We start from the raw sequence: 121,912 nt of genomic DNA, 5'->3' as shown, positions 1-121,912 counted from the left end.
AATCAGGAAAATAACTGTAGAAATAATAGAGGTGTTTCAAAAAGAATTCAGAGAGAGCCAAAGAGAGATAAAGGATGCAATTAATGAAGTAAAGTCCTCAATTCAAAGTACAAACAACCGATTAGACCACATGGAGAATAGAATCTTGCTCCTAGAAGATGATCATTCAAAAAATGAACACATAGTTTCTAATTTAGAAAAAAAAAATTCAACAGCAGGAATCTGACACTGAAGAAATATGGGCCCATTTTAAGAGAGCTAACCTAAGAATAAATGGAATAGAGGAGAGAAAACAAGGTGAAACCAAAGGGCTCAACAATATTTTCAAGGAAGTAATAGCAAAAAATTTTCCAAATGTAGAGCAAGAGGTCGATACACAGGTCCAGGAAACTTATAGAACTCCCTTTAGAGGGGATCAGAGAAGAGGATCCCCATGCCACATAATTGTCAAAATGACCAATGTGGAAGCCAAGCAGAGAATCTTAAAGGCAACAAAAACAAAGGGCCAAGTGACATTCAGAGGCAAACCAATTAGAATTCACTCCAGACGTCCCAAACCAAGTCATGAGAGTCAGAAGGGCTTGGAGTAACATATTCCAAACTCTGAAAGAAAACAACTTCCAGCCAAAAATTTCCTACCCAGCAAAACTTTCTATCAAATTAGATGGGGAAATAAGAAGCTTCCACGACAAACAGAAAATGAAGGAATTTATGTCTTCAAAACCAGCACTAGAGAAAATACTCAGAGATTAACTACAAAGAAGAAATAGGTAACACACACCAGAACCAGAGAAACAAGATTTTCCATCCAACAGACAACTAAGACTTGTTATCTGTGGAGATTCATTATTTATGTTAGTCTTTTACCTATCTCTAAATTGTATTTTTTGCTTTTATTGTTGCTAATTTTTAGGATTTCTAGTTGGAATATTAATATACCTTCAGATATAGCATTTGGAAATATTTTATCCCATTCTATCAGTAACTTTTAACTCTGTTTACATTGTCGTTGGATGTACAATATTTTTTATTTTTTAGGGAGTTTATTTACCCTTTTGTTGCCTGTGCCATTGAAATCATATCCAAGAAATCACCGCCAATTTCAATGTTGTGAGGTTTTATGACCCAGACTTTCTTCTAAAAGTTTATAGTATTAAGATTTATATTTAGGTCTTTTATCTATTTTGAGTTAATATTTGTATATGTGTTAGGTAAGGGCCCAATTTTATTCTTTTTCATGTAATTATTATTTTCAACAATATTTAGTTAAAAGATTAGTACTTCCTCCACCAAATGTTCGTGGAAACCTTGTCAAAAATAACTTGACAATATATGGAAGAATTTATCTCTAGGCTTTTATTTAACTCCAATGGTTTATATATCTGCCTTTAGAACAGTACTACACTGTTTCAATTATTGTAGCTTTATATGGTTTGAAATCAGGAAATATACATCTTTTAGCTTTGTTCTTCTTCAAGATTGTTTTGGGTATCTAGAGTCCATATTCCATATCAGGATAGATTTTTTTTCTGAAAAATAAATAAATAAATGTATGATAGTTTTGCCTAAAAAAAAAAAAGAAAAAAATATTCTCTGGTAAGAAAGAAAGCAAAAAGAAATATTGAAATGTTATCTTTAAGTCAACTAACTGGGCGATGTGTGCATGTATGTCTACAAAAGTATTTTCTTTATACCATTATGATGTATGAATACATTGCACCAATAAAAAATAAATTAAAAAAAAACAGTGACACATGCAAGATTGAGAACCAGGTGCTGAGGTCTGCTCTGATGATGAGGCCTTCAAGGGAGATATGTGGGCAGCAGGAGGTATACAAAGAGGAAGCTGTGCAGAAGAGACCACAAGTACAAAGGCACAGACCACAATCAAACATGGCATTTTATAAGGTAAGGCATTCTCCACACAAACTCCTAAACTTTTGCTGATGGCTTACTAGTTCACAAAAACTTAATTCACTTTCTCCATAATGGCTGAAATACTCAGTAACTTAAGCCAAAGTTCTATTTGATGTGGAATTATCAGACATGACAAGGTTTTTCAGAAAAATTCGTGAAAGCATTAGTAACTATAATTCTGTATTCAGCAGCTCTTAGCGGTTACACATATTAGTAGGTCATTAAGGGTCTTCAAAAACACTTGGTCAGAGGAATATATGATCATTTTCTATTTAGCACGTTACCTTAAATGACTGTGACAGAAGTGAGAAGACTACGGTAGATCAAAGACTCTTACTTGCTACATTACAAAATATATTTTCTTCTTAGATCTTTAGCATCGTCTAATACTTTACTTTGTGAGATGGTTTGCACTAGAATAGGGGCTTTTTAATTTTCTGGTCTTTATGTAGTATTCTACCTCAAGTTAAACTTGTACATATTTAGCAAAATGTAAAGAGTATAGTATTTACTTAAAATACAGTGAATTTAAAAATTAAAAGCCATTATATCTTATTAGCATTTTGTGTACTTTACAATCATTTAATAAGTAATGAAGTTATATTATTTAAAGCTCATTGCATGTCAATTTCCCTCTATTTAATAAGTAATATTCTGTCTTAATTTGGTTTTATTTCTTGTAAAAACAAAAATATATTTTTGTTACATAAAACTAGATACTCTAAGATTAATTTAGTTGGCTATACTATCAAATTACTAGAATTATTTTTAAGCTAATTAGAGCATTCCATTTCAAAATCAAGACTGTATAAAAACATTTTCTAGTAATTTTCTTTCAACAAGTGAGTTACAGACAATAAACAGCAGGGGGCACAAAACACTAATGTTATTCACTAAAAAGCAAAGCACAATAAAATCTTGTATACTGGAAAACAGTAAGATTTTTGAGGCAGACAGAATATTTCTAGCCAGCATCATCACATGTAAGCTAATCTTAATCTAACAAATGTTTTTATAATTATTAACAATGGTGGAGATTAAATGTTACCATGTAAGGTGTACTAATAAACACTAATATTTTCACTTTGTTGCTTATTACATGTATATGTATATATACACAAGAAACATATGCAGTAAGTGAAAATTTAGACTTACAGTAATTTATTCAGGTCATTAACATGAAAATGGCTATAAAATTTTATATGAGTTCAAGTGTAGCCATATCAAACTAAACAAAACTACTACAAAGTAAATGGCATTATTTACTTTATCATAATAATTATGTATTACAATAGATTTTTCTACATGAAAAAATATGAATATGAGTGAAAGTAAAAGCAAATGAGTATGTATTTTCAACATGATGTAGTACAGTATGTTTTAGGGCATGATCCTGAAAATTTATCCCAAAAGTGCTCCTTTTGAATGTAGATTCCCGTCCAACTCAAAATATACCTTTTCAGTTCGATGGGAGAAGCACCTCCATGTCCTCCAAAAATATTTGCTTCCTTAGTTCCTATAATATTTAAATACACATTTTATGAGGTTAGTGCGGTATCCAGCCCATGTCATTATTAGATTCCTTTCTTCTGAAATAACATGTAACAAATGGCTTGCTCACGAATCATGGTACCATTATGATACCAATTATGGTACCTGATTATGGTACCATTTTTCTCTTCTAAGAACAATTTAGGAAACTAAGGAAATTTTATTACTTTTGACAGCAAGGAAAATACCAAACTGTTCCTTTTCTGTTTAATGGCTATGATGTATTATTTTTAAAAACATTTCTCCAGCACTTTCTATTTTCACTAGGCATATGACCATGGTCTATTTAAAAAAAAAACTGAGCATAAAGTACCATAAGTTTGAATTTAATTAAAATTGTATGGTTACTAATCAAACTAAGCTTAAAGGTATATCTGTTAACTTTAAAAGACAAGGTTTTATCAGTGGAATTCACTAGCTTTTATCTAATACATTTATTTTAAAACTTCAAAAAGCAGAAGGAAATATAACAAACACTGATGTGATCATCACATATCATTATGACCTATTTAGCAAGAGCAAAACTTGAACTCTGCAACTACAAATTTAGTTCAGAATTTTTCAAGAAAGCGTTTGTGTCTGATCACAGAGATACCTACCCTTAACAGTTTTATTTTTCTTAGACATAGACATAAAATATTTTTCCTCAAAGTGGATTATATTACACATATTGATTTGCAATTTGATTCTGTCACGTGATAATTTGTGAACCACTTCCAATTCAAGAGATAAAATTTTTCATCATATTCTTATTGATCACTTGTTACTGCATAGTAAAAAATGCACCATCCTTTATTTCATTCATCCCACATTATGTGGTTTTTAGGTGTTTTTAGAATACCAGTTATAAACTAAAATGTGATAACATTGTACAAACATATCTGCTGTCTTATAACAATACTAATATAAATTCTTAGAGACAGAACTACTAGGTTAACACATATAGAAGGGTATGTTTGTAGATTTTCTCATACCTTTAAAATTACAGGTATAATATAGCTCTTTTTCAATCTGTTAATATGGTAGGTAAAAAATATTTCTTTTTTAATTTGTATTCCTTGATTATTAGTATATTTTAAAGTTAATGTTCAATTACTTACATCTTTTCCCTCATGAATTTTTTTCTAATGCTTTTAATCCTATCTCATGTTACAAAGATTAACTATATTTTAAAAATATATTTGCTGCCAGGTGTGGTGGCGCACTCTTGTAATCTCAGTAGTTGGGAGACTGAGACAAGAGGATCGCAGGCTCGAGGCCAGCCTTGGCTACTTAGTGAGGCCCTCGGCAACTAAGTGATACCCTGTTTTAAAATAAAGAATAGAAATAGGGCTAGGGATGTATTTCGGAAGTAGAATGCCCATGGGTTCAATCCTCTGCACAAAGCACAGTCTGAATGTATGTCATTTTCAATATATTCAACATAAAAATTAAAAATAAAAATAAATAAAAAATAAAATTCAAAAAACAAATTGAGTATATAAAGATCTTTTTAATTAGTATGATTAAACATGAGAAAATGTATTTACCCAATACTTTCCAATAAACTAAGTATATATATATACACACACATACATACACACACACACACACACACACACACACACACACACACACACCCCAGTTTGTCTTTTGGCTTTGCTTATCTTTTTTTACATGGTAGTTTGTTTCTTTTTTTTTCAACTATCAGTCTTTTCCTATATGATTTTTTTCTTTTAGGTTTTACTTGAAAAGCCTTTCTATAACTTGAGATTATAATATTTACCTATGATTTCTGGCATAAAATATAAAGTACAGATTCAAGTGTATGTACTTAAAATCATTCAATTATTCATTAATTCATGCATATTTATTCTTTCATGTATTGAGCACATACATACCAGAAATTGTTCCAAATAGTGGTAAAGCTGTGAACAAGATTGCCAAGACTTCTGTTCCCATGGAGTGATATTCCAGAAGAAATATAATTGTTTAGAATATAACAGTGTGAAATTTCAAATCAATAGATAAAAGATTAACCAGTCACAGAAAGTGAAAGGTCATATGTTTTTTCTCATATGCAGAAGGTAGAGTAACCAGGATACCAGAGGGATTTTGGGTAATGGAGGAGAAACTTCAGTGGAGTGAGGGAGGGGGTCTAGGGGAGGAATGGAGGAGGGAGAATCAATGGAGGAATCACTTTCATTGACAGTATGTACATATGTGAGAATACCAATGTCAGTCTCAATATCCTGTATGGGGAGAGGGAGACAAGGGAAAGCTCACAAAGTGTTGTGTGCATGTATGTCACTAAAACTATTAACTACATTATGATGTGAGAATATAATGCATCAATACAAGTATAAAAAAGAATAAAATGGAATTATTTAATATACAATGCTGTTTCAACTAAATAAATAATTCTAAAATAAATATATTATTTTATACTTAATATTATATGTATTACAAAATGCATTTAAAATATGAATTTAAAAATATCTATAAAACAGTAGGGAAACAAATATCACAAAATTATATACCTTCTTAAACATGAAAATTTAAAGTGAAGTGTCAATGTAATTTGGAAAATATCTTATTTTTAATACAGAAACAAAGTAATTTTTGAACAACAATCTTTATTAGTGTATTTTCAAAGATACATATAATCCTGAGCTACTGCATTTATACATTTATCATTACTCTTTGAAGTTTACATGTATTTTGCTCCAACTCTCAGGTGAGTACATTTTTTATACTAATCATGAACATAAAGATCTTATCCCTGGAATTACCAATTAATTTACTCAGATCATTTCATCATCAAATTCTAATACATGAGACACTTTAGAATATTACTTCCCAATTAGGCAATTTTTTTCCAAAACTGCAAAGATGGGCAGTGCAAAAGCTGATTCCATAATCCTAGTGAATTAATAGAAAACGAATGTTGCTCTTTGTCTCTAAACTATTTTCTTAAATTGGGTAATTATTTGACCATTTATATCTGATAATGATAAGAGCATCTGTGATATTAACATTTTTAGCTAGTACAAAATGTCATAGTCTCCCTTCACATATAAGTGGTACATAATTATCCCAATAAGAAAAATTCACTATGACCTATTGAAAAGGAGCAAAACCCAATGTAAATATATCTTTGATTAAATGGTTAGGTATTATAAAACATGTCATGTGAAATACTTCCTCCAGTCTCTACAAAGAAACACATAGAGCTGATTAACATTAAATTCCATAAACCCAGACTAGATTTTTATAATTGGTAAATAAAAAGACAAAAATTAAAAGCAAAACATTCTGTGATCTTGAAAAAAGACATTTATCCAACATCTCCAACTGTGGACAAATAAATATTTTCATTCTTGTATTTTAAATTACTACCAAAATATTGTATCTTTCTACAAATAACAAAAACAAGCATACAGTATCTAGAAATGTTTCTCTGACAAGAATGTCAAGTTTTTGAAAGTATACTCAATTTTTTTCCTGAATAAGGTTACTATAATCTTAGGTTAAAATTACTGTAAGCAGTTCAAGCAAAAATGCATATTGCTTAAATTATAAAGCAAGCAATTTTGATATTGTTTAATTAAAATGTAAGTATAAATGTGAAATGATTGTAGAAACATTTATAAACACTTCTTGGGAACACTCATAGATCAAGTAATGTAATCATGGATTTAAACATAATCAAAAGATGATATTATATGTTATGTTTGGTGACAAGTCCAAAAATATCTTCAGTTGATTTAAATGAACATAAAAAAACACAGCTTTATTGTTCTGAGTTTGAAAACCTAGCAGCAAAACAAACTATTTGCATATAATGCAGTGCAATGAGCAATTGTTCATAAAAGACTCCCAAAGTCTTGAAACTATTATACATAAACCAGAATTGAATCCATTAGGATAAATGATTTTTAAAGACATCCAGAGTAGCTTATCAAGAACTGCTAAATCCTCTCACCTGCATCACTGAATCATAGAGCAAGCTCATGCAAAACTGTGTTCTGGATAACTGACTCTTATTGCTCCCCAGTAACAAGCTCGAATAAGGCAGATCAAACCTAAGAGATAAGCAATTGCCCAAGAAACATAGGTTGCATGAAATCGTCTTGCAAAATCCTGAGTGCCAACCTAAAACAAAAAGCAACATGAAAACAAAAGGTTAGAAACTTTAAGGAAATATAAGATTAGTAGAGTTTTATTGTGTGTATTTCTTACAATTTTCTAATCCATCTGTTGATGGACACCAGGCTTAGTTCCATAATTTAGCTATCATAAATTGTGCTGCTATAAATATGGATATACATGTATTACTATAATATTATGGTTTCAGTCCCTTTGAAAAGATTCCCAGGAGTGGTATAGCTAGATCATTTGTGGATCCATTCCTAGTTTTCTGAGGAATCTACTCAGCAATACAGAAGCACAAAATGATGTTGTTTGCAGGCAAATGACCTGAAAAAGACTATATTAAGTGAGATTAGCCAGACACAGAAAGTGAAGGGTCATATGTTTTCTCTCATATGCAGAGGCTAAGGAATAATCAGAGGGACTTCCGATAATGGAAGAGAAACTTCAGTGGAACTAGGGAAGTGGTCTAGGTAAAAGGGTGAGGAAGAGAGAGAATGAAATCATTTCCACAGACATGGACATAATGTGAAAGTATAAATGTCCATCTCAATATCTTGTATGGGGAAGAAGCAGAGGAAAAACAACTGTTCTGTGTATGCATGTCACTATCACATTAGGATGTGAGATTATAATGCACCAGTAAATGCATAAAAATAAAAATCATATTGTCTAATTGCATAAGTATATGGTGATTTTTTTTTTTTTTTGCGGTACTGGGGATGAAACCCAGGTACATTCTACCTCCAAGCTGTACCCCAAGCCCTATTTTTTTATTTTTTATTTTGAAACCAGGTCTCACTGGGTTACAAAGGGCCTCACTAAGTGGCTGAGGCTGTCCACCAATCATGATCCTCTGGTTTCAACCTTCTGAATGCTGGGATTACAAGCATGCACCACCATACCCGCCTTATGCTGACAATTTAACTTGTTATATTTTATTTAGTCTTCTAATCAATGTGTATATCCTTCTATATTTAGTTTTTTTATATTGTAAAATAAAAAATCTTGTTAATCTCTCTCCCCAAAACTATCTGCTTAGAGAATCTGTGTTAGCTTACATGTAGTATGGATGAAATATATCCCCAAACTGAAGCCATGAAGCTCTTATTAAATATAAATGTAAGTAGATGTATCTGTTGACTATAATTCATGTTCAATACCACTGGTTATGTTAGCTGTGCATTTTATGAAGTAAAGAACAAAGCACACTGAACTACATTATTTCCAAAAGATATTTCATCTACGTAATATTGTATGACAGAGTAAGATATTGCTAATAATACAGGATCAGGTATATTAACTGAGGAATGCAGACGCAAAACAAGCAAATGAGTGCAAGACAAATCAGTGCCTCACACTTCTCCTTGAATAACCCCAGACCAATTGTTTAGATTTACCCTCCTCTAAAAATAAGTCCCCCATATTGGCAATAAAAACCTCCATCTGACGTGGATAATGAGAAGAATTTTTCAGATATCCATATATCTAAATGAACATTGCTTTGAACATAAGATACTTCAGGTATATGCAAAGTTGGTTCTGCCACTAAATAAAAATAAATGGCCTTTTGTTAAATAAAAGGCAAATTCCTCAGTGTCACAGAATTTCACAGACTTCCAAAGGCAGCCTTTTACCTGGATGAGTCCATTAAAGACAGGTCCATGAAAACAACAACAACAACAAAAAAAAAAAAAAAAAAAAAAAACAGGTTCCTGGGCTGGATTTCTGATTGCCCATAGTCCCTCAGAAGTTTTCAGAGCACCTGGGAGGCAGCCTGTTTAGAAATCACAGTTGTCCCAGGCCTCAGGACTGGGTATAGTTGAAAGAATTCTAACAGTAAAACAGTACTCACAGTTAATCCGACTCCAATGAAAATACATATCATTCCAATGGTAATATACGCACAGCAGCGCCTTCGAGGAAGTGCACTACCCACTGAAGAGCTGCAAATTTATGAAAGCAAAAACAGTAAGCATTTACACAAATATTCTCCATTGCATCTTTGTAAATTACTATCTGTGGCTTTAAGTAATATTAATTTATAAGCCTTCCTGCTTTTTCCAACTTGATAGATAACATTTATGAAAGTATCATTTTCAATGAATGACAAATAAGTGGTGAATTTGTGATATTGTCACTTTTTAAATTTATTTTTTATTGGTGCAATGTATTCATACATCATAATGGTATAAAGAAAATACTTTTGTAGACATACATGCACACATCGCCCAGTTAGTTGACTTAAAGATAACCTTTCAATATTTCTTTTTGCTTTCTTTCTTACCAGAGAATATTTTTTTCTTTTTTTTTTTAGGCAAAACATACATTTATTTATTTATTTTTCAGAAAAAAAATCTATCCTGATATGGAATATGGACTCTAGATACCCAAAACAATCTTGAAGAAGAACAAAGCTAAAAGATGTATATTTCCTGATTTCAAACCATATAAAGCTACAATAATTGAAACAGTGTAGTACTGTTCTAAAGGCAGATATATAAACCATTGGAGTTAAATAAAAGCCTAGAGATAAATTCTTCCATATATTGTCAAGTTATTTTTGACAAGGTTTCCACGAACATTTGGTGGAGGAAGTACTAATCTTTTAACTAAATATTGTTGAAAATAATAATTACATGAAAAAGAATAAAATTGGGCTCTTACCTAACACATATACAAATATTAACTCAAAATAGATAAAAGACCTAAATATAAATCTTAATACTATAAACTTTTAGAAGAAAGTCTGGGTCATAAAACCTCACAACATTGAAATTGGCGGTGATTTCTTGGATATGATTTCAATGGCACAGGCAACAAAAGGGTAAATAAACTCCCTAAAAAATAAAAAATATTGTACATCCAACGACAATGTAAACAGAGTTAAAAGTTACTGATAGAATGGGATAAAATATTTCCAAATGCTATATCTGAAGGTATATTAATATTCCAACTAGAAATCCTAAAAATTAGCAACAATAAAAGCAAAAAATACAATTTAGAGATAGGTAAAAGACTAACATAAATAATGAATCTCCACAGATAACAAGTCTTAGTTGTCTGTTGGATGGAAAATCTTGTTTCTCTGGTTCTGGTGTGTGTTACCTATTTCTTCTTTGTAGTTAATCTCTGAGTATTTTCTCTAGTGCTGGTTTTGAAGACATAAATTCCTTCATTTTCTGTTTGTCGTGGAAGCTTCTTATTTCCCCATCTAATTTGATAGAAAGTTTTGCTGGGTAGGAAATTTTTGGCTGGAAGTTGTTTTCTTTCAGAGTTTGGAATATGTTACTCCAAGCCCTTCTGACTCTCATGACTTGGTTTGGGACGTCTGGAGTGAATTCTAATTGGTTTGCCTCTGAATGTCACTTGGCCCTTTGTTTTTGTTGCCTTTAAGATTCTCTGCTTGGCTTCCACATTGGTCATTTTGACAATTATGTGGCATGGGGATCCTCTTCTATGATCCTCTCTAAAGGGAGTTGTATAAATTTCCTGGACTTGTTTATCGACCTCTTGCTCTACATTTGGAAAATTTTCTGCCATTACTTCCTTGTAAAGATTGTTGAGCCCTTTGGTTTCACCTTCTTTTCTCTCCTCTATTCCAATTATTCTTAGGTTAGCTCTCTTAAAATGGGCCCATATTTCTTCAATGTCAGATTCCTGCTGTTGAATTTTTTTTTCTAAATGAGAAACTATGCGTTCATTTTTTGAATGATCATCTTCTAGGAGCAAGATTCTATTCTCCATGTGGTCTAATCGGTTGTTTGTACTTTGAATTGAGGACTTTACTTCATTAATTGCATCCTTTATCTCTCTTTGGCTCTCTCTGAATTCTTTTTGAAACACCTCTATTATTTCTACAGTTATTTTCCTGATTTGATCTTCTAGAAATCTCTGAATTTCTGTTTTATCAGGTTCTGATGTTGTGGGGTTGTGAGCATTCATTGCTCCATTGTTATTCCTCTTTCCCATGATTTTGGAAGTTTGTGCCTTCTCTGGGTTCTTCCCTGGGTCACTACGACTTCACTTAAGGTGCTCTGTATCTCGAGTCTGTGGTATCTCAGTCACCACTACTCCTTTACTGGGTTGTATTGCAGAGTCTCAGACCCAGGGAGTCAATCGAGGCTGCTTTTGACCATGGGGGTGTGCCAGGTTGGGCGTTCTCCTATGGTGTGATATCTCTGCCACCACCACTCCCCCACTGGGTCAAGTCTCTGGGAGTACAGTACTGGGATTTCTCCTCTAGGGGCCACAATTTGACTCACTGTTGTTGAGTGCGCAGATGGAGCTGTGTGGACTCGGTGAATTTGCTGCTGCTGCCGCTGGTAGCAATATGGCGCCGCTGCCATGCCCTCAACTCTGAGGCTTGCGTATTTTTTTTCTGTTTTTGAGCTCCGCTCTGAGTCCCTGTAGGGTGTTCTGAGCCCAGCCTCTGGGAGCTTTAGATACTCCCTGAGCCGAGAAATCTGCCGAATTCCTCCTGGCTGATGCGTAGCGGCTCACCTTGGCTCACTGTCCGCCGCTCCTCTCTGGAGCCTGCTGGGCTGTTGAGTGCATTGGTCTGGTGCCATCCGGTGAACTCGCCGCTGCCGTCTGCAGTAAGGCGCTGCTGCCGCATCCTCGGGCATGAGGCCGGCGTATCTCCTCTGTGGCTCTGAGCTCCGTTCTGAGTTCCCTTCCTCTCTGGATCCTGGTGCTGCAAGGGAAAACGGCGCCCACTGCTTCGCGCCACGGCTCCGGCTGCAGCACTGTGGTCTGGTTTCTGGTGTCTCGTTTTTCCAGCCCTCTTTTTCTCTGTCCCTTGAAATTACATTTTTTGTTTCTCTGCTGATGGTGTTTTCTGGCTATGAAAGGCGCTGATTTTGTGCTAATAGAGATTGGTTGTTAGCAGGGCTCTTAAGCCCCGCTTTTCTCCGTCACCATCTTTCCGGAAGTCTCCTCATTGTCACTTTTTAAATAGAGTTGAAGCTTTGATCATTGACAGTGTCAATAAAAACCACCATAATCCCTGATTATCTTCCAAGATAATAGCCTATTTAAAAAAATAAATTCCATAATGGAAATATAGTCTTTCAAATAGCTTTTGATATTTTTTACAGTTGTCACAGTTTATGTTGAGTACTGAAAATCTTAAAAAATAGAATAAAAAGTTAAAAAGGAAAAGAAAAATTACCTATAATCCCACTACCACGAAATAGTCACTCAACATTCTGGCATATATTTCCTGCTATCATAATTTTTTGCTTAGCAGTATATAATGTAAGTATTCTAAAACTGGAATTGTGATGGATGAATAATTAACCTATTCTTTGCTAATGTACACAAGGTATTTAATTATTATAAGTTATGCTAGGTAGGCCTCATTTAAAACAATTTTAGAAACATCCGGGCATGGTGGTACACGCTGTAATCTCCGCACTTGGGAGGCAGAGACAGGAGGATTGCGCTGGTTTGAAGCCAGCCATGCTGGTTTAAGAGACCCTGTTTCCAAATAAAAATATAAAAATAGGTCTGGGAGTGTATCCCGGAGGTAGAGGGGCTTCCAGGAATCCCAGTACCACAATAAATAAATAAATAAATAAATAAATAAATTAATTAAATAAAACATTTTTAGAAACAAATGTTGGTGAGAATGTGGGGAAATAGGAACTCTTCTACATTGGTGGTGTGAGTACAAACTAGGTCAGCTGCTATGGAGATCAGTGTGAAAATTTCTTAGCAAACTTGAAATGGATCCACCATATGAACTGGCTATACCACTAATTGGTTTCTTTTCAAAGGGGTTGAAATCAGAGAACTACAGTAACATATGCATACCCATGTTCATAACGACACAATTCCCAATAGCCAAAATATGGAACCAACCTAGGTATCCATCAACAATTGGATTATAAAATTATGGGAAATAAACACAATGGAATTCTACTCAACAATAAAGAACAAAATTACATCATTCATAAGAAGGTGGAAAGACCTGGAGAACATTATGTTAAGTAAGATTAACCATGCACAGAAAGAAAAGGGACATATGTTTTCTCTAATATGCTCAAGCTAGTGAGTATTTGGGACACCAAAGGGACTACAGATAATGGAGGGGAAAGTTCAGTGAGCCAGGAAGGAAGAGCAGGGGAGAAATAAGGTTCATAAATGGAAATGCTACCTGCAATTATGTGTATACATGTGAGTATAACATTGTTAACCTGGACACTCAGTATTCAGAGGGAGGGAAATGGGGAGGCGGGGGAGGGCACCAAGTACTGTGTGAATATATGCCATTGACAACATGACCTACATTATGATGTGAGACAATAGTGCACCAATTAATATATATATATATATATATATATATATATATATATATATAATAAAAATAAATTTCAAATGCAGTAGTATTTATCTCACTCTACCTCTGATTTTGGTAATATTCAAAATGGTACTAGAACAGCAGAGATCAAAGAGCAAAATTAATACATTTTTCTGTGTAAATATATTTATTAACACATACCATATGCCTGGAACTGTTGATGAATGACATAATGAAGTGTTACCTTTGTATTAGTGTAAAAATCATGCCTAATACATCGTAATCTCTTAAAGAGTTCCATTGAATAAGCAAAATTCAGAAACACATCTCTTACTTGAAATCACTTGGAAATGTGATATCCCAAAGAGGTTAATTTTAAATACAAGCTATTTCCTTTAACACTCAGATCTGTTTTAAAATTGGTAAAAATCTGTTGCAAATACATGTCATATATATTCCTGAATACTTGAGCCAAACTAAACATCTGGATGACCTGGGGTCATCACTAATTACTTATTGCACTGATTGTTGTAGGGAGCTAGTAGGGCATGCAAAATTCATTGCCTTTATGCTATATTTAGACTGCTTAGGGTTTTAACTCCTATGCATCTAACTAGTGATTTTTTTCTGCCTCTACCCTACAGCTGGCCGTTGCTTCTCGTTTCTACCTGTTTATCTGCCTCTGACAGTCTCTAACCTACCATGCATCAGAAACCAACTAAACTTGTTGGGATTGTGTATTGAATAAGTCAAAGGTTCAAAATGAATATTAAAGCATCTTTTCTGCAAGGCAAGAGAATAACACAAGGGCATTAATTTCCACATGTGAATGGATACTATTTTGAAAACCCATGAAACTCTTCCTGTTTTAAATCACTCAAACAGTAGCTGCTTCTCAGAAAAGAATCTATTGTCACTCCAGAACTCAAGTGCCATCTGACCACAAGGATGAGGCAAAACCCAACAAGCACCTTTTTTAAAATAAATCACAAAAACTTTTACATATTTCATACATAGGTAATGTCTGTATGCAACAGGATTATTTTGCATGGGTTAAAACTCTATATGCGTGTGTTGAACTGTATGATCCAGAAATTGCCCTTTTTATTTGCTCAATACTCTACATGAGACTTCTGTATTGGGATGGGAAGCACTAGTTCATTTGTTTTCACAATTATCTTTCATTTCATGACTCTGATACAGTTTACTCATTCATTCTGTTGATGATTTTTAAAATATTTTCCTTGCTCAGATTTTTCTTAATATTTTGCTATTAGTACTATGCTGCTTTGAACCCACTGTTCAATATGTGCAGATATTTTTCAAACATATACCTAGGAATAGAATTGATTGGTTTATCAAACATATTTTAACTTTTGAAAATATATAAATATCAAATTTATATACCCAACAAAACTATATGAAAGCTACCATTTTTCACCCAAATTCTCATCAGTGCTTCAAAATTCAATGTTCTCACTTTAAAAATATTATGGTGCCAGGCATAGCAGCACATGTCCAGCATTTGGGAGGCTGAGACAGGAGGATCTCGTTTTGCAGACAGCCTCAGCTACTTAGGCTCTTTGCAACTCAGTGAGACCCTGTTTCAAAATAAAGAATAAAAAATAGGGATAGGGATGTACCCCAAAGGCAGAATGCCCCTGGGTTCCACTCCCAGTAATGCAAAAAACTAAAAGAAAAATTATGGATAAACTGGGTATGGTGACACATGCTTTTAATCCCAGTACTTGGGAGGCTGAGACAGGAGGATCGTGGTCCACGGCCAGGCCTTCTGCAATTTAGTGAGACCTTGTTTCAAAATAAAGAATAAAACATAGGGTCGAGGTGTATCTGGGAGGTAGAATACTCCCTGGGTTCCATCCCCAGTATCACAAAAAAAGAAAAAAAGAAATAAATTTCATGAATAGTAATAGAACTTTTTGTTATTTTAATATGTATAGATCTGGTTTCTAGCAAAACTGAACATCTTTCCAAATGCTATTTGGGTATTCGTTTTCTTTTTCTATTAATTGTTTATTCATCTCTATCATTGTTTTGTTTCAAGCTGCCTTTTGCTTACTGATTCATAGATGATATCTATACACTCTGGACTCTATTCCAGGCAGCTATATATACTACATATATCTTCCTGTAGCCCATTTTTATAAATTATTTAAATAACATGTTTTGACTTTTATTTTTTAAAAATAAAATTTTATATTGCCGGGCGTGGTGGCGCACGCTTGTAATCCCCGCGCTTGGGAGGCGGAGACAGGAGGATTGCACTGGTTCGAAACCAGCCTCGCTGGCTTAAGAGACCCTGTTTCCAAATAAAAATATAAAATACATCTGGGAGTGTAGCCCGGAGGTAGAAGGGTTTCCAGGAACCCCAGTATCACCAAAAAATAAAAATGGACAAACTTAAGTCCTTATTTGGTCCTTAAGTCCTTAAGTGGACAAACTTAAGTCCTTATTTGAAACATCTAGTCTTTCTAGATGTTTAGAAGTGCACAAAGTATGTTACAAGTAGAGGTAGTAGCTACATTTTGTAGATATTCTTTTGTTAAAATTCATAATGAAATAATTGTCTTTGGAAATTGAACAAACAAACCACTTCTCTGAGCAGGACACATTGTGTTTGTGCTGGCTCCGGGAAGGAGGGAAGGAATGCAGAGGGCTTCATACCAATGTTTTTGGTGAAGCAAGATTGTGCATTGTTGTCCCTTATATCTGTTTTGTTTTACTTTGCTGTGTATATAGTCTATATTCAAAGGACAAATGAGTCCTAATTTATAACATCTAGTCTTTCTAGATGGTAAAGAGGTTGCCAGTGTATGATAAAAGTAGTAAACTAATACACTGAGTACACTTTGTGTTAAAATCCATAGGAAAGGCTAAACTAAATCCCCTTAGGAAGTGAAATTACTAAAATCCTAAACACTGCAGTTGCATATATCTGACCTTTGGGAAGGGAAAGGGTTCTGTGTGTGTGTGTGTGTGTGTGTGTGTGTGTGTGTGTGTGTGTGTGTGTGTATGTATGTGTGTGTGTGTGTGTGTGTGCTTTATTCATTGCTACAGTATGGATAGTGGGCAATAAGTACTTGTTGGAGACATCTAGACTTTCTAGATGTTTTTAAAGTGCATGGCACATGGTAAAGTAGAGGGCTAAAGTTATGATCTTTTAGTATTTGTTGTTACTTCATAGTATGGTTGCATTTGGGGAATGGAATTATTAAATTTGATGTCTTGTAGAGGATGCTGTTTGACTCTGGGTAATGTGTGGTGGGGAGCACACAGAAGCTTTCTGTGCCCCATAGTTCATGTTGTCTAACCATTGTTACATATGTACATTTTAGTTATAATTGCTGAGTATTAAAGGATAAATTCTAATGCCCAAAGTATAAGTAGGAAAATACTCCCTATATAATTGTCTTTGTGTTAGTTTTTAGGAAGAGCTCTCTTGGGATGACCTTTGTTAATCTGTCTTGGAGCTAGGGGAGGTATTGTACTTACTACATGTTACTGGAATGGGGAAAAGGGAGAGGAGGGATGGTATAGGGAAGGGCTCCTTGTTAGTATCTCTGTACCTGGAAGACGTTTAGACCATAAGTTTCTGTGTGTATTTTTGGTAAGTACTTGTGTTCATTGTGCGCAAAGTTTCTATTTATGTCCTAACATCTTAACTTCATAGATGTTCCAAAGTGAGAGTGTATGGTAATAAGTAGAGCTTGATGAATTAGCCAACTTGAAAATACCTTTTTGTTATAATTGTTAAGAAGGTGCACCTTGGGCAAGGAATCGTCACACCTCTAGGCAATGCGTGTCAGGGCTTGTTCATCCCGCTGGCAGCAGAGGGGCAGAAGGAAGTGCATAGAGGTGGAGCAAGTGTTTCTCAGATTTACATTTTGATTTTGATGTGAGCCATTGGTGTGTGGTGCATCTTCTGTGCTGTCCCATAGTAACACCTTAATTCACTGGGAACATACTTTGAAGTTAATATTTTAGTAGTAGAAATTTGATGGCTCTTAGAAACATGCTGGTATACTCTTGCTTTATATCTACTTTTAAATCGAGCATTAAGGGAATGCAGTATTTTACTCAACTCTGCCAGTATGTCTATCCAATGGCCTGCTGCTCTTTCTATCTTCAGAAAAGTTTCGTCCCAAGAAAGACAGGATTACAATTACTTTTTTAACAGGTTGAGTTGGTGTACTCTATCCTTGGTTATTGAAAATACTCTTGTAACTTTGAGATTTTGAGTTGAATATTGATGTGTGGAAAAGCACGATACATACTATGATCTTGATCACATAAATGGCATGTTGTGTATGTGTACACAGGAGTGGAAGGCCACAGCCAACCAAGCTGCTTGTGACTAGATGACTTTGTTCTTTGCTTCTTGTGTTTTTGTTTCCTGTAGTGCATATATTAACTTTAAAAAATAAAGGTTATTTTATAAACCTTAAAAAAGACAATAAATAAATAAATAAATATAAAACTTTATATTTATATAATAAAGTTTATGTAATAAAATGCTAATATATTCAAAATTATCAATATTTTCCTTTAAAGTTTTTATTTTTTCATATTTTATGAAAATAATTCTTTTCTACTTTTATCACAAAGATATTTTTTATATTTTAAAATTATTACAATTTTTATTTTTATATTCCTGTCTTCATCCACAAGAACATAGTCCTGGTAACTGCAAATTTTTACTTTACATATTTTGAAGTTACATTATTTGTTGTATACAAGTCCAGAATTTTTTTTTATGTGGTACTGGGGATGGAATGGAACCCAGGGGCTTCCTACCTCCAGGCAACACTCTCAGACCTATTTTATATTTTATTTGGAAACAGGGTCTCACTAAGTTGCTGAGAGCCTCCTTCGAACCTGTGCGATCCTTCTTTCTCAGCCTCCCAAGTACTGGAATTACAAGCATGCACCACCACACCCAGCTCAGAATTTGTGTTTCTAATGACATGACCATAACAAAAGTTATATTTATACTAAAGACTATGAGATGTGATATGGGCTAAAATACTGTAATAGAGAAATCCACAGAAAAGCAGAATAAAAGAAAGTTAATTTTTCTAGCACATAAAATACAAAGGTAAATGGTTAGCCTAAGGTTAGTAAACAGCTATGATGGACTATCAAACTCAACATGGATAAGGAGGTTCCTACTTGCAGTAGCCTCATCCATCCAAATGGAAGAGGGGAGAGGAAACCAAGCCAAGCAAATCCATCCTTAAGGAGAGTGTCAGGAAGCTGTCCTCAACACTTTGGTTCACATTCCATGGGCCCTAACCTAAACACAAGATCACACTACCTGCTAGAGAGGATAGGACATGCTGCCTCCAGCTGGGTGGCCAGTAAAACAGACTTCTATTACTAAAAGGAGAAGAGAACAATAGTCCCTACAATTTAAACTAGTAAGTGACAGAATTATCTTATCAGTTAGTGTTTGTCCCCTATGTTTTATCCCCTTGGGTAGTGTTTCATTGTTGTATCATTTTATATTCTTTCATTCCATATTGTCATATTTGATGTGTTTCTTCTTCAGATTTTATACAGGTGTTCTTAAATCTAGCCTGATCATTTTTGGCAAATCTTATTGGAATGATTAGTCTGATATATACAGAAAGAAAAATATTTTTAGAGAATACTCAAGCAGAGGAAGAAAATGGTGACTGTGGGATGCATCACATCTCAGTAGCTGTAACAAAAATTAACTACCAAAAGGCAGCTCTCTGACAAGAAAAATGAAGATACTTACAACAAAAAACACAAAAAGGGGAACCACAGTGGGAGCATATCCAAACCTCAGATTGCAAGATCTAATGCAAAGAGCCAAAGTGTACAAATGACCTGGTGTGGAGGCCTGCACCATCTCAGGCTGCTGCCTCTGGCTCCACAGCCCCTAGAAATTCCAGCAAGTAGACCAAGGACTTGAGGTACAGAAGTGACCAGCACCATTCTTCAGGGATGGAGAAAAATATCTAAAAGCCCATGCACTCACCAGAAGCCGACACCTGCAGCAACACACTGTGCCCTCCAGAGACTGGGCCCACAGGACAGCAAGGTAAACACATTGCATTACTAAGTACATGACTGCCCAGAGCAGCTGCAGGGACCCAGGCAGGCTAAGATCTGGAGGCCCACCTTTGAGGTGGTTGGGTTAGAACCTACAGAGACACAGGAAGGACCCATAGTGCCCAGGGTGAAGTACCAGCACAGGGTCACAAGGGGTTGGTCCAAAATTACATTGGACACCCTCTGCTGGAGAGGGTAGGAGGTGGAGGCCCAGAGCAGGAAAGCCCAGAGCCCAGGGTTGGAAGGTGCAGAGCATAGGTCGGGAGGACGCAGAGCCCAGGAACTGAAGGCATAGAGCTGAAGGCTGGAAAGCACAGAGCCAAGGCCTGGAAAACACAGAGCTGAGAGCCTGAAAGCACAGAGCCCAGGGCAGAAAATGCTTAGAGCCCAGAGCCATAAGGTGCAGAGGCTAGGGCCAGAGAGTGCAGAGACCAGGGCTGGAAAGTGCAGAGCCTAGAGCCAGGAAGCGCAGAACCCTGAGCCTAAACGGAACTAATTTACTGCGACAACCACCAACCTGACACCTAAACACAAAGCAGTGAGAGGCAAGAGAGAGGTGCAAACACTCATAAAGTGGGTCCAAAAGTTGACAATATGTTATGGAGCACATGAGAGATATTGGAACTTACTCCAGAAGCTACTGTGTAGAACAGAAATTATAGGGGCCCAGTTTATGTAAATTAGCAGTATTGGGTTTATCTTAATTGTTTTTTGCCTTTGATTTATTCTAATAGTTTTTTTTTGCTTGTTTTGTTTTTATATGCATCTTTGTTTGCTCCCTTCCCCACACATTTATAGCTTTCTCCCTCTATCCTATCTACTGTCCTCTCAAAAAATTTTCCCTTACTATATCTCCTTGTTTTATACTCAACTTTTCATATCTCCATACTAAATATAAGAATCCTACTAGAGCACCATCTCTCATTCTCAACCAGACACTTCCATATTATACTTAAATTCTTACTCAACTTAATCATATTCTCTACTTTACCCTACTATTGTACCCATCACCCCAGCTCCTCCCCCCTCACCTAACCCTCACCATTAAAAAAAACTACTTATCCATGCATGAACCTGTTGACACCTCTAAATCTCTATTGCTAAGATTGCTAAAATTGGTTCAGACTCACACATAAAAAGAAAGATGCCAAGACAACAGAAGCACAAAACCAAAAATTCTGAAAATATGAGAATGAGGAACAGTGAGAAAATAGGGATATCACAAATAGTGACCTATAGGAAATGCAAGAAGGAAAATTCTGAATCCTTATCTTCAGTATGATGAAAGGCCTCAAACAAGTGTACAGGAAATGAAAGAGAAATTTGAGACATTAAAAAAGAATTGGAAAGAAGTCTGGAATGAAATGAATCGATAAATGAAATGACAACAGCAATAGAAAGAAATTCTGGAAGATGAGATGAAATGGAAAACAGAATAACTGTTTGTTAGAAGACAGTTTATTCAAAACCAAAAGCAAAGTCAACAGTATACAGAAGACATAAGAACAGAACCTAAACATCCAAAAATATGGAACAATATGAAATGTCCTAACTTCTGGATAAAAGGCATTGAAGAAGGGATAGAGGCACAGACCAAGGGTATGTGTAATCTCTTCAGAAACATAATTTCAAACACTTTTCCAAACATGGAGAGAGACTTGGACATTCACATATAAGAGACATATGGAACACTGTTAAGACAAGATAAAAGAAGGATCTCCCAATGCAATGTAATAATTAAAATGACCAACATAGAGGCTAAGGAAAGAATCTTAAAGGCAGTGATAACAAAAGAATGGGTGACATTCAGGGGAAAAACAATAAAAATCACTCCAGACTTTACAACCCAAGTCATGAATACCAGAAGAGACTGCTATGATGTAATCCAGACCCTGGAAGAAAACAACTTTTAACCAAAACTACTATATCTAGCAATGTTATTATATAAAATAGATGGAGAAATAAAAGTGTTTCAAAATAAGCAGAATCTCAAAAAATTCTTGAATACTAAGCCAGCACTAGAGAAAATACTTAAATCATAAAGAAGAAAAAAAGCAAATTTTAGAAGCAGAGAAGAGATGAATTCAATTAGCGAAGCAACTAAGCAAAGAAGCAATAATATATCAAACAAAATATAGAACACAAAATGACAGGAAACAAAAATCATGTCAATATTAACACTGAATGTCGAAGGACTTAAGCCACCAATTAAAAAACAGACTGGCAATATGGATTAAAAAACATAATCCAGATATATGCTGCTTGCAAGAAACTCACCTTACAGCCAAAGATATTCATAGACTAAAAGTGAAAGGATAGAAAAAGATAAATCATGCTAACAAAGAACTTAATCAAGAAATAGGCAACTGAATTGAGTACGCATTTCACCAAAGAAGAGATACAAATGGCCAGTCAATACATGAAAAATATCCAACATCATTAGCAATCAGGGAGATGTAAATCAAAACTACATTGAGATTCTATCTAACCCCAATTAGAATGGTAATCAACAAGAAGTCAAATAATAAATGTTGCCGAGAATTTGAAGAAATAGAAACTTTTCTACACTGTTGGTGGATTTGCAAACTAGTTCAGCTGCTGATTAAGATCAGTGTGGCGATTCCTCAGAAAGCGGGGAATAGGTCCACCATATGATCCAGCTATACCATTCCTGGTTGTCTATCTTTCTAAAGAGGTTAAAAACAAAGAGCTACGGTAATATTTGCATACCTGTGTTCATTGTAGCACAATTCACAATAGCCAAATTATGGAACCAACCTAGGTGTCCATCAACAGAGAAGTGGATTACAAAATCATGGGAAATACACACAATAAAACTCTACTCAACAATAAATAAAAACAAAATTATGTCATTTGTAAGAAAATGGAAGGAACTGGAGGACATTATGATAAGTGAGATTAGCCAGTCACAGAAAGTGTAGGGCCATAGTTTTCTCTAATATCCAGAAGCTAGGGAGTAACTGGGATATCTGAAGAACTCCAGAGAGTGGAGAATAAACCTCACTGGAGCCAGGGAGGTGGTCTATGAGGAGGGAAAGGGGGAAATGGGGAGGAAGAGGGGACCACCAAGTGCTGTGTGCTTGTATGTCACTGTCAACATGATTTCCATTATGATGTAAGACTATAATGCACAAATAAAAGCAAATTATAAAAAAAACATACATGCATTTGGACACCATTGTTCTAGTAAGTGAACTGAGAACTGCAAGGCTGGAGGCCAAGAAATAAATTAGAAAAACATTATAATTATCCTAGTGAGAGAGGATGAATGCATGAACTAAAGTAGGAATGGCAAGAATAAGAGGACAAAATTAGAATGTCAAGGGACATTAACATCTAGATATGGAAAAGGAAGAAAAGATACATTAAGATTCTGGCTTGGTCATCTGAGTAGATGGAATGACATCCATTGATGGAATATATACTTTGATATAAAGGAAGATGAGCTTATGTAGCATGGTAAGAAAGTTGTTTATGGTGTATTTGAGATATCTATGAGATACCAGGTTGAAATAACCACAGGCAAAATAGTGAAAGAGATTATATATCTGCACCTGGAGTTCCAAAGAGAGATCCACAGTGATTTTATAAGTTATAAACTACATAGAAACATATGATAATACACAGATATAATGTGGTCAAGTTCCAATTCCAAAAACAGAAATATTTAACCTGGAAGAGAAAATGTGAACCACATAGGAAATAACAAATGGGCATTCTGGGAAATGAGAAAAAAACTCAAGAGAAAGTGATATCTGAAAACCAAGAAAAGAACAGATTTCAAGAAAAAAATTCAGCATGATTAATAGAACCAATTGTTCAGACAGAACAAGTGGGTAAGTATTGAATTCCTAGACTTTGCAATTGTAATATAAATTTCCTCAGAACAAATTCAGTGGCCTATTCGGGACTGAGGCTAATTGTGCTTTACTCCAGAGGTGGAGGGCATGATCACCTGAAGACATAAGTCTTGCAAAGATTTGTGGAGAGTAAATTAAACGAGCATAGATAGAGATAGGTTGTTAGGCAGGGAGCGGGGAGCCAAGGGAGTAGACATATAGCCTCAATCATTATCTCAGAGCCATAGGAGGCAATTTGCCAGTAGAGACTGAGAATGCCAGGGGATGATGTGGCTTAGGGAAGAGTAAATGTCTGCAAATAGATGTTTTGAGGAATGGTGGAAGAAATTAATAACCTTTATATAGAAGCACAGAGCAAGATATTGGCTAAAGTATAAACTGCACATTTGAAAAAAATAATCAAGGAATTTTTTAGTTCTTGATTATCCTGTTAAAGGGAGGGAGCTGCCATGGCCACATTGGTCCAGTTTAACTAACATTAAGTTAAACTTACATTCCAGTTTGACTTACACTAAGTTATAATTCACACATAAATATAGAGAATAATTATTACTTACAAATGATCAAAATAGACACTGTCAAAAAAAGGATTTCAAAGGCAAAAACATGAGATAAAGATTAGCTAATGTGGCAAATCGAGGACTCTCCTTATATCTACTATGATCAAAGTGAATTTATCATTCTCTGCCTGACACATCTCTTCTAGATTTTGCATTCCCTATTTTATTTATTTATTTATTGAGGGTCTGGGATAGAACCCAGAGGCATTTGACCTCTGAGCTACACCCCCCGCCCAATTTTTTATTCTTTATTTTGAAACAGGGTCTCACTGAGTTACGAAGGCCCTCACTAAGTAGCTGAGGCTGTCCACAAACCCTGATCCTCCTGTCTCAGCCTCCCAAATGCTGGGATTACAAGCGTGCGCCACCATGCCCGGCTGTATTCCCTCTTTTAGAGAATGGCTCCATAGCATCTCTCAGATATGGTCAGCCTAGACCCTAATCTCTATTATCCCTTCACATCAAATCCTATCAATATTATTTCCTGGGTAACACACCCTACACGTTGACTCCCCTGTACATTTGCACAGGTTGTTCCCTCTATAGTCAACCATCCTCTTTTTCACATAATTTTCCCTCATCCTTCATAACCTAGTCCATACATCACTCCCTCCTGAAAGCCTTCCCTTACCATCCCTTTCCCTCCAATCTTCAAAGCAAAGCATGCTAGCCATCTCTTTCAAATCACTTAAAACCTTTTTGTTATTGTCTACTATCCCCATTTTGCCCCAAAAACTAAGTTCCTTGAAAGCAAGATTATTTCTTTATTTTGAATACTCAGTTCATAACACGGGACTGTTTATTGTATTAATGAATATAAGAGGCACTGCTCTTATATTCATTAGAATATAAGCAAAATAAAAAGAGAACATTTGAGAGTAAGAGTATCCTATTATTCAAAATAGCTAGGAGATGATTTACAAAGGTCTTTATCAATGGTATAGAGAAATGATATTTAATGATAATTATAACAGATTAAATCAATGTTTCAATTAGCCTTAGATATATTACAGCAAATTCATAAAAATAGTGTAATTTGTATTTCAGAACACTAAAACTATCTCCAGTTGGATGGTAGTCACAGGATGCCCAATTAAACAAAAAATATTGCTTTCAGCTCAATGACACCAGCTACTATTAGAGTAAGAAACAGCAATATAAAAATTGATGTTTCCCCCACATTTGTGAGACAGACAAATGGCACACTAGTTCACAGGAATAATTCAGTAACTCCTATATTCAAAGTTATTTTAGGATATTTGTGTTAAAAAATTTTGTCTCAAGTCTTACTCTAACAGACCCACTTTGCTATGAAGAAAAACAGGAAAAAAGAAATCTAAATACCAGCTATGACTGTTCATGTGATAACAGCGTCTGCCCTTAAACAAATGATGAATGTCCCGAGTCCTCCCATGTTCAGCATGTGACTCCAACTCTACAAACTGTCCTCTAAGAATGATGTCTAAGCTGATTTATTCTATGTGAATTTCTATGCAAGTTGTGCTCTAAGAAATTGACACAAATTCTTCTTTATATTAATACACTGTCTTGTGATCAGAGTGTCTAGGCATTCAAATTGTTTTTATTAGCAAAAATATTGCCATTGTTCTAAAATAATTAAATAACCAAATTCCTTGAGTAAACTCTGTAACCTTTCTTAACAGTTCTTCATCTGTAAAAATAGGATGATAATCTCAGAATTCAAGGACTGTAGTACAAATTATAGCTAGCATATATGTATATAGAAATATCATTGTGTTTAGCACAGTTAGCTATCACAAAAATCTTTTTTTATTTTCGATAATTTTTATCTAATTTAATGTTCTTGGTGAAGCTATTTACTATTTCAAATAATACACAAAATATGGATCATTCATATGCATATTCACATATGTTGGGGGAATGTAGGTGTGTCTGTTTACATATTTGGGATAATACATTTCTCTTTCAAATGTACAGATTTCTACTGAATTAAATAAGGTTAATAATTTAAATGATTAATTTCACAAATAGAAAAAATATCTGTTCTTTTAAAGCTAAAAAAATATGCTGTAAAATATATTATCACAGGGCCATATTTAGCTAACAGAGATAGATGGAGACATTTTATATATTCTCTACTGTTCAGCCACTTTTTAAAATTATTTTCTCCTAGAAATCATTCTTGGTATTTCTCTACTCTAAAAATAGGCAAAGTGCTTATATCATACTAAAGATCACACAAATTATAATATATTACCTATATTTTCTATTTAAAATTGAAATTTAAAACATTCCAGTTTAATTTGCTTTCCTTAAGTTACACTTCACCCATATGTGAAGAATTATTTTTAATTAAAACTTAACTATAAAAATATAAATCATGCAGAAAAAAATTTTAATTGGCAGGCCCAAGTCTGCTATCCCCAGAAAGCCTTGCTTGCAAGGTAGGCCCTTAGCCAGTGTCTAGGAATGTAAGATTTCTGGAGAGTCCCCGCCATTCCCTAACTGATGAGTAGCTTACTAAGAGTAAACTGTTTGTGTAAACAATATAGTTTGTACTGGACAGCTACTTTCTTTCTGGGTGTCTTGAATTTTGGTATGTGCTTGGAAGTAGGTGCCTATGTGACCAGCTCCAATAAAAACATTGGGCACCAAGTCTGGTGAGCTCCCCTAGTAGAGGACATATGTATGGTGACAGTACACTGCTGAGGGGACTCTCAGAAACTTACATAAGCCTTCCTATAGGGTTTGCCACCTTTGTCTCTTCCATATACTCATTTTGTTTTGTTTTCTTTGGCTATAATAAATCATGTCTTGAGCACAACTATATTTATAGGAGAACTCCTGAGTTCTCCTAATAGAATCTTGTCATAGTTTTGAGAACTCATAATACACATGCCATAAATCTCTTTAATTAAATAAATTTTATTTTCCATTTTTATATTTTCTTTTGTTATCATCCTTACTTACATCATTTAGAAATAGCAAGCAGACTGAGGACTTAACATGGAGAGATACTTATATAAACTTTGCCATCAATAATAATCTTATTAGGCAGTAGATTAACTAACAATCATCTAATTCTGAACTCTAAAACAATCTGTATTTTCTCCTAGGTTATAGACTGCTCCAGATTATTTTCAATGGGTTGTAACTGTGTAGGACATCCTAAAATCCTTGCCAGATAACTGACACTTTTATGAATCTTACTGACAATTACATTCTTAGAAATTAATTTCCCTCTAAAGAATTATTAATAAATCCAACCCTTTTAATTTAAAAGTGGTATGTATATTAATTAGTTTAAAGATTTCATATTTTTTGTCTTCAAAAGCATAAACATATTAAGCATGTACTCACTTCATACCATGTCTTAAAATCTAGTGAAGTGAGAATTCTGAACTCTTTAAATTGTTTTCAAGTACTTCGCAATAGTCTCTCCCATGGTAGAAAACTTACATTTTTTTGCAGTGTGGGCATTTTGCCAGAGTGTTGAACCTCAGCTCCATCCACTGTAAAATAAACAAAGAGAGATTGAAAAGAAAAACAACTGAAAACTATCCAATCTGATAAAATGTTTCTTTTAGTTTAAATGTCATCCGGGTGACAGCAGAAGCAATAGCCTTCTCATGGCTGCATGAGTTTTTTCCTCTACCACTTCTCTCCTCCCCTTAAAATACAGTTTGGGATCTCCCTCTGAAACAGTTCCCATGACTTTTCAAAGGCTCTGATGCAATCTAGATGAGCTTTACAATGAAAACTGAGTATAATGTCGTATGTAGGGCCACCTCTTTCCTCTTCACATTTCTGTTCACTTCCAAGGTATTCATGTATCTTCACAGTTGCTTTTCCTTTAGTCTTGAGAAGGAGCCTTTTAAATGGTTGATTATTTAAATTCATTATTACAATCTAACTCTTTATTCTAATTATGTGAAAAGCCACAAAGTACATAAGCTTCACAAATGAAATATATACAGAATTGAAATCAGAAAACTTCTAGTTCCATCATTGCTTATACCATGTAACAAAAACACACTCCTCCTATGGTTCAATTTTCTCTTTAAATTTTCTTCCCTGTAAATGTAGGTAATATAGAATGTGGTACTTTCCTCACAGGCATGTTATTCTGATACTTGAAAGGCTTACTAGTAGAAGGTTAAAGTCTTTGAAAGAATCTGCAATAGAAATTTAAACTAAATCTTTAACTCACAAAATATGTTTAAAATGGCTAAGAGCCGGGCGTAGTGGCGTGCACTTGTAATCCCAGTACTTGGGAGGCTGAGGCAGGAGGATTGTAAATTTGTGGCTAGCCTCAGCTACTTAGTTCCTCCACAACTTAGTGAGACCCTGTTTCAGAATAAAGAATAAAGTCAGGCATAGTGGCACATGCTTGTAATCCGAGTACTTGGGAGGCTGCCACAGGAGGATCGCAAAGTTTTGAAACCAGCCTCAGCTACTTAGTGAGGCTCTCAGAAACTATATACAATAGGTCTGGGAGTGTAGCCCAGAGATAGAAGGCCCCTGGGTTCCATCCCCAGTATCGTAAAAAAAAGAAAAAAAAGAAAGAGAGAGAGAGAGAGAGAGAGAGAGAGAGAGAGAGAGAGAGAGAGGAAAAAGAAAGAAAGAAAGAAAGAAAGAAAGAAAGAAAGAAAGAAAGATAGATAGATTGGGCTGGAGGTATAGCTCAGATGTAGAATACCCCTGGGCTCAATCTCAGTACCGCAAATTAAATACATACATACAGACATGGATATATATATATATATATATATATATATATATATATATATATATATGGTTTTGGGGTTACCTTCCTTCTTGATTTATTTTAATATATATCTTTTTTAAAAAGTTAGGTAACAGATAACATTTTTTATAGTTTTGGGGAAATTTCTTTAAGTTCTTCTATAGTTTTATCATTAAAACAATTCTTTATATATCAAAATTAACTTTTGTGTGGAATTCAAAATCACCAATTTCTCTTTTCAAAAAACTAAACTGTAGATAAAGCAAAGTTTCAATAACTCATACATACTCAAATGTTTTCAAGGAAACATAATTTTTAGAAAAGATCTGATTAGATTTAAGAAAAAAACAAATTTAGATTTACTGGATTTTTTCATTTTTATCTTAAACCTCATAAAATGTAGTTACTTTGATATACTCTGTTTCAGAGTAGAAACATATAGTTGCAAAATAAATAAACTAGAAATGAAACTTTACATGAAGGTTCATTCTCTTCAAAATAATCTTTTTTTAATATTTGAGAACGTCAAACCAAGCCCACATTACTTTTCAAGCAACAACAAAATTTTCTCTCATTACTTATACATTGTAACAAGTTGATTTATTTCAAGTCAATTTTATCAGTAGAAGTTCTAGAGTTAATGCACTAAACAAAAAATTATACAGATTTCTATAGAAATTGAAACATAAGTAGTGGAAGACTACAGAAATGTTAAGTGTTCTTTTATATTTTCATAATAAATTTAGAATAATTGTGGAATTTGTAATTTCTCTTAGATACTATTTGTAAATAACAAAATTCTGTTTTTCATAGTTAAAAGAAGCAGAATGGCTTAAAGAGACATTTGCAAAAACCCTTGTGTCAAGAGTAACTCATTGCTGGGTGCAGTGGTGTACATCTGTAATCCCAGTACTTGGGAGGCTAAGACAGGAGAACCACAGATTCAAGGCTGGCCTCAGCAAATTAGTGAGATCCTCAGTAATTTAGCAAGACTTTATTTATTTATTTATTTATTTATTTATTTATTTATTTATTTATTTATTTTGCGGTACTGGGGATGTAACTTGGGCATTCTACCTTCAAGCTACATCCCCCAGGCCTATATTTTTTCTTTATTTTGAAACAGGGTTTCACTGAGTTGCAAAGGGCCTCACTAAGTAGTAGCTAAGGCTGCCAGCAAACTGTGATCCTCCTGTCTCAGCCTCCCAAATGCTGGGAATACAAGCATGCACCACCACACCAGGCTAGCATGAAAATGCCCCCCTTGGTTTAATCCCCAATACCAAAGGGGGAAAAAAACCCAGTAACTCAAAATTCAAGATTTATATAGTGTTAATTTTAACACAGGTCAATTCATTTAAAGCTGAAAAACAGAAGAGGCACTAGTGGGAAACTAGTAAATTACCAGTTCACAACTTAACACATTTAATTCTTTCATTACCAAGTACACCCTTAAATAAAGCAAATTAAGAACAGAAGGCATTTATTATTAGCAGGATTCTGGAATAACTTGTTTAAATGAATGTGAATGGCTGCACTTTTGAAGTTGACTTACTACTATTCCCATATTTAAACAATCTCTATACTATTAAAATTCTATCACCAAACCTTGAATTCCTAATTGACAAAAAATCTTATATCTGCTGAAATATTAAAAGTAACTTCCCCAAATCCTAGTCATTTTAGAAGTCTTTCACTATTTTACTTATTTCTAAACATTATATTTAATAGCTGAACTTAGTTTCTCCAAGATATTATTTTTACGCCAACCTTAAATTACTCATAAACAGTCCATAAATTAGTAATTTACTAGTACCCTACTAAAATATATTGCAATGATGGGTGTAACAGAAAATAGGTAACACCATCTTTGAAATATGTTTGCATTATAAGTGCAGTCCCTCCCTGCTATGACACCAACCCATTTGTTCCTGTGTTCAAGGGAAGAAATCTGACCCTATCTAAAGGTGAGGGTCACTTGGCCTAATTCAGAGCAGAATTTGCACCATTATGATTGAGCACATTTTTATTAGAAAACACCAACTCCTCAATCAGATCGATGCCTTTCATGAGCAAAACAGGAAATACAAAAATGCAGTGTTTAACTCTGCTGTTCACTACACTAAAAAACTTCTCTGTGTATATAGTGAACTAGCCAAAGACTACATTTTAACTTTATTCTGGGAATGTGTTTTCTAAATGATGCCCTTCAAAACAACTCTGGTCATAAGAGCCATTCAAAATGATTTGAGAATAAAAGAATTGTTTTAAACATTCAACATTAAAACCCTCTCTTGGCTATTAATAATGATGCAGACAAAGCATGCTAAAGAATACTCCTATAAGGAATTCTCCTTAATTTTTTATCCAAAGAATTCCTAATGTTTATGGAACTTTTTACTCATGACTATCCTATTAAGTGACTGTGCCATTGAATTCACTTTGGCAAACACAAATCTAGCTTCTCTAAACTGTATCCATGGTTATAGACAGGCATTGTAAGAAACAGTGTGAATTCCTAGCAAACTTAACTTCAGCATTTTAACACTGATTTATTAAAAGATTATATCTAAAACAATTAGGTTGAAAACACAGCACATTGATACATGTGAGAATTCTCCCTCAGGTCTCAGTATTCTAAAATATATTTTTTGTATGTGAGCCTTTTGTTAAAATATTAATATTTACTTTCATTTTTGTTTTCTTTTTGCATTGGTTCTAAAAATAGAAATGAGACAACCTGTTTTTATTAACTGTATGGAACTAAATATTATGCATAAAGTCTTATACATAACTTAATGACTTTTTCTTTCCCTATTTTTTATTCTTATGTTTCTTCGTATTTTATTTTAAATCCTCTTGAACTAAATATATCTTTGTAACTTATCTCAATTGTTTTCTAGTCTTGCAAGCACAATTTTGTTGTAAAGCTAAAATAAAGTAGGAAATGAGTAATAAATCAGTGGTTAAAATTTGAAAAAGAAGGAACATACTATAAAGAATATAAGAGTGTTCATGATCATCATAATAATAAGGATAAGCCACAGATCTGATTTAAGGGTTTTGTGGCCTGTTTTCTTTATTACCTGATTTCTCTCTTCCCTCTTTCTCCCTTTCTACCTCCTTTCCTTTTCTCCCCTCCACCTTTTCTCTTATCCTTCTTCCTTCTTCCTCCCCTCCCTCGCTCCCTCATTTCCTTCCTTCCTTCCTTCCTTCCTTCCTTCCTTCCTTCCTTCCTCCCTTCCTTCCTCCTCCTCCTCTCTTCTTCTTCTTCTTCTTCTTCTTCTTCTTCTTCTTCTTCTTCTTCTTCTTCTTCTTCTTCTTCCTTCTCCTTCTTCTTTTTCCTCTTCCTCCTTCACTCTCCATCTTCTCTCTCTCCTCTCTCCTCTCTCCTCTCTCTTCCCTTCCCTTCCCTTCCCTTCCCTTCCCTTCCCTTCCCTTCCCTTCCCTTCCCTTCCCCCTTCCTCTCTCTCTTCTCTCTTCTCTCTTCTCTCTTCTCTCTTCTCTTTTCTCTCTCCTCTCTTCTCTCTCTCCTCTTCTCTTCTCTTCTCTTCTCTTCTCTTCTCTTCTCTTCCCTTCCCTTCCCTTCCCTTCCCTTCCCTTCCCCCTTCCTCTCTTCTCTCCTCTCTCTCTTCTCTCCTCTTCTCTCTCTCTCTCTCTCTCTCTCTCTCTCTCTCTCTCTCTCTCTCTCTCTCTCTCTCTTTCTCTCTCTCTCTCTTTTTCTCTCTCTCTCTCTCTCCCTCTCCCTCTCTCTCTCTTCTCCTGCTAAAAAATGATTGAACCCAGGGGCTTCACATGCTAAGCAAGAACTCTACTATTGAAACACACCGTCTAGCTTCAAATTTTTTAGACAGTCAAAAGCAGACAAAGACTTGTCAACTGACTATGTGAAAGGAATGTTGAGACTTAAATATAGAATATATACCAATGAAAGTAGACTAGTTCACACTGAGGAATCCCACAATAGTTCAGGTATTGGAATCATCAGGTACTTTTAAAGATGGGGATGGGGTAACAATAGGAGCAAGGAGTATCACACTCCCATGTTCTTTACAGCACTACTCACAATAACCAAGATATGGAGGAAACAATTCAAGTGCTAGATGAAAGATCAATAGATCAAGAAATTGACTCCTCCATTTCTCTGCTAGAATTTTTCCTCCATTGTCTGAAGTCCATCTTATATCACAATTACTCCCTAGCTTTCACATATGAGAGAAAACATCTGACTCTCTACTTTCTGTGACTGTCTAATCTCACTTAATGTTCTCCAGGTCTATCCATCTTTCTGCAAACAACAAAATTTTGTTTTTTATTACTGAGTAGAATTCCACTGTGTGTATATTCCATAATTTTATAAGCATTCATCTTCTTATACATACTGAGGTTGGTTCTAAATTTGACAATATCCAAATTGAATTGTGCTGCAATAAACAGGGATATGTAACACTATGATATTCTGGCTTCAGTCCCTTTGAAAAGATATCCAGAAGTAGTATAGCTGGATCACATAAAGGATCCATTCCAAATTTTCTGAGGAATTTCCATGCTGATCTCCACAAACATTGGCTGCACTAACTTTTAATCCTATTATAATAATTGTTCCTATTTCCCCACATTCTAACCAGCATTTATTGTTGCTTGATTTCTTAATGATTGTCTTTCTAACTGGGGTCAAATGGAATCTAAGTAGCTTTGATTTGCATTTCCCTGATTGCTAATGATGTCGAACATTCCATTGACATTATATATATATATATATATATATATATATTACGTGAAATATAGATTTTATATATTTCTATATTGAAATATAGATTTTATATATTTCATATATATATATATACACATACATGAAAATACCAATGCAAATCTCTATATCTTGTATGGGGAAGGGGAGTGTGTGGGGAAGGAGCTGGGGGAAAGTAGCCAAGTGCTTAAGTGCTGTGTGTGTGTATGCCCCTATCACTCTGAACTACATTATGATGTAAGACTATAATGAACCAATAAAATTATATAAAAATAAATTATATACTTACATTGAAATTATTCAGCCTTAAAAAAGAAGAAAATTTTGCCATTTGTAACAACATAGGTGAATATGGAGGACATTATGCTAAGTGAAATAAGACAGATAAAAAAGACATTATATGATCCTACCTCTATGTGGAATCTATCCTTATTGTCATAGGCTGAAGGAGATGGAAATAGGAGATCTGACTCATAAAGAACAAAATTTCACTTAGGCAGAATGAATAAATTCTGAAGTTCTAATGTCCAGCATGATACTTGCAGGTGAAAATACTGGGTTATTTATTTGAAATCTACTAAGAAGTAGATCTAAGTGTTCTCACCACATATACACCCAAAAGGTAAATATAGGAATTAACCCCAAATGTGAATTAGTTAGATTATGGTACTCTTTTTACAATAAATAAATACATATAGTAAAGCATCCGGTTGTATACCTAAAATATGCGCAACTTTTTGTAAATTTTAACTATAGGGTCATAATCTTGTATATTATAAATAGTAAGGCTGGGAAAAAAACTGACACCTTGGTTGCAAATTCTCTCTCCATACTACAAAACTGAAAATCCCACCCAACACATGCAAGAGAACGGTTATTTATTCTGAAGAAAAATTGGACAAGAAAGCCTGTTGATCTAGAAACACAAGGCACCGCAAAAGGCAAGCATAAACAGCATTCTAAAAACAAAGGAATGAAAGTCCTCAGTCCAGACTGTGAGTAAGAAATTCACCCTATGACCTCTCTTGGTTTCTAAAATCCTGTCTCCCAAGATTGTCTTTCACAAATGATTAAGGATCTTTTCCCTGTGAAACCTGTCCCCTAAAAAGGCTTATGACTACTTATAAGTAATAGCTGTTCAAAGAAAAAGAAAGAAAGAAAGAAAGAAAGAAAGAAAGAAAGAAAGAAAGAAAGAGAGATGGAGAGGAAGAGAAAAGAAAGGAGTATAGCTTCTGCATATAGAGTTTCCAACCAGTGATTTGCTCTCAAATATAAATAAAATTTTTGAGTAAAACTTCTATCATAAAAAATAGAAAAATGAAATGGGAAGAAACAGGAAAACAGAAAAATAATTCCTCAGAAAAAATGTAATTAATACTTTCTAGAAAATGCTATGAAAAAGATAATGCTAAAGGAAAAGAAAAAAGTAATCCGAGAACAAATGCTCTTGGAAGTTAAAAAATAACTTAGTTCACCTGAAATTTTGAGTTTAGAAGAATCAAAAGACTTAGAAGACTTTTCCAAGCAAATGAAACAAGAAGGAAAAATTGAAAAAAAAATATAAACAATAGTGAACTGTCACTTCAGATGGTCTAATCTAAAGAGCTCTAGGAAGAGCAAGCAATTAGAATTGAGCGGACTAGAGGAGAATTCACTAAGAACCCAGACAATGAGTTTAAAAAGATTTGAAGTGAGGAACAGCCTCAAGAAAATTCAGAACACTGAAGAAAATGAAAACAAAGAAAAAATAGGAGAAAATAAAGAGAAAGAAGTAGGTGATGCAGAAAATATCAGGAGTCAGAACAGCAGCCAATATTCTTGTCGCCCATGGAGCAAAGCCTCAGAGGTGACAACTGGCAACCTCCACTTCTACTTCGGGAGGAACCACAGAGTGACTGTGACATCAGACCAAAAGCCATCTAAGAATTCATTTCCCTCCTCTTTTCTCAGAATGCAAAATAAAGCTGTGCTCCAACAAAATGAAGAAATAAGTCAAATGCTGTGAGGATGTTGTAGAACCAAAGCCAGGAAAGAGTTAAAAAAAATTTAAAGATGGAATGGAATTCCCAGGATGACAGCTGTGTAGCACAAAGCTAAATAATGGGTTGCCTGATGAGTCTGACTGCACTGACAAGAATGGTACAGTGCTATACAAGATGGGAAGAAGTAAAAATTTGTAATAATAGACAATGAAACATAATGGGGAAATATAATTGCTTAGAAATTCAAGAAAATGTCAAAAAGCCTTATGACAAAAATGTACCAAGTTACTTGGTTTAACTGAGAAAATAATTTACCTAAAAAAAAACCCATAAACACCCTGTAATCCCAATACTTGGGAGACTGAGATAAGAGGATGGCAAGTTCAAGGCCAGTCTCAGCAAGTTAACAAGGCCTTTTTCCTAAATAAAGAATAAAAAGGGCTAGAGGTGTAACTCAGAGGGAGAACACTGCTCTGTTCAATCCCTTGTGACACAAACACAATACATAAACACTAAGCAATATTATAGTTCTACTGGGAATATGGAAGCAGGAAAAGGAATAAGAGCGGGAGGGTAGGATTAGTGCTAAACCTCACCTTGGATTTTATAAGTTAGCGGTGATGTGAAAAATTGTTAAATGAAAAAGAAAAAAGAAGCAAACAGTTCAAACATATGGAAGCAAACATCATGAGAAGAGCTGGATGATCAGAAAGTATTTAGGGAATGATAACTCGATTTCAGCTAAATGGGGAGAGTGTAGTCTGATTTGACATTTAGAATGATGTATATGAATTACTTAAACAAAAGCAAAAATTTTAAAGAAAAGAAGCAAATCCCCTAAACTGTCTTAAGAGCACTCATTCCTCAATGACAGTAGCTCTTGTTCATCAATTCCCAAGCCAATACTCTGGAAAGTATCTTTACTACTAAGGTTATAAATAAATAAATAAATATACACACATATATATAAACATATAAATACTTTAAATATAACATTTTTACATTTATGAACTTTTTCTTCTAAAAAGGCTGAGAAATAAAAGAAAACTCATTGTTAACCTTCCTGACAGGATAGGTCATTATGAAAAATAACATTTTTACTTCAAACTTTGAGTCAAATTTAAAAGTAGTAAAAGAATAAATGTAACAACTTATATCTATTATTTACTTTCATTTTCTTATTTTTATTAAATTGTTTATCTAATTATAGGTACCAGAGTTTATCTCCTTTATTCCAAGAATAACTTAAAGCCAGAACACTTTTTATAAGTTACAAGAATTTCTGAACGTAGAAGCCATGAAGCAGGGTTACTGCAGAATATTGTGTACTTTGTGTTTGGCTGAGTAGGTGAGAGGAGGGTTGAGACTTTTTTGCTCACCAAGGAGGGTTGAGACTATTTTGCTCACCAAGTCAGGATTCACACAGAGCCCAACCTGGAGAGGGTACTATTTCTCATTAGCTTACCCAGAAAGGTTCTATTTTTGCAATAGGATCAATCAGAATATGCATCTTTTGTCTACTTCACAAAAGATGCTATGTATTCTAGCTGTTCCTTTGATTAATTACCTTTCTAAAGAAGGCTCTATCATACTTTTGATCAGTTTGCACTTGGACAAAACTTTAAGAGTATAAGCAGTCATTAAATCTACAAGATTATAACCTATATTTACAGATTGATTCCCTGTGACAAATATTCAATTACTTACCAAGAATGTGTTTCCACAATGCCCACACACGACCCTTGTACCTTCTGGTTGGATTGGCAATGCTGGTTGAGCTGGTTGCTCCTCAGAAATAAGCATTACCGGACCAAGGTTAATTATGCGTCTACTGTGGGAAGAAAAAGGAAACTATTTCACTATCCCACAAAGACACTGACAGTAAAACCTGCAGCAAATAGTCAAAAACATGGAATTTATCGATTAAAATATACTCATTTTATAAATTAAGAGAATTGTCAAGTCCTGAAGCCAAAGTCATAGAAAGTAGCAATATTCAGTATTTCCAAAGCAAAAATATAAGTTCTTGTATATTTGGAATAGAAACCATGTTTTATGGAATGGCTCCTAATCAATGATCTTGAGAGCCATTTGACTGCCATTTCCAAATTTCTGTACATTTAAATGAGAAAACAGTTCTTGTTCTAGGAAGACAAATTGAGTTTGTAGAAGACTAGATAAGTTAAAATATTCCCTATCAACAAAACATGTGTCATGAAAGTATTAAAGTGCTAAGTTACAACCAAATTTCTCTGAGCAGTCTGGCATTCCTTGATGTTTAACCAGAGATGGAAAAACCTAAATGGAAGCCACCTTTCCTTTCTATTCTACAGTCTGCCATCAGATGGAGATGTAATGACTCATGTAACAGTCAAAAGGCCAGAGGAATCCCTTCATATTTTTCTCAGCATATTCATAGTGACATTTATGGCATAGGCAAATAATTTCAGAATGTATTACATATATTCAGCAGATAGCAGTGTGGTATACAGTGACATTTATAGCATATGAAATAATTTCAGAATTTATTACATATATTATATTCAGCAGATAGCAGTGTGGTATACAGTGAGATATACAATAAAAACTAATATACTTCTAGGTTAAAATGAACTATATCAAAGATAACCTAAACTGTTATTTTAAAATAAATTCAATGAGCCATTGATTTGTTATAGAACATTAGGTACTTATATAACATAAAAATCCATTGCTCACTCCAAAATATTATATCCTACATATGTCTATGAGTGCCAATTTCTGAATATATCCTTCCTTTAACAACTACAACAGCAACAAAATAATTTAGGGTATTGTAATCACTTTGAGGACTAAGACTGTCTAGAACAAAGCCTGTCACATACTGAACCTTCAATAGATATGTGTTGAATGAACAAATGAATGAACGAATCTTTATCTCTTACCAGTTGGGTCTCGGACATCCTATTCGCCGAGATGTGTCCTTACAAATGAGGAGACAATTACAAGGGCATCTAACATATTTCTTCCCTGTTGGGGGGTTTTTGATTGGCTACATAAGGGAAGAAAATGCAAACAGCAAATTAACCAAAGTACAGACTGTCAAAGCTTGTTGTGTTTAAGAAGGAAATGATTCCTTTAAAACTAAAGCTCCCCATAGTGCTACCAAAGTCCAATATAAGAAGAAGTGCATTGCAAATAGTTTCAAAGAGCACAAATGTTGGCAAGCACTTGATGACATTTGGGGGGGGGCTGTAGAGATATGATTATTAAGGGCATATTTTAAAAATTAGCTCATATTGGATTTTGAATATGAAAGGAAGAGTTAGTGTGTACCAAGAGATATTTTCCCTTTAAAGTTCACAAGACAAGCCAGCCATCTGCCTGGCCAGGTGCAAACATTCACAGAGGGTTCTTGCACCTGTACAGGAAAAGCGAGATCAATAAGAAGAGTGGAGAAAAAGGAGTTCATGATACATTTGAAAATTTCTCAAACTTTGTTAATAGAATATAAGAAGTGATTAATTTTATAGCATACTTTAACTTAAAAACTTGTAATTGCTCTTAATGGCATTTCTTTTTAAAAACTTTATATAGTGATTTAAAAGTGGTATACCTAGTATCAAATAAAAGACTCCTTTCCAATACTAGGACTTAAGCTTGCTAAATTAAATAACCTAGGATACACTGAAAAGATCAGACTATCACTCCTGTGACATTTCTGCCAGAAATATATAATCTGAAGCTAACCATGAAGAACAGACTACCCAAACTGAGAGATGTTTCACAAAATAGCTCTTCAAATAATAAAAGACAAAGAAAGAGCAAGTTTCAGATAAAAGGATATTAACAAGACAAGACAATCAAATGCAATATGTGATTCTGGTTTGAATCCTGGGGCAGAATATTTTTTATAAAAGACTCCAATGGGAAAATTAGACAAACATGAAGTAGATCAAAAGATTAGATGATGGCAAATGTTAACTTCCTACATTTGATAATAGTATAGTGATTGAAAATGTTAATGCCTTATTTTTTAAAGTTATACTAAAAATTATTTGGCCAGAAAGAGCTAATAGAAAATGCTCATATTGGGGACTGTGAGTAATAGGCACATGGTAATTCATCATCTTTTTTCGTTTGTAATTTCTGAATTACAATGGTTTCACTTGTGATTTTTTTTGTTTTGTAATGATATGAAAGTGGTGTGCATTCAGTAGAAATCATATTTTGAGTTTTAAATTTTGATCTTTTTTCAGGCTAGAAATATGCAGTGCAATACTCTCAAGATGCTGGGAAGTGGCAGTGAGCTGCACCTTCACATCAGCCAGGCAATCACAAAGGGAAACAACCCATACTGTACTGTGTTGCTAACCTAGGATGTTGAGTAAATTAGGTGTACTAAATACATTTTCAACATACAGTACTTTCAACTAAGAATGGGCTAATTGATATATAACCCTATTGGAAGTTGAGGTTATATTCAATCTTATTATAAAAGTAACAGCATGCATTATTACCATTTTATTACTACATAGTATAGTATTCTTTTAATAACTGTGTGTGTGTGCAATATTTTCCTAAAAGATTTTTAAAATTTAGATAAAAAACCATGGAATAAAAGCATATGTAGAAGTTAGAAAAGCCACCTATGGCTTAAAAAACTATATTATAAATAGCTAAATCTGACTATCTAAAATTAATAAACATACAAAATATATATCTAGTATATCTAAATTATTACAAGTAAACTGTGTGTTAATTTATGTGTATTTAAATTTATTGTTAAGTAAATGTTTGCTTGATTAATGACAGGGCTTGTCTTTATATTTTATCCCCACTTCATTTCTAGATCTTAGTCACTTTTTTTTATAACACGAGGCCATTGAACCAGAAGATTTTAAGCACTGGTCTTTAGTGCCAGTGCACACCACATTATATCTGATCTTCAATAAAGTAAAAAAAAAAAATTAAAGACATGTTATGCAAACATTTTTAAATTCTTACTTGGAAAAATAAACTTGTATATGCCAGGCACTATACTCTTTTTGTTTTTGTTTTGTTTTGCTTTGTTTTGTTTTTTACCCCTGCATCCTAATAGCAGCCCTATGATGCTGGTGACAGAACAAGGACTCAACCCCCTGTGCCCAGCCTCGGAATATCAGGCTCCTCATCAGTTACAGTCATCTAGCATCACTCTTTCTCTAGGACTTCTCAGATTTTTTGTGAATTTGCCCTAGATATCCTTTTCCTTTTAACTTTAAATTCAGTATTTAATTCCACATTTCCCTAAGTCTTGCTACAGCACAAACATATGCCCTTTACTTCCAAGTAAATCTACTGAAGTAAAAAGTACATTTATTAATCCTGTTTCTTTGTTTTTTGCTTTTTGGTTTGTTCTGTTTTTTAGCCTCTACAGGTAGATCAGGTTCTTATCAGAGTGGCTGCCCAGGACAGATACACTGATGCCTTGTTTTAGATGACAGGAGGAGAATGACTCACAATGAAGCTCTACAAGGGACAGAGACCGTGGGCATACAGGAATTGCTCCACTGACCCTAGCCCACGATGGTTGTTATTTATTTATTTATTTATTTATTTATTTATTTATTTATTTTGGTGGTACTGGGGGTGGAACCCAGAGGCTTTCTACCTCTGGGCTATACTCCCAGACCTATTTTTTATTTTATTTGGAAACAGGGTCTCACTAAGTTGCTGAGAGCCTCACTAAGTAGCTGAGGCTGGCTTCGAACCTGTGCGATCCTCCTGTCTCAGCCTCCCAAGCGTGCGCCACGACGCCCGGCTGGCGGTTGTTATTTTCAACCTAGAATGTCCCCTGGAGAAGCTCCTGGCTGCCTAACACTTCTTCACTAATGTGAATGTAAGATGAAGCTACATTTTAAACATTAGCAAGCCACATGTTAAGGCACTACTCAAAGATTTCTTTTTCACTTGTTCTCTCCTCTGTAATGTTACTGAAGCCAATGTTGGGCAATTTGATTATACCTACTCACTCTTTGGAGTCAGGATTATTTACATTTCTTTATTCCACAGGGTCAGTAATTGTGTAAAAATCTCAGTATAGTTTCCTTAATGTCCACAAGTAGTTATTTATTTATTTATTTTAAGTTAATTTAAATTAACTTATGTATGTATGTATGTATGTATGTATGTATGTATGTATGTATGTATTTAATGGTACTAGGGCTGGAACCCAGGGACATTTTACTTCCAAGCTACACCCCCAGCCCTATTTTTTTCTTTTGATTCTTGGTTTTGAAAAAATGTCTCATTAAGTTGCAGAAGGCCCCACTAAGTAGCTGAGGCTGTCCATGAACACATGATCATCCTGTCTCAGCCTACCAAATACTAGAATTATGCCATGCCCAGCCACAACTAATATTTATTTATTTATATGTATTTATTTATTTATTTATTCATTCATTTGTGATACTGGGGTTCCTGGAAGCCCTTCTACCTCTAGGCTATGCTCCCAGACCTATTTTATACTTTTTAATTTGGAAACAGGGTGTCTTTAGCCAGCGCAGCTGGCTTCGAACCTGTGCAATCCTCCTGTCTCTGCCTCCCAAGCGGGGATTACAAGCGTGTGCCACCATGCCGGGCAACACAAGTAGTTTTTTAAAATAAACAAACCCCACTGATTCTGTATGAACTCATCACTTTTAAGTAACCAGATGACTGTTTGCTAAATCTATGGGCTTTTAGACTCCTGCATAAATGATCAATTTATTTTGTTGACTTAAATTTATAATTCTTTTATACTGTTGAATTTTATTATAATTATTTTATTTTATTTGTTAAAGAACAAGAGTTGGTATGGGTTTTGGATTAGAAGAAGATATTAACACTAGCAACAAATCTAAGGAAACCTTTAAGGTCTTTTTTTTATTGCTGTTTATGGCTCACAAAACAAGTCTTATTCAACTCCTGCCTACTCTGCAAAGAGCAGTAAATAAATTAATGTTAATTAAATTTTCTGCTCAGCTACTCAGTGTTCAACTTAAAAAGAAACCAGCTAGTTTTATACATATCACTGATTTACACAATAAAATTTTTATTCAAATGATGTTCCTTATTTGGTATTTACAATGAAGTGCATTGCTTTATAATTTCAGGTTTTATTTTATAAATTTTCTATAAAACATTTGAAACTCAGTATTTATGACTTGTAGTTCTCACAGACACAATATTAACAGGCTGAACTTTTAAAACTTTTTAAGGAGAAAAAACACCAAATGTTGAATTAGTATTTAATTGTAGATTTTGAGAGATCAAAATATAAAAAATAAAGCCTAATATGAAAGTAGAAATATATTTCATCGAAGCCAGTATATGACTTGCTAGTATATTATTTGAAACCTAAAATTTTGCTTAAAATTTAGTTGAGTTTAAAAAAAGACTTTTTAACTCAAATTTGTAATAATTTACTGAATTATTATCTAGCAAGTGGAATAAAATGCCAAGCTATTTGTAAACACTTTGACCCAGATTTCAATAATGAAGGAATAATCACAAAAGCCCAGTAATATAGCATTGAGATCTTATAGACATAAAATAAGTTTAAATTGTTTTCTGCTAAATAAGAACAAAGTTAAATTGTAGTAAAATCTAGCATATTTTCATGTTGTGAAAAATCAAAATGGGTTTCGTTGTAATTATAGACAGATACTGAAGATAATTATTATAAATAACTGTCACAGCTCATTTTAGAATATAAAGTATATCCACCATGAATATTTATAGTGGGATTATCTTAAGAAAGTAGAGGAATTCATGAGAAAAGAAAGATAGAAAAATGGATAAAAAAAAGGATTGTCATATTTGTATCCAGCCCACATGTGCTCTTAAGAAACATTATTGAAGAATTTTCTTTAGATAATAATATCAGACAACAATTTATGCTTTTATTAATGGAAATCTCCACTTACCGTAGCTTCATTGCAAACCGTGCACTTAACCACATGCTGGTGAAGTTTGCCATCCAAATTGATTAGAGATTGGCACACACGGCAGTTGATTACTGGAATACCACTGACATCCGGGCTGGCAATAGCTGTATATGGAGGTGGGAGTTCCGCTGAAAAGAGATTAGTCACTGAATCAGGTTCTCTGAGAAATTACTATGGCTAGTTTGAGCATATAAGCAATAAACTACCAAAAAATAGAAACTACCAAAATTTTTTCCCATATTTTTTATGGTTTTTGAACTACTCAATTTGCCCTAGTTTCAGAGCATAAATACACATTGGACTATGTTTTCAAGTAGAATAATTCTTAACTTTGAAATAAAATTTAAATTGTGTTTGCTTAGCACAGAAGGAGAAGGTACATGTTTCCTCTAATATGCCCAAACTAGGAAACACAGAGGATATCAATGGGACTCCAGATAATGGAGGGGAAATACCAGCAAAGTTTGAATGGAAAGATAAGAGGGGAGGAAGGCTGATCTTGATTAATGAGGGTCTACATCTGAACATGTGTAAAATTATGAATAAGACATGGTTAACCTAGACAACCATTGGTGGGAGGGGGGAAGGGAAAACAGGGGTGGGGGAGAGGGCACCAAATATAGTTTAAATGTATACTATTCATGTTCAATTAAAAAATTGTTAAAAAATAAATAAATAAATTGTGTTTGCTTAGGTCTTCTCCAATGACCTGATTTCCTTTTAGTAACATATACTCAAAATATTTACTCCATTCATTTGGACAAATTCATAGAGCCCATAATAAGGCAGAGTTTTGCTTTATGCCTAGATTAAAAATCTTACGTTAATGATCTGACTACCAAGAAATCAAACTGGTCAACATAAGTGAAGTTTTAAAATCGCTTGTTATACACAAAAAAATCTTATTCTGTCATACTCTCTATATATTGGGTCCAGAGTGACTGACCATGATAAGAACAAAATAATATTTGGGAGGCATTTTTGTCTTAAGGAAAGGCAAAAATGAAACTAAGAAAACTAAACTTATCAGTGTAGAATAAAAAATGGGAACCACACTAATTTCAGACACAAAACCGTAAATTTAACAATTTTTATCTAAAATTTTCTCCTTATCATTAAAAATATAAGAAATGTACTTAAAGTGTTTATGCAAAAAATGTGGTAGCTGAGATTAAATATTCTAGGAACAATCACAACAAAAATAATGGGGAAATTGATAACATAAGAATAGAAAATGCTAATAATTGAGGAATATAATGGCATAGAAAGTTTTATTGTTTATATTACCTATGTGTTTGAAAACTTCTATAACTTGAAGATAGGCACAAACACATGAATACTGTCATTTTGTTGTTTGGTTTGGTGTGGTTTGGTTTGGTTTGGTTTTTAAAAGGTTCAAAGTTGGCCGGGCATGGTGGCACATGCTTGTAATCTCTGCGCTTGGGAGGCAGAGACAGGAGGATCACCCAGGTTCAAAGCCAGCCTCACTAGTTTAAGAGACCCTATTTCCAAATAAAAATACAAAATAGGTCTGGGAGTGTAGCCTGGAGGTAGAAGTGTTCCATCCCCAGTATCACACACACACACACATACACAAAAAATAACAAATAAATAAATAAATAAAAGGTTCAAAGTTGACTGAGTGGGTAAAGGGTGAGGTCTTTTTTTCAAAATTAAGTGTGTATCTACTTGAAATATATATATTAGTTAGAAAAGTCAAAGAAGAATCCTGAGGGGACTGTCTAACCCATTTCTGTAGCTATCTCAATTATGAGCAGAGAAAGCCCTTTCAATGTAAGGTATTATCTTAGAAGATTCAGAAAGGCCCACACCCTTAAACTGATTGAAACATCACTAAAAAGAACTCTATCTCAAGAGGACTCTCCTATAACACTAAAAAAATACAAGCACAATGGTTAGTCAAAAAAAGCTATTTTTGAAATAGAGGTTTTCTATCCATTGGATTAGATTTTGAATTCAATGATATTTTAAAGTGTCTGCATAACACATGGTACTTATAAAATCCATATATGTGGCATCCTTAAGGTTTATCACACACATTGTTTTGCAGAATTCAAAGAATCAGCAATAAGTGTTATTCATTCAAATGATTCATTAGCAGAAATTTGGCTGAATACTGAGAGGCCACTTTAAAGTGACAATATGATTATGTTTCTGGGAAGCTTATACGAGAAAACTGCCAAACATTGAATTCAAAAAGAAGCTATACATCTCTTAAATTATAAAAATAGCTTTAAATCCTTGAAAGAATGTGGGATTGATCCAGAGTGACCTGTAATCTATTAATCAAGAGGATAAAAATAACAATTAAGGCCTTGAAATTTATTCAAGATACACTACCTCATTTTAAATAATTATTAGCAATAACGTTACTCATAAAATTTGATTTCTTTCTTGCCATTCCTTTGAGTTACAAAGCACTATAAACGAATTCTCCCATAATCCTAGGTTTCTGATTTACATAGGATGATAGACACGAATTTAAAGACAATTTTATGTTTTAAGAAATGCATTAGGAGCAAGGGGAGGAGACAACACATGGTGACTCACTGAAGGACACTAATATACATCCAATCTAAAATGTAAAAAAGCGAACCAGGCGTGGTGGCGCACACTTGTAATCCCAGCATTTGGGAAGCTGAGATAGGAGTGTTGTAGTTTGTGAGCAGCCTCAGCTACTTAGTGAGGCCCTTTCAACTCAGTGAGACCCTGTTTCAAAATAAAGAACAAAAAATAGGGCTGGGGGTGTTGCTCCGAGGTAGAACCCCCCCCTGGGTTTTATCCCCAGTACTGCAAATAAAATAAAATAAAATAAAATAAAATAAAATAAAATAAAATAAAATAAAATAAAATGCAAAAAAATTGTTCAAAGGACTCTCCTGAGAAAATTTCAATAGGTGAGCTGAAGAATCATTTCAAGTATATTAGAGCCTACAAACCCCTCTGAATTTTTCTTCTAGGATTTGCACTACATGACTTTTCATCTGTCAAAAAAAGTCTTCAATAACAAAATTATGTTCAAATCTACTATTTTGAAGTGGAGGGAGGGGGACAGAATCACCAGTGATGGTAAAATTTTAAAATGGAAAAGACTGTAAGCTCTCTGAGGCCAAGGGTACATCTGGCCTGTTCATGGCTAATTGACTAGCACTATGTCCTAGTGTGTGATGTCTGACAGATTGGTTACTAGATGTTTGCTAGATAGTTGAATAAATTAGTGAATCACTGGAATTTATCAGATATTCCTATGCCTCTTACAAAATAACACTAGTCTTCTTGCAGAGGAGCTGGGATCCTAGCTGGAGAATACAGCTTAGCTAAAATATAGCTCTCTTCTACATAGAGGAGACTCTCTCCAAATCCTGTACCAGAGAGGTGAGGTAGTCAGGGCACAGTGGCCTGGCTGAGCAGATAAATCAATCAGTCCAAAAGATCAATAGAATGACAGCTGTTGTAGCCTAATTGCTCCACTGAACAGTGCTTCTAGGCTTCTCGTTTCACTTTTCTGCCCATTACTTCAGCACTAGGCCAGTTTAGAGTAGTTCTCCTCCTTTTGGTCTCTCCCTGTAACTTGGATTTTACCCTGAGGAAACCTTCACCTCTAGCTCTATTTTCTCTTGAGAAGGAGTTGTAACTTGAGAAATTTATTCCACAGTTTGTGAACCTGTAAGAAGTAGCAACTTTATTCATTTTGTCTCCTTTCACTTTAAAACAGTCAATAGAACACTGCTACTTCTATTTTAAATGTCTACACTGGATAAAAAGTCCACTGTAATTTCAGAATTTGGGATTAGATATTAAAGAATCACAAGAATTCTTCATTTCACTTGCTAATTAAATGACAGTCATTTTCTCTATGGTGTTTCCCTAAATAAGAAACATTTTTCCTCTATGTAGGTAGTATTTTTAGGCTAGTAATCTTTAATTTTAAAAACTTTCCCTCAAATCTCCAGAACTGTACTGTATAAGAAATTTAAGCAATTTTAGAAAATATATAGCCTGTTTTCTTCATTTTATGAAAAAGAAAATGAAAGCCTAGAGAGTCTGACTTTTGAAAGGATTCTTAGGAATTCAGCAAGGCAAGATCTGATCTGCTACCGGAGCTAACTCTGCACAGAAACAATTGCTCCATTTCTTCAGTAATTACTTAATATAGAAAAAAATATGAAAACTGAGAATTGAATATCTAGAAACAAACAAAAATCTGATATTAAAGATTTCTGGAAAATCAGATCTGGATCAAAGCAGATTAAAAAACAGGAGAATGAAGAGTCAAGGAAACTAAAAAATCAAACAGTATAAAACTCATTTCATGACAGTAAAAACTTCATAGAAAAACTGAGACATAAAAAAGACAGAATGAAAGTGTACAGGTCACAGGGCATGCATAATGGTCTTCCTAAAACGCTCAGAGCAACCATTATTGTTCTGTAAACCCACAAGTGATCGGATTACATTTTCCCATTATAAACATCAATGTAATTTATCTATTTTATGCCAAACAGCCCCTCTGTCCTGCTAATTTATGTTGGTGTATTAATCCCTACTTTATTTTTCCCCAGACATGTTGAAATTATTTTTCTGGGTTGCTCTAAACTTTATTTCTCAGTTATTTCTAAGTCTCTTCAATGGACATATTTTTAGTTTAATTCACTTACTTCACTCTCATTCCCTCTATATTCATCCCTCCAGGCCCTTGACAACAATGTATAAAGAATTAAAAATGGCATCAGACTAAATGAGAGGTATTTTAGGATAATTATAGAATAAGCAGCCCTGTGAGGATAGACTTTTTTTTTCCTCTAATTTTCATGTCAGGGACTCATGTTCCCTTAGCATCTTTGGGAGAGTGTTGGTTAGAGACAGAGAAAGTTTGGTCACTATGGGATAGCAACTTTGCCAGTCCAATTCAACACAAAGTAAAGTTCAGTTTCTGTTCTGCCCTTTCTCTGAAACAAAAGAAATGAAAGCATTCCAAGAGTCATGCTACTACCAGGAAGGTCTGTCCAGCCAAAGACAGATTAGTGATCAGTTTCCCGACCCTCAACTCCAAGTCCAGCTTCTCTCTTCTGCATCATAATGCTCTAGCTGGAATACTGAGTACCATGCTTTGCCTTTGCCAGCTGGCTGAGAGCACTATGCTGATACGTAACAGATTTGTAGGGCTGAAGGAGGAAGAAGGGACTTGTCCTTTCGATTCATCACCTCTTTGCTTCCTATGGCTTCTAATCTACTTGCTGTTTCTCTGACTTCACCCTGGAAGTAACATTTCTTTCCCATAGTAACATTGAATCCAAGTTGCAGTTTTCAGCACTTACCAGCACCAACTTCACTGTGTCTCTGTCCATAGAAAATCCCAGTACCAGCGAGCCAGTGCTCCTTCTTTAGGTGTACCATGGCTCTCTCAGAGATATTGCTGACCCATACCTCATGTTTCTGCTCTATACGACCCTTTTTTAGGTTTTCAATTCTAATCTTTTTTCTTTGTCCCTCAGCTCTGTTAGTGGCAGCTACTTCCTGCTATCTCCTCAGTATCATAGAATAATGTTTACATTTCAGTTACCTAGTTAACAATTCTTTATTTTAAATTCTATTATATAGCTTCTATCTTCTGATCAGGTACTGCCTCATACAGAAACTCCTGAAAAAGGACCCCAGAAAAAGGTAGACGGAATTGGATGAGTGGTTGATCTTGAATGACATGCTAAGCTTCTTACCAATGGGAAACAGGATGGTAGTCATCCATAGCATATGGTGCCATCCTGATGAATTGGATTATCCTTTGTTATTGACAGTAATATTTGTGGTTTTTTCATTTGCTCATTATCTTAGCAATAATTACTGTATAGAATATGATGTGGATGAATTCTCAAGAATTCACTGGGCCCTTAAAGGAAGAAAATATAAGACTCAGTTCTTTAAATTCTTGGCTCAAGTCATAGAGAACCTCTATCAACACCTTTCAGTGTTATGTATTTCTAATCAAGAAAGAAATTACATTGCTGGAAATAAAATGCAATTTAATTATGCAGATTCAAAACTTACAATGTCAAGGAAATCCACACCATTACTAAATCTTTTATTGAAAGCTAGGACACTGATTGTAATGGAGTTGAATTTGGGAACTTGTAATGGAATCATTTCATTGTACACAAGCAGAACTGAGAATCTTAAACCCTGGATCAAGGGGGAGAATGAAATATCAGTTGTTCAGTAATTACTAAACACGGAGTCTTAAATAGTGCTAATTTAAGGCAAGCTCAAAATAACCATCTGGTGATTGCAATTTAGGCCAGGTCTAATTCATAGTGGTCCTAGGAGCTCTGGGGACCCATCCTGAAGTTATTTTCTCAGTTCGTGAACATATAATTTGAACATTCATAGCAACCAGTAAAACTGCCAACTTTGTTCTCTAACCCAAGAGAAAGGGCCAAGTGAAAGTCCCTGGAATTTATACCAAAAGCAATACCATATCCCTGGAGAGTTGCAGATATTAGTGTCATTGTGAAAGATTAGAAGAGGCAGGGGTGATGATTTCCATCACATCTTACTTCAACACACTGTATTCTAAGTTTGACTACCGTTCTTATTTCTTAACAGAAGTGTGATAAGGCCCCTCTGTGAACTCTGATACCAGAAAAAGTCTGAAGGGCTTCAGGTACAGGCAGGAAAAAAGCAGTGGCCAGTGGGGCTCCATGAAGGATGCCTAAGAGTTAATATTCAATGGGTCACAAGTACTCAGGCTTCTGCTCTGTGCCAGGCACTGTGCTAGATGCATGTCAGGGGTACCTCAGAGAGTAAGGAATGCTCTTGGGAATCAAAAAGTCCCTGGGGCTCAAAGAGCTCACACCCTAAAACGCAGCAAGGCAGTGAAGCTATAATGTCCGTAAGGTGGATTGAGTGCCCTCATAAGCACGTGACGAAGTGAACAGCATTTAGACAACAGCATTTAAATCTAACGAAGGCAGAGTGTGTGGCAGTGTTGGGGAATCTGAGAGAAGAGGGATGTCGGTGGCAGAGTCCTGCTGGCACAACTTAGCATTTCTTTGATTACTTCAACTCTCCCAAATATTTTCACCATTAATATCTTCTTCTTCCACATAGCAGTTCTTGAAAAATAACTATTTCTTGAGTGTGGTGGTTGTGATATCAGTGTGGGATTGACATCAGTCTACATCCTATAACCCCTGGTAGTCCTGCTTGTAGGAATTGACATGGGTCCATGGTAGAACAGAGGCACCAACAAACCAGGTATTCATCAGTATAGGTGTTAACGAATACTGAATCCCACTGTGAGCTGCTTCTATCCACTATCTTCCTCTAACTTAGTATTACCAGATATTTGGGTTGTGTCCAAAACTGCCATATATTCAGAGACACTTCAAGAAATGCCCAATGACCTGCCGATGTCCAATTCCCAGGTGACATCAGCTGCTGTTCTGACTCCTCCATTTTTCATAATGCAATTTCTACCTTGTCCTGACAATGCAGTTCACCTTGTGACATTAGTGATTTATCCAAATATTGATGGTTTATAAGTTATATATTCTTCTCTTTGGCAATTATTAGATTTGTTTCCATTTTGTGTGTGTGTGTGTGTGTGTGTGTGTGTGTGTGTGTGTGTGTGTGGTACTGGGGTTCCTGGAAGCCCTTCTACCTCCACCAACACTCCCAGACCTATTTTATATTATTTTTATTTGGAAACAGGGTCTCCTAAGCCAGCGCGCACGGCTGGCTTCAAACCTGCGCAATTCTCTTGTCTCCGCCTCCCAAGCGCGGGGATTACAAGCGTGCACCACCACGCCCGGCGTTGTTTCCATTTTTGAAAATGCAAAATTTTCTTATATCAACCTATGTAGAACCATATTGTTTATCATATGAATACATTGTAAGTATATGGTTTGTAATATCATTTTCAAAAGTGCATGTTTTCCCAAGAACAATGCTCACTTTTAGTGTAGAAAAGATAATTGCTTTCATAGTCAAAAAATTACACTAGCCTATAAATTAAGAAGTTCTTCCAATAGCTTGAAGAGGTAAAGAAATCTTATTGTGTCTCTTTTTCTAGGCATCTTCTTTCACTGATTCTGTGTAATTTCTAGGAGAAAGCAAGATAGTCTTTTATACAGAACTAGGCATATACATTAAATATAAATATAAGTATTCATAAATCACAATTATAAGATGCACTTATACATAATTAAATGTGTGTGTGTGTGTGTGTGTGTGTGTGTGTGTGTGTGTGTTACTGGTATCAAACCCAAAGCCTTGCACATGTTAGGCAATTGATCTACTAATGAGCTACACTCTCAGCCCCACATATGTTTTAAGACATTTTAGATAAGAGAAAGTACGAAGGAAGCTGGGCACAGTGATACATGCCTTTAATATCAGTACCTGGGAGACTGAGGCAGGAGGATCATAGGTTTGAAGTCAGAGTATGACAAATCAGTGAGACTCTGCTTCAAAATAAAAAGTATGAGGGCTGGGGGTGTATAGCTCAGTCACCAGGATGTTCCTGGGTTCAATTCCTACTAACACACACACACACACACACACACACACACACACACACACACATACACACACACACACGAGTGGGATATATAGAGAGAATTAATGAATGTGGAAAAAAGTAATCTCAGTATATGGAAAAGGAAGTTCAACTGAATTTGTGACATTTTATTTGCTTAAATATATGAAATAAGCCGGGCGTGGTGGCGCACGCTTGTAATCCCCCATGCTTGGGAGGCAGAGACAGGAGGATTGCGCAGGTTTGAAGCCAGCCGCGCTGGCTTAAGAGACCCTGTTTCCAAAAATAAAAAATATAGGTCTGGGAGTGTAGCCCAGAAGAACAAGGGCTTCCAGGAACTCCAGTACCACAAAAAATTTTTAAAAATTAAAAATATATATATGAAATAATATAACACAATGTTAAGTTTAGGTGGTATATGATAAAACATATTAGTACAGTATAATCTAAAGTTTAAGTTGAAATATTTAAATATTTAAATGACTTAATCTACAGATTTTAGATAAGAAGTCAGTAGTTTAATAATTTTGAAACTTGGGACAAAGTCACCATAAATATGAGAAAAATTACATATTACAGAATCTAATAAACCTCTGAATTGTATTTATTTTAGGCATACAATTAGCATTAAAAGGTATTCTTAAAATAATTCTTTTAAATTCTACTGCATACATATTTTTAGCCCACGAGTTAAACACATTTCATTTCAAAACATAGAGATTGCAAATACAGGAACTAATCATTAAAAAGGCAGTTTTCCATTGTAGCCAGCATAGGTTCTAGCCATGGCATTCCTTCCTTTGCTGAGTGGACATTTCTAAAGAGATCTGACCCCTTGCTCACTTCTGAATTTTGTTCTCACATTTCTCCAGTTCCCTACAAAACCTTCCCTCACTGAGTGACTTCACCACCATCTTCATGTCCTCTAGTTTTCTCAACCTGTCATTCATTCATACAAATGAAGATGAAATGCAAGAGAGCTGAGAGACAGGAATCCTACTCCCTCCTTGTCTCTCTTTAAGGATCACATACAGAAATAAGTATTATATAACAGGAATTTTACATGATATTGCTTTGGGAATACATATTTTCCATCAATAGAAATTAGAAAAGACAACATGAAAGAAAAGGGCCTTGATGAGTGGGTAGATTGAATATTGCAGTTTCTAGAATCCCTTTCCTATTCACCTGTGAGAAGTAAAAGGCAAATCTTCATCTGGAAAATTTTAGAAATGAGTAATAAAGGATACTAAAGTATGGTCTTAGGGAAAAGCATGTAGATACAGTGAGTTTTCCTGTTTCAACAAAGGATTCTTTCTGCTAAGATACTGACGGGCTGGACTGATGGACCAAAACAAACATAATGCAATGTAATATGTTCAACTTCAAAGACCTGTACAGAAATGGGAAACATGGTCTAAATGGCTTTTGTTAATGTGCTCAGGGCACCAATCAAGGATAAACTCTATAATGATCAATAATATAATGTGAGCAAAGTGTTACTGAGTTTTCTGAATTTTTATTGAATTTTTATGAATTTTATTGAATTTTTACTAGTAAATAAAATTTTCTGAATTTTATTGAATTTTTACTAGTAATATATATTTTATGGCTTAAATGTCTAAATAATGTAAAAAAGGTGAATGATTGTTGCTCCGAATCTTTTACCCACCTATAATGTTCTACGTCAGAGATTTCAATCATAGCCTTGCCTTATGTATCCTTCTAGAGTTTCTTTAGATTAATACAAATAATATGTATATGTGCATATTCTAATTTTCTAATATCTTTTTTCTTACATGAAATATAGTGTGTCATATACACCGTTCCCCATTTTGTTCTTTTTACTTTATCCTTTCCATAATGGTACATAGAGTTGCCTCATTCCTTTTCTGGCTGCATAGTATTCCATTCTGTATATGCCTTGGCTTATTGTGGTGGTTTTATAACGTGACCACAAAGTCTTGGTCCCTTCTTCTACTGAGAGGGGAAGTCTATGTTCTCTTTCATTTTGAATCCAGGTAGTTTATAACTGCTTTTACCAGTAGGTATGGCAGAAGTGACACTGTATATACTGTATTTAACTTTTGAGAGTACTTCCTAAAACAAGCTATATGGTTTCCATTTCATTCATCTTGTATTCACATATGGCCAATAATTTTAATAATGGCATATATCCTCATTATAAACTGAAAGCAAATAAAAGTACTATTTTTTTTAACCTGGAGAAGGATTCTATTTAGAGCACTAGAACAAGACCTCTGAATATCATAAATTGGGAAGAAAGAAAAGTCTTTTTATCTTTTTTTTTATTCTATTTTTTTAAATTTTTTATTCTATTTTTTTATTGGTCCTAGGATTGAACTTGGGAGTCTTACACATGCGACCCACCTACTCCACCACTGCACCCATGTTACTGCCAAACTGCTCTCAAACCCAGGAAGAAAGCTTTTGACATTGCCTTTAGAAATGCATGTTTTTTTCTTTTTTCTTTTCTTTTATTTATTTTATTGGTGCACTGTATTCATACATCATAATGGGATAAAAATAATACTTTTGTAGACATACATGCACACATCGCCCAGTTAGCCCCTACCCGATCCCCACCCTGTTCCCTCCCCATCCCTCCTTCCCATGCTTGGCTTAGTGGTTGACATCTAGTATTATAGCAATTTATCCAATATTAATGTTGATAATCTCACATAACAGTTTCATTTGTCTGATACCAAGCTTTTGATGACTTAAAGATAACATTTCAATATTTCTTTTTGCTTTCTTTCCAGATAATATTTCTTTATTTTTCTTTTTTAAGGTGAAACTATCATATATTTATACCACCCTGAACGCGCCCGATCTTGTCTGATCTCGGAAGCTAAGCAGGGTTGGGCCTGGTTAGTACTTGGATGGGAGAAATGCATGTTTTAATTAAAATGCCCTAGCCAGTCATGTAGCATATGTAAACACATTCTACAGAGGATAAAGCACTACATGCTAGTTGGTGTTCTAATTATTAAAAAGCCATGTGACACCCTTTAATGTTCAATTACTCTCTTTCCAATTTCCAAAGAGATACCGGAAGAAACAGTCATTTAAGTGACTGTAAAGGAATTTAATTACACAGTGCTTGAGGAAGTCAATTGAAGTCCAAGAGGAGTCATACATTTCACTTCTTTTTTATTTTGTTGTTGATATTTATTCTTACAGAAAAAAATTGCATTTCACAACAACAATTGATGAAAAAAATTTAGCAAAGTGGGAAAGCAACACTAACTTCTTTTTATCTCCTGTCAATAAAGAAAAGCACAAAAGAATAGGAAGCAGGACTGAAGATGGAGCTCAGTGGCAGAACACTTAAATGAAATCTAAAGTTCTATCCTCAGCTTCCTCAGCACCAAGGAAGAGAAAAGAAAAAGAAACAGCAGCAGGAAGAATGTATTCACTTTTAGGGACTATTAAAGGGATGTCATTCATTCCTGTTTATTCAATACCTCTTAGTTGTAAAAATGAAACATGAAACAGCCCAGCACAAAGCATTATCTAGAACTGTTTGCATTTCTCCAAAATGGAAGGATTAGGGTATGCATTATGTATTTCGATCACTTCTCAGATAGTTGCATATTGCCCTTAAGGATAAATATGAACACCCATCTTGCTAAGTTTCCTCACCAACATCCCCTCAGAGGCCAACTCCTCCTCCTATCTGTCTACCTCAGAGAAAAGCACCACCTCACACCTATCTGCTTAAGTCATTTTTAGAGACTTGTAGCTTTCTTTTCCACTAAAGTCATCAGCAAGTCCTGATGCTCTATATTTAAAATACATCTCGAATCAACCACATCTCAGTGCCTACCTCACCTGTGTTCTGGTTCAGACCATCTTCACCTCTTGTCATTTTATCTGAAATCACTTCCTCTGACAACCTCCTGATTAGTCTTAGTACTTAGTCTCTTCCCATATTCCCCCTAGGAATTTTTTCTCTGTATAGCCATCAATATGATCTTTTGAAAAAAGTAAAACACTTAATGTTTCTCCTTTAATCCTAACCCCTTATGCTCAGAATACAGCCCCACCTCCTGATGGTGGCCAACAATGCTTGCTTTGTCTATCCTTGACTATACCTCTGGCCTCTTCTGCCATGCTCTCCTTCGGTCCCCATGCTCTGACCCACTGTCCTGCTTGATTGTTAAACAAGCATTGTATTTGCTTCCCTCATTCTTCTTCTAGATCTTTCGATGGCAGGTTCTGACTCATTTTTCAGGTCTCTGAATAAATATCTCTGTGATGTCTTTCCTGAGCACCCATCTGAAACACTCACCACCTGGACAGTCACTCTCTAGCCTTAACCCTGCCTTGTTTTCTACTCTGAAATTATAATATTTGCTGCATGTATCTCTCACTGAAATGTAAGCTCCCTAGCATCTGGTGTACTATAATAGACACTCAAATGTTTGAAAGGAAGGCTGAATAAATGAAACATTTCTTGATTAATGTTTTAAAGATGCTAAATAGAGCCAGAAGGAAATGTGGACATTATATAAAACAGAATGTAAGAATCCTGGAACCTAATGATTACAGAATAATGGAGAAGAATTCCAGTAGGAAATGGGCTTGTAACCATACTTAAAAGCTGGAAGCAGATACACTTTGTCAATGTTGGGCTCCACTTTTCTCTTCATAAAGATGTGGCCATATGAAACAAATTTTGATTTAATAGCCAGTTTGAAAAGAAAAAACTCTTTTAAATGGAGCATCAGCATTAGCTTAGCACAAAATTAAGCTTCTCTTATTTTGCAAGCTCCTGCTTTCTTAGAATCACAGCAGGTATGCACCCTCCCAGGGTCTTGACAGAGCTTCAGGAAGCTGCTCTCAAATACTGCTTCTTTCTTGCTCATTGTGACAGCCTGGCTTAGGGGGTCTGGGAATCCTTGGCAAATAAAGTGAGAATGTAATCCAACCTCACAGTGGGTTGTACATGTGGTATAGGTTCCTGGGTTTGCATCATCTCTCCTTGCCAGCCCACGGACAATCTTATATTTCTCAAGGATGCAAGAAAATTGATAAATTTAAGACATCAAAATATATCCAAGAACTCTAACACAGTAAAAGTCTTGTCTAATGTAAAATAATATATAGTTTTTTTTTTTTTTTTTTTTTTTTTTTGGTGGTACTGGGGTTCCTGGAAGCCCTTCTACCTCCGGGCTACACTCCCAGACCTATTTTATATTTTTGAATCAGGGTCTCTTACCAGCAGGGCTGGCTTCGAAGCTGCGCGATCCTCCTGTCTCCGCCTCCCAAGCGCAGGGATTACAAGCGTGCGCCACCACGCCCGGCTAATATATAGTTCTAAAAAAGCTAAGGTTTCACAGCCACTTCAGGGCAAAGTCTCTAACCTCATATTTCTCCAGGTTTGGTACATAAGAAGGTCATTAAAAATATACCTCACTTGCTGGGTGTGGTGGTACACGCCTGTAATTCCAGAATTCGGGATGCTGAGACCTGAGGATGACGGTTCACAGACACTGAGTTGCAAAGAGCCTCACTAATTAGCTGAGGCTCTTTGCAACTCAATAAGACCCTGTTTCAAAATAATTAAAAATAGGGCAGGGGGTGTAGCTTGGAGGTCAAATGCCCCTGGGTTCCACCCTCAGACCCGCCAATATATATATATCCCCCTCACTTGCTGGGCGTGGTGGCGCACACTTGTAATCCTGGCGCTTGGAAGGTGGAGACAGGAGGATCGCGCAGGTTCAAAGCCAGTCTCCCTGGCTTAAGAGACCCTGTTTCCAAGTAAAAATATATTAAAAAAAATAGGTCTGGGAGTGTAGCCCGGAGGTAGAAGGGTTTCCAGGAACCCCAGTACCACCAAAAAAAAAAAAAAAAAAAAACCCAAACCCAAACAAAACAAAACAAAAATATACCTCACTGATTTCTAGGAAAGCACAATAGAACATATTAAATAACCTGTCTCTTGAAAACATTTTCTCAAGCAATAAATTTCAATATCAAATTTATGCCTTTGAAAAAAAGTAAAAGGTGTAAAATATGACAATGCCTTCTAAAACACAATGTTGTTTCATAGAAAATCTGAATGTAAGCCAGGAATGGTGATGCACACTTGTAATTCTAGTACTTAGGAGGCTGACAGAAGGATCGTGGTTCGCGGCCATCCTCAGCTCTGTAGTGAGGCCCTCTGGAACTTAGTGAGACCTTGTTTCAAAATAAAGAATAAAAACTAGGGCTGGAAGTGTAGCTCAGAGATAGAATGCCCCTGGGTTCCATCTCCAGTACCACACACACACACACACACACAAAAAAAAATCTGAATGTGTTTTAAAATAATGGAATATTAACCTCATTGATGCTAAGCTGCTTTTAGTCAATTTTTTCACTTAAAGAAAAAGCAAAGATATACTAAAATATTGAATTAGATGCAAATGAATAATTGCTCAACTTTTTTTTAAAAAGACTTGAATATAGACATATATAAACAATTCTCTCTAAAGTAAGTAATGATCTCCATAACACCAAGTTCAAAAGACAATATTTTTCTTTTTGTTCTTTGTCCTTTCAGTTTTTGAAATGTTCAATGATTTCTTCTTGAAGTATATACTGTGGTATCATTGTCTCCAAGTTTTCATTTTACTTTGCTGGCAGCTAGGTTCATCTTTTCTATCTAGTCATTAAACTTGCAGGTTTGTCAAAGCTTTGCCAAGGCTCCCTCCTCTTTTTATTTTACCCTTTCCTCTCTAGATGATCTTATAGGAAGCTTCCCAGACATTTTCCCATTGTGGTACACAGAGGAAATGATAATATGTGTATGGCCAATCAGAGAGGTAGACTACTGGCCTGAAGGTTTTAATTCGTATTTTAGCACATGTATGTTCCATTGTGGAACACTGCTAGAGTCCTGGGAAGATCTGAATCAACATCCATATATTTGGTTAACAATAATATGCAAATAATGCACGATCTTATATTTTTAGCCCATTTCTTGGTCCTGAACCTATAGATCCAATTACCACATCTCTTTATGTATATTTGAAATCATTGGAAATGAATCATGTCCAAAAATAAGCTCATACTTTGTGTTCCCAAAACTTGTTTCTTTTCTTATATTCCACATCTTAATATAGACAATCATACCATGGCTGTGTAAGTTAGAATTCTAGGAGATACCCACATCACCTCCTTCTTACTCTCATGTACAGTACATCATTAAATCCCATTTAATCTTCCTTCTTAACACCATTCCTCAGTATTTTATTCTTACCACCAACCCAGTCAATGCTATCATAGCTTACAAAAAATTCCCAATTACAGCAAGTAAGTATTTTATCTCTATCTAATGTAGCCAAATCTCTAATTCATCTTCTACTCTATGGGGTGATATTTATAAAGCATAAATATCTAATCCAGCCATCCCTTGCTTAAAGCAAAAATTCCTTAACCTAACCAACAATCCCTTAGCTGGACTGATTTATATTCATTGTTCTGATCATCTGTTGCTGCAGTTAAATCAGCCAAAATATTAGTGGCTTAAAACAACAATTGAAAATTATTATCATGTGTGATTCTGGTGGTTGCACAGCTTCAGTTAGGCAATTGTGGTCTTATGCAGTTGCAGGAAGAATCTGGCCAGTGCAGGAGTCATTGAAAGCTCAGCTGTGCTGAGTATCCAAGATGGCACCTTGACTGACATGTTTGAGGGCAGTCAGCAGTCATCTTTTTCTCCATGCAACCTATTCACATGGCTGGTTTCAAAGCAAAGTAATCCCAAGATATCTTGCTTTTGTTTACTTATTTATTTATTTACTTATTGTGTGTGTATTTTACTGGGGATTGAACCCAGGAGCATTCTACTGCCAAGCTCCACTTCTAGCCCTTTTTATTTTTTTGTTTTGAATCAGTCGCTCATGGTTGCTGACCATCCCACTAAGTTTCTTAGGCTGGCCTTGAACCCGTGATCGTCCTGTCTCAGCCTCACAAATACTGAGATTACAGGTGAGTGCCACCATACCGGGCTAAAATATTTTACTTCTGACACAGCAGGTGCAATTTGTGAGCAACCAAGGCAAAGGTAGTAAAACCTCTTCTGGCAGCCTCCAGAGTCATTCAGGATATCTTCCTATTTATTCTAAAGGTCAAAACTGAGTCATAAGTATAGTCCAGATTCATGGGAAGAAATCCTTCAGCAGAGGAAGAGCATCTGAAAGCATCCACCACACTCACCTTTCCAATCCCATCCCCGGGCACATTTTCCAATGGCTGTTGCTTCCTTCGCCTCATTGGAAGTCCTTCATCTCCTTATACTTGCCATATTCCATTCTGCTAAAGGCTTTGCCCACACCACTTTCTTTGTCTAGAATGTTCATCCAGTTCTTCTTTTTGCCAAGTTAACTTCTGCTCAACTTTCAAATCCCAATAAAACCTCAGAAAATCCTCCCAGGATTCCCTAACTGGGCTAAATCATTATATATACTCTCAAGATACCAGATATATTTCACGCATGGTCCTCCTCCCCGTCGCATTTTGCATTTATTTGTATGATCACATAATTGAAGGCTCAATCTCCCTCTCTAGGCTGAAAGATGAGCCATGTCTGTTTTCTCTCTGCTACCACAGGGCTTCCCTAGTACTCGAATGTTTATTTGTAGACTGAGTAAAAGAAAGAAACCAAGAAAATAAAACTCTCTTCCTCTATATAACAATTTACTTTTGCCCTTATGAATTACAGTGAAGTACATAAGTACATTCCTGTTTTCAATACTGTGCATAAATAGAAAACCTGAAATATAAAGCATTACTCAAGAAGAAATCTTATAAATATGAATGTCATATCTTGCCATATCTTGCCTACAATGTCAATAGATATAAAAATAAATCTATCAATATTTCCCAACTGTGCAAATTTTATAGCATTTTTCTCTAATTTCCTTTCAAATGGGGATAAAACTAGGTTTAATTTTAATTTCTATGTCTAAGCAAAAGTTGGCAGGTGTACCAATTAGAGAACTACAAATAGGAGAGAGATGATTCCTTACTCTATGCAGGAATCCAGTACTTACAGTAGGGACTACCAAAACTATTCCGTTTAGAAATACAAGTGGTAATCATGGATGGCCCACATCTGTAATCCCAGTACTTGGGAGGCTGACACAAGAGGTTACAAACCAGTTTTAGCAACTTTGGGAGGCCCTCAGCAACTTACCAAGACCCTGTTTCAAAATAAAAAATATAGCTGGGGGTATAGCCCCGAGGTAGAATGCCTCTAAGTTCAATCCCCAGTCAAGAAAGAGAGAGAGAGAGAGAGAGAGAGAGAGAGAGAAGGAGAAAGAGGAGGAGGAGGAGGAGGAGGAGGAGGAGGAGGAGGAGGAGGAGGAGGAGAAGGAGAAGGAGAAGGAGAAGGAGAAGGAGAAGGAGAAGGAGAAGGAGAAGGAGAAGGAGAAGGAGAAGGAGAAGGAGAAGAAAGCGGCAAGTCAAGTCAGCCACATGTTTCTCCCTGGATTAAAACCAGATACACAATGCTAACTGCTCCCCACTACATTAATAATAAACTGTAGAGAAGCCAAGCATGTAATTCCAGTGGTTGGGAGGCTGAGACAGGAAGACTGAAGGATCTCAGGTCCAAAGACAGTCTTAACAAGTACTGAGGCTCTCATCAACCTAGTGAAAACCTGTTTCAAAATATAAATAAAATAAAGCTGGGGGTATAGTTCAGAGATAAAATGCCCCTGAATTCAATCCCCGTGCCTACATAAATAACTTTTCTAGAAATAAACACTAAACAACTTTCAACACAAAATATAATACTCCATCTTATGGGTGGGAACTGATACTCAGGTTCCTTAGATGGTGATACAAAACACAGTGGTTAAATGGAAGAAAATATTCACTAGTTATGGATCTTAACTCCTTTTCCAATAAAAGTTTGAGTAATTATAAGTGGTATCATAAACTATAAGTTTATTTATTATACATTCTGAACTGGGCATAGTGGCCCATGCTTTTAATACTAGTATTTGGGAGGCTGAGACAGGAGTATAACAGGCTCATGGTCAACTTCAGCTACTTAGTGAAGCCCTGTTCCAAAATAATGAATAAAAAAATAAGTCTTGGGATACAGCTCACAGAATGTCCCTGAGTTCAATCTCCAGTACTGAAAAATAATAAACAAACAAACAAATAAATAGATAAATAAAGGTAATTCTGGGTTTTTTTTTTTTTTTTTTTGGTGGTACTGGGGTTCCTGGAAGCCCTTCTACCTCCGGGCTACACTCCCAGACCTATTTTTGCATTTTTATTTGGAAACAGGGTCTCCTAAGCCAGCGTGTGGGGCTGGCTTCGAACCTACGCGATCCTCCTGTCTCTGCCTCCCAAGTGCGGGGATTACAAGCGTGCGCCACCATGCCCGGCTAATTCTGGTCTTTTGATTACCAATTGAAAACTCTAATTGTTTTCAGTTAATAGTTTTAACAATTTCTAATCTAGTGACAGAATTTTTCTCAAAATCCAAAAATTCAGTCATGTGTTTACTTATCCTTTCTCCCCACTACAACATAAGCTTCTGAGGCTACGGGTTTGGTCACCTCCAACAGTGTCTGGCACTTTGTGTTGCCCAATATGCTTCGCAATGAATGGATAGCAGTGGATTTCAAGAATTAGAACTTGCAGTGTTACTCAGAATACTTATGAAAATACTTGTTATGAAGCAAGAAAAGATATTGTATCAAAAATGGAAACAAAATAGCTTTACTTCTCATTTACCCTTTTTTTTTATAGCTTTATACCATATGAAAAGTGTTTCTAATTATTTAATCTCATTTGCAAGTTTAAGAAAAAATTATTCTACCATAAAGTAGAATGTGAGTTTTGCTAGATCACTTTATTTTTCTGCTAGAATGAAATTACTGTTTTTCATTGACTAAACTCAAAGTTACTGTGTACTTTAAGGGAGTCTCTGGTTGGGTTAAAAAAAACTATAGAAAATAATAATGAAGTCTACATGTATGTCTGTGCTAACATTTTTAAAATAATGTAGTTGTTAGTTGATTCTGATTATAAAAACATGGATCCAAAAGAGAGGGCATGAAAGTAGGTTCTAAGATAGTTACTTAAATTTAAGCTTGGTTGGTGTGTGTGGTGTGTGTATGTGGTGTGTGTGTGTGTGTGTGTGTGTGTGTGTGTGTGTGTGTTACTGAGGATTGAACTCAGAGGTGTTCTACCTCTGAGCTACACCCCTAGACCTTTTTATTCTTTATTTTGAAATCGGATCTCACTTAATTTATGAGGCTATCCTTGAACTTTCAATTCTACTGTCTCAGCCTCCCAATTACTAGGGTTACAGGCCTGTTCCACCACACCATGCCCAAAATTGGTCTCTTAATAAACTGTCAAATATTTTTTTCTTAAAAGTTTGACTTAGTGAAGTTGAAACATTCATTAAGAAATTAACAAATAATAATTTAGATAACAGGTAACAGTAAAATATTAAAATCAACTTGGCTTACTAAAGGAAATCCCCCCAATCTGATGTTCTCTGATAAGAAGTTTAATTGATGCTGACCGACAACCACAACTTGTGAGTTTTTCGTGGGTGAGTGTACGTTCCACTTCACACCTTACCTTTCTAGCCATCAACCACACTGAATTATTCACAGCTAAACATCTTTTTCGTTCATTTTTTGGTAAGTGTGTGTTAAGATCTAGATAGTTGATTTTCAAGTTACAATGTGTTAGTTGGAATATTTAAATACTAGACAAGTTCAACCTGCTCTATAGCAGTTCCAATTTCAGACCTGAACTTAGAAAAAGTTGTCACAAGAAATATGACCTGCCTAGACTTTCAAAAGCATTACTTTTGTTTCCTTGGTATTTAAAACTTAACTCACATTTAGCTGAGAGAGAGAGAGAGAGAGAGAGAGAGAGAGAGAGAGAGAGAGAGACAGACAGACAGACAGACAGACAGACAGACAAACTGACTGACTTAAGCTACATGTGCTTTTGAAATTGATCACCTTTTCAAGCCTTTCTAACTCTGGACTTTCTAACTCTGGACTCCACCTTTCCTCTACCATACTAATGATCTAAGAGCATTAGAACAAAGATCTTTACATGAACTGCATAGTTTGGTAAACAGATCCCCCTTCTTTCTTCCTAACTCATTTGATCAAATCTTTCTTGTTTCTATATTAAAATATAGACATATGTGCAGTATTACCTTGAGTTATTTTTTAGAAGTTAATTTCAACTGCATCCAGATAATGGACAAAAATATCCCCTCCTCACTTTTATCAGAAGTAAGGTTCTGCTTCTTCATTCACAACTAAAGCTAAGGCGTATTCCTTACAAGAAAGAGTAATACTGAAGTGCAGGATCTGCAGACATATTAGGAATATTAATTAACTGTATTCGTTTTAGTAAGGCAATCTCCAGCTTGAACAGAGCGCTGGTGGGTGAATGTTAAGAGATGCATATTTTTCAAGCACAAGTCCTTTCAAGGGCAGATGCCAAGGTGAGCAGTACTCCTAGTTTCCAGCAACCTGAAAGGGTTTATGAATGATTGTGAAAGATTTGCACCACCTCCCAGCTGCACTTAGGGGCTGCTCTGCAAACAGCAAGGCACAGTTGGGAAATTCATGTCACATCCTGTACCCCTGGGTAAGAAGTGGTGAAATACACACACACACACACACACACACACACACACACACACACACACACACACACTCCAGCAGCAGCAGCAGCACCAGCAGTAGCAGCAGCAGGAAAGCCCTGCGGTGAAGCTCACCGGCAGGCAGATGGACTCTGCTGGTGAAGGCTTGGTCAGCATCCTTCTCCCCAGCCCAAGTGACAGGCTGCTCCACCTTTGAGCTAGTGCTCCCGGGTCTTTATCATTTTAGGCGTTTCCTTGCGAGGTAAAGAGGTCTACTCTGGCCTTACCTCTAGGGCTGCTTTCTTGCAAGTACGGCGGAGCGGTGGGAGTGACATTTCCAGAATGGGATGCTGACAGCAGAGGCGAGCGTTCGTCCACTCCATCAGCAGCCATGACTGCCGCAGCGGCGTCGGCCGAGGTGCTGGCTAGTGCTGCTGCCGCCGCCTCCGAGAGGGCCCGGGATGTGTCACAAGGCAGGAGGCGGGGAGGGGAGGGTGCGGGACCGAGGGGCGGGGGAAGGGAAGGGCTGGCAGGCTGGCGGGGAGGGGAGGGGAGAGAAAGAAAGCCGGGAGAGGAGGAGGGGTAAGAAGTGGAGGAGCAGGAACCCAGCCAGCCCAAGATAAAGAGAACGAATTAGGAATGGCTGGGAAATGCAGGGAGGAGAAGCAGCCAATTAACCAGGGGGAAGGACAAATGGAACTGGGGGTGGGGTGGGGTGACAAGTATTTTTCTCTAAGGAATAGGTGGATAAAGAGCTGTCCAAAAGGAGCTGAGGGAAAAGGCCTAGGACTTGATTGTAGGAAAATTAGAGCAAACACAAATACTAAGTTTGGGCTCCTCTAAGGAAAGGGAACTGACTCTTGGCTGTCAAACTTTGCAGTGATTATATAAAGTTTATCTAGGGCGAGCAGTTCCTTCGTGAGGGGCTTGAAAGGTTCCTAATTTATTATGAAATAATTGTTCAACAACAGTGGTCTAAGAGAAAGTCGTTTTTGCATGAGCATTGGTGTTTCCTATTTTTATTCGTGTTTTTTTTTTTTTTTTAACAACTTGAGCTTTGGCAATACCCAGTACTCATTTGGCAGTCTGCTAACTGTACCTTATTCACAAGTTTCATTTTATAAAACAAGCTGTCATTTTAGTTTTGTTTTCGAACTGTATTGTCCTTGACAAGTATACAGTGAGGACTGTGAATGTGAAAATTAAAACCAATTTTCCTAAAATTATCTTTCACTTGTAAAAAAGAGTTTTTAAAAAGCTTACCATAAGTCTGTTTTCTGTTTAAATATTTTCCTTTCCTTTTTTTTTTTTTTTTTTTTTTTTTGGTGGTTTGCTATATTATCCTGAAGTGGCTTCAATGTATACAAAAACAATCAGAGCTTACAAAATGTCCAAATTAAAATACAATAGGAAAATAGTCATACAGTCATGGTCATAGAATATTTTCCTACAAATAATTTCTAGAATCATTTTTCTGTAATGATTCTTTAGAGACATTCAAGAAATATTATTTGCTTACTGGGTCTGCATAGGCATCTGGGGCATGTTCTCAGTCCTCGAGATGCCGAAAGGCACCACAGTCAAATACAAACCCCAAATGAGGCTGCTAGTCCTTAGCTGCAAATTTCAATGGGCATGAGAAAAAACAGAATTTAGACATTTAAAACTACTTCTCATATTACATTAATAAGGGTCCTCATTTTGTTCTCTGAAGACATGATCTTTCTTGTAGAAAATCCATTTAGGCACCAGCTGGAAATCCTAAGGGAAAATCAAAGAATATGTTTTCTCTTCTGTGGCATCTTTTACGGGTCAGTAGCATGAGGATACAATACAAGGATGGCCAGATGATGTAGTCTAAAGGCACGGATAGGTCTGAAACCTGGAGAAAAACTGAATCAAGATGTAGAACTCCCTACAATAGTGTCTATAGTTTACAAAATGAATAGTAATATTTGTACAGTTGCAGAAGGGAGGCTATTGAAGTGTGTGTGTGTGTGTGTGTGTGTGTGTGTGTGTGTGTGTGTTTTACCGGGGATTAATAAGTCTGGGGTCACTATACCTATGAGCCACCCCCCAGACCCTCCTACTCTTTTTTTTTTATGTTTTAAAGTAGAGACTTGCTAAGTTGCAGAGGCTAGCCTTGAACCTGAAACCCATCCTCCTGTCTCAGCCTCCCAAGTACTGGGATTACAGGTGTGCACTAGCTGAGGCTAGTGAATTAAAGAAAAATTTTAAAAGACTCAAGAGAATCATGTGGTTCTGGTGCTATGGTTTGGATGAGTAGGTCTATATTTGAAGGCTGGGTTCCCAAAGTGGCATTTTGGGAGCTCTTCTTGCATCACTGGAGGCTTGCTCTTGAAAGGGCTTGTTGGTTTCTAGTCTCTCGGTCTCTTTTCATGCTTTATGGATCATAAGGTGCCCATTTGCCTCAACATGCACTTCTGCCATTGCCATCTTTCACCTTCAGCAAAACCCAAACCAATGCGCATGGCCGTGAATTTGAATTTCCAATATGTGAGCTAAATATACCTTTCTCTTGATAAGTTAATTGCCTCAGGTGTTTGGTTGTAGTAATCTGAAGGTCACTATTACAATTTAATATTCTATCATGTCACCCATCACATTCCACTGTAACAATATATCTGTTTTTGAATTTCCCCCGTACCCTTTACCTGCATCTTACTTTATGATGTCAGAAGCCACAGTACTTTATTCATCATGAAGTCTTTATTATCTAGCACAATGCCTAGCACATTAGTGAGCAATGCTGTATTTGCCAAATAAATGAATGGGTGAGTGAATGAATCTTACACAGTCCAGAATTGCCTCAAATTCCTAGGCATAAAAAAGCTAAGAGCATTTCATGAGTTTTGTGCTGTGTTTCCTAAGCTGCCACAGCATTCCTGGGCTCAAGCAATCCTTTCCCCCAGCCACCTGAGTAGCAGCAGGAGCTCTGTGTGCACACAACATGCTCAGGTCATTTCATGACTTTCAATGAAGATGACAATGTTGCCACTGGACTCACCATTATTTTTATTGTTCATTGTTTTGTCCAAGTAAGGATCAGTATAAAGGATTTTTCTTTACTCCTTTACATGGTTTCTCTATTTCAGAATTCATTAGAGGCTAATAGCAATTACTTTTCTTACACTATAAAAAGAAGATGCTAAAGCTATATTCTCAGTAATGTTGAGTTTCACAAAAAGCAAAAGTCTTTTATGAGTATCATTTCATTCTAGTTTAAAGATGATTTATTCTTATTCAATAATATTCATCAATCCAAAGTATTTTATGGTTATATTTGCCATCTCTATTCATAGGATGAGTTAATGTGTCGATTAGAATAAAAAATTCTATAATATGTAAATATAATATACTTAAACTGCTATTCCAATTATTATTACTACAAACCATACCAATACCTAGTGGCTTAAAATGTGACTTGTCATTGCTCAGGGTTCTGAAGGTTGATTGGGTAGTTACTCTGTCAGACTTCCTGGGCTTACTCAGGGAGCTGTATTCAGCTGGAGGGTTTGTTGGAGACTGGGCTTAGCTGAGACATCTGGGATGGCTGGGTGTCTCTCCCCATATGATCTTTTTCACATGACTACTAGCCTTACAGTAGTATTCTAAGAGGGTAATGGTGGAAGCTAATGAACCCCTTAAGATCTTGGTTCTGATTCTCAGTGTTAATTTTCCCACCTTCAGTTGCTTTCTCAGCCTGCCTCCTGATCAAAATTGGGCACCCAGAGGCATCTTCTTATACTGAAAAGAAATCAAGGCCAGCGGAGGTATAGATTCTATCTCTCTTCATGGAAGAAAAAACAATGCCACACTGAAAAAGGGCATGGAACAGAGGAAGCCATAATTCACTGGAGGCCATTATACAACAAATGACTACAGTCTGCCATCTGGTTTCAATGATCTGTGTTCCCCTCATGGGAAAACTACTAACCAATTTCTAAGATCCCAAAGTTTCACTTAGGGGTCTTTGTTATACTCATGTGTGGTTTGAAAGTGCCCGTTAAAATTTACATTGAAATGTAAACCTTATTATGAGGTATTGAAAAGCAAAATCATTGGGACCTGTAAGAAGTGATTCATCAATCCATTCATAAGTCAAGGAGTTATCTCCAGAATAGATCTCTTATAAAGGCCAAATTTGCTCTTTTGTATGTGCCCCATGTGAGGCCCTATGCTACCTTAGGCCTCTACAGAGGGTCTACACCTAAGAATGCCCTCATTGAATGCAGTTCCTTAACCTTCAACCCCTCAGTCTCCAGAAACATGGACAAAATAAATAAGCATCTATTCTGTGTAAAGTACCCAGTCGTGGGTATTCTGCTATTGCAACCAAAAATGAACTAAGACAATGAACAAAGTCAGCTTTATGTATTTTGTCACCTAAACCAAGTCCACGTGCACAAGAAGCTCCTAATTATAATTCTACAATTGCAGAATGAATCCACCTTTGTTCTGGAGTCCCTGGTACCAATGTCCTCCTGGCTCTTCTACTTCTAGCTTTATTGTCTCCTCTCCTTCCAGCATTGGCCTGACACTGGCTATAAAGACAACACCATATAGTTTAGATTTTGTTAGATCAGCACCATTGCTTTTACATGTATCTATTACTTTGTACTTTCAGTGCCAATTTCTGTTGAAGTTATCTGCTACTTGGTTCTTTCAGTACTACATTTTGCTTATCGATTGCTTTGTAAGAACCTACCATCTTAATGCTTAGTAGATTAAAGCAATGGTGTATTATTATTCACAATCAAGCTGACCAGGTAGTTTCTGCTAAGCCTCACCTGCAGAGATTCACTTAAGCAGATGCATAGAGCCAGTGGATCAGCTGGGGACTGGGCTCAGCTGAAAGGCTGGTTAGAAAAACTTCTTTCCAAATGCACTCTTATCCAGGGTTATTCATTGCATGACAGTATAAGGAAACGGTCCCTGGAAGGTAAAAGCAGAGGCTACAAGTCCTTGTTAGATCAAAATTTGGAACATGGGCACAATTACTTTTGTTATATTCTCTTTATCAGAATAAGTGACAGAGTTAGTGTATATTCCAGCATGAGCAGTCTAAATTTAGGTGTGTGTGTGTGTGTGTGTGTGTGTGTGTGTGTGTGTGTGTGTGTGAGAGAGAGAGAGAGAGAGAGAGTGTGTGTGTGTGTGTGTGTGTGTGTGTGCATGTGCGTATATGTGTGTGTGTTACTGAGGATTCAACCCTGGGGCATTCTACCTCTGAGCTACATCCCTAGCCCTATTTTTTTTTAATTTTAAACAGGGTCTCACTAAGTTGCAGAGGGCTTCAATATGTTGCTGAGGCTGGCTGCAAACCTGTGATCCTCCTTTCTCAGCCTCCCGAGTACTGGGATTACAACTGTGTGCCACCACGCCTGGCTAAATTAAGTATCTGATTGAAGGTTTAATAATGTCATGTGTAGAGAGATATAGATGCAGTGAGGTGTGATTCATTAGGGACTATATATAGTGATCTAATGGAGATACAAATAAAATTTCATGTAAAAAGAGCAAGTGGAAAATTGAAGGATAGGTATTCATAGTACATCATGGCTTCAGGAAGAAGATAAAAATCCCCAAATCTGTCGGAGAAGTTTATTTTTAGGAATATCTTTCAATATACCATATACTCATATTTTCATAAAAGTTATAATTGATTTACTCAGTACATATCAAAATATAACTTCTACTTTGTGATCCTGACTTCTCTTTTGCCTCTGTGATACAGGAAGTTCAGTCTGGGTAATCAGATAAAATTATTACCTCTGAAAAATAGAGTGAAGCTATCTTAACCTCTGTACACATCATTGTCTAATTAGTCTATAAAGCAGAGATAATATACCTCCCTACTGGCATGTTTATGACCATTAAGCAAGGAAATAGATTCAATGTACCACCACTGCTTAGAACATAAGTTTGCCATAAATAAAAGCCTTTTTACCACTCTCCCTTTCAATTCTATTTGAAAGAAAACCAGAAGATAGGCATCACTAAACTAAAAGCATACTTATGTTTATTTTTCACCTTATTAATCTATGTACATGTACCTTATAGATATATGGTTGGATCTCAGTGTGTAGTCTGATTCTCAACACAAAACTTCTGGGAGGTCATAGCAGGCCTAGGGAGTTATATTTAATATGAAGATTCCCTCATCATTTTAGAAATGTCTGCTAAGGAGCCTTGAAGGACAGTGTCAGGTCTAAGGAAAGAGGGATTTAGATTTCACATGAAGGATGAGCTATGAATGCCCCTTTATTGTATTCATGCCCTGGAAAGGCAGGAAACTGGCTCTTATGTATGAAACTTGAAGGATGGTTATTTTACCTAAGCCCAGGGTAAATGACCATACCTTCAGCTCCAATTTACTTTTCTAGAAAAGTTATAATCTTGAGAGAATAAAGCCATGTTAGGAGTAGAAAAGAGTCGATATTGTGCAAAAAAAATACTCAAAAAACTATTAAAGCCTTAACTAAAGTCAGTAAAAACCTAGAAAGGTGGTCGGGGGGTAAATGCCAGTCCACAACTCAAAACAGCAGAAGAACAGCCTAGGAAGTGATGCAGAAAGGCTAAGGTACAGATGTGAAATGAAACCAGTGGTAACCATTTTCCCTATATTACCTTAAGATATGTAAGGGAAAGGGCAAGACCACAGTTCCCTTCCAAATGAGCAGTTATTTCCAGAAGGGCATTGGTATTCTGTTGGCACTAATGTTGCAATAAATTGCTGGATATTTCATGAATCTGGTCTTGGTGATGCAGAGTTCAACCTTATATAAACTTAACAGATATAAATATATATGACATACTTTCCTTGACTTGGAGATTTTAGACTAATATAAGTCTTTGCAAGCCAGGCATGGTGGCACACTCTTGTAATCCCAGCATTCGGGAGGCTGAGACAGGAGGATTGCACAGGCCCTTTGCAATGCAGTGAGACCCTGTTTCAAAATAAAGAATAAAAAAATAGGGCTGGTGGTGTCATTCAGAGGTAGAATGTCCCTGAGTTCCATCCCCAAAACTGATATATATATATATATATATATATATATATATATATATATATATATATACGAAGACATATGTTATTAACACTCAGGCTTCAAAGATGAAGCAATATTGAGAGAAGCCATTCCTTCTTACGATGGAAGTAAATACACGTCCATGGAAAAATTGGGAAGATTGTAAAGATATATTGCAAATGTGGCCATTTGTTATGCTAATCACCATTATAACCAATTATCTTGGCCAAAATAAGCCTATGTATGGGGAAAATAACTTCATCATGATAACATCATGAATAAATCTTAATTTGTATTGATGTTTCAAAACCTAAACTGTTAGATCTGGTGTGTAATTAGGTGCTATAACTGCTGCCTTGAAGGATCTCTATCAGTTATGTTTCTCTCTCCCATACTAGTTTCTTTGAGAAATTTGTGTGTCTCAGAGTAAAAAGAGCTTTTAAGAAGTAATCTTATTCTTTATCGAAGAATAAACCTCTGAACAGTGTATTTTTTCCTTTTCTTACACATTCTGCTAATATTTCTAAAGTATTAGCCTCAACTAGAATAACATACCAATGAGTTATTTAATTTATTTTATTCTTAAAAGCTTTAAAACATTTGGGAATTAAGCTCAGAAAACACATTAGTTAAGGTGATACAGAATAGTTTTAGTTATAGTTGCTTTTTTATGAAAAAAGTAAATATACCTGTGGCTGAATTATGTCTTCTCCCTCCAAATTCATATGTTGATCCTAATCCCTAATACTTGGAGGCAGAGCATTTAGGAGGTAACTTAGTTAACAAGATCATATAGTTGGGGCCCAGCCAGGCGTGGTGGCGCACACTTGTAATCCCAGCATTCGGGAGGCTGAGACTGGAGGATCGTGGTTCGCAGACAGCCTTGGCTACTTAGTGAGGCCCTTTGCAACTCAGTGACACCCTGTTTCAAAATAAAGAACAAAAAATAGGGCTGGGGGTGTAGCTCAGAGGTAGAAGGCCCTGGGTTGCACCCCCAGTATCGCAATAAAATAAAATAAAATAAAATAAAATAAAATAAAGTTGGGGCCTTACTCTGGTAGAAGAGGCATCAGAAAGCTTGTTCACTTACTCTCTCTCCAAACATGCACAGAAGAAATCTGGCATAAGGACACACAAGAAGGTGGCCACCCACAAGCCAGGAAGAGCCCTTAAAAGTGACCAGGTACTGACATTTTGATGTCCCAAACTGTGCAAAAATAAATTCCAATTGTTTAATTAAACTATGTAGTCTGTAGTATTTTATTATGGCAGTCCAAGAGGAATAAGATTAGTTTTTGAAAATCGTTTAGCTCTTGAATACAAACACACACATTTTCATATAGAACCCTGAGACTGTAAATGAGTTGATAAATGTGAAAACACACTTTACAAGGGGAAACTTCCTTTTCCTATGATTTCAGGAACTGATTAAGTGAGAAAAATAACTGTTACTTCTATAGAAATTGGTGTTCCTAGCACTTCCTCCTGTGAGATACAGAATCCATAATTTGGTTTTATTTATTTTATTTTTAATTGCATCTTGTCTGGCTTGTCCTTAAGTACATCACCTACTTTTCAATGTTTAAGAATTTTTGCAAATGTTTGTGTAGCACCTTCTGTGTACCAATCATTGTTCTAGAGAATCAAAACTCCTTGACCTCACATAAAAGAAGATAGTTAATGCTCAGTTTAACAAGGATATTTGGTATGACTATTTTGGACAAATATAGGGAACAAAAACCAGGTCTTGCACATTGATTTTTTTACATGTAGAGACTGGGGTCAGTTTTATTGACACAGAAATGTGGCCAGTGAACAACACCCTGAAGAGGAAGCATGCTTGTTATATGCAAGAATTGTGTAGCCTAAGCAAAGGAATCTGGGAAGTTTAGGGTGGAGAATAAGAAATGTGATCAGAGAAGGCTGGTACAGACTGTGGTGGGGCAAGCCACATGGGGCCATTTTGGTTTTTCCTCTGAGATAAAACCATAGAGATGCTAAAGGTACTTGAGGGGTGGCACAAGCATTAAAAGAATTATAATGCCTATTTGGTTAAAATTGGAGTGTATGCAAGACAGAATGAATAGAAGCAGAAAACAGATCATATTCTTCGCATCAATTTAGTATAAAATATTAAAGATTTTAGAGCCAGGCGTGGTGGTGCATGCTTGTAATCCTAGCATTTGGGAGGCTGAGACAGGAGGATTGTGGTTCACAGGCAGCCTCAACTACTTAGTGAGGCCCTTTGCAACTCAGTGAGATTCTATTTCAAAATTAAAAAATAAAAAATAGGACTGGGGGTATAGCTAGGAAATAGAATGCCCTTGGATTTTGTCCTCAGTACCATAAAAATATTAAAGATTTTAGAAGTTGGAGTTGACTTCAATCAACCTTTGCATGCTACTATGATTGTTTATTCCTGATAAGTTTTCTGAATTGGAAGCCTAGACTAAAGCCTCTACATATTGGTGAATCTTTAGAATATATGTTGTCAAACTTCCCTCTGGAACCTGAGAAACATTTCTTACTCTCACTTGCGGTAACTGATGCTATCCATTTTTCAGTAGCCTAGGAGAGTAGCATGGTGTATTATCAATAAGATTTAATATTGATACTTTAGTACGAAGCTAATTTATTAGTTTTTCATAATGTGCTTTTATCCTTACTGATTCTGAAAATTATTTAATATTTTTATTGGTCATTGGTATTTGCTATTTTCCCACTGGGTGATTTTTTTTTGTGTGTGTGTGTGTGTATGGTATTGGGGATGGAACCCAGGGCCTTTACCTCTGAGATATACCTCCAGACCAATTTTTATATTTTACTTGAAAACAGGGTCTAAGTTGCCAAAATCCTCACTAAGCTGCTGAGGCTGGCTTTGAACCTGCATGATCCTCCTGTCTCTGCCTTCCGAGTCCTGGGATTACAAGCATATGCCACCATGCCCAACAGGTTGAGTTCTTTTTGTTATAAATTTTATTTATAATTTTTATTCTAAATTTTATCAATAAAACCTTTCCCATTTCTGTCTCTTTAAACTTGCTAAATGACAATTCCCAGACATCCTTGAACATAGGTAATCATGTATAGGTTTTGTCCTGTGGGAGGTCAGAAGTGATGAGGACTACTTGGACATCAAGTCTTCCTCAGAAGATCCTCCATGCTCTTTACTCCATTAAGCTGGGTGGCAGCAAATGACTCCCCGGGAGACTGTGGGGAACACAGGTTTTTAAAAGCACAAACAGAGAGGATTTGGGGACACTAAATCACTACTTATGGAGTACAGCCCACCAAGGACACCAATTTTGAAGTCTTTTAGGAACAAGAAATATACTTTATCATGTTAAGTCAATAAGATTTGGGAATTTATTAGTTTACAGTGGGAAGTGTATTTCCTAACTAGTAAAAAATGTATAGAGTTATAAAGAATTTCTTTTCTTCAGTTATTAATATATTGATCTTTTGCTTGTATAAAGAAATATAAAATTTTCTGCAAGGACATTGCACTGACCCATAGCCTTCCTGGCACTGAGACACTGATAAGCTCCTCTCAATTCCTTCCTGTAGCTAACAATATCAAGTGCAAGACATAATGGACTGAGATAAGAAAATCTCATACACACACACACAAAGATTGCAATGTCTGCATGACCATCAAACTTAGAGAATATTTATGTGACATATACAACACTGCCATTTCCCATTATGTTTCCTTTGGATATTCTTCCTGTTGCAGCAGCCTGAATAAAGTACTCATCCCCTGAGTCTAGGAAAACATTTTGGAAGTTATATTCCTTAGATAAATAAGGAAAATACTTTCCTAGTTTATTGTTTGTCTGTTGGCTGTGTTTCTTCTCTTTCTTTCTTTCTCTCTTTCTTCTTTCTTTCTTTCTTTCTTTCTTTCTTTCTTTCTTTCTTTCTTTCTTTCTTTCTTTTCTTTTTTGGTGGTCCTGGAGTTCCTGGAAGCCCTTCTACCTCCAGGCTACACTTCCAGACCTATTTTTATATCTTTATTTGGAAACAGGGTCTCTTAAGCTAGCGAGGCTGGTTTCGAACCAGTGCGATCCTCCTGTCTCCACCTCTCAAGCACAGGGATTACAAGCATGCGCCACCACATCCGGCCCTGTTGGCTGTGTTGAAAGTATTTTAATGTCTAGTTTTCCTTTGCATGTTGCAGCAATTAATCATTTATAAAAACAAATGGAGCTGATTTTCAATAGCATTTCCCTATTTCTTATTTGAACATTTGCTACTCCATGTAGTATAATTTCTGTGAGCCTATGCATTCTGCCTTACCACTGACAGATTTCCAAATTCTCTGGTTTTTCTATAATCTTCCTTCCTTTTCACCTTTATGTTTGTGTTCTACTAGCTTCTAAGGGCTTTCATAGACACAACACAACAAAGTGCCTGATTGCAATCCCTGGAGCACTAGCACAGAACCTTTTCTTTCTTTTTTTTTTTTTACCCAATATGTTTCAACTTTATTGAGGTATAGTTGACAAATAAAAGTAGTATGTTCAAGGTACAAAATATGATGTTATGATACATGTATGCATTGTGATATATTCACTATAACCAAGTTAACTGGCTTATCAATCACATGACATGATTATTTTGTGTGTGTGTGGGTGGGTTTGGGGGTAGAACCGAGGACCAATCAACCTCTGAGCTACACCCCCTACCCTATTTCTTTTTTTTAAATTTCTTTTTATTTTTTTATTGGTGCACTGTATTCATACATCATAATGGGATAAAAAAAAACTTGTGTAAATATACATGCACACATCGCCTAGTTAGTCCCTACCCCACACCATTCCCTCCCCCTCCCTCCTTCCCATGCTTGGCTTAGTAGTTGACATCTAATATTATAGCAATTTATCCAAAATTAACAATGATAATCTCACATAACAGATTCATTTGTCTAAAATCAAACTTTTGATCACTTAGAGATAACATTTCAATATTTCTTTTTGCTTTCTTTCTTACCAGAGGATTTTTAAAATTATTTATTTTTATTTTTTATTGGTGCACTGTATTCATACATCATAATGGGATAAAAAAAAAAACTTGTGTAGACATACGTGCATACATTACCCAGTTAGCCCCTACCCCACACCATTCCCTCCCCCTCCATCCTTCCCATGCTTGGCTTAGTGGTTGACATCTAATATTATAGCAATTTATCCAAAATTAACAATGATAATCTCACATAACAGATTCATTTGTCTGATATCAAACTTTTGTTCACTTAGAGATAACATTTCAATATTTCTTTTTGCTTTCTTTACCAGAGAATATTTTTTCTTTTTTAAGGTGAAACTATCACACATTTTATCCAGAAAAAAATCTATCCTAACATGAAATATGAACTCTAAATACCCCAAACAATCTTGAAAAAGAACAAAGCTAGAATATGTACATTTTCTGATTTCAAACCTTATAAAGCTACATTAATTGAAACAGTGTAGTACTGCTATAAATGCAGATATATTAATCAGTGGAGTAAAATAAAAAACCTAGAAATATATTCTTCCATATATTGTCAAGTTATTTTTGACAAGGTTTCCAAGAACATTAGGTGAAGGAAATAATGATCCTTTCACTAAATATTGTTGAAAAATAATAATTACATGAAAAAGAAAAAAGTTGGACCCTTACCTAACACCATATACAAATATTAACTCAAAATAGATAAAAGACCTAAATGTAAATCTTAAGATTATAAACTTTTAGAAGAAAACCTGGGTCATAACACTTCACAACAATGAAATTGGCAGTGATTTCTTGGATATGATTTCAAAGGCACAGGCAACAAAAGAATAAACAAACAAACTTCCTAAAAATAAAAAAAATATTGTACATCCAAAGACAATGTAAACAGATTTAAAAGTTACTTATAAAATGGGGTAAAATATTTCCAAATGCTATATCTGAAGGTATATTAATATTCCAAATAGAAATCCTAAAAATTAGCAACAATAAAAGCAAACAATACAATTTAGAAATAGGTAAAAGACTAAAATAAATAATGAATCCCCAAAGATTTTAACCACTAAACACATGCATATATTCTTCTTTGCTTAGTTGTCTGCTGGATAGAAAATCTTGTTTCTCTGGTTCTGGTGTGTATATTACCTATTTCTTCTTTGTAGTTAATCTCTTTGAGTATTTTCTCTAGCGCTGGTTTTGAAAACATAAATTTCTTCAGTTTCTGTTTGTCATGGAAGCTTCTTATTTCCCCATATAATTTGATAGATAGTTTTGCTGGGTAGGAAATTGTTTTGGCTGGAAGTTGTTTTCTTTCAGAGTTTGGAATATGTTACTCCAAGCCCTTCTGACTCTCATGACTTGGTTTGGGAAGTCTGGAGTGATTCTAATTGGTTTGCCTCTGAATGTCACTTGGCCCTTTGTTTTTGTTGCCTTTAAGATTCTCTGCTTGGCTTCCACATTGGTCATTTTGACAATTATGTGGCATGGGGAACCTCTTCTCTGATCCTCTCTAAAGTGAGTTCTATAAGTTTCCTGAACCTGTGTATTGATCTCTTGCTCTATGTTTGGAAAATTTTCTGCTATTATTTATTTGAAGATATTATTGATCCCTTTGGTTTCATTTCCTTTTCCCTTCTCTATTCCGATTATTCTTAGGTTAGGTATCTTAAAATGGGTCCATATTTCTTCAATGTCAGATTCCTGCTGTCTGATTATTTTTTCTAAGTTATAAATTATGCGTTTGTTTTTGGAGTAATCCTCTTCTAGGAGCGAGATTCTATTGTCCATGTAGTCTCATCAATTGTTTATACTTTGAATTGAGGTCTTTACCTCAATGGTTGCATCCTTTATGTCTTTTAGACTCTCTCTAAATTCTTTTTGAAGGTCCTGTATTATTTCAACAGTTATATTCCTGATTTGATCTTCTGGAGATCTCTGAATTTCTGTGATATCAGGTTCTGATAATATGGGGTTGTGGGCATTCATTGCTCTATTGTTGTTCCTCTTTCCCATGATTTCAGAAGTTTGTGCCTTCCCTGGATCACTACGACTTCACTTAGGGTGCTCTGTATCTCGAATGTGTGGTAATCTCAGCTGCCACTAGTCCTTTACTGGGTTGTATCACAAAGTCTCAGACCCAGGGAGTTAATCGAGGCTCTGCAAGAGTGTGGGGGTGTCGGGCTGGGCGTTTTCCCATGGGGAGCTGTGACTAAGGTGTGGTATCTCTGCCACCGCTACTCCTTCACTGGGTTGGACTGCAAAATCTCAGACCCAGGGAGATTATTAAAGTCCCTGGGCGTGCAGTACAGGGATTTCTCCTTTAGGGGCCGTACTTTCACTCACGGTTATTGTGCGTGTTAAATAGGAGCTGTCGAGGGCGTGGTGAACTCGCTGTTGCTGCTGCCAATATGGTGTCGCTGCAATGCCCTCGGCCGTGAGGCTGGCACTGCTGGCAATATGGCGCCGCTGCCACACCCTCGGCTGTGAGGCTGGTGTATTTCTTTTCTGATTTTGAGCTCTTTTCTGAGCCTCTGGAAGGTGTGATGAGCTTGACAACTGGGAGTTTTAGACGTTCTTTGTGCTGAAAGAGCTACTGAATTACACCCGAATGATTCACAGCTGCTCACTTCAGCTCCTTGTTTACCTTTCCTCTCTGGATCCTGGTGCTATGAGGGAAGATGATGCCAGCATAGCCCCGCTGCTACATTGCGGGCTTGATTACTGGTCTCTGTTTGTTCTTCTAGTCTTTTTTTTTTCTCTGTCCCTTGTGTTTACATTTTTCATTTCTCTGCTGATGGCGTTTTCTGGCTATGAAAAGTGCTGATTTTGTGGCAATAGAGATCGAGTTTTAGCAGTGCTCGTAAACACTGTTTTTCTTGATTGCCATCCTGAACCTTTTCTAAATAGAATACAGAAAAAGGCCCTAGAGTAGAAAGTTAAGCCAAATCTGATTTTTAAAGGAGGCAAGGGAACAAGCAAGTCACGAGGCCCAATTAGTACTATTTTCATCTGGTCCAAAGTGTATTTAGAAAAGGTTATTAGGATATATTATACTTTACTGGTCAATAGTCTTTTAGGTTATCAGTCCATATTCTTACCTCTATTTTAGCATGGATGAAACAGCATGTTCAATGAGAAGGGGCATAAAAAGCCTACCACTCCAATTTACAATTTCCCTTAGCTTTGTGAAAATTTTCATTTAAGTTCCTCAAATCTTAGCAAATTGAAGTACATTCTGGAACAATCATTCTTATTATAATATAAAAAGCTTAAGGTACATTTATTAGCAACATTCAATCTGTCCTGAATAAGCTTAATAAATGACTATTCAACAACTAACTAGAGCCTCAGGGAGCATCTTTCCCCCTTTTGTTTGAGATATTAGGGTAGGAAGATAGGTATATATAATTGTGCCGAGAGTTGCTTAGTATCAGAAGAAAAATTCTGAATACAGAGAAAGCAGCATTCATGCTGTATCTGCCTACAGCCTGTGGGAGAGTGTGAGAAGGCAGGTTAGAGACATGAGAGAGGCCTCTGAAGAGAAAGCCACCCCTTCTGCAGTTTTTACCGGGGTGGCCACTCAGCTATTGACAAGTTTATCGATAGTCAACTCATCTGAGTTATAGCCTGCACTTTTTGCCACTGATTTTTATCTCTACAGTATATTAAGATCAAGAACCTACTATTATACTTCAAATAATGCATCATATTGAAACTTTTTGTGGTAAAGTTGGCTGGAAGTGGTACACAGAACCTGTGGCAGAGTAAGGAGATTGACAATCCCTTTTCAAGATAACACCAATAAACAATCAGGGATACACTTTTTCTTTTAGAAATACCTGTCCTCTTGCCCAGAAAGCTTGACTCTTTATATTTTAGTCAGATATCTATGCCAACAGTTGCCTTCTTTGATAGATTATCCTTTATAACTTTGAATAGATTCCCATCTCCACCCAATTAGACTTCATTACATGTAGTACACTATTGGTTTCCTACATAGTACTTAATTTGTACCTACCTATTTGTGAACTTTCATCTCACCTAACACATTGGTTTGTTACAAGTAAATAAATATACTTACAAGAATAAGCCTTTTTAGTTCTGTAGTTTACCTCGTGTTTATTGCAGTACCTGGACCACAGCAATTACACAGTAAGTATCACTCATCAGTGGAAAGGAGTCAGGATAATCTTTAAAAATGTACATTTTGAAAACCTTAAATATGAGGCCCTATTTATATTGTGATTCTGGAATTCTGATTACATCGTTAACATTTTACTGTAGAAATAAGAAAAAGCCAGATGTGGTGGTATACACTTGTAATCCCAGTATTTGGGAGGCTGAGACTGGGGGATCACAAGTTTGAGGAGTTTCAGCAAGTAGTGAGACTCTCATCAACCTAGAGAGACACTGTTTCAAAAATGTAAAATAGGGCTGACAGTACACCTGTGAGGTAGAATGCCTCCGGGCTCAATCCTTAGTAATATACACACAGGTAGAAATGAGAAGAAAAGTAACAAGAATTTCTTCTTCCAAATTAACATTTTGAAAAAGAAAGAAACATTGTTATATTCTGATGCTTCTTTTGGTCCTGGGGATTGAGCCTAGGTGCACTCTACCTCTGAGTTACATCCTCAGCCCTTATTAATTTTTTTTAAATTTTGAAACAAAACCCTGAGGCTGGCTACTTGCAATCCTCCTGTCTCAGCCTCCTAAGTACTGGGATTTTAAGTGTGTCACTGCACCCAGCTCCTGATACTTCTTAATATGAAAAGAGTTCCTGTTGTCCTAATTTATAATTATCTTTTTGTTTCTCTGTTGCAAATATTTACTTAGTACTTATGGTATTTCAAAAAATATATGTAGTGTAAGAGATATAATGTGTACAAGATAAACTTAGTTTCCTCCTATTACTAAAAATTTATTAGTGAATCTTAAATTGCATCTTTCACCTTTGTGCTTCTTGGTGACTCTGCTGTTTATATTTTCCCTTAAAGCATATTGCTGTCCCTAAGCACAAGAAGGCTGAGCTGTGCCTTACAGAAAAATGAGTTAGATAAAAATTTTCAAGGACAGAATAACAGTGTTGTTCTGAGTTCAATGTTAATGAATCAAGAAAATATATTTAAAGTATCTTGAAATAAGTTTATAGATTGATTAGTTGACAAAAATCATGTGACCAGAAGCTCTCAGGAACTTAGCCCAGTATTTCTTCCCGGGGCAATGATTCAGTAGTCACCAATTCCTCCCTGTTCTGTACTGAGGATTGAACCAAGGACAATCTATCGCTAAGCTACATCCCCAGCCTTTAAAGACAGGGTGCCACTATTGTTTAGGCTGACCTTGAACTTGCAATCCTCCTGCCTAAACCTCACAAGTAGCTGAGATTACAGGCATGTGCCACTGTACCCAAAATTTTTAGCATTGCTGAGTGTCTTTATAGGACACTTTATAGGACATTACCACTGCTATAAACTCTATACAGATATGTAATAGTGAACTCAAATCTATTAAAAGAAAAATGAATGTGTATTACAGATTTTTTTTAAAGTTTGCAAATTGCCAGGACTGGTGGCACACACTTGAATTCCCTGTGCTTGGGAGGTTGAGACAGGAGGATCGCATAGGTTCAAAGCCAACCTCAGCTACTTAGTGGGGCTCTCAGCAACTTAGTGAGACCCTGTTTCCAAATAAAGTATAAAAAAAAAGTTTGCAAAGTAAAATTTTAAAAAGTCCAGTAAAAAGCCTCATACTCCTAATTATTCATGTTATAGGACTGATTACAGTGCATTGCTTTTTAGGTTCAACTTAATGTGAAGTGCAAATCTAAATCTTTATTCCTCTTTCATGGCAGCCTATTAAACATAAGTGTTTCTTAAGACTTAATCTCTTATTTTCCTTTTTCTATTACTTTTTTTTGGGGGGGTGGTGGTACTGGAGGTGGAATGCAGGGCCTTTCTACCTCTGGGCTATACTCCCAGACCTATTATTTGGAAACAGGGTGTCAGTAAGTTACTGAGAGCCTCACTATGTAGCTGAGGCTGGCTTCAAACCTGTGTGATCCTCGTGTCTCAGCCTTCTAAGCTCGGGGATTACAAGCGTGCGCCACCATGCACAGCTTTCTATTACCTTTTTAAGGGTAATTTCTTATGGTCTCAAATACTACCTTCAAATAAAAAAAAGGCTCATGCTTGCAATCCCAACCTTCGGGAGGCAGAGACGGGAGGATTCGTGGACAGCCTCAGCTACTACTTACTGAGGCCCTTCACAACTCAGTGAGACCCTGTTTCAAACATAAAAAGGACTAAAAAAAAAAAAATAGGGTTGTGGGTGTAGCCCAGAGGTAGAATGACCCTAGGTCCCATCTCCAGTAAGGCAAAAAAAAAAAAAAAATCAAACTCAAACCAGATTTACAATTTTGATATCTTCTTTGTGTTAATTTTAATGCTTCTTTGCTGTTTTTCCCCTTGAATCAAAAATCTATTTTAATCCACAACTCAATGCCACATTAAATTATATGAATTACTATATGATGTAGTAACTATTCTTTTCTCAACTCAATACATAAAACAGGTTTATCCACTCTTACCCAGCTAGTATTTTGGTTCTTACATTATCAGTATTAACATATGGACAAATTTGCTACTTTTCCCTCTATAATTAAACGTAAAGGAAATAAAACAGTACCTTCCAATTTTGTCAGATTAGCATTCAAAATGGCTTTTGTTACTTTAGTTGTTCTATCCACAGTGACAAATCCTTTTATTTTAAATTTAGCTTAACATACATCTTTCCACAATTTTGCATGGCAAAATAAAATGTGTTTATTTGCCCAAGAGAATATTTGGCATTCCATTTGACAGTTTAAAACCGTATAAACTGACAATTTTAGATTCAGCTTACAAATCTACATTTGTATTATTACCGTACATATAACAATTTAGACTCAGTGCTCCTTAACTAGTTTTAATGCTTACCATAAATTTGTTCATACAATTGCTTCACTACTCTTGAGTTATTTTACTTTATGCTCTTTGATGGGTGGAGTAAATAAGCAAATTTTTCATAGAAGGTTCTTGGTTAATTCATACTTTAACTCCTGTGCATCTGAGAATGTCTTCCAGTTGCCTTCATACAGAAATAATAACTTGTCGAGGTATATTATTCTTGGTTCAAAATTATGTTTCCTTACAACTGCAGATACTGTTTGCATTCTGGCATTTAAAATTGCAAGAGAAAATTCTGAGGTTAGCTTGACTTTCGCCCCTTTATAGGGAACCGTCTCTCTCTGTCTGGACATCTAATTTCTATAAGTTTTCCTATATCCTTGCGCTTATAAAAAATCACCGGTATATGTCTAGGTATCAGTATCTTTTCATTAACTTTTTCCTTTGTAGGTAGAGTTCGCTCTTTAATTTTGTAATTTTTTCTTCAATTAATTCCTTAATTATTATTTCGTTTTTGTTATATTTTAGGTATTCGTCTTAGATGGTGGATTGTAATTCCTAGACCGTTTCACTAGATCTTTTTTTTCCCCCTGTTAATTCATTTCCCCTTATTTCTCAGCATTGCCATATTCTCTTCTTTTGCAAATAACTTCATTTTGTGGCCAATGTGGTTTACACATTTCTGGTAGCTCCTCAAATCCCTGACCCTTTCCAAATGGTCTGACATTACTTTATTATTGAGCATCGGTCTTAAAATTCCTTTCTATACCTTCTCTTTTCACCGGTGTATTTGTTTTAAGAGGAGACATTTTCTCGATTGCTTAGCTGTTCCTTTCCTTGACACCTTGAAAAGAGTAAATAGAAATTGTCATATGTTTGATGCAGCCCAAAGACTTCCACTGATGATAATTTGTGGTTTTATGAAGTGTTTCATTTCTATTCCTTAACTTTCTAACAAATCCTTCTAAGCAATGGGGGCCCAGAACTAACAGAAATCTGTAGAAGTATGGAACAAAATTAAGGAAAGCCCCAAACAGTTCCGTTACGTCATCTCTGGGCGCTTCACATCAGGGCCAATAGCCGGGCGTGCAGCTTTGCCGCTGAGGGCGCTCTAGCGTGCCAGTCGACCACCGAGTCCACACGCGACTCTTCCGTCCTCGAAGCCCCGCCCCCTCAGGGCCGGGTCGCGGCAGTGCGCATGCGTCACGCCCCATTCAACTTTCTCGGCGTTCCAGTGGCTCGGCCCAGATCCGGTGCCGCCTCGAAGGCGGGGAGAAGCCGCAGCGGCGGCCAATGGCGCCCTGGATGAGGGTTGCTGGGTGCAACGCGCCGGCCGGTCCCTGTGGCCCACATCCTCCAGGGTGTGTTCCCCGCGACCCGGTCGTCATGGAGGCTGACTTGATCGAAGAGCTTGATGAAGAGGAGCAGCTGGCGAGAAGGCATCGCAAAGAGAAGAAGGAGTTGCAAGGTGATGGGAAGGAAAGCGGGAATCTAAAATTTGTCCAGGCCCTAGGAAGGGCGCGTGGAGGGTCAGGGGCGGCTGACCTGGATCCTCCCAGACTTCTCCATCCTGCAGCCGTCCGAGGCTTCCTCTTCTTTTATTTATACATTTTTGAGGTATTGGGGATGGAACCCAGGGGCATTCTGTCTGCTAGCTACACTCCCAGCCCTGTTCTTAATTTTGAAGCAACTTCTCACTGAGTTGCAAAGGTCCTCACTAAGCACTTGGCTGAGGCTGACCGCGAACCCGGATCCGCCTTTATCAGCCTTCCTAGGATTACAAGCGTGCGCCACCACGCCTGGCTGAGGCTTCCTTTTCTGAGGCCTGTGGTGTGACCCCTACCCCGCAAAACCTGTTTGCGGGTGTCTGAAAATCCTGTAAAGCCGAGGTCTTGGACCCATCCTGGTCCCCTCCCAACTCTCTCCCCCCCCCCCCCCCCGCTTGCTTCATTTCCCCTTCCAGCCCCAGGTACTGGCACTTACCCTTAATGGATGCTTTGTCTTCATTTTCTGTGCTGGGATCGAAACCTGGGGGCTCTCACGTCCTAGGCAGGTGCTGTACCACTGACCTACACCTCATTTTGGAATGCTCAGAAGGGATACTTGAATGGTTGAAAACTTGCTTTATTTGACCCCCCCCCCCCTTTTGTGTTTTTCTCCTGCCCCACGAAGCCAAACAAACTTGGTTATATTGAGGAGGTTCGTAGGTCTGGAGCTTCATCTGGGCTCTTCTCTGTAACTGTCTATTATGTGATGACCTATTCTGTGATTACTTTTTCTTCTCCACCCCCCCCATCTCCATCTCTTTATTAATTCCTGTTTCCCATTTTCTCATATTCCTGATTTCCGATTTAATACTTTGGTGGCTTTTTAGCTAAAATTCAGAGTATGAAGAATGCGGTTCCCAAGAATGATAAAAAGAGGAGGAAGCAACTCACTGAAGATGTTGCTAAGTTGGAAAAAGAAATGGAACAGAAACACAGAGAGGAAACAGAGCAATTGAAGCTGACTTCCAAAGAGAATACGGTATGTGAAATAATGTTTGTCTTTGAGTACATTTTAAAACAACTGTCCACGTCTCTTAAACTGTGTATTTTATAAAATCATGAAGTTGGAAGTGAAATGAAGCCACTCAGTCATGCTTATATGTATCCCCTTTTATTAATATTTTTGTGACTAGGTTTACATGGCAGTGTGTTTCTGTAAGGGAGATCAGTAAGAAAAGGACACTTCTTTACTGTTTCCTTGCCCAAAAGATGAACAGATTAATAAAATATATTAGAGGCAGTTTCACCAAATGAAAGTTGGAAGACCAGATTTCTTGTCCCAGTTTGCCATTTAATAGTATTGTAACCTGGGAAACATACTTTAATCCTCCTGAGCATAAAATTATATATATATATATATATATATATATATATATATATATATATATATGAGATTTGATGACACAAATGTTTATGTCTAATCACAGGTTCTTGTAAGAAACAAATGGGACACAAATGTGAAATTATGAACAGGGTATAAATAAGTGGTATTTTACAAATGTTTCTTGGGGTATATAGGAGCATGCTATCTTCCATCATTTTAACTAGTCTTTGTCACTGTAGATAATATATGTGTGCCAAGCACTTTAAGATACTATCTGTATTTTCATCTAATCTTCAGTAACACTTTATAAAATAAGCATAGATAATTCCATGTTTGTAGTGGGAAACAGGGCTAGAAAGATTTAAGGACTTTGTGATGAAGTCATAACAGCTATTATGTACCAATCCAGTCAAAGTCAGAACTGTCTTACTCTGTCTGAATTCTGTTATAGCTTTGTATAGTAGTTTATTGCATGGGATTTCGATATGAAGGATTCTAGACTGTATAATCTCACTTTATTTTTGATGGTTAGAACATTCTTTGGTCCATGCAAAATATTATCTGTCATCTTTAAATTTTTCTTGATTCAATTTTGATTTGCTGTTGACAGGGGAAAAGAGCTTCTCTACTAATTATAATGGTCCTTTATTAAATGTAGTCTCAGTTTCTTTAACTTATCTAGCTAGTCATCAGAACCTAGCCTTCCACCAGGCGTGGTGGCACAAGCTTGTAATCCCAGAGCTTGGGAGGCTGAGATAGGAGGATCGCACAGGTTCAAAGCCAGCCTCAGCTACTTAGTGAAGCTCTCAGCAACTTAGTGAGACCCTGTTTCAAATAAAGTATAAAATAGGTCTGGGAGTATAGCCCGGAGGTAGAAAAGCCACAGGGTTCCACCCCCAGTACCACACACACACACAAAAAAAGAATCCCAGCCTTCTGCCTGACAGCACTTTACCTTCAGAAAACAAGACATGATGCTCCTTGTCACAATTGTACTCCTAGTGTCTCTCCCCTTTTCTATTACAGTTTTTTCTTCTTCTTCCTTTTTCCCTTTTTTATGGTACCAGGATTGAACCCAGAGACCTTTTTCCTCTGAGATATTTCTCTAGGCTTCTAGCCTCCCTCCTCCCAAATTTTAAACAGTATCTCACGAAGTTACTCCATGCTGGCTTCTAAACTGTAATCCTCCTATTTCAGCTTTACCCAAGCACTGTAATTACAGGTGTGCATCACTACCATGCTGAGTTTTGTTTGCTCTCTTAGGCTTTCAATTTAGAGATTTCTTTTCTAGGTTTCCAAGGACAAAAATGTTTGATTCTTAAGCTACATATTGTCCAATTATTAAAATAAAAACTTTTCTACTTTGAGCTGTTATTTTTTTCATTTTCTTTCTTTCTTTCTTTCTTTCTTTCTTTCTTTCTTTCTTTCTTTCTTTCTTTCTTTCTTTCTTTCTTTCTTTTTTTTTTTTGCAGTACTGGAAATGGAACCCAGAGGTATTCTACCTCCAAGCTACACTCCCAGCCCTATTTTTTATTCTTTATTTTGAAACAGGATCTCACCGAGTTGCAAAAGGCCTCACTAAGTAGCTGAGACTGTCGGCAAACCTCAATCCTTCTGTCTCTGCCTCAGTCTTCCTGTCTCAGCCTTCTAAATGTTGGGATTGCAAAGGTGAACCACCATGCCCTTTCTGGTTGCTATTTTTTTTCTCATTTAAATTTAACTTTTTTTTTTTAAATAAGAAATTGTGGTTTCTAAATTCTGATACCATTTTTTTAATAGTCGTCTATCTTGTTTGTTGTCAGCATGGCTGCACATTTTCAGTAAAATTGATAACCACTTTCTGACCTATTTTTCAGATTTTGATCATTTGGCACATAGCATTTAGAGGCTTCTGTCTCTGTGTCTTAAAGGTTTTGAGTTATCTTAGATTTGTATTATACTAAAAGTTAGTTTAACTTGTAGTTAGAGTAATAAAAACTTGCTACTGATCCTAATAGAAGTCTAATATTACTTAAGGAAACACATAGTAGCCATTTGAGTATTAAGATTGGTTGTAAATTAAATATGTCTTCTCCCTGTAGGAAGAAAACATCTAGGAAGATAGGAAAAAATAGGAGAAGCTCATTTGTTACTGGGTTACAAAGAAGTGCTCATCAAGTTGTAACTCATAAAAATGGAGCAGGGCTTCTGGTGCCACAGTTAAGGATATGAAGGTAGTAATGAACTAATCCATCATAGGACCTATATTTTATATACACTATCAACTTTCAGAGAAGGGAATAAAACAATGCTGAATGAATTGGCATTTCTAGGAGTAAGATATTTAGAGTAATGTAGTACACCTTCCAAGGCAGGCAGGCAGGCAGGCAGGCAGGCAGGTGGCAGGTGGCAGGGATGAGCATTATCTTTTTAGAGCTATAGGGAAGCTTTTTGGGAATCTGATTAGTTCTCCCATAAAAATAGAGAAAGGAGACAAACTATATTATATAATACAGCATCTTGGAGACACACATTCTGTTATCTAAGACAGCATCTAGTGCTATTAATCACATTTTAAATGTGTTGTTGGAAGTATTTGTGGATTTTGGTAATTTATTAATATAATGCTTTCAATAATTTAAAAGTGTTTTTCATTGATTTGTCATTTTTTTTGTTTTCTTCAGATAGATTCTGTTGCTGTTAACATTTCAAACATGGTACTTGAGAATCAGCCACCTCGGATATCAAAAGCGCAAAAGAGACGGGTATGAAAGTCATGTCCAGAGTATATAAGTTAGTGCTTTGTGCCTAATAATCAAACACAAATGATGCAGTTCCTTATCAGCGAACCAGAAAACATTTATTAGACACTTGCTATGTGCTAGAAACTAGGCTGTTTACATGAAATATGAAATCTCAGTCCTGACAGTTATCCTGGGAAGTAGGATTTCTCATCCTCGGTTTATAAAGAAAGTAGACCTAAAACAATATAAAACAAGATAGTTTGGTTTGCAGTTCTCATAGGAATACTGGGCAGAGGGTATAAAGAATTTTTTCTTTTTAACAAATCTATTACCCATACTTAGAATTCTTAGAGTGGGCCCAGGTGGTTTTGAGAACTATGTGTTTTATAAAATGTGTAATAACTGAAAATTCAGAGCAGGGAAAGTTCTTTATATTAAGTATTTAGTGGTGAGTAGAACTTGAAGGAGATGTAATTATTTTGATGGTATATTTCAAATAGGAAAACAGGATGCCTAAAAACAAATGTGAGAATGAAATATTACATTATCAAATAGAAAATGATTTGATAGTGGTGAGCTATAAGAAAACTGATTTATTGGAATCAGTAAGCCAATGAATTTAACTTTATGGGAATGAGAGTAGACAGATAAATAAATCTCTTTTCACTTTGAAAAAGGTTTAAGCCCAATCTTCTTAGTCCCAGGTATTATTTTTACTAGCACGTGATGATGTTTTCTTGGACTTAAATGCATATTTTTTAAGCTCATTTTACCTCTGATTTAGTATATAATTTAGTGGAGCATGAAGTTCAGTGTCAGATATAACATCAGACAGATGAAGTAATTTTTTTTATGGTCGTAAGGAACAAACTTAAAACCTCAGGCATGGAAATAAGTGCTCTGTAACTGAGCTCATATGAAGTTTTAAGTTTACTTATTGTTGTGATGTTGTATAAGATTCTTCTTTAAGCTTCAGTTTCACATATTTAATAGAGGGGAAAATAATACCTATTTCATAGGTTTATTGTAAATATAAAATAATGTCCTGTTGCCAGAACCCTTAGGTCTGGAGAACTAATGAGTCAACAAAGGATAGTCTTTTATTTTGTTAAATTTGGTATGATATATGTCTTAAAAAAATAAAATCTAACAGCAATGTCTTTTTGTTTGAAAGTTAAGTTGCAAGTAGTCAAACATCTCTCATATTTGTATAGAATTTTATTCTCAAGCAACTGTTTGTGAATTGCAAGAGTTATGGCATTTAGATCTCATGCCATCTTGGAGGCTATTTAGCTATAGTTAAACTTCTTGTAATGATACCACAGTTGTCATCTAGCTTTTGTATAGATCAAAAACAAAAGTAAGGATTTTTGTGTGCCAGTAGCATAGCAATATGTTTGGGATTTCTACTTCCTAGTTCACACATTTCATAGTAGCTTGCTTAATTCTATAAGACATAAGGCTACAACTCCTTTGTTTTCTTTATTCAAACCCTACCTGGACCCTGGGGCAACAAAAGAAACAAAAATAAACTCCCTTACTTTTTCTTAAAAATGTTCTTACTTTTATCTTAACTGAAGTTAATATCTTTTTCAGCTATACTCTTAAAACATTTAGTATCTTTTATAGCTGGCTACTTAACCATTTTGGAGGAAAAATAATGCCCAGGTTGTTTTGTTTTGTTTTGTTTTGTTTTGTTTTGTTTTGTTTTGTTTTGTGGTACCAGGAATGGAACCCAGGGGCTTTCTACCTCTGGGCTACACTCCCAGACCTTTTTTATATTTTACTTGGAAAGAGGATCTCACTAAGTTGCTGAGAGCCTCACTAAGTAGCTGAGGCTGAACCTGTGCAATTCTCCTATCTCAGCCTCACAAGTACTGGGATTACATGCCCAGGTTTTTTTTTTTTTTTTTTTTTTTTTTAATTAATGAGGTTCTGGAACAAAAACCAATGGTAAAGCAGCCAGCTATAAAAGATACTGTTTTAAGAGTATAGCTGAAAAAGATATTAACTTCAGTTAGAATAAAAGTAACAACATTTTTAAGAAAAAGTAAGGGAGTTTGTTTATTTCATTGCCCCAGGGTCCAGGGAGGGTTTGTATAAAAGTTTGTAATACTTAAGAAAATGGAACCTGAAATGAAGGTTTACAATTAGTTTAGTAGATTATTGGGATCCTTTTTTTTTTTTTGGCCAAAGCATCAGAGAATAAATAGCCAGTTAATAGTGTTTATTTTTAAAAAAGATACAACACTCTGGAAGAAAACATGGCAAAACTTTATGAAGATTTATTGCAAGAATATTTTAACATACATATATTGTTTTTATTTTAGAAAGGCATACTAATTAATGTTTTATTTAAGTCAGTGAACTTAAGCTTTTTGGTGTGGTGGAAAGAATTCAAAGTAAAAATTGGATGAATTGGGCTCTAAAAATATGAAATTTGAGAGCTGGAATGAGATCTTGTTCAATTTTCTTTATTTTACAAATGGGAAAGATGAGACCCAGGTTATTCAATAGCATACTGAAAGTTTGATACAAACCCAGGACTAGTGCCCTTCTCTTAAGGTTCCTTGAGGTTTTTTTTTTTTTTTTTTTTTTTTTTTTTTTTTTTTTTTCCGCTGTGTTACTGAATCTAAGTGATTCTAGTTTAACCAACAATATAGTGAGTTCCATGCTATTTTTTTATATTCATTTTTATTAGACTTTATTGGTCCCATTCTATCTCTATTTTTATTAATGTAGAAACTAAAGTGCCTAATGCTAGTAGGAAACTGTACACTGCAGAAAAAGAATCCAATGTATTTTCCACCCACTGTACTGAAAAGGAAATTTAACCGGTAACACCGAAGCAAAGCACGAGGGGAAAAATGAAGTACTTAGAATGAGTATTTCAGAGACTTGCCCTATTTTGCAGATAGAATAAAGCTCCACTCTTCCAGTAAAAAGTACGTGACACCATTAACTCCAGCTCCCGTCTGCCCCAACTTCTGTTCTGGTTCAGGTGCCTGGACAGAAGGAAGTCCCTGTGTTGTCCTTGGTCCCTGCTCTGCTCTAACCAGCTGTCTGGCCTTTGGAAATCTTTCTGCTGTTTCCTCAGAAGAGGAAAATGAGGGGTTTTGGATTAGATGATGTCGAAGGTGCTTATTCTTGCTCTCCCCTCTGAAACTGTTCAGTCTTTTATAAAGCAACAGTGCCACCTTGTGTTTTAAGATTTTATGCCTCTGTGATCCATAGTTGTAGATAGGCAATGAAATAAATTTTTTCAAGTTACTTCCTTGCTGGTTAAACTTGGTGGTGGTGGGGGGGATCCTAAACAGGCTTATGTTTTATTTCAGAGATTACTGATTTTGATTCAGATAAATTAGAAATCACATCAAGATCATATGATGTGGCACTTAACTGGCAGGCAGAACAAGTATGTGGCAGTGAATGTCATTTGAATTTGCTTTCCAATTCATTTCTTCTGCCTCAAAAGGAGTTAGGTTTAAGGAGGAAAGTCTACCTTTTCCACTTTTGATTTACTAATGCCTTCACTGTAGTGGACTAATAATATCAAGATTCGTAAAATTTAGTTTAACTTTTTATTTGTTGTTATTTGTTTGTTTTGGTGGTACTGGGGTTCCTGGAAACCCTTCTACCTCTGGGCTACACTCCCAGACCTATTTTATACTTTTTTTTTTTTTTTTTGAAACAGGGTCTCTTAAGCCAGCGCGCTGCTTCGAACCTGCGTGATCCCCGTGTCTCTGCCTCCCAAGCGGGGGGGATTACAAGCGTGCGCCACCATGCCTGGCTAGTTTAACTGTTTTTATCCCCTTAATTGAAAAGTAGTTTCCTCCTTGAGTGTACAAATAAAAGTATTTACAGTAGAGAATTAGAAATATACAGAAAAGCACACAGTCTTACACATTAAAATATGTTCTATAGTTCTATAATTCTATAATTCAGAAAATGCACAAATGTTTTGTGTATTTATTTCTAGTTTTTTATAATGCTTTGTAAGCATAAACTTAATATATATTAACTACGTTTCTGTCTTGTTACCTTCACTCTGACCTCTTGACACTTATCTTGGTCTTTCAGCTGTTTTTTAGCCTTGAAACCTAATGCTCTCTGGCTTGTGATCCTTACTAGTGTAGCTGTTAGGAATCTTCTCCAACTGTCACACTCCACTCAGTGTCACAAGTCTCTCATTGACCTCACCTGGCCCCTTTCTTGCATAGGTTGTCATCGTAAGATGTTCGGAAGAGGAAAGTATAGCATGTAATGTATGATACCAATTTTGTTATACATTTTCTGCAAGTGTAACATTTATTAAAATTTATAGAAAAACAATCTGTAAGGATACACAGCAAACCTCTAGAGAGAGCACTAGGATGTCAGTGTACTTAAGGGGGGACTTTAGTCTGTAATATTTTTAATTTTTTGTAAAGAAGAATTTTTTAATCTATTACTTTATTAAATATGTATTTAGGTATTTACACATTTTTAAAAGCTAGATTAAAAATCTACTTTTACCTTTAAAGCTTAAGCATTTGAATATTCACTGGTAGAATATTAAAGCATAGTGGAATGATAAGAGGTTTGGATTAATCTGTGATTAAATATGATAGTGTGTTTTGAGGTCTAGGGCAAGTTCATTTTAAGACAGTACTTTGAAATCAGCAAGTATAGCTTTTTGAAATTAACAGTGTAGGTTTTTGTTTTGGCATGTAGTTTTAAAATAAATTTTATAAGAAAATTTCATATACAATGGGCGTGGTGGCACATGCTTATAATCTAGCAGTTGGGAGGCTGAGACAGAAGGAGCGCAGGTGCACAACCAGCCTCAGCTACCTAGTGAGGCCATCTGCAACTTAGTGAGATTCTGTTTCAAAAAATAAAGATAGGCCAGGCGTGGTGAAGCATTTTTGTAATCCCCGTGCTTGGGAAGCGGAGACAGGAGGATCACACAGGTTCGAAGTCAGCCTCGCTGGCTTAAGAGACTGTTTCCAAATAAAAATATAAAATAAGTCTGGGAGTGTAGCCCGGAGGTAGAAGGGTTCCATCCCCAGTACCACCAAAAAAAAAGAATAAAAAGTACAGTGCCCTTAGGTTCAATCCCTAGTACCAAAAAAAAAAAAAAAGATTTCATATATAAGAAATCTTTGTTATATCCCAATACAGAGGTAGGTGTTGGGAACCCACAGATCAGATAAGTAAAATATTTTGCCCTCAAAGGAGTTTATAATGTTGTAAATTCTATAAGCAGTGACATGATTGATATGATAATAACTTGTGGGAGAAGGGAGAAAAAGGGCAAAGAGTTTTGAGAATCCTCTGACTCCATCTCCTATGTAAGTGAGAATCAGTCCTAAGTACTATAAATTGACTTTTCTATATTCTCATCTTAGGAAAAGAAAGCTGCATTGGAAAAGGAACGCGAAGAAAGGATAGCTGAAGCTGAAATCGAAAATTTATCTGGAGCCAGACATGTAGAAAGTGAAAAACTTGCTCAAATATTGGCCACCCGAGAGTTGGAAATTAAACAGATTCCATCTGATGGTCACTGTATGTATAGAGCCATTGAGGACCAGTTGAAAGAACAGGACTGTGCTCTGACTGTCGCTGCCTTAAGAAGTCAAACTGCTGAATATATGCAAAGTCATGTGGAAGACTTTCTGCCATTTTTAACAAATCCCAATTCAGGAAATATGTATACTCCAGGTAATTTACTTATTTTTTTAACAATTTTTTTATTGAACATAAATAGTATACATTTAAACTATATTTGGTGCCCCCCCCCCCCGCCTCCGTTTTCCCTTCCCCCCTCCCACCAATGGATGTCCAGGTTAACCATGTCATATTCATAATTTTACACATGTTCAGATGTAGACCCTCATTAATCAAGATCAGCCTTCCTCCTCTCCTATCTTTCCATTCAAACTTTGCTGATATTTCCCCTCCATTATCTGGGGTCCCACTGGTATCCTCTGTGTTTCCTAGTTTGGGCATATTAGAGGAAACATATGTACCTTCTCCTTCTGTGCTTGGCTGATCTCACTTAACATAATGTTCTCCAGGGCTTTCCATCTTCTTGCAAATGATATAATTTTGTTCTTCTTTATGGCTGAATAGAATTTACTTATTTTTAATTGTGTTTTATTAGTGGTTATGGTTGTGTTAAAATAAAGTGCCTCTGCCAGGCATGCGCGTGGCACATGCCTATAATCCCAGTACTTTAGAGACTTACAGACAGGAGGATTACAGGTTCAAGGCCAGCCTCAGCAACTTAGCAAGATAGTATTCTAAAATAAAAATATAAAAAGGGCTGAGGGTGTGGCTCACAGGTGGAAAAATCCTAGATTCAATTCCTATCACTATAAATACATACATACATACATATGTACATACATACATACATACATACATACATAGATTGCAGTGCTACTTGTAGGAGCATAAAAAAAAATCCATGTAGCCCTTATGAGACAAAAAAGAAAACACAAAATTTAGGCAGAATTACATTTTTTTTATATTACATAAAAGTAGACATAGGGTTAATCATTTTTTAAAAAAGCATGGTGTGTTTTTATTTAACAAAATTGAGCATACAGGAAGGTGAGCTTTGACCAGTTTCTAGAAGTATATATGTATAAGGTTTTAAGACCATGAGTAGAGAACAATTATGAAAACTTAATTTTATTCTATACTTTGAGAATTTATGGTTTCTGTATGATGTAATCAGGAAGATTAGTATTTGAACAAAATTTGATTTTATAGAAACAAATGAGTTAATCTGTTTTATTCTCTATGATACTTTTGATAACCAATATATTTATAGGAAGGTAAAAAATACGCACCTTAGCCAGACACAGTGGTACACACCTGTAATGCAGCTCCTTGGGAGGTTGAGGCAGGAGGATCACAAGTTTGAGGCCAGCCTTGTCAGCTTAACCAGATTCTTCCTTAAAGGCATTAGATGAAAAGAGAAGTAGGTGTGTTTTGTACATCTCTGAGCATTGGGTGGAGGGAAAGAAGCGGGAATGCGTTGTTTTGCTCTTGGGTGGAATGGTGGTGAAAAGATGGGATGAGTTAAATTTGGATGCAGGAAGTAGATTAAACTCTGGAGGAGAGAATGTCCATAACTGGTATTTTAATCAGAAATTGTAGGAGTTGTAAAGTGAGACCTTATAACATGAGGTATGAAAATTATTGTGTTGTATTCTGTTCTGATTTTTGCAGAAGAGTTTGGGAAGTACTGTGACGATATTGTAAACACGGCTGCATGGGGAGGTCAGCTTGAGGTAAGCTTGTAGTTCTTCATAGTGATGTTGGTTGCTAAATTATTTCTCAATCCCTTCAGTAATTTTCAGGTACTTTTTAGCTTATGTCAATTACTCTTGGAAGATTCCTTTAGGTACTTCCCATTTCTCTACTGACAAACAGAGCTAACCTCCTTATGTCTTTGATTACCTTGAGTAAGTGAAGCACTGTTTCATTTTCAGTAGCTCAGTGTTGGATCTGTGTATCAGAAAAGCTGGGAAAATGGTGTTTTATTTGTGATGCTGCTACAGCCACTATATTTAATACTCTAGACTTATAAAAATGAAGATTTTACTCAAGTAAAATTTACCATACTGGTCAGCTGATAAAAATCACTATTAGAAAAGTAACTTCTCAAGCCGGGCATGGTGGTGCACGTTTATGATCCCAGCACTTGGAAGGCTGAGACAGGAGGATTGCACAGATTTGAAGCCAGCCTCAGCTACTAAGTGAGGCTCTCAGCAACTTAGTGAGACCCTGTTTCCAAATAAAATATAAAATAGGTCTGGGAGTATAGTCCACAGGTAGAAAGCCCCTGGGTTCCATCCCCAGTCCCCAGTTCCACACACACACACACACACACAAAGCCCCTTTACATCAAAAATAGAACATGATGTTTTTATGAAAAATTACAGGCCAACTGTTAGCACAATACATCTATTAACAGTTGTGTCTTGAATTCCTGATAGTGACATATTTACTTGGAAGCCATAGTTCATACATTAAAATTGACTTGGAAAGAAACTATATGTTCAATTACTTGTTAGGGTGTTTTAAAGATTTCTTTTTAACTCTGATTCTTAAAAAAAATTTTATTGTTAACTTTATTTCATTATAACAAAATAAAAGACCTAAGTGGACCCAGCAGTGATGAGGCAGTGATGTATTGAGAAAGAGGATAAGAAGGCAAGTCTGAGGTTCAAGTTCTGACTTGAAACAAATGTTTCTCCAAAATCTTTTTCTTAGAAGTGCTGTATTTATACCTCTCCACTAGAGGGAACTGTGTCCATTAGTTTCATGTGCCTTTCTTGAGTCTTAGAAACTAAGGAAATTTTCATAGTAGTATTGAGACTACATTAGGAATAAAGATGCTTGAACTTTCTTATTATAAGGATCACAAATTAATGAGTATTGGATGTCTAATCAACTCTTTTAATTTAGAAAAACTTTTAAAAACATCCTTTGAAGCATATTTACTCAAGAATTGCTTGTCTGGATTCATTTGAAATAAAAGTTGCTTTTTCACAGTGGGATAAAGAAAAAGAAATTCTTTATTATTTCTGAAGAGTTACAGGGAATGTTAGGGTTTTCAGAGCTTCCCTGGTATCCTCTGTTCGTATTAAGTTTTTTGAAAATGTTATTTTAATTATAAGAGAAATGTGTTCTAAAGGAACATGTATAAGATAGAGTATGGGATTATATTTGCCACCAAGGAGTATAGAATCCTTTTCATATATTCCTGAAATAATTTCTAGCATTTTTTCTAAACCTCCTAAAAGGCTTATGTTCCTAAAGGAATGTTCTGGTAAAGGGGCAAATACATAGATTTAGGATACTATGATTGAAGACTAGTCATGATTAATTTATGAACTTGGGTTCTAGATTCAGACTTCCTTGGTTTAACATATAGGTCATTTAGTTTATTAATGTTTAACTTTGGCGAGTATCTTAACCTTGCTTTGCCTCACTTGTTAAGTCTTTAAAATAACACTAGAGCTTGGCATGGTGGTACCTACCTGTAATCTCAATATTTGGGAGTTTTAGTTAGCCATAGCAGCTTATCAAGGCCCTGTTTCAATAAAAAATAAAATAGGGCTAGGAGTGTAGAACATTTTTTAGTTCAATTTCTTGCACCAGAAAACACAAACAAAAATTATCACTAGTAACCATCCCATAAAGTTATTGTGAGAATTGAATCATTTAATACACAAGTGTTTGTGAGAGTGCTTGGTCATAGTAAGTCTACAAAATGTTAGCATTAATTTCATTGGTAATTATTCTTAGGCTTTAAGTCCTAATTTTATGTTTTATGTTATGAAATTAAAATTTTATAAGTACATGAGACAGGAATTTCTGATTAGGGCAGTAAAATTTAGAAACACTTTATTTTACTCTTAACTTGAAAATTAATAGAACAATGGTTCTCAACACTGGTTGTATATTATAATCATCTGAAAAGTTTTAAAAAACCTTTTTTGGCCTGTGCGGTCCTCTACCCCCACCCAATTGTCCACTGTTATTGATTTGGTCTGTTGCTTAAGCATTGGTATTTTAAAAACCTTATTATGGAAGTGGTCAAGTGTATTTAAAAGTGGAGAGACTGGTATAATAAACTCAAACTACCCACCATATCACTTTGACATTGATCGTTTTATTTTTAAAAAGATTAAATTTTTTATTGTAGTGCTGAACTCAGGGTCATTCTACCACTGAACTGACCTCCAGCCCTATTTTATTTTTTATTTTGAAATCGTGTCTGTTAAGTTACCATATGCTGGCCTTGAAGTTGTGATTCTTCTTTCTCAGCCTCAGAAGTACTGGGATTACAGGCATGTGCTTTGGTGCCTGGCAACATTGACATTTCTATACAGTTGTGTAGCCAGAACTTGAGGAACCTCTGTTTCTGATTTAATAAGCATTAGGTATATTTATTTACTCCGCAGATACTTATTTATCCACACGTGCAGGCTCATGGTATGGCTCATGGTATACCATCTTTGCTCTGACTGTTTTCCCTTTTTATATGTAGTACTTTAGTGGTTTATGATTAGAATAAATTTGCAGTTTTATTTTTCTTACTAATCTATTTTTCCCCTTTAGCTAAGAGCTCTGTCTCATATTTTACAAACACCAATTGAGATAATACAGGCAGATTCTCCTCCTATTTTAGTTGGCGAAGAATATTCCAAAAAACCACTAATGCTTGTGTAAGTACCTAAAAGTTTTTAGTTTTATTTTTCATAGTGAATACAAAGAAAATGTTTAAGTTTTGTAGGTATAAGTTGTACATGTTGATTAATCACACATTTACTTTTGTTAAAGGCATGTATAACACTAGAAAGCATTGTCCACATAGAGGGTTTCGATAACTGTTTAAATCTGTAGAGACTTATTTTTGTGTGTGAGTTAAAATCACTTTTAAAGGTTGCAAAGTTTTAGGGCTAGTTTCTATGTTGCCTTGGTTTGACATGAATGATGCTAAGAACTTCAATATATGTCAAAGCTGGACTACTCAGGTTGCCTGTTTATTTCCTAGAGTTATTTTTCTTCATATTGTGATAACATTAGGCATGATCGAGAAATCTTTGAAGTACAGCATGGCAGATTTATTCTTAGCTTTCATGTTTATTAGCTAAGCTTACTAATGTAGTCAATAATGGCTTGGATTTAGGTGAGAACTTAAGCTTATGAGCACTTAGCATCTCAGCCTTCCCATTTTCTCTCTGGTGATCCAATCACTTGCTGACTGCTAATACTTGTCAAATGGTGTTGAACTCTTAATTAATACATTCATGTAGTCTGCTGAATGATATCCCTGTGGACTGAGTCATTCAAAGTGCTTGGTTTTATATACATAATAAGCATTTATATATAATTACTTTCATCAGAACTACTCATTTCTTCTTTTTTTATTTCAGATACATGAGACATGCATATGGCTTAGGAGAACATTATAATTCTGTTACACGGTTGGTGAACACAGCTACTGAAAATTGCAGCTAGTTTACAAAATGGTACACAATTATATTTTAGTACATTGTGCGATTTGAATATTCCTACCAAGTGCTAGATTGTTCTAAATGCTACTGAAAAACACAACTACCTTAAATCAGTTTTATAAATAAGCTTACTACCAGGCATTTTAGAAATATATCAGAGATAAAGTTTAATCAGTGTCCTTTTAGCTGTATTTTTAAAAATTATAAGTCCATTGCAGAGAGCATCATTCACAGATCAAGATGATACCCCATTCATTAATATTTTTATTTATATGGCATCCTAAATGTTCTGTTCTGTTTTGGAATAAATTGTAAATGTTCAAAAATGTCTCCCCACTACTAAAAGCTCCCAAAGCAATCATTTTGATGTAATTTTTCTTAAAGTTAAATTACTCAATTTTTTTGTCATAGTAATAATTAGTATGGTGATAGAAAGTTAATTCACGCTTATAAAATGAACTTGACTGCAGTATCCTTGGTTTTGAGGGGATTAATGGAGTGAAGCTTTTTATATAGCCTATCAGGGCAGCTAAGAAGTTGCTTTAACAATTAAGAATGTTTAAATATTTATTCATATGGGAATCAATTGTAAATTGTAAAGAAATGAGAGGAAGTTAAATGTCCACTATTAGATTATAACTCTGAAGAATTAGACATTTGCTTTTTATTTGTGACTAACTCTAAAAAGACTTAACCGATTGCTGTCTTTCTAATAATTCATTGGTTATCTTTGCTGTTTCATGAACTTTGGAGTTAGTGCCTTCATCTTTTGGTTCTCTTCATATCTGCAATTTTTTAAAGTTTTCTAATGCATTTTCTCCACTGCTTTTCAGCTGCTGTGCTTTCCCACCAGCCTTTCCCACTAAGCATTATGTTGTGTCCCTTCTCATTTCTTACCTTGTGCAAGTCGAGGATTTAGCAGTGTAAAGGTGCCAAGGCCACATTACTTTAATTCTTCCTGTTTTCCAGTTTGTTTTATAAGTTCTCTCCTTCTTTGCTCGTTCACTAGGATCAAAAGAAACCCTTAATACTTATTATTTTGTTTGCCTTATTAATGCCACTTTTTCCTCAGCATAAATATTTGAGAATTTTTATGTTGTATATACGGGTAAAATTGAAAGCTACTGTGTGAGAGCCAAGAAGTTTATAGTAAAATCAGTATATAGTACTTTTCTGTATGAATGATGTATCTAATTTAGAACTTAGATCACTCATGACGGTATTCTTACTAAAAAGATAGTACCCAAATATACAAATGTATCTGATTATTATGTAACAAAACACTATCAAAATGAGACCATTTTGGTTTGATCTGTTTTTCTCAAGCTAGAAATATAACTGGTAAGATTTACAATTAGTGTATAACATTTGAAGTTTTGAAGAATCAAGTTGTAAAATACTAAATACTTTATTTTGAAGCAGCTTGTTACTTTAAAATTAAAACATCAGCATTAAGAAGTAATAAAATATTATGATACCTAGTTACTCCATTTTCATTAAAAGTATTAAAAATAACATGTGTTTTTTAATAAGAAAATTTAGAAATTTTTTAATTATATGTTTTATTTTTAGTCTTAAAAAGTTTCAAATGACCAATACAGTTTTAAGATTTGTATGGTCAGCTTCTTAATATTTTAACTATAACAGAAAAAAAAAGTTTTTTTGAAAAAAATAAATATTTCATAAAAAGAATCATATAGGCCTTGGGATGGGGCTCAAGGGTAGAGCACTTGCCTAGCATGGTCTCAGACCTGGGTTCAATCCCCATCACTGCAAAAAAGAAGAAAAAAAATCAGTATATACTAATTTTTTTGGTTTGCTGTATGATGATGGTCTAATGAAGATTATATACACTTTCTTTTGTCCTATCATGGAAAAGTATATATCAGAGTTCTGGAATATGTCTTTAGCCAAGAGTTTTATCCACTTAAATATGTTTACAAATTGTATAAAGTAAAAAAAAAGTGTGTAATTATTGTGAGCAATCTAGATTTGCTCATATTATCTAATGTTTGCCAAAAGAAGAATAAAAGATGAGTGAATTTAATCAATATTTGTTCACATTGTCATTATTTAATTATTTTAGAACTTAGAAAACTCATTTTACTTTAGAGATTTTTCAGATTTATTTGTCCTCACTTATAATTGAGAATAATGCAATCACAAAATAAAGGAAGTTGGAATAAATATATGAGCATGGCATTATATAAGCAGGGTAGAGAGAGATAATAACATAATAGCTATTTGAGCTATGGGTCCTAGAAATCAGGGAGAAGCTTAGAACCTTTTAGAATAATGAAGATTTATTTCAGATAAGTACATTCTAAGAATATTCTAAGATTCCTAAGTGTTAGAAAAAAGAACAAAGGTGTGTAAGAATGAAGCAGTAAGAAAGAAGTTTGTGCAGATTGATGTTGGCATACAATTGCTGGTGCAATAAGTTCTTGGTATAGGTCATAATAAACTAGCTAAAGGAGATCAGTTGATTTTCTTGAGATTAAATTAGTGTTTTTTTTTTTTTTTGCGCATCTGGGGATAGAACCCAGGAGCATTTGACCTCCAAGCAACACCCCCTGCCCTATTTTGTTATTCTTTATTTCGAAGTAGGGTCTCACTGTGTTGCAGAGGGCCTCACTAAGTAGCTGAGGCTGTTTGTGAACCTCGATCCTCAGGTCTTTGCCTCCTGAATGCTGGGATTACAAGCGTGTGCCACCAGCCCGGCAATTCTTTATATTTTTTAAAAAAACTTATTGAACAAATGTGAGTGGCTTTCTCCCTTTTACATATGTTTTCACATATATCTATTCTCTCCTAAGTAAGGTCTTATTTATTTATTTATTTATTTATTTATTTTTATTTATTTATTGGTACTGGGGGTGGAACCCAGTGGCTTTTGTACCTTCAGGATATACTCCCAGCCGTATTTCTTATATTTGATTTGGAAACAGGGTGTAAGTTGCTGAGAGCCTCACTAAGTAGTTGAGGCTGGCTTCGAACCTGTGCGATCCTCCTGTCTCAGCCTCCCAAGTGCGGGTATTACAAGCATGTGCCACCAGGTCTTTTTTAAAATCATCTTTATCCATCTCTAAACTCATGGGTTTCTAATTTCTTTTTTAATGCAAATTTCAGGAGGCATCAATTTGTCAGTGAACCCACCATTTTTCTCTCCCAGTTAAGAGTCTTTGAACTGCCATCCAAAGTTGACTCTTTCCTCCATCTCCTTTACGTAGCCTACTTGTGTTCCTGATCTTAGGCATCCCCAGGCTCTAACGATCTGGACAAGGTTAGTTACCTTAGTCTAATGATTCTTCCTAATACCTACATTCTTGTCACTAGTAACTTGTGTTTGATTGTTTACTATTCATTTTCCCCCAGTCTTTTAAGCCCTTAGGAACAAGAACTTTGTTTTGACCCATGTTAAAATATTTAGCACATTGCCTTACCTATATTAGGTGCATAATGTTTGTTGACAGCATCAGAATATTAGTTGAGAGGATAGGATATGACTGAAGAGTTCATATGGGCTAATTTACAACTGATCAAAAGAGATGGATAATAAAGAGATTATGCTTGCTCACAAAAGGCCTGCTGTCTAGTTTACTTTGTACTTGGATGAATTCTTTAATTATTTTGGTCAGTTTAAAGGAAAAAAAGAACCTTAAGAGAATTTTGTTTCATTTTTTCCCCCCTAATACAGATTGAGTATTTGTAATCTGAAAATCTAAAATTCAAAACTTTGAGTGCAAACATGACACCACAAGTGGAAAATTCCATACCATGAAACTATTAACTACTTCATATACAAAACTATTACATAAAATTATAATCACATCAGATAAAATCTATATGATATGAGGTACATATGAAACATAAATTTAGTGATTAGACTTGGGTCCCCTTCCCCAAGGTATCTCATTACATATAGGCAGATATTCCCAAGTCTGAAAGAACCTGAAATCCCAACTTTTTTTTTTTCAGGTTTGGGGATGGAACCCAGGGGCATTTGACCTCCAAGCTCTACGCCCTGCCCTATTTTTTTTTTTATTCTTTATTTTGAAATGGTCTCACTAAGTTGCAGAGGGCCTCACTAAGTAGCTGAGGCTGTCCGTGAACCATGATGCTACTGATTCAGCCTCCCAAATTTTGGGATTACAAGCGTGCGTCACCACGCCTGACTGAAATCCCAACTTTTTTTTTTTTTTTTTTTTGGTGGTACTGGGATTCCTGGAAACCCTTCTACCTCTGGGCTATGCTCCCAGACACCTATTTTTTTATATTGTTATTTGTAAACAGGGTCTCTTCAGCCAGCTAGGCTGGCTTCAAACCTTTGCGATCCTCCTGTCTCCGCCTCCCAAGCCGGAGATTACAAGTGTGCGCCACCACAACCGGCGAAATCCCAACTTTTTGATCCCAAGAATTTCAGATAAAGAAGTCTCAACCTGTAGTATGTTACCATTAATTTACCTTCACGTATAGATTAGGACAATGTCTGATTTTGATGAATCTATAAAATATAAGAATCCCCTTAAGGATACACATAAAACTGTTAAAGGCTTTGTAGACTCATCATAAAATTTATAGTTTAAAGTTTATAGTTGTCTAGTTTCATTGTAATTAGTGTAAGTGATATAATGCTTAACTCAGTGTGAGATGTGTTTATTTGCCTTTCTATATAAGGTGCTACATTGATCTCTGAATAAGGACGACTTAATCTATATCTTGCAGTTACTATTCTGTACACTTGTTTATAATGTCAAATAATACAGTATAAACATAGGAATTGATAAGAAGTACAGTGCATGAGTTTGATGAAGAAAAAATCAGATTTTTATATTCTTTTTATATTTATATTCTTTTTATATTCTCTCATTATAATTGTACATCATAGTGAGATTCGTAGTGATATATTCCTGCGTGCACAGCATCACTTGGTCTCTTTCACTCCTCACACATTTTTCCTCCTCTCTACCTCCCTGTACATGATAGTGAGATTCATGGTGATATATTCATACGTGTATATAATAGTTGGTTTGTCTCCAATCCTCTCCTTCAATCCTCTTCTGATACTCTGCTGGTCTCTCTCTCTCCTTTTCTCATGAAATAATGTCCTCATTTGAAGAAGTAAGTTGCTGTTTTGAAATCTTTCTCTACCTCTACCCTCATGACTCCAGCCTGACATTGGAAAAGTGTTATACACTTAGACCAGAATTTCTCAATAGTGGCACTATTAAAAGTTTTAAAAATTGTGTAGAACAAAATTGGGCACATTAGACAGTTGTTCATGTTTTTCATGACTTTGGCAACTGCCTAATGTTAAACTTTACAATCACCTTTGAAAAGCACAGTGGGCCTTAACTTTTTTCCCTTCTTCACATTCTTATTCACTGAGATGTGTTTATTTACCTTTTGAGGTCATTGGTGGTGGTATTTAAGGATAGACTAGGTTATCTTGTGGTATCAGCTTAAAAATCTGGAAATCTTACACTGACAAGAGCATTTGTTTTCTATGCTGTCTTTTTGCAAGTTGGCAGGGATAGTGCTCCATGTTTCTACTTAGAGTTGTCATCCTCATCAGGTCTGCTAGAAAAGAGAATTTTGTTGCCTTACTCCCACAAACAAATTATATGGCTTAGAAAAAAAACACATCTTGTTTGTATGCATTGGTAGAAATCAATCATGACCTCTCACAAGTAGGAGAAAAACCAGAAGAGCTGTCCTATCATGTACTGAAAAGAGTAGCACTTGGGATTCGACTTGAATTTACAACTTGACTTGAATTTACAATTCATAACTAACCCTTAGCTGGGCATAATGTCACACGCTTGTAATCTCAGTACTTGGAAGACTGAGACAGGAGCATCGTAGATTTGAGGACAGCCTCAGCAAGTTGTGAGACTCTCATCAATTTAGGGAGACCCTAGTTCCAAATAAAAATAAAATAGGGCTGGGGTGTAGCTCAGAGGTAGAAGGGCCTAGATTCAGTCTCCAATGCCATAAAAACAAAACTAGGCAGAGTTCTAATTTGCTTGTTATAAAAAGGAATAATAATATTTTCTGAGTAGGAGAATTATAAAAATAGACACGAAGTTTAGATAATCTACCTAATATCTTAACATATTCTATAGTTCATGATATGAGAAACCATTAGGTTATTTTGTGTTTTGTTTTTTGGCCAGTATGTCTTTGGGAAAAGAAGAAGCATGAGGACATTTATCTCTCATAGAAAAAGTGGTTCATAAAATAGAATCTTTGTGTGTGTGTGTGTGTGTGTGTGTGTGTGTGTGTGTGTAGTACTAGGGATTGAACCCTGAGACATTCTGTCTCCAAGCTCCACCCCTAGCCCTTATTTTTATTATTTCTTTTAAGTGTCTCACTAGGATGATCAGCAGTTCACTATTTGCTGAGGCTGTTGTCCTCAACCCTGCAATCCTCCTGTTTCAGCCTTCCAAGCACTAGATTACAGGCATATGCATCATGCCCAGCTATGTTGGGCAGAATGCTGAGATGCTGGAAATAGGGGAGTCTTCACTATTGCTTTTGATAGTCAGGACACAGGAATTTAATTTCTAGTAGCTTATAGGACATGAGACTAAGTGTCATGGTTAGCTATATAATGCCCCTGAAGATCTCATGTATTAAGTCCAGAATCAATTTAATGAAGTCATGAGGGTTATAACCTCATGATAGATCTATTGTGATGGATTTTCTGGGTGTAAACTTAGACTGATAGGAAGTCTCTGGGTATGTGGCCTTAGGGATTCTGCTTCTGTCTTTGATTGCTTGATTGCTGGTGCTTTCTTGCTTCTGGACTCCAGGATGTGAGGGCGGAATCTTGCTCTCTCCCTCTCCTTGCTACCATGCCCTGATGAGATCTGTAGACCGACCCTGGCCTCACATGGAATGGACCCAGAATCTCCAAAATAGGAGAAAATAAATCTCCCTGTAAGTTATGTGGGCTAATGCTTTGGATTATAGCAATGAAAATGTTGACCAAGACACCAAGGAAATATCTGACATAATAATGTAAAAATTCTCATGGCATCTCTGTTTTACTTCCTGTGTAATACCTCAAAATTTGACCTATTTAGAATTTAGCCATTAAGATTGTTGGTCACTGTAGATGTGGTCAGGTTTGGTCATGATACTCTAAATGAGTTCTTAAACTCTTGTATTCAAGGTAAACTAACATGAATTAGGAAAACACCTTTCTAACAAAGAATATGCAGCTTTTTTAAAGAACTATTTTCTATTTTGTAATAAATTTACAAAGCTTATTTTAATTATTGATGAATAATGACACAACTTGTATGTGAAGCTATTTAGCCTTTTGGCTTTGAATGTGTGTGCGTGTGTGTGTGTTTTAATAATCTAGATTTAGTCTCTACTTTACAGGAACTCTTTACTAAATTTAATGCTGTAGGCCATCACCTCTCCTTGAGATGTTCTCTTTTTGTAAACTGCTCTTTGCTAATTCCTCTTCTTTGGGCTCTGATCTTTTTCTATGACCGTTTTTCAGGATGTTATCCTTAACCTTTTTTTCTCATACTACATCAGAGCTTCTAAACTGGTGTGCTGAATGTAGCTTTGTATTTTGTTTGGCCTATGTAGTGATTTAAAAGGAGGGGAAAAAGTTAATTGGTAGGATTAAAGAACTGGGAAATTTCACTTTTAAAATCCATATTTCCAGCTTCTAAAAAAAAAATCAGAAGAGCTGTGGAGACTGAGCCAGGATTTCCTCATGGCAGTACTCAGGAATAACTGAGCGGTGGTTGTCTGCTTCCAATGGGCCATGTCCTGTTTCTGATCCATCTGCATGTGGTCGATAACATATTTCTTTTTGCAGTCAAAAATGCCAAGTCAAGAATGTTCCCAAGCCACAGTCTTGGCACTGTCTTATAACATCCCCCTTTAATTCCCTGCTTTGGTTTACCCCCTCCTCAATTAGACTCTTTATATATTTAGCTATCTCTATCTCATTGGTCTTGGTTTTATCTTAGTGTTCTATTTTTTAATCTCTTTATAACTACTTCTTATTTTGATTGGCTACTTCCTTTTGATTTCTTTGTGTTTAATATTTGGTATAGGCTTCCAAAAACAAAAATAGGTGTGTGTGTGTGTGTGTGTGTGTGTGTGTGTGTGTGTGTGTGACAGAGAGAGAGAGAGAGAGAGAGAGAGAGAGAGAGAGAGAGAGAGAGAGAGAGATAGATAGATAGATATTGAAAAGAATCTCAAGATTCTTGGAACACTAAACAAGTGATAATTAAACAAGTGCTAGTCTATTACCTGGCTCAATTGCCAAAATCACAAAATTTAGTATACAATGATAAGTTTCCATGAAGCAAATTTATTCATTTTAAGAAAATTTGCTTATGTTATATTCTTTTAGCAAAAAGGTTTTAAATGGCCTTTTTATGAAATTATGCATGTAGTAGCTGAGAGTTTTTTTAATGACCTTATGTGGCAAAATGAACACTTTATAACTGTTTCTCACAAGTCACTTATGTTGTGAAAGTGTGTGAATCACAAATCCGTTTTCAACCTCAGACCCAACGTAAGAAGTCTTTATATAGCACATCCGACAGATGCTCACCTATCCCTTTATTTGAACCCCTTCAATTAGAGTGCACTCAAAAAAACTAAGGAATAAGTTGAAGTAGAGACTTGTAAAGAAGAGGATGGTGCCATAAGTTGACAACAGGGAGACAGAACTTTATTATGGTGGGCATATGTTAGCACCATCTATCAGCCGCAGGTATAGTGCTTACATACTCAAGATTTGTTAAGAAAAACATAGAGGTCTTGATTTAATTGTGTTTTTTTTTGAGATTATACAAAAGAAATCCTAACTACCATCTATGAGCACTTATATGCCATCCAGTGTGCTAAATATATGGGCTTGTGTTCTCTTCATAGAAAGCAAAGGTTGTTATTTTCAACCTATTTTATAGCAGAAATGGGACTTGAAGAGGGTGAGAATGAATAACTTGCTCAAGCCACATAGCTAGTAAGTGGTAGGGCTAGTCCTAGAAGTTAGGCCTTTGAGATCCCAAAGCCTTTTTTAAGACACACTTTCTCTCCCCATATTCACTTGTTTATTATATTACTGGGATTCAACCCAGGGGCATTCTATTCCTGAACTCCACTCACAACCCTTTTATTTTTTATTTTGAAATGGTCTTACTAAGTTGCTGAGGGTCTCTGCTAAATTGTTGAAGTTTACCTATGATCCTTCTGTCTTAACCTCCTGAGTACTAGGATCACAGGTGTGTGCCACCACATTTGTCTGTTTCCATATTAAAAAAAGAAAAAAGATAAACTCTTATTGCAGGACAAGAATTTCTACAGCAGTTTTGAATACATGGAGCATCTGGTCATGTTTGAAAACTTTCACGCCAAGTTCAGACCATGCTTTACTTACAAAATCAGCTTGCCAAAATGAATCATATAGCTCATGGGTTTCTGCCGTAGCCTGTATTTATGAACTCCTATTTTTTTTATACATTTTGTTTTAGCTTCAGCATTTTTTAATTTGTCACGGGGCCCTTGTTACAGTCAGAATTCACCGGGTTCTTTTATATTATTGGGTGCTAATAAATGGAACAAGCTTTCTCAGTGTTAAAATTAATGATTATCTTAACTGTATAGTCCTTGAGGTTCTAAGGAGCTGTGTATTTTTTCATTCTCGTAGTACTTTATACTACTTCCAAAGTAGTTTATAATCATTAATTGGCTATTTTCCATGCATTCTCAGTAGAATAGATTGGTATTCTTGTTGTTTTTAATAATGACAAGATACAGCCAGTTTGACCGACTTGTTAAAGTTTCCAGTAATAAGTCATTAACTTTTCTGGATTAACTTTCAACTTTCAGTTTCCTGTCCTGTGCTGAGTTCATATGCTGGTGTTATTTCAAAAAGCTGGTATTTTTTCCATTTTCCTGCCAAATGAATTGATTTTTTGGTTACGGGGAAAGCTCTACATGCTGACATTCCACAGAGCTGCACAGCAGAATTCAACAACCCTGTCATTTGTAGCTGCCTTTCCATAGGGAACAGGTTTAAGATGCAGATTAAAAGTTCAAAATAGCAGACTTCATCTTGTTTACGTTGTTGTTTTTACATCCCTATTCCTAGACTTCGAAGGTCTTAATAAACCTGGACCAGCAACATAACCCTGATCTATCAAATATTACTCCACTCTCACCTCTCCACATCATAAATCGTGTTTCATGTTAATGTCTACAAAAAGCTCAGGTTCTAGTCACAATAGATTGTATAACACATTATGTATCCTATCATTTCATCCCTTTCTCTGTCACCTGAATAATACAAAAGCTTCATAACTGCTGTCCCTACCACTTTAGGTTTTTTATCTTGAAATAGGGTTTCACTAAGTTCCTGAGGGTCTTGCCAAGTTGAGGCTGTCCTTGAACCTGTGATCCTCCTGTCTCAGCCTCCCAAGTACTAAAATTACAGGTGTGTGTCACCACACCTTGCTTGGTTAGTTGTTTGAATTGTGTTAAGCCAACATTTAGTAGTCAACAGGAGGAAATCTTTCTTGAATGAATTGATAAGACTCTTTGCCACTTTTAGTACTTATTTAAATTAACATTTACCTTATTGTATTGCAGTGTTGGCTTCTCATGGAAATTTAAGACAATATTCTGTCCTTCCCATTGCAGTGTTTCTAGTGCCTCTGTGCTATAACGTTTGCCATGTAATGGTACTTAGTAAATACTTGATGAAAAATTAATTTGTTTATGTTTCTAGCTTTAATCCTGACTCTAAGCATCATTAAAGCAATGGCTATGTTTCACTTGTATACATTTTGTCAGTATCTGCAGCATCTGAAAACCACTCTGGATGCACAATTTCCATATATAAAATGGTGTATTTGCATATAACACATATATACCCTCTAATGAACTCCTAATACGATGTAAGTAGTTGTTATACTACTTTATTAGAGAATGTCTTAAAGTATGTACATGCTTAGTATAGATACATGTTTTTCCCCTGAATATTCTGTGGTTGAAACCTACAGGTACAGAAGGCAAACTACTACATATCTTAGACAGTATCTGACAAGTAGTAGTCATGTTATGCTTTACATTTCTGGGACCCTCAGTTTCTTTTTTTTTTTTTTTTTTTTTGCGGGTCAGGGGATGGAACCCAGGGGCATTTGACCTCCGAACTACTCCCCCAGCCCTACTTTTTTTTTTTTTATTCTTTATTTTGAAACAGGTTCTCACTATGTTGCAGAGGGCCTCACTAAGTAGCTGAGGCTGTCTGAGAACTGCCAGTCTCCGGTCTCAGCCTCCCGAATGCTTGGATTATAAGCATGCGCCACCACGCCTGGCTCAGTTTTCTTTTTTTTCTTATATGTACATGAACTTTATGCCATGGATGAACATTGTATAATAAGTGCTCTTTCAGATAATACCCAAGCATAAATTGTCAACTTAATATCTATTAAATGCCTGCTCTATGCCAAGCATGCTGTTAAGAGATGGCCATTCCAATGTGTTTTAGTATATTAAAGAAGATATATGACAAAAACTAGAAAGTATAGCATGTTAAGTTGGAGCTTGTTTAAAGCTTCTTTAAATACAGATGTAGAAATAATTCATTTGGCCTAGAAAGAAGTCGATTCCTGGAAAACAATAGTAGAAATACTCGAACATATGTCTTAAAGATTAGGAAAAGGTAGGTATATAGACAGGTGGCAAAGAGCAAGATGAACAGTAGCAGCAAAGGGGTATGGTGCAGTGGATTTGTACTGAACCTACTTTGCTAAACTTGGGTTTTACCTCAGAATCATCTTCCTGTATAGCTTCAGGCCAAACCTGGCCACAAGAGAAATTATGCACAGACTATGGAAGTCATAAGTGAAGTGATTGATGCCTTGGAAAATCAGCATAGTCTGTGCAAACAAGTTGAGAACATCACCCACTTTTGATTTGCTGGCTTGCTCGGTGGAGTGAATTCATAGCTGAGCCTGCAGTTTCTCTCACCACGGCCACATCTCCTACAGCTTCCCTAGATAGTGGGTTAGACACAGCCCTAAGCACAAAAGCAATAGTCAGATAGCTCCCACAATTACATAAGGGTCAATTCCTATAATAAATTCCATATTCTATTTAAATTTTTTTAATTTTCTGAGTGAAATGTGTTGCTGAATTTGCTGCTATAACAGTATCTAAGCCACATAGCTAGAGCTTGGGGAGTAGGCCTTGAATATAGAAGGACCTTGGAGAAACTATTAACAGGAGACCTAATGTTGCACTAGGAGACAGTGAAGATTTAAAGAGAGAGGAAGATTGGAAGCTAGAAGAAAGATGACTCATACTGCATAGGAGCAGAAAGTTTAGCAATGCCGGCAGCACTGATAGTGGAAAAATAGCACATCTTGCCACCTGGCTAATCTGGGTAAAGAGCTTTCTAGGCAAAGTGGAATTCAAAGTGCTATTGGGATTCTTCTAGCTGCCTATAGTAAAAGACAAAAACAGAGAGGTAAACAAGAGAAATAATTGTTGAATATCAAAAAGCCATGACTTCTTGGATTTGAAAAATAAAGCTTTCCCATTCCTAACCTCTTCAGACAGTAAATGATGCGCTAAAATGAAGCAATGTGTTCTAGACAGAACAAATCCAGGGAACTGTCAGAAACATGAATTCTAAAGATGAAGATGCTGACTGCTTAGATCTCAAGAAGATTAAAGGTGCCAATAAATTAAAGGGCCTCTTAAGACTCATAAAAGATATAGTCTCATAGTAGTTCTCATGAGAATCCAAGTTGGAGAAGGGCTGTCTCAAATGGTTTTGGGGTGTAGCTTTTATATGATGGGACTTCTTATCTGTTTTAAAAGAAATCCATGGAAGTTTTAAAGAATTCGTTTCACTTTGAATTTAAAGGAACAATATAAAATGGAAAGAAAAACCTTTACGTAATATTGGTAGAAATATAAAATTGGCATAGCCACCAAGCAGCCACTATAGAGATCAGCATGGAGATTCCTTAGAAAACTGGGAATGGACACCCCCCCCCATATGATATAGCTATACCACTCCTGGATATCTATCCAAGGGGACTGAAATTAGAATATTACGGTAATGCATGCATATCTACGACTGTCTATAGCAGCACAGTTCACAATAGCCAAATTATAGAACCAACATAGATATCTATCAAGAGATGAGTGAATTACAAAAGCATGGGATATACACACATTCGAATTCTACTAAGCAATAAAGAACAAAATTGTGGAAATATGGACGGGCCTGTAAAACATTATGTGAGAATAGCCAGTCACAGAGTGCTGGCTAATCTCACATATGTTTTCTCTCATATGAGGAAGCTAGGGAGTAATCAGGAGACCAGAGGGACTTCAGATAATGGAGAGAAAACCCCAGTGGACTGAGGAAGGTGATCTAGAGTAGGGTCTAGGGAAGGGAGGAGGGAGAATTAATGAAGGGAATACTTCCATTGATGTTATTCATATATGTGAGTATAAGAATGACAATCTTAATACCCTGTCTGGGGAAGGGGAGAATGAGGAGAGAGCTGGGGGAAAGCCCACCAAGGGCTGTGTGCATGTATGTCACCATAACTGTGAACTACAAAATGATGTGAGAGTATAATGTATCAATAACACCAATAAAAGTATTTTTGAGAAATGAAATAGCCACTGTAGAACATAAACTGATAGTGCCTTAGAAGTTTGTTAACTAGCAATATGAAACCACAATAACCTAAAAGTCTACCTCTTAGTGTGTGTTTGTGTGTGTATGCATATAAGAGAAATATAAACATGTCCACATCAAAAATTGCACACAGATGTTCATAGCAGCAGTATTTATAATAATTGAAAAGTAAAAACAATATAAATACCTATTAATTGTTGCATAGAAATATAAAAAGTGGCATAACTGCAACAGAATAGTGTGTGACAGTAACATATGAAGTACTGGCAAATGCTATGAAATGGATGAACCCTGGAAACATTTTTCTTATAAAACAGGCCAGTCACAAAGACCATGTTTTATGATTCCATGATATAAAGTGTATGTTCTGCCCAAATTAAGATTTGTGAATCAAATGAGTGTTGTTTTAAGCTTTTGAGTTGTGCAGTGGTCTGTTTCCCAGTGGCTGAAAATCGGAACAGGTGGTATTATTAATATTGAATGCATATTGAGAGTAAAAGACAAGAAGGAATCAGTTTGCCAGGTTTTTGGGGATCAGCAAGTTAACAGAAAGCAATACGTAATGGCCTCTTTGCCCACTTTTGGAATTTAACAAATTGCCACTGTTTGGTTCATCATAGTTCTGGCCACAAAAAAGTCACTTGGGACCTAATGAATGTTGTGGGATTTTTAAAATGAAACTTTATGATCATTTTGTTTATGCATTATAGCTTGATTTTTGCAAAACTGAAAGTTGAACGTTTGGAAGAGATAAGGCAAAGAACAGTTAAGTAGCTGAAAATTGTTTTATTTGTCATTCTGGCAACTGAAAGTCACTGTTAAGTACCTCATATTTTTTATTCATTTACTCATTATAAAAAACTTTACAAATTTAATGTTCTTCTTTTAGAACATTGGTACTCCTTTACCTTCTTATTGGAAAAGGTGTTGGCTCAATAGCACCCCTCAGTGAGTCCTTTCCTGGCTGTCCCTATTTAAAATGATGAGCTTCTGACTTGCCCCGTTTTCCTGCCCCCTGACACCTATCAGCATCTAACACACTATATTTACTTATTTGTTTTGACTTGTTTTTTTTGTGTGCTAATATTAGGATGGAGTTTCCTTGAGAGCAGAAATTTTTGCTTTCTTCATTCATTCCTTTATCCTTAGTACCTGCAACACTGTTGAACATAAAATAGGGTCTCAGTAAGTATTGTTTGAATAAATGAATAAGACAATATCTGAATTCCAAAGAATTATTATAAACAGAATATGTTCAGGGAGGAATGTAATTTATCATATTTAGATTTTCATAAATCAACAGTCTAAATGTGGCAAAATGCCTCCTCTTTTCCTCATATCTGGGTGCAAATAGGTTTCTGAAAATAATCAAGTATCACTAGCTATAGCTCCTCTTTTTTTTTTGTCTTTTCAATACACAAAAATGAGACTAGTATATTGAACCCTTAGGGACTTATTACTCGGCATCAATAATGATCAATATTTTGTCAATCTTGTTTGATCTGTTTTTTTTCTCCTACTTCTTCCCTAAATTATTTTAAGAAAATCCAGGACATCATATTTTACCTCAAAGCTTCAGTATGCATTTCTAGATGTTAAGCATATATCAACAAACTGCTATTGCCGTATCATTAGTATACAAAACTGAATTAATAATTTATACTATCTAATACCCAGTCCATGAGCTAGTTTCCCTGACTGACTCCAAGATATTTTTTATCCAAATCAGAATTCTTTCCAGATCCAGACATTGTGCTTGGCTGTTATTTGTCTTATGCTTTGTTTTCTTTTCTTTCTTTCTTTTTTTTTTTTTGGTGGTACTGGGGTTCCTGGAAGCCCTTCTACCTCCGGGCTACACTCCCAGACCTCTTTTTACATTTTATATTTGGAAACAGGGTCTCCTAAGCCAGCGCGCGCGGCTGGCTTCGAACCTGCGCGATCCTCCTGTCTCAGCCTCCCAAGCGCGGGGATTACAAGCGTGCGCCACCACGCCCGGCATTTATGCTTTGTTTTCTTCAAAGCAGATTTCTTTCTCCCTCTCTCTTGCTTTTATTTATTTATTTATTTATTTATTTATTTATTTATTTTTATGGTACTGAGAATTGAACCCAGAGGTATTCTGCTCCAAACTACACTCCCAGACTGATTTTATTTCTTCTTTGGAAACAGGATCTTGCTAGGTTGATGAGAATCTCACTACTTGCTCAGGCTATCCTCGAACCTGTGATCCTCCTGTCTCAGGTTCTCAAGTACTAGGATTACAAGCATGAGCCATACTCCCAGCTTACTCTCTCCCTTTTTATTAGCACCATTGATTTGTTGGCAAAACCTTGTGTCATTTGCCTATAAAATTTTCCATGTTCTACATTTGACTGTTTCTCTGAGAAGAATTTTTTTTTTTTTTTTATACTGGGTGTGGAACCCAGAGGCTTTCTACCTCTGGGCTATACTCCCGGACCTATGTTTTTTATATTTTATTTGGAAACAGGGTTTCACTCAGTTGCTGAGAGCCTCACTAAGTAGATGAAGGTGGCTTCGACCCTGTGCAATCCTCTTGTCTCAGCCTCCTAAGCACGGGGATTAAAAGCGTGCGCCACCACGGCCGGCTCTGAGAAGAATTTTAACTGACTCTCTGGTCCTCATACTTTCTATAAATGGATAGTTTAGATCTGGAAGCCCTGATTAGATTGAGGTTCAATTTTTCAGGCAAGAATATTTCCTAGGAGGTGCATTAGACTTTTTTTTTTTTTTTTTTTTTTTTTTTGGTGGTACTGGGGTTCCTGGAAACCCTTCTACCTCTAGGCTACACTCACATTATACTTTTTATTATATCCCATATTAAGGTTTGTTACTTGTCATGATTAGTGGCTTTGGTTATTAATTTGATCCTTTTCTTATAAAGTTCTTTATCACCTTTTCACCTAATACTTTTAGCACCCAGTAATGGTTTTTGTTTAGTTTATTTCTTTAGAAATTGCAAACGTAAGCTGGTTGTGGTGGTACACACTTGTAATCTCAGTGCTTGGGAGGCTGAGACAGGAGGATCACACAGATTTGAAGCTAGCCTCAGCTACTTAGTGAGGCTCTCAGCAACTTAGTGAAACCCTGTTTACAAATAAAATATAAAATAGGTCTGGGAGTATAGCCGGGAGGTAGAAAGCCCCAGGGTTTCATTCCCAGTACCCCCCCCCCACACACACACTAAATAAATAAATAAATAAATAATAAATTAATAAATATTGCAAACATAGTAAATTTTCTAAAGCTATTTTCTCTTCCACGTTCATTAGTTTTAATATCTCTATGAATAAGAACTTTATTACCAGTTGCATTATAATAAAATGCAGTTTTAACTGGAAGAGTAAAATAAATGCTTGGTTTTTTTCTTTACCAATTTTCAGACTGAATTGGTGCCCTAGCAGCTAGCAGTATGCTTCACGAATTTCCTTTTTAAAAAACCATTATGAACACAGACTTTAATATGTTTTGTTCCACTCTAGATTTTTTTTCTTTTTTTGAATCCTCATTGTTTCCCATTTTAAACTGATTGAAGCACCCACATATCAAAATGATATGATCTCATTAGTCTTTGATAACTTCCCTGTCCCGAGCATAAAACAGGTAAGGCTTTTCATGTATATTCTCTGCCCCAAGCCTGAACCTGCTATTTTCCCTCACTGCCTCTTACACAGGAAACCATCTAATGCCCCCTGCATTCAATGTGGTATATCTCAGAATGTTTCTGTTTCCATGGCACACCCATTCTATAATTAGAGGTTCTAAAGATACGTAATAAAGAACTCCACTCCCCAGTGGTTTCTTTTCTTATTTCCTATTTCTTTTTGAAGATCATGGCTGACAGATGGTTAGTAAGAGCACTGAAGGGTGGAACAAACACTAAGATCATCACTTTGAATGGGAAGAATATCACAAAGATGCCTTCTGCTTTAGAAAAGCTGCCTGGCCTGAAGACTCTAGATCTTCAAAATAACCAAATCAGCAAAGTGTGCCCAGAGATAAGCACTTTGACCCAGGTGAGGAACTCCATATCTTTTTACGTAGAAGATGGAAATAGGAAGAGAGAAAAATGGTGGGAGACAGAACAATAAATAAGAATCTGGTCTCTGCAGACCTAGCTCTCTGGAGACTTAATATGCAGTATTGTTGGAGAGGCATCAGAAGGGTTTCTCTTCTAGGGAATTACATGTGGTAGGGAGAGAAGATGCTTCAATTTATTCATGTGCTCTTTGGCCCACATCTGGAATCAGGGGATTAGGTCCCTGCCACACTCATCTTTCTGGAGGCTGTCATCTGGAAAGGAGCTGGAAGCCTGGATCTGCTCGTCTACCTTGGGGGCTCACATCTGGAAGTGGGTCTGGGGATCCACGAGAGGCTGTTAACCCTGAGGACTGTCCTGAAGCCTTTGCATATGGGATGAAGAGACATTGAGGTTGTAGGAAGGGAGTTCCTTTTCAATTTCCTAGAGCAGCCTGAAGCTTTGAAATGGAGTGTTGGCAGAGAATAGAAAGGAGGGGACATTCATTTCTTCTGAAATAGTCTCCAAAGGAAGGTTAATATTTTAAATACAGAATGTCCTCCTTAAAGGGCAACAATTGACATGAATGAATCCCAGATGCTTGTGTTAAACATTTCTGCCTAACAATGTGAAACTCCAGCTGCTAAAAATCTTCTTGAGGTTAAAAGAAGGCAAGGGATATTAACTTTGTTATTGTCTCTTTGCTCACTTTGAAACTGTCATCAGCAGTGAAAGAACCTGTAAACGGCTAAGTCATTTTAGCTCACTAATTTTGAGTTAAAAGCAAAAAAAAAAAAAAAAAAAAAAAACAAAAAAAACCCCAAAACCTTTATGTTCTTACTTTCATCTGATAGCATTGCCTTTCAGGTTTAAGAAGTTAAGTTTTTTTTTTTTTTAAATCTATGGCTGTATCCTAAAAAGAAATTAAGGAAGTATTCACAAATTCCCCCCTTTAGCAATAACTTCAAAAAGTGCATTTAGAGTTCCAAGATGTCAAGAATTTAGATTTTTCTAATGGGAAAGATGCAAAGGAATTTAAAATTTGACAAATCTAAGACTGGTTCTCTCCCTGTGCTTGAGTTTATTTGCAATAAAATAATACTACACATTATTTTAAAATCAAATACTAAAATATAATGAAAAGCCATCTTCTGTACGCTGGCCTTCATCCTCATTTCTGCTCTTTCTATATAATGCCACTTTTAGCTCAACTTCTTTGTCTTGACTTGTCAATTTTAGGTACCTCTCTCGTTCATTTTCCAAATACAATTATACTACTATGTTTACTTTCTCCATAGTTAACTTTTTGGATTTTTTATTATACCTTTGACTCTTTCATCAGCCACAGTCCCGTTTTGCTCCCCATTTTATAAGACAAACAGTATCAGCATCTGAAATCCCCTTTGGCTATCCTTCCCTCTTCTCCCTTACCTCACTCTTATGATTCATAGAGTTTGCATCCTATTCAGGTAAAACTATGACAAACACTTTATTTGCCTTTTGGAGAATTTTAAAATGTATATTGCTTCAGTAAGTATCACTTATATGGAGTCAATTATATTTTCTTCTTTAAATACCGTTTTTGTTCTCTTAAAGTTTTTACACTTTATTTTGCTTTTTGGAGGACTTAAAAATGTATATTGTTTAGTAAGTATCACTTGTATGGAGTCAATTATATTTTCTTATTTAGATACCGTTTTTGTTCTCTTGAAGTTTCTAATTGCCTTTCCTTTACTCTTGTACCTTTGCCTTATCATGGCTTCATTTTATTTCAAATTTGATTATATTACAAATTTTGTCCAAAGCAGTTTTCTTGGAGAGATTTCCCTTCAGAAACTTCTATCTTCTGCCCCAGTCAGAGCTAGTTGCCATTTATATTTGTTGGACCCTCTCGGTCCAGGATATGCCATGACTGCCCTCTCAGATTGGACCCATTGTTTCAGTATCTCATATTTTCCTTTTCTTTTACCCTCTTATTATTTTTTCAGTCGTGAATCTCCAGATACCATCTTATTTTGGTATGTGGTAAGTTTTTGATCCCCTTTATATCAGAAAATGCCTGCATCCTTCCCTTACATTTAGTTTGTAGTTGTGTAGTAAAAGTTACATGTTATAAAATACACTTCTTCTGGAGAAGAATGGAAGTGTGATTATCTTATCATTGTCTATTTTTTGTGTGTGTGGTTCCGTTGTTGCTTTTTTCTCAGTCTTCCACTATTCAGGAGTGACTCTAAATTTTGTTATCTGTTTATTCCCTCTCAATTTCCTTCAATAGGGAACTGGCTTAATTCAACCCTTATTTTTAGAGTAAAAAATCACGCCACTAATAATTCAACTGATTTGAAACTAGGCTTCTTGTGGTCTACCTTTAAAGTGCTTTGTAAATCTGAGTATGAAGTATAGTGGCTCATTAAATTAGCAGTTTTCCTTATATAGCATTTCCCAGGTTGTAAAATTTTGAAAAAAATTTCCCCTTTATAATAGAATCAGCTTAAACTAAATGGGTAAGAAATTTCTAAAGAGTTAATATAGATTATCAAAGAGTTCAGAAATAATGCTTAGACATTTTCAGAGTTTCTAATAGAGGCAGGTTCCAAAATAAGGAGAGAAGAAGAGAGAGAGAGAGAGAGAGAGAGAGAGAGAGAGAGAGAGAGAGAGAGAGAGAGAAGAGAGAATTTAGAAAACTTAAAAAAGCGGTAGTTAACATGCCTGTAATACCAATATTTTGGAGACTGAGTCAGGCGGCTTACATGTCTGAAACTCTGTTTCAAAATTAAACATAAAAATGACTAGGGGCATAGATGAGAGATAGACTGCTTCTGGGTTCAAACCCCAGTATCAAAAAAAAAGAGAAGAAGAAGAAGGAGGAGGAGGAGGAGGAGGAGGAGGAGGAGGAGGAGGAGGAGGAGGAGGAGGAGGAGGAGGAAGAGAGCATAAATGAGAGTTTGAAAGTGTTGGGATAACTCGACTGGTTCAGCCTCTTACAAGCCAAATATAAGGCACTTAATCTCTCTGAGCTTTCTCAACCTAAATAGTATACAGAGAAAGATTTTCAAAAGATTAATAAGAGTCAGGCATGGTGACATATGCTCGTAATCCCTGTGCTTGGGAGGCTGAGGCAGGAGGATCACACAGGTTCGAAGCCAGCCCCAGCTACTTAGTGAGGCTCTCAGCAACTTAGTGAGACCCTGTTTCCAAATTAAATATGAAATAGGTCTGGGAGTATAGCCTGGAGGTAGGAAGCCTGGGTTCCACCCCCAGTACCACTAAAAAAAAAAAAAAAAGAGTTTATTTGGGAATAGTAGAACATCGCAGCAAGAATATACATGCCATAGTAAACTGTTTTCAAAGAGGTTGAGGCAAAGGGAAAATTTTAAAGGCAAACTGAGGAGGATTTTGCAAATCATTTTGACAGAATTATCCTTGGTCACAGGATTAACAAGGTTGGTGCCAGTCTAAAGTTAAAAGGCAGTTGGTGGACATACATTTTTGCGGAATTATTCTTTGTGTAA

The 121,912-nt window shown here is 35.9% G+C and overlaps 3 protein-coding genes across 4 annotated transcripts in view; 2 read left to right on the top strand and 1 right to left on the bottom strand.

The window, feature by feature from the left end:
• Positions 1 to 7,458: 7,458 nt before the first annotated feature.
• Positions 7,459 to 65,452, bottom strand: PIP4P2 (phosphatidylinositol-4,5-bisphosphate 4-phosphatase 2; the record flags this gene model as incomplete). Its single annotated transcript, XM_080694647.1, has 7 exons — positions 7,459 to 7,602; positions 9,455 to 9,545; positions 27,885 to 27,937; positions 37,612 to 37,735; positions 38,829 to 38,935; positions 43,833 to 43,981; positions 65,347 to 65,452. 7 exons carry the CDS (start codon positions 65,450 to 65,452, stop codon positions 7,459 to 7,461), a joined length of 774 nt encoding a protein of 257 aa, XP_080550773.1.
• Positions 65,453 to 85,430: 19,978 nt separating this feature from the next.
• Positions 85,431 to 100,666, top strand: OTUD6B (OTU deubiquitinase 6B; the record flags this gene model as incomplete). Of its 2 annotated transcripts, XM_080695297.1 has the most annotated exons (7): positions 85,431 to 85,515; positions 86,422 to 86,573; positions 89,582 to 89,662; positions 95,032 to 95,344; positions 96,863 to 96,924; positions 99,764 to 99,870; positions 100,582 to 100,666. In XM_080695297.1, the coding sequence occupies 7 exons, from the start codon at positions 85,434 to 85,436 to the stop codon at positions 100,664 to 100,666; spliced, it is 882 nt and encodes a 293-aa protein (XP_080551423.1). The 2 variants fall into 2 exon arrangements, with proteins under 2 accessions (XP_080551423.1, XP_080551422.1); XM_080695296.1 differs by lacking the exon at positions 89,582 to 89,662 and having other exon boundaries at positions 85,434 to 85,515.
• A 17,549-nt stretch (positions 100,667 to 118,215) lies between these two features.
• Positions 118,216 to 121,912, top strand: part of LRRC69 (leucine rich repeat containing 69) — a gene marked incomplete at both ends in the record, with an annotated part of 90,451 nt that continues 86,754 nt past the window's right edge. Inside the window, one exon of the mRNA XM_080694634.1 lies at positions 118,216 to 118,398. Within this exon, the coding sequence (XP_080550760.1) occupies positions 118,216 to 118,398 (183 nt within the window). The remainder of the gene's footprint in view (positions 118,399 to 121,912) is intronic.

The sequence above is a fragment of the Muscardinus avellanarius genome, assembly GCF_963383645.1.
Source record: "Muscardinus avellanarius genome assembly, chromosome: 4".
Classification (NCBI taxonomy): domain Eukaryota; kingdom Metazoa; phylum Chordata; class Mammalia; order Rodentia; family Gliridae; genus Muscardinus; species Muscardinus avellanarius.
This window is presented reverse-complemented; position numbering and strand designations above follow the sequence as displayed.